The following is a 142979-nucleotide window of genomic DNA, read 5'->3' as shown; positions in this document are numbered from 1 at the left end:
CTTCACTATCTAGGCTGCCTGCCTGGGGTGCTGGGAGCCGAGTGCCCATCTCTAGGAGCTCGCCCTGCTCCCCCAGGTCGGCTCCTCTCTGCCTCACCTCACCGTGGCCTCTTTTTCCTAATGCATGACACAGACCAGCGTCACATGGCATCCATGGACTCCAGCGGGACCCTTTTGATCAGTGGTAGGGTTGTGATGAGGACAGAAGGTGGTGGGGTTGGGATGGGGACAGGAGGTGGTGGGGTTGGGATGAGGACAGAAGGTGGTGGGGTTGGGATGGGGACAGAGGTGGGGCGGGATGGGGACAGGAGGTGGTGGTTGGGGATGGGACAGGAGGATGGGGTTGGGATGGGACAGGAGGTGGGGATGGGGAAGGAGGTGGTGGAGTGGATGGGGATAGAAGTGGGGTTGGGATGGGGGACAGGAGGTGGTGGATGGACAGAGGGGTGGAGCCATTGGTATGGATGCCATAGACAGGGAGACCCAGAGGCCCTGTGTGTGGCTTGTTCAGACACGGAAATGGATTCAGGGACTGGAGGAAGGAGTTGGGTCAGTGGATGTGTTTGGAAGCCCAGCTAGACCTTGTGGTGCATTGGGAAGTTCCAGGTGGGGGCCACATGGCAGAGGTTGGGAGGTCCGAGCATCGCCTCAGCTTTGGGGCATGAAACCCACCTGGGCAGATCAGGCTGACCTCTGGGAAGCGTCTGTGAGTGGTTTAGACGGGGAGTGGTTTAGACAGGGAGAGAAGCTGGATGGGGGAGTGGTTTAGACAGGGAGAGAAGCTGGATGGGGGGGAGTGCTGTTGAGCCAGTAGGGGTTCAGCTGCTGAGCTCCAGAGGGGGGTCTGGGCTGCAGGTGGCCCTGCGTCGCCCGCTCAGTGGGCCTGGTGAGGAGGCTTCCTGGGGCCCTCAGGCGGCCCTGCGTTCCCCGCTCGGTGGGCCTGGCTGTCCCCTTAGCACAACGGTGAGTTCCAACAGGGATCTCTGGGAGAGCGTCTTTTGTTTGCTTTTGTTTAGAGATATTAGGAATCAAGATGAGATGAGGTTAGTCCCCAAAGTTAAATTCCTCTTCCTTGCCTCTGAGCTGTGCCGTTCCAGACGTGTCTCCTTTAGTCCCCCTAGGATCCGATCTGGGCTGGACCTGTGGACGCCAGGCCCCCTACAACCCACCGATGTCAGGGCCAGCTCCATCTGTCCTGTGTCGGTGGGGTCCTCACACAGGATTTATTTTAAATCGTCACTGCAGGAGATAATCTGTTTTCCATAATAATCTGCAGGTAGCTTTATTAATTTCCTCTGGAGGGGGGATGGAGGCTCGTCTCGCTTCCGAGAAGCTGGCTGCTCACGTACTGATACCTTTTATCAGATCTCACGGGCTTCTACTGGTACCACAGGATCCTGGGGAGCCCGGAAATGTGGGTCTCTGCATGGGTGATGGGAGAGCGAGCCCTTCCTGAGGGCCAGTGACTGAGGGCCACTGCAAGGGCTGCTCTGTTCCAGCAGGACAGTGGCTATGCCCCTCCAGCAAAGCAGCCCAGCAGGGCAGTGGCGAGTAGCCCTCCCCTGCTCTCCCAGTGCTCCAGCAGGGACAGTGGCGAGGCCCTCCCTCCCAGGTGCACCCAGCAGGGACAGTGTGCATGAGCCCTCCCCTCCAGGTGTCCAGCAGGAGGCGTGTGGTGAGACTCCCAGGCAAACCCAGTGGCTGAGGGCTAGACTCCTCCCCTGCTCTCCAGGGGTGTGCCCAGAGCAGGGAGAGTGTGGCTGGTGTCTCCTCCCTCCAGGTGTCCCAGCAGGAGCAGGTGGAGACTCCTCCTCTCTCCAGGTGCGCCCAGGAACAGGTATAGACTCCTCCCTGCTTCCCCAGGTGTGTCCAGCAGGGACAGTGTGGTGAGGACCTCCTGCCTCCAGGTGGGTCTAGGAGGGTTGCGTGGCTGTGCCTCCCTTTGGCTGAGCTGTGGTGCCGCAGGTGTTTCTTTTATGAGGTTCTCTGTGGGAGGGTTCTGAGCTGTACTCCTCTAGATGAGCATGAGGGACGAAGCCGTGCTAGGAGAGGAGGGTTTCTAGGGTCAGGATTGTTCTCTCGGGCCAGCCCGCAAAGCAAGTGTGTGGAGGGGTCCGCCCCTAATGGCCCTGCTGTCCCTCGGCCATGGCCTCTGGCTGGGGTGGCGGCCCAACTCCCACCCAAAATGAGCCCAGGTAGGTGTCCAGCCTGGGCCATGCATGCTCCTTGGACCACAGCAGGGTCGGGAATCAGGCGCCCCAGGGATGTCTGGCTCCACACAGTCCCTCCCGCCCGCGGCACAAGGGCCCCAGCAGCCAGGCCTAGTCCCCTCCCTGCCCTGCCCAGAGCGCCCAGTTCCTGCATTCGTGACCCAACTCCTTTGTCCCCACCGGCTCCTTTGTCCCCACCTTTACAGACCGTCCCTGTCCCTCTGGCGGCCCCGCTTACATCTGCTGCTTCCTGCTATTATCCCTCCCGGCACAGTATTCTGGTCACTTACGATCAGAGCGGCAGTCAGGCCTCTGGACACCCGAGCACGACTTCCGGGACAAGCTGTGTCCTCCCCCAGCCTTTGAAAGTGTGAACCATGATTCAGGTGGTGAATAAAAGCTGGCACGGAATTAAGCGGTAGATGGATGCAACATCTTTATCGCCTTGTCCTGGTTGTGGTGCAGGGTGGCCCTCGCGGTGCCGTGGCTGTTTCTGTGGTGGTCGTCGGCGCACTGTGGTGGTGACTGTGGCTCACGTGCACCCTTGGAGGCGGCACCACATCTGCGGACACAGCAGCCCTGGCGGCCTCACCCTCTCACTGAGGATTCCCGCCATCACCTGGCAATGTCCCCTGAAGATTCTTTTTAAGAAGTCAGTGGTCTACAAGGCAGCATCAGGCTGTGGGCATCACGCTCCTGTGACTGTGAAAAGTCAAGCGACCGTGGCGTTGGGTGGGGCTCCATGCTGCGTGCGTGGCCCAGGCTTACAGCTGTCAGTGCTGGGGAGACGTTCGGGGGTCCCGGCGTCTGGGCGGTCCTTCTCTGATGCCACATCCTGGGCGTGGAACTACCTGAATGGAGGGGCTTCTCTCCGTTTTCTCGGGGCAGTTTTGTGATTGGCGTTGGCCTTGTCTTCCTTCCTTCCCTCACTGATGTGCACTCAACACCCGCATGTGGGCTGACAACCTGGGGTCAGGACGCTGCTGGGGGTCAGGGGTGTGTGGTGGGCTGCGGTGGGGTGTGGTGAAGCCTGCCTGGCCTCGAGCCTGGTGGAGGCTGTGGGAAGCCCCCCGCTTCCTAGTACTGATGGGGGCTGGTCTCCAGCTTCCTTTGGTGTTCCAGAGACCTGAAGCAGAGCGGCCGGTGTGGCTCCAAGGTGGCTGGGGCTGTGTGGTGGGCTCCAGAGCCCCCGAAGCCCTCTCTCCACCCTCTTCCTGCACAACCGCATCCGGGCCTCCAGAAGGAAGCTGCAAGTGAGCTGGCAGCGGCTTCCCCGATGGCCCTGTCTTGGCAGCCCTCACCCAGGCAAGGCCTCTGTGGGAGAGCAGGGCTGCTCTCTGTGATGCCACCGCCGGGATGGCTGAGCTCCAGTATGGTGCCCGTCCTGGGTCTGAGGGCCCGGAAGTCACCCTTCTGTCTGTTGCCAGGAGTGTGCGTGCCCAGCATTGGAGAGCAGTGAGAGGCACTGGTTTCCCAGCACACAGTGTGCGCCTGCCCGCTTGCTCTCCCGGCTGTGTGTGTGGGCCCCTCACTGGCCAGGTGTGTAGCTGTGTAGTGTTTCTGGGGGGCTGCTGGCCTGACAGGCATGGCTTCTCAGTGGCCAGCATGGGTGTCTGGGGGTGGTCTGGGATGGCCAGGCGAGGGGCTGTGGGCTCAGGGGCGGCTGTCAGGCCTCAGGTGTCGCCCTGCACTTCCCACCCCGTGGCCACGTCCTCCCACCCTCTTCTCTGTACATCACGCTCAAGAACAAACAAACAAACTCACCAAACACGCGTTGGAGGCGGCCGGGCTGGCTCCACTCCAGGCGCCCTGGCGACAGGTTTCAGGACGACAGCAGCAGGGCCTTGGGATGGGGAGAGTGGACTCAGCTGCTCCCCCCGTGAGGACGGGGAGGGAGGGGACAGGACGTGTAACTGTGGACAAGGAAGGGCCGGAGATGGAACACTGTGAAGAGGAAGCATCAGGGTGAGGGACTCCTACAGATTTGATAGGACCACGGCTGACGGCCGGCAGGGCTCCCGTGACACTGACGTGCCAGGGTTTTCACCCAGTGGAGTGGCTCCCCTCACAAGGACACAGCGGGAAGCCCCAGGCCAGGCCTCATTAGAAAGGGCTCAGGGCCGGGCGCGGTGGCTCACGCCTGTACTCCCAGCACTTTGGGAGGCCGAGGCGGGCGAATCATGAGGTCAGGAGATCAAGACCATCCTGGCTAACACAGTGAAACCCCGTCTCTACTAAAAATACAAAAAATTAGCCGAGTGTAGTGGCAGGCGCCTGTAGTCCCAGTTACTTGGGAAGCTGAGGCAGGAGAAAGGCGTGAACCCAGGAGGCGGAGCTTGCAGTGAGCCGAGATTGTGCCACTGAACTCCAGCCTGGGCAACAGAGCAAGACTTCGTCTCAGGAAAAAAAAAAAAAAAAAATGGCTCAGGAGCCAACCAAGTGTGGGCCAAGGAGAGCCTCTGCGGGCCGATGTGACCACCTCCATCGTTAGCCAGGGCCCTCCCGTGGCACCAGTCCCCTGCCAGCCTCCTGATGCTGTCTAGGTGGGCAGGGGCCTTTCAGGCCAAGGGAAGAAACTGACATCTGCCCTTCTGTACCTGGCCTCAGGACACCTGTCCCCATCCCAGAGCGGTGTGACACAGGTCTGAGGGCTCTGCTGGGTCACTTGGCCCCTGAGGCAGCCCCACCAGCCCAGGCCCGAGCATCTCTTCCCTCCAGGCCGGGCGCAGCCAGTCCCCACCTCCCACCTTCCACCTCCGCCAGGCCCGGACATGGAGTCATGGCTTGGACGAGATTCTTACTGTGTCATCGGCTGGTGCGCAGGTGACTCTGGAGCGCAGGTCGTGCCGATCGGCCCGGGGAGGCTCCACCCGGTCACCATCTCTCCCCGCATCCTCCACCCATCCCCGTCCACCCTCTGACCCACACGCCCGTGGCTCTGACCCGGGATTTCGGGTTTTGCTGCCATTTAGAAATGACGTTCTTACTTGTTGAATTCTAAAACGGAAGCAACACAGCTGTCTCGTAAATCAAATTTAGTGAATAAACGAGCCGTTCTTGTTTAGTATTGTCTTTAGGTCTTATTTCTCATGTCTCCTTTCATTAGAGGTTTTCATTGTAATCTCTTCGGCTCAACAAAGACAACCAAATCTGCCCTGTTAATTTTGTAATTGAGGTCTATGCAAACATATTGCCATAGCCATGGAAAATGTTTACTCTTTTTCAGCTGAACACACAGTACATTTTTAGTTGAATAAGATCCAACTGAAAGGCATAAATCAAGGGTTTAAAAATAGAAAGAGGATCGCAAAGCCTAGTATGTCAATATGCTCGTCAAGTGTTAATGCAGCCAGGCAGAGTTAGGCGGCCCTGGGCGCTGGAAACTGCGTTCGACCTCCTCCCTGCCCCTCTGCGTCTACAGTTGGGTTTTCACAGAGGCCTCTGGCGGGAGGAGCCGACATTTAGAATACAGATGGGCAAAGGAAGCACCATTTTAAAATAGTTACTTAAAAAAAATCCTTTCAGACGAAGAAATCTGCTGTCGTCGATCTTTCTGGTGTTGGTGAAAGGAAAGAGAAATCCCGTGTGGGGAGGCCCCGGGCGGCGTTCAGGACTGAGCCCTGTGGAGCAGAAAGGCTCGAGACTGGACCTGTCTTGTAAAAACAAGGCGCCTGTTAGCAGAATCTAAGTTAATTGAGGAGCTGGAAGAAAACAGGTCCCTTCCCTAAAGCACTGTGGTTAGCTTAAGCTCCTTGGATTTGCACTTTTGGAGACGATGTGGTCAGTGAAGGCTGGGGAAGGCTAGGCAGGCCAGACGCCCGGCTAGAGGCAGAGCCTGGAGACAGCGGAAAGGAGAATGTGCCTTCCAGATGCCACCTGTCCTGAAAAACTGCCTGGGGCTGCATTTGTGGAAGCCAACCCTCCTAATCAACAAATCAACAAATACCGAGTTTAATTTGTGAATTTTCATTTTCATAATTTTACTTGTACATATTTGAACACCCTGAGGTTTGTAAACGTTTAGTAACTTATCCAAAGGTCACAGGACTATCCACGCTTCAAATCCAGGCCCTGTCCTGGACTTGCAGGGGTGCAGGATGAAGAAACCCCAGCCCCGCTGTGAGGGACCTGAGGCTGCTGGGAGAGCTAGGAAGTGTGTGCGGTTGTGATGAAGTGTGCACGGTGCTGGGAGAGCTGGGAAGTGTGTACGGTTGTGATGAAGTGTGCACGGTGCTGGGACAACTGGGAAGTGTGTGCATGGTTGTGAAGTGTGTGCGGTTGTGAAGTGTGCATGGTGCTGGGAGAGCTGGGAAGTGTGCGTGGTTGTGATGAGGTGTGCACGGTGCTGGGACAACTGGGAAGTGTGTACGGTTGTGATGAAGTGTGCACGGTGCTGGGACAACTGGGAAGTGTGTGCATGGTTGTGAAGTGTGTGCGGTTGTGAAGTGTGCATGGCGCTGGGAGAGCTGGGAAGTGTGCGTGGTTGTGATGAAGTGTGCACGGTGCTGGGAGAGCTGGGAAGTGTGTGCGGTTGTGATGAGGTGTGCACGGTGCTGGGAGAGCTGGGAAGTGTATACGGTTGTGGTGAAGTGTACATGGCGCTGGGAGAGCTGGGAGGTGTGTGTGGTTGTGAAGTGTGCACAGCGCTGGGAGAGCTGAGAAGTGTGTGCCATCATGATGACTTGTGCACGGTGCTGGGAGAGCTGGGAAGTGTGCGGACCCGAGGCCGCGGGGAGAGCTGGGAAGTGTTCGTGTTTGCTATGACGAAACGTGCACAGTAGCGGCACCGCAAAGTGTGAGGGAGGCTCCTAGCAGGGCTTCCTGGGCCGGAGGCTGGGTCTACTCTGGTTGGGGCTGGCTCGGGGGAAGGAGTGAGAAGGGCAGTCTCAGGAACAGTCACATGTGGAGGTGGGAGGACGAGACGTGCCCCCAATTCTGGAGGTGGCAATGGCAGGTTGGGACAGAACGTAGGAGGCTTTGAACATCAAGACATTAATCTGGACTCATTTATAGTCAGTATTTTTTCATGAGTTAACCGAAAGACGTGTGGCATTTTGGGGTCTGGACACTTTTAAATCAATGACTCCTAAGTGTTTACAAAGCAGGAAACGAGGTTTTTTTTTTTTTATACTTTAAGTTCTAGGGTACATGTGCACAACATGCAGGTTTGTTACATATATATACTTGTGCCATGTTTAACCATGAGCTTCAGGAGCAGGATGGGCTCCTGGAGCCTGGAGGGAGCCCAGTCTCCCTCTCTGTGGGCAGCCGGATGCCCCTGACTTGGATCAAGAGTGAGAGCCCTTCTCCTGGTCTCCGTCCCGGTCTGCGACCACTGCCTCTCGTTCGAGATGGCCCTTTCGGGGTGTCAAGGACTGAGGCAGCTCTGGAATGTCACCCTACCTGTAACCTAACACAACCTGCCCAGCTGCGTGGGTGCTGGGAGGAGATATGGGGCTCTGAGGTCAGGGAGGGAGGACAGCTTGTTACGGCAGTGACAGTGGCTGGGAACCTGCAGGGCCCCGTGCGTGTCTACTCGGCCACGTGAAGGGACCAGTGCCGCCCCCACACACCGTGAGTCAGGGTTATAGGAGAGCACCCCCGAGTCTTCTGCCACAGAGGAAGTCACTGCCTTTGCCTTCCAAGGCTGTATTTGCTTTTGGGTATCCTTGAACAGGTAGCCCTGAACAAAGGGGAGGCCAGTGTCTCACTTCATGGGGTGTATGGAAAATGTGCCGCCTGCAGAGAATTGCCTCCCGGTGGCGAGTCGGTGGCAGCTGGCAGGCCCAGCTGAGCTGTGCTGTGGCCAAGCCGGTGGTGGGAGAGGCCTCGCCCCTGGAAGCATGGTGCCCATATGTTGCCACCATGTGCCTGGAGTCTCTGGGCTGGAGCTCCAAGCTCGTCTTCATCATGAAGAAGCACATCCAGGCTGTGGGCAGAACTGCCGTGTAGCCATCCAGCGGTTTAAGTTCTACATTCTGTGGGGCATGCATGGGGTTGGCTTATTCAGCCTTCCTTCCATTATCCCTGTGGTTGGAGAAGACGGAGAATAAAACACCTCATTTCTGAGATGCTTGGCAGCCGGGTTCCGGAAGCCAGGCAGAGTCCACCAACAAGAGGCACCCCAAGGCATTCCGAAAGGCAGATGGAAGAGGAGCGCGTCTTTTCGCCATTGTGCTGTGTTTGCTGGAAAGCACCGTTGCTGAGATGTGAGTATTTCTGTGTGATGTCCATTCTTCAAATCCCAGATGCAGTCGGATGGCAGCCGTGACCCCGCGGGTTCCTGGCTCCTGCTCCTGGTCCCCAGCCGGCTCCTGCTCCTGGTCCCCAGGTGGCTCAGATGAACCCATGAGTCAATGGCAGCCCCAAGAATGGCGGCCCCCCTGTTGGGTGGGCTCTACTTTGTCCTGCAAGTAGTTTCTGGGAGCTACAGCCAAGTGAGAACCTGCTTCAATTTCCATTCGCTTTCAGCGACACCGGCATGACCTCCTTTCTGCGGAAGACACCTGGAGTGGCTTTCCTTCTCTGCCTCAAACCTGACTGGTTCACGTTCGCAGTTCATACCTTACTACTGGTTACAAATCACCTGCAAACTCCTGACTGCAGTGCAGCGGGGGTGGGGCTGAGCACTCTGCTCCTACGGTGTGGTCAGGCTGGGTCTGGGCTGGAGAGAGGGCGGTCCCACCAGGGGCAATGAGATGCTCCCGAATCTGATTCAATTGTCCCTGCTCCTGCTTCTCAGCTCTCTGGAGCTGCATGTCTCCTTCGAGGCTGCTGTGGTGTTGATTTTCACCTGGTGTCCATGGATAGCCACGCCCAGTGCGGGATCAGGAGAGCCCCTTGGGGTCCCACCCTCCTCCTGGGCACACTGCTGCTGCTGGAACGGCAGGGACACAAGCTGCTCCAGATGCAGCCAGTCCTCATTAGTGAGCTTTCCTCGTGGGCTCAGGAGGATCTGTGGCCCTTTGTCTACTTTCATGTAAGAAGTTATCCCAAATGCAATGACTTAAAGCACAGTTTGCGGGGTCGGGAATCCAGGGTTTTGTGGGGTCGGGAGTCCAGGGTCTGTAGCCAGGCACTTCCCGCCCAAGGCTTCTCCTGAGGACAGCATGCTGTGGCCAGGTCGAGGTCTCATCAGAAGGCTCAGCAGGAGAAGGATCCGCTTTCACACTGGGCTCCCACTGACTGTGGCCAGAGCATCTCTCCGTTCCTTGTCACGTGGGCTTTCTGGAGGGAAGCCATGGCCTGGCAGCTACCTGCCTTGAAGTACATAAGAGAGAAAGAGCATGAGAGGCCCTGAAATGGAAGCCACAGTTGTTTTGTGGCCTGAGATTGGAAGCAATATTCCATCATGTTTCCGTATTCCCAAGTTCAGTCTGTGCTCAAGAGCAGGGGATTACTGAGGGGGAGTAGGTCCCAGGGGGAGGGATGGCTGGGCTCATTTAGGGCTGCCGACCACCCTGGACTTTGGGAAACAACGCAGCCTGTGTCTAGGTTTGCAGCATGGAGACTGCTGCGTGGTCACCAGGGCGGTTTGGATGGCTGGAGGTGGCAGACGGGACTGACCTGCCCCTGGTGGCTGTGGTGGAGCTACTGGCTGGAGTGGGGGCCTTGGGGCTGTGTGTCTGCAGGGAGGGAAGTCAGGGTGGCCGGGGAGTGCTGGTCATGGGCCTCGGGTGTGTCTGTGGGGAGGGAAGTCAGGGTGGCCGGGGAATGCTGGTCATGGGCCTGGGGTGTGGCCTTGAGCCCGGCCCCTGCAGAGGCGGTGCTCCCTGTGCTGGGCACTGCATGGGGCTGAAATGTCTTCCTGTGGTCACTGGACTCCTTGGACCAGCAGAACAAGCCTGGCCGTCATGGCAGCTGTGGTCACTTGTGTACACACACCCTGTGGTTCCTTTGCTGTCTCAGTACAGGACAAACACCCTGGACTCCCCCGTTTCTCGTTGGATGTAACTCTCAGTCCCTCACCTCAGTGTCCTGGCTGACTGCTGTTCTCCTTAACTCAGCAACCCCTCCTGGGAGCAGCTCAGAGGTGCCTGGGAGAGGCAGCGCAGCTTCTAGACACCCTTCTTTGTAATTCAGCCGTGCGGGTTGGATTGGCCACGGGAGCTCCATCCACTGCTGAGGACTGGGCTTCCTGGGCTCGCCACGGAGCCTCCTGCGTCTGCCCCAGACACACCTGCCTCCCGCATGGTGGCCACTCTTCTCGGACTCCGTGCCTGACCCCAGATTTATTACTTTAAACTTTTCTTTGCAGTACTCAGCCTGTTGTTCTGGGTCACTGTTCAGCTGATTAAAAACAGCAGCTTCCCTGTTTTTCTGATAGCTTCCCTGCTATCAGAAACCAATGTTACTGTAGCCCTTGGGTGTCAGAAAAGAGCAGGCAAACCAAACCTAAAGGCTCCTGGGCATTCTGCAGTTGTCCCCGTCGGCGTTCAGTAGGAACACACAGGAGCGTGGGAGAACTGGAGCGTGTGGCTGGGAGTTAAAGGCAAGAGGGGATCCAGGAAGGCCAGGAAGCTGCTGCCTGGAGGGGGTGGGATGCTGGCAGGGGCTAAGCCTCTCCAGGACACAGCACCTTCGTCACTCTGACCACTGGGCCCCCTGCCCCACCTCTGACCACTGGACCTGAGTGGGGTGCGTCTATTCTGTGCCCATCGGCTCCTCCCTACTCCTCACCAAGGGAGAGACCAGCCCCTCCCATCGCATGCTCCTTGGAGGACTGGAATCCAGCTCAGCTTAGTTCAGCAAAAGACCGTGTACCCTACTGTGTCCACGTACAGGATCGAGGTGAGTCCAAACAAAACAGACCCCAGGTCTGAGACAGTGACAGTGAGCCTCTGTGAACACCTGCGGGTCCCCAGCCCAGCTTCTCACTGTGGAATCTTGAGGGGCAGTGGGAAAATAGGGGCTGACCTTGCTCCAGGTCCTTAACAGGGAGCCCGCTTCCCTGAGGGCGAAGGCAGAGGGGCTTAACTTGTGCAGGACCCGGGGTGGTGAGAGCCCAGTGAGGGTGGGCGTGGCAGGCAGAGCATGGGGAGCAGACCTTGAGCGGCCGCCTGCCGTCCCCCTCTGGGGGGGGTGCAAGGAGTGGAAGCTGTGAGTGTGACGTGAGTGAAGCAGACCCAGGCAGGGCAGCCTCCGGCTCCTCGACAGAGGCTTTCTGGTCAGAGTGGGAGGGTCTGACGTCTGTGGTTCTGTGACCACACAGCCCTTACCCGGTATTGAAAAGTAATGTTGCCTCGTGGGGAAATGGAAATGGCCAACAAGAGTGGGTAGGCCCGTCCTCCTCACCCGTTCACCTCAGTCCTCCCATTCACCTCAGTCTCCTCACCCCCACCCTGCTCTGTTCACCTTGGTCTCCTCACCCGTTCACCTCACTCCTCCTCACCTGTTTACCTCAGTCCTCCTCATCCATTCACCTCAGTCCTCCTCATCCATTCACCTCAGTCCCCCTCACCCGTTCCACCTATTCCTCCTCCTCCGTCCACTCCTTCCATCCGGTCCTCTTTATCCATTCCAGTCCATCCATTTCCATTCCTCCATTCCCTCCGTCCTCCACTATTCCTCCGGTCCTCCCGTCCCTCCACTATTCCCATCCATCCATTCCTCCTTCCATTCCTCCATTCCCTCAGTCCACTATTCCCCTCAGTCCCCTCCTTCCATTCCTCCGTCCTCCAGTCCCTCCATTCCTCCATCCATTCCTTCAGTCCCTCCACCTATTCACCTCCAGTCCTCACCCATTCCACCTCCAGTCCTCCTCCATCCATTCACCTCCGGTCCTCCATTCCGGTCTCCACCTGCTCTGTTCCTTGGTCTCCACTCCCTCCCTCCAGTCCTCCATCCATTCCCTCCATTCCTTCCACCTCCATTCCGGTCCATTCCAGTCTCCTCCACCATTCCTCCATTCCACTCCCTCCACCTCCGGTCCTTCCCTCCATTCCACCTCAGTCTTCCTTCCTCAGTCCCTTCCACTCCTCCTCACCTCCAGTCCATCCATTCCACCTCCATTCCATCCTCATCCATTCCTCCAGTCTTCACTATTCCTCAGTCCCTCCACCTGTTCTCGTCCTCCATCCATTCCATCCATTCCATTCCATCCAGATCCATCCATTCCACCCCTCCATTCCATTCCATCCATTCCACCTCCAGTCCTCCCTCCATTCCTTCCATTCCAGTCCATTCCACCTCCGTCCTCATCCATTCCACCATTCCATTTCCTCCTGTGTTCGTCCATCCATTTATCCTCCATTCCTCCATTCCATCCATTCCACTCCTCCTATTCCTTGGTCCTCCTCCATTTCCATTCCTCCATTCCACCAATTCCATTCCCTCAGAGTCCCCTCACCTGTTCACCGCAGTCCTCCTCACTCATTCACCCCGGTTCTCCTCACCTGTTCACCTCCGCCTTCTCACCCGTTCACCTCAGTCTCCTCACCCCCACCCTGCTCTGTTGTTCACCTCGGTCTCTGAGACAGGACCAGACACAGAGGCGGCCGCTGGTGCAGCAGGGTCAAGGGGCAGCCTGGGCGCCAGCCTCTCAGGCTCTCGGCCAGTCGTTCCCGGACCGGTCTCGATCTGTCAGTGCTTCCTTGGGTCCTTCTCCAACCGGCGTCCTTTTCAGCAGCAATGGGGAGGCTGCAGAGGCTTCCGGGCTGTGGAAGGCTTGACCAACAAAGCCAGGGACTGGAGTCGCGAGTGATCATAGCCACTGTCACTGAGAGAGCTTTCTGGGTTGTAGCCGCTGTGACTGAGCGGGCTTTCTAGATCATAGACTCTGTCGCTGAGCGGGCTTTCTAGATTACAGCTGCTGTTGCTGACTGGGCTTTCTAGATCATAGACATTGTTGCTGAGCAGGCTTTCTGAGTTGTAGCCACTGTCGCCGAATGGGCTTTCTAGATCGTGGCCTCTGTCGCTGAGCGGTCTTTCTAGATTGTAGCCTCTGTCCCGAGCAGGTTTCTGGGTGGCAGCCTCTGTTGCTGAGCGGGCTTTCTAGGCTCAGTTACAGGCCACGTGCTCTGCATTCGCTGCCTCCTCTGCTTCTGCCCGCTTCTCTGGGGCTCACCCATCCTGCAGATGAGGGGCCGAGGGCTCAGAGGGAAGGGCCTGTGTACGCTGAATGCATCACTGTGTACACAGATCCCATGGTGAGGTGCAGTCCCAGACCCCTGCTCGACCCCAAACCTGTCTTTACCGCCATCTAAAACGCCCAAGCCCCATGTCTCCCAAGCCCTTTCATAGTCCACTCTGCCCACCGCCCCCACTCTCATGGCCTCTGGTGCAGCCACAGGGCCTTGGTAATGGGGGACAGTTGGGGGGACTATCTTTTCGGGGTCTCCTCTGTGGCCCCATCTGCCGGGGAGGAAAGGTCACGGGGGCCCGTGTGGGGCGAGGCAGCCTGAAGGGCTTTGCTGTGGGGACACAGGTCCGGGATGGGCTCTCGGCCACCCTGCCGCCTCCTGTCGGGTGTGCACAGCTAGGCCTGAACTTCCCGGCTGCAGGAGGCTGTCATTCCCAGACCCGCCATAGAGAGGCAGTGCAGGACAGGGCTTGAGGTCCCAGCCCAGGTGCTGCAGCTTCTGGGCTCAGCCTCCGCTCTGTCCACTGACAGATCCTGGCTTCTCTGCCAAGCCCGCTGTGTTCAGCGGGGTGAGGATGGGAGGGTGAGGTGACGGTCAATCCTCATGTCAGCCTGGCTGGGCCGTGGCACCCAGATATCTGGACAGACACCCGTGGGATGCGGCTGTGAACTACTTTTTCTATGAAATTAATGTTAACTCAGTGGACTTTGAGTAAAGTCGTCTGGCTGTGGTGTGGGTGGGGCTCATCCACCCTGCGGAACGTCTTAAGAAAAAGACTGTGGTCCCCACGGAAGAGGGAATCCTGCTCTGCACTTGAACGGCAGCATCGACTCTCTCAGGTTCCCGACCAGTTCCCGAAAACCTCCCCCACTGTGATGTGTGTGTGTGTGTGTGTGGGTGGGTGGTCCTACAGCTTCTGCTCCGGGAGCCCCTCACCACTCCAGGTGTGGGGCTGCCCTTGGGGCTGGAGGCCGCGTGATGACCACAGGGTGGCGGTCGTGTGTCCTCACTGCCCGGTGCCGTCGCCTTCCGGTGGATGAGACGTGTGGCTCCGAGTCAGCCCCCAGCAGGGGCGGGGGTGGGGTGGGGTCCGCTGTCCGCTGTTCTTATTATTAATCATCTCCTTCACTTCCTCAGACCTACTGTTTTCGACGTCTAAATCACTCCTCACCACCACCTCACGAGCTGACAGCTCTTGCCCCTGACTTTGAGACGCGAACCCTGGAACTCCCTTCCCGGAGCCTGTGTTGCCTGGGACAGGGGTGGCCAGGGTGGAATTGGGAGCACCTGGTTGCTCGCTCCCGGCCAGCCCTGCCTGCCCCACCCAGTCCCGGGGACGGATTCCTGGTGTTTCGGGGCTGTCTGCCGGCCATCTGCCTGGTGGGGACGTCGGAATCACCTTTTATAAACCTCTTCTATCAGTGATTCAGGATCAAGGAGTAGAAGTGCTTTCTGGGTTGAAAAACATCATGTGGGGTCTTTAGCTGGAAAACATTTTATTACAATTTTTTTTTTTTAAGTCTATGTGGCCTCTTAAAAAGTCCCCTTGTTTTAACACGGTGTTTCCCGGGCCTGCCACGTTTAGCCTTCTAAAGCTTCAGATGCAGCCTCTTACCTAGGAAATGATGCAGTTGTTTAGTCTTTTGTAAGGAACAAGCCTTTGGTCTAAGAAGAAGCATGGCTGGAAGAGGTGGTGCTGCTGGGAGACCGGCCCCAGGCACGCGTGGAGGTGGGGCTCGTGGGAGAGGTGGGGCCTGCAGAGACCCGTCCTGAGGTTTGCGCTCCCAGAGCCGCGCAGGGCAGCATGGGAGCCACCAGTCACACAGATCATTTACATTTAAACTCATCTAGATAAAATGAAGAGTTCAGTTCTCCGAGTTCAGTTCTCCAGTCGCACCCACTGGAAGCGCTCAGGAGCCCACCGTGGTCCCTGTGCAGGGAGGGACTGCAGGGCGGGCATCTCCTCCCGCTGAGAAAGCTCCCGTGGACGCAGCTCCCACTAAGGTTTGTAAATAAAGCTTCCCGGGATACAGCCATGCCCGTGGTTTGTGGATCCCCTCTGCTGCTCTTTTTTTTTTTGATAGAGTCTTCCTCTGTCACCCAGGCTGGAGTGCAGTGGTGTGATCTCAGCTCATTGCAGCCTCAGTCTCTCAGGCTCCAACAGTTCTCCTGCCTCAGCCTCCTGAGTAGTTGGGATTACAGGTTCCCGCCACCATGCCTGGCTAATTTTTAAAAATATATATTTTTAGTAGAGACAGGATTTCACCATGTTGGCCAGGCTGGTCTTGAACTCCTGGCCTCAAGTGAGCCACCACACCCGGCCTCCAGTGTTTTTGTGCTACAGTCTGGAGGTTGAGTTGCCACAGGGACCAGAGAGCCTGCGAAGCCCCAGATGCTTTTCATCTGGCCCTTGATGGAGAGCCTTTGCCGACCCCTGCCCTAAAGCACAGCTGTGAAATCCAGTTGGGTCGCCTGCAAGGCAGTGTGGCTGCATCACACCTGAGGCCCACTGTAGGTGGTCATGTGGGGTGTTGGGGTGCTGGCCTTGCCATGTTGTGAGTGGTAGGTCTGGGCTGTGCTAAGGCAGTGGACACGGCAGGGTTTCTGTGTGTAGCAGCAAAGGCGCCAGTTGTGGAGAGCATGGGGGGTGAGGAGGCAGGCAGAGAGCGGCCTCAGCACAGATGTCCTCAAGTGTGCCTGAACGTGTGAACCCGTGGGGTGTGTCCAGCCAGCGTGTGAGCAGTGTCTCCTTGGGCAGAGGTGCGTCAGGCCATGGGACTACCTGGGACCATTTCCTTTGGCTGGGGCACAAGGAGACGGAGGACCACGTCGGAGCAGAAACCACCCCTCTGCCCAAGGAAAAGGACCACAGACTATTTCCAGAGAGACCAGGAATAGCAGGCCTCCGGGCCCACGGTCCCCAGGGGAAACAGGCCATGCTTTCCAATGGAAATCAGGTTCATCTCTGGAGAGCTGTGTCTAGAAAGTGCAGTTCACCAAACAGCATAAACTCCAGAAAAGGGAAGCTCACGCTTGGAATAAAGGTGAGGAGGGCGCTGAGCATCAATAGCAGAAGTCCTTGGAGCCAAAGCCACGCAAGGAGGCTGGCACTGGGGCGTGGGGCTTGGGCCTGCACGGTTCTGGAAGGGTCTGTTCCAGCCGCCGAGGACTGGGCTCAGCTGATTGAGCAGTGAAGACACAGGCAAGTTAGGGGTGGGGTGGGTTGTGGCAGTCCAGCCCTCTTCTCTGTGGGAGGACGATGGCCGGGTCCTCTGCGGCTCTTGCTGTGTAGACACTACTCAAAAGTAGCATCTTCTGAAAGGTGGTGAAATTCCTGGAGATGGTTTAACGGCAGACTGTGTGCTTTTGTGAATATACGAATGGTGGCCAGGCGCGGTGGCTTACGCCTGTAATCCCAGCACTTTGGGAGGCAGAGGTGGGCGGATCACCTGAGGTCAGGAGTTCGAGACCAGCCTGGCCAACATGGGGAAACCCGGTCTCTACTAAAAATACAAAAATAAGCTGGGTGTGGTGACATGTGCCTGTAATCCCAGCTACTCAGGAGGCTGAGGCAGAAGAATCGCTCTAACCTGGGAGGCGAAGGTTACAGTGAGCCGAGATGGTACCCCTGTACTCCAGCCTGGGTGACAGAGCGAGACTCCATCTCAAAAAACAAAACAAAACAAACAAACAAAAATCCAAAACCAGAATGGGGGAGTGGTGTCCTGACATGTATTCAGTTAAAATCTCAGGGAGGGCAAGCAGATGCCCTGTCTGCAGTCATGTGTCTCTGAGCATGGCATCTCGACCCTCCCTGTAAGTGACTGTCTCAACTATGCACTTTTCCAAGTTCTCCTGCTGCTTATCTGTGGTCACTGCAGGGCTGGGGATGCTTTGGGTCCCTTGGCCTCTGAACTGTGGTTCTCAGAGAACCCAGGGTTGGAACCTGTTCATCTGGACACAGTTGTTGTCTCATAGGGGCAGAGGGAACCTCCTCTGGAATCAGAGTGAGGAACTGGGAGGATCTTGGGCAGAAGGCCAGCTGTACCACTGTGTGTCAGCACTTCATCATGGTTTATGTTTTGGAAATCTAAGAGTCTGGGGTGTGGCTCTCAATCTTGTTTAGGTACCGGTTTCCCCCAGAACACCAGAGGTGACCAGGGCCTGCTGCAAGATGGGGGGAGAGGGTTTGTGCATTTAACAACAGACCAGCTGGTTGAGAAACTCAAATTGCATGAGGAACTATACATAGTTCACTAATAGGTGACTTACTCTATGAACATGGAAGAGACGTTCCAGATAGCATACAGGTGTAACTTGATTCTAGTGCGAAGTTCCAATTCCTACTCATTGATAGAGCCCTTGGCCAGCAATTCTCTCTTTGTCTCTCTCTCTCTCTCTCTCACACACACACACACACACACTCACTGTGGATGTATCAAGCAGTGTCCTTCTGCAAAGCACTTTGTCAAGGTGGTTTGGGGAACAGCCTTGCCCTGGTCCTGACCCTGCTACCTGTGTTCTTCCATTACCCTGGTCTTGTTCTGTTCCTGGTACATATACTCTTAGTCATTGATGATACTGGTGATAGAATGCAATGCTCAGAGCCCTCTTGGTCTGTCTGCGACAAATTAACATTCAATCCTAAAACTGTACAGAGTTTGGGAAGTGGCTGGCTGTTGCCCTGGGTGTTCGGCTCTTGGTTGGTCCTGCCCAGACCCACAGGAGGCGGCACAGCTGCCACTTCTAGTTTCTGGAGCCACCTCTGAGCTCCCTAATGTTGCAGTGCTCCCCACTGCTCACACACACCCCTTCCCCTGAGGTGGTTCTAGTCTGCTCCCTCCCTGACCCCAAGTACAGAAGCTCTGTTTTTTCCTATTTGTGGCAAAATCCTGTCTTCCTTGTAGATGTCAGGATGTAGCTGGTTAACTCTGTTTCTAGATTAAAGTTTCTCAAAATGTGGTTCTGGGATAAGTAGCAGCCCCATCCTCACTGAAAACAATGGGAAAACCTGGATAAAATGCAGATATGGATATTGAAAAACTTCCAAGATGGGCAGAACTTGAGTGGTCAAGATTAAGAGAGAAGGACATTTGTGGATGTGAGTTTTATATTCTGAGCTCATCACCCCCTTGAGGCATTTGCTAATTCTTATGCATCACAGACAGGTTGAGCAGCACGGCAGAAAGCAGTTGCTAGGAGGCTTTCAGCAATCTCCCAGGGCTGGGAAGAACAAATGTGAGTTGAGGGCTTCTTACACAGCCAGGGCTTCTGGTGCTGAGATCCCAGAAAGAAGAGGCATGTTCAGTGTAGTGAGTCTAACTAGCCAATCTGCTTGTCCCCCTAAAGCATTCCCTAAGTCCTCAGCTGTGCCGCTGGGGAGAAGGTCAGTAGAAAGTGGTAGCAGAGAGGCTGAGGAGCTAAAGAACTTTCAAGCAGTCTCCCAGTGTGAAAAATAAAAGTTGCATTTGAAGGGCCCTGGTAAATTCTCAGAGCTCTAAATTGGAACTCCCATAGGAACAAGGAAAAGTAGAAATAGACCAGGGGTTACAAAGACAAATCTAGTATTAAAACAACTTAATTAAGATGATCTGTCCTCACTCTAACTGGCTACCAGAACTAGATGTCTTTCAGAGTGTCTAGTTTTTCATCACGTGATGTCCAGCATTCCATCAAAAAGTACCAATCATATCAATAATCCAGGCAATAGAAACAGACTTCTGGGTAATACAGATATTGGAGTTATCAAATACAGATTAGACATAACTGTGATTAATATATCCATAAAACAGATGACACAGTGGTGAACGTCACAGATAAGTGGAATCCATGAAATAGAACCAAATGGAAATTCCAGGATTAAAATATATAGTAATTAAAACAATTATGATGATTAAATGATTAGCCAAAGCTGAAGAGAGATTTAGTGATATGGATGTAGGTCAGGAGAAAATATTCAGATTAAAATAAAAGAGAACAAAGAATGAAAAATAAAAAGAGTATAAGAAAAACGTGGGACACAGCACAAACATCGAACATGCGTAATTGGAGGAGAGAAGAAGAGAGAGAGAAAAAAGGCACAGAATATTTGAAAAGACAGAATTTTTCAGAACTTAATAAATAAGCCATGGGTTCAAATATCACCATAAACCCCAGATGGGATAAATGCAGTGAAAACACAGCTAGGACCATCATTGTGAAAATGCTGAAATGAAAAGCCAAAGAGAAATGATTAACATTAGCCAGAGGTAGAAAGACACGTTACTGTCCAAGGAGCAGTAATAACACAAAGAGCGACAGCAGATTCCCCAGGAGAAATAATGGAGGTCAAAAGACAATGGAAAAGAAAGTTGGCTAATCTAGAGTGTACATCTAGTGAAAACATTCTTCAAAACATGAAGGTAAAGATATTTTCAGAAAAATAAAAACCTAAGAATTTGCCCAGTAGGCCTACACTAAAATACTAAAAGGAGTTAGTTGGCAGGAATATACTGATAGCCAGAAGCATTAAAAATGCACAATGGAATGAAGAACAAATAAAAGAGTAAATATGTGAATAAATCCAAAACAAATATTAAGTGCATAGACCTAAGTATAATATTTTGAAGCATTTAAAATATATGTAGAATTAAAATTTGTGACAAAAATAATGCAAAAAATGGTAAGTGGAGTTAAGTATTCCCCTTGCGTTATTCAGGAAATGGTAAAAGTACTAATTTTAGGTTACAGGAAGTCCAAGATGCATACTGTAGTAGTCTCTAATATAACCTTTAAAATAATATTAACAATACATAATCCATGATCTAATAGAGGGGGAAATTGAATGAAAAAAAACTTGCTCAATCCAAATAAAGTGAAAGAAAAGAAAAGTTAGGAAGTGGTTAAAAGTATTAATTTTAGGTGATGGTAAGTCAAGGATATATATTTTTGTCTCTAATATAACCTTTAAAACAATATTAAAATACATAATGATCTAATAGAGGGGAAAATGGAATGAAAAAATACTTGCTTAATCCAAATAAAGTGAAAGAAGAAAAAAATGAGGCATGTGAGACAAATAGAAAATAAATAGTGACATCATAGATACAAACCCAGCTATAGGACTACTTATATTTCACAGAAAAGATGAAATATGCCGATTAAAAGACAAAAGGACTGGATTTCTAAAAATGTGCTCCTATATATTACCTAAAAAATATATATATATACACACACACACATATATATATTAAATATAACACTACAGTGAAGTTTAAAGTAATAGGATGGAAAATGATATACCATGCAACCTTTACCAAGAGAAAGTTAGTGTGGCTATGTTAATACCAGACAAAATGAATATAAGGCAAGAAGAAATACTACAGATAAAGAGGAATATTTCATAACAATAGAGGCTGAAATCCACCAGAAAGACAATTTAGTCTGTAGGACCCTAGCAACAAAGCTTTGAAACATACAAAGGAAAATAGAACTAAAGAAACAAATCACTTGCATTCAGAGTGGGGTTTTTTCCTCACCTTTTTTGACATTTGATGATTGAAGAGCAATGAGTAAGGAGATATTTTAACCACACAATTAACAAACTTGACTCGACTGACTCTATGGGATCCCACCCCCCAAAACTGCAGAATACACCATCCTCCCAAGTTCCAAATGGAATTTTTACTAAAATTGGCTGTATGTTTGGCCATAAATCAACTCTCAAAAAATTTCAAAAAACTGAAATCATACAGTGTACATTAATATGTTTCACCATTTCCTCCCACCCATAACATATAATAGGGGACCACTCTGGCCACAGTTCCCACCTGGGTGGCAGAGCCCCCCTGACGCTCACCCACCCCTGCCCTGGACCTTTGGGACACTTTTTTCCTGGAATGCCCATCCTAGTACATGTGGGCGATCACTTCCCCCTCACAGGCACGTCTTTAACACCCCTCTAAGCCAGTTCATCACTTGCCGGGGGTAGCTATTATTAACATTGATGTTTTTCCTCATCAGCTTAGTTCCCGACTCTGTCTTAAGCCTCCTGGGAACAGCGACGGTGGGTCCCATACAGCAAGAGGGGCGTGCTTGAGCCCTGCACAGCAATCATTGACCTGGAGACCCAATGTGTTCCCTAACAGCGACGGTGTGTCCTGTACAGCAAGAGGGGCGTGCTTGAGCCCTGCACAGCAGTCGTCAATCTGGAGACCCAACGTGTTCCCTTGGCTGTTTTCAGTGCCATCCCTGAGACAGGGAATATTTTGATGTGATCAAACTATTAAATGAAACATCCAGCTTTTGAAGACTGTGTAATCAGGGATCTCATGTGGTCAGGACAGAGGACAGAGAGTGATCAAATCAATGACACTTTTTATGTTTTGTCTTCTCTGGGTCAGCACTGCTCTGTCAAGGGGGACAAACCCTGCAAGGCCCTGCTTGGAAAACGACGATGCCGTTGACGATTAAAACATCCAGCAGCAAGGGCCTGGCCTGGGGCACGGTGTCAGGTCCGCAGCAGGCCACGTGACGGTCTGGCAGTGAGTGAGCCACTGAATACCGCTGAGCCCCAGGCCCACTCATGTGGAGTGGAGGCGACACTTGCCTCCCGGCCTTGCTGTGAGGACTTGGTGGCCCACTGTGCATGGAAACAACTTATAAACCACAGAGTTCGCTAAAAATGCTTTGTGAGATCCATGCACAAAACAGAAAAATAAAAACTGCAAGCACACAAAGGAAGGAGAAGAACTACGCAGAGCTGTCCCTGTATTATTAGAGAGGCTGCAACGTGGTTTAGTAGACACAGGATAGCATTGGGCATCAGAAATAACCATCCTGCCCTGCCACCGACTTACTGACTAGCAAGTCATGTGTCCTCGCTGCCTCGGTTTCCTCATCTGGAATTGAGGGATTGCATGAAAGGCCTCAAAGGGCCATTCCGACACAAGCGTTCTCTGATTCCAACCCCTCATTCCTCTGCAGTTGCCTCGAAGACACCATAGAAAGAGGGCATAGGATGTTTGCATCTCTTAGGAAGAGAGCACAGCCAGCAGCCACAAGTACAATGGCAGCATCTGATTCTGTTTCCAGCTGCCTTTGAAAATGGTGTTATTAATAGAAAGGACACCAATCCACTGCTAAACTGCGCAAAAGGCACGGAAGTCCTCTGTCCAGGATCGTTCTCAAACGCGATCCATGAGCTTCTCCAAGCCTGGCTGCCTTTCTAGAGAAGTGGGAAAATCATATTTTATCCTGAATCTTTCCAGATGGTCACCTCAATGAGTCCAACAGAGCTTGCAGCCCATCCACCATCAGAATCAGTTTGGATAAGAAAAGTTGCCCAAGATGTGTCCTGGTCACCCCCAGCCCCTACCCCCAGCTAATGCTGTAGGTCACACACACCACCTGGAGCAAACCTTCACCTTCCACAACACACAGTCCCAGCCAGCATTCCCAAGCTTGGCAAACGTTCTGAAGCAATGAGGCTTCGTGTGTGCGCATGTGTTGTGTGTGTGTGTGTTGCATGTGTGCATGTTGCACATGTGTGCATATTGTATGCATGTGCATTGCATGCGTGCACATGTTGCATGTGTACGTGTTGGATGTGCATGTACATTGCATGTGTGTGCATGTTGCATGTGTGTTGTGTTGTATGCGTACACATGTATGTCCATGTGTGCATGTTGTATGTGTGCACGTGTTACATGTGCATGTGTGTTGTGTATGCGTGTGTTATATGTGTACTTGTGTGTTTTGCAAGGCATGGCAGCAGGGAAGAGACTCTCAGGCCTTCGTAGTCTCTGTTCCTCATGGACGAATTCTTTATGTGCTGTGAGATTATGTTATTTGTAGACAGAATATTCTGATGCTCTTATTTCCAGACTCAATATATTTTTTTGTTTCTTGTTTTCTTTTTCTTTTTTTTTTTTAAACCCAAATCCCACGCACCCTGTGGTTTAACACTTAAATAAACCAACTCCAATTGGGATTGTGTGAATAAACAATTTTCCTTTATGCGGAATGGTTCAGAGAACGTGGGCATGTGCACACAAGTGCCCTGTTCCAGAGGCTGGCGCGTGGGGGTTCTAGCAGGCTCGTCTCCTGTGCAGGGGCTCTGGGGCTGTGGCCTCACTGACTGTCTCGGCTCCTCCTCTGAGAGCTGGTCCTCTGCTGCTCGTTATGGAAAATGTTTCCTGTGTAGAAATAGGAGATTTTGAGCCTGGCAGTGTGTGGTATGAGGGAGATGGGGACACCGGCAGGATCAAGGGACACCAGGGGACAGGAGGAACCGAGCCCTCAGTTATGGAGGGAGGGGAGAGCCCTGCGGATGTATCCGAGGCAGGAGGACGGAGGGGGTGCTGGCTGCATCGGGCTGCCTTTGGCTCTCCCCGCAGGGCCACCGTGTCCAGAGTAATTTCCCCTGCATTCTCCCTCAAAACCCATTGACAACTCCAAGCTTGGCAGGGCTGGGCCGGTCCTCCTCCTCCTCCCCTCACAGTGGCCGGCTGTGGATCTCATTCCTGGGATGTCAGTACCAGGAGGTGGGGGACTTCCGGTTCTTCACTGTCCAGCATTGCCAGGGCTCTGGAAGTCCCCACAGTCACCTCTGGGGCTTCTGTTGCCAACGGCCGCACCTAGAGGTGCTGGTGACGGACAGGAGCTTCATCAGTGGAGAGGCCCCATCTTTTGCTGTCTGAGTTATAGGAGAATTTGTGGTTCTCCCTGCAGAACAGTCAGGTCCCAGGGAACTGGAGCCTTGACAAGGTCAATCATGAAATTGTATCGGAAGCAGCAGAGGTTGTCCTGGACAGTGGCACGGTCTGGGAAATTGGCCGTAGCTTGAACAACCGCTCACTGCCCTTTCCACACCGTGTGTGCTGGCCTGATCCCTGCTGCTGGGGGCATGTGCCAACCTTGTGGCCTGGGGTTTCGTGGTCTGACTGGGGACTGACACTGGCCTGGCAAAGTTGGAAGGTGCTCCAGATGGAAGGTCTCAGGCTGCGTGGACGGACATGTGCTGCAGGGTATGGGGGGAGGGTCTGGGCACACTGGGCCGCCATGTGAATCGGGGGTGCCAGGAGGACAGGAGGGCTGTCAGCCTCACCCAGGACTGGCTCCCAGGTGTTCTGGAAAGCTCCGAGGAGAAGCCTGGGGCCAGGGGCAGAAGCCACAGGATCTGCATGGCCAACTCTTAGCAGGCGGGCAGTGGTGGAGCTGTGTGAACAGGGAGTGAAGAAGGGCTGGACTGGGGGTCCTCACCCCATGAGAGGGTAGGGGGCTTCCTGACCGGGGTGTGGGGGCCCTTCCTGGGCCCGTCACAAAGGAGCAGGCTCCTGCCACCACGTGGTTGGGACCCTTGTGTGGGTGGGTGGCGGCAGTCTTGTGAGTCCTGATTATTCTTGGGAAAAGGGGAACTGATCCCCTGCTCCGTTCAGCTGAAAAGGGAGAGCACTCCCTCATTGACAAGGGCCTTGACTCCTTGAATTGGACTTGTCCGGTCAGGTGTCCACACATCAACGGCTGGACAGGGGCTCCTGTGGAACTCAGGTGGGTCCACCTGGGGGCTGGGCTCACCTGCTCTCCCTGGAGCTGCCTGGTGACACACCTGTCCCTTGAGCAGGAAAAAAAATCCCCAAATGAGAAGATATTTATCTATTATTTCCAATCTACCTGAAGATCTTCCAATATTTTGAAGGATTTTGTCCAGAAAGGATAGATTTTCATACTGAGTGTTCTTTGAATTCGTCTTTTCTGTGGGGAAAACAATAAGTACAATGATCACGCTTTGTAAATAATTAAGGCATGATTCCACGTTTTCGTTTAACTTCAGGGACCCGTACACGCTGAGCAAAGCACCCACGCACAGAGCAGGCGAGGTGAGGTGCCGCGGCTTCTCGAGACACAGCCTCAGGCGAGGCCATCAAAACCTTTCCTCCAACAAGCCCCAGAAAGTGTGGCTTGGTGCCCAAGCGATGAGTGGAGTCCTACATCTTTGTGCTTTCTCTGTGTTTTCTCTTTACACTCTTAGGAGACACTAGCATAGAAGTAGTCTGTCCACTGTGTCCTAAGGGCTCCCCACCGCCGGTGGTGAGCAGGGCTCCCTTCTGTGGATCTGACACTCATGGTCACTTGAGCCACAGTCCTTGGACCCGGACACAAGTTTTACAGATGGTGAATTTTCCCCACGTCTCTTCCTGTCCAGCCCTTTCTACCAATAACTGTGCTGTGTGGTCCCCGCTGCTCAGGGAGAGGTGCAGGCAGTGTGGGGTGGCATCGGGCCAGCAGCGGCTCCAAGTCCCCCCAAACCGGCCCTGGTTGCTGCAGCTGGTGGCTGGGGGGCTCCCTTTGAAGCAGCCCCCAGCCTGGGAGGTGCCCTTTCCTCTGTAGGGGGGCACCCTACAGAGAACCCTAATCCTCTTCCTTTATTTACTCTTCTTACTCTCAAAGTACGCCAGGAGGCCCCACCTCTCTTTAGTTCTCCCAAAACTCTGTGCAGGTGCAACCTGGAACCCTTAAAAATACTGTTTGGTCATCTGCATTTTGTGAATGCATGAATAATGACTACTGTTGACGGGCCTGGCCCCTCAGTCTCATTTCTTGGAAACAAGAACCCCTTATGTAGACCTGCTGAGCACCTAGCAGGCTCAGCAGGGATTGCAGAGTAAATGTCTCTTGTTAACATTAATGTTACAGGAAATGAATGATTATTATGTGAATTTATATATGTCCCATGGGATACTTAGATTTACCAGGTCCTAAAGTCTTAAACTGAAGTTTAGGCACAGTCAGGATGTCAGGAATGATACTATGAACCACAAAGCTTTTCCTACTCCCAGAAGTCACGGATTACATGGGGAAGTTGGGTTTTCCGGCAACAAGGAAGGGAGGGTAGTTACAGATCTATTTTCCTCTTAATTCATTTTACATTAAGAGGAACGTGGATCTGCAAACATTCATTAAAGGCTGTGGGCATCCCTAAAGGCTGCTTCAGGCTTTAAAAACATTTATCTAAATTAATATTAGGTGCTCAGTTTATATATTTAATAAGGATACAAGCCCATGGAACAATTTTTAAGGTTTAGAAAAGACGTTCAGTGAAACATCAGGCTGTTTCCGGTGGTTGGCCCTCACTACCAGTTTCCTCCTGGAGGCTACCACTGTGACCCACTTTCCTGTGTATCTTTCCAGGGGTAACCTACACCGGAGAGATTGCTGCCAATTTCGTACTCAAAATGAATTCGCACAGTGCTTTTTAAGAGAAGAGTCCTTAGAAAATTTTGGCAGATAATTCAGGTTAGCTATTTGTGGAAATGTATGTAATTCATCATTTAATACAAAACATTTTATCTTAAATTTGCTTATTTGTAGAGTGTACTCTCTAGCCCTTGGGAGTCCCAGGGACGCATATATGATGCTAACATTTCCCCGTTCCCCATGTATGTGTGGTTTCATTCGACCGTAGGGCACCTGGTGAAGCCCGTGGGTAATACTTAGTCTTCATGTGTAGACGAGGCCTCAGTGAGGCAAAGCACCTTCCTAAGATCACTGAGGTTGTATGCAGCCGAGCTGGGAGAACCCAGAGGCCATCACCCCAGTCCTCGCTTTTCCTTCCAGAGTTGAAATGCAGAGCTTTTCACAGTTCCAGGATTCTCAGTGGAACCACATGGGTAAAAATCTAGTATTTGAATTTTTAATGTCTGGAAAGGATGGAGTAACAAGGATGAGACTTATCCTCCCAATTTAATTAAAAAACAAGAAAAAATATATGAAACAGTGATTTCCCATATATCAGAGAATAAGCAGCAAAGGCCAGTGATCCACTGAGAGATGGAAAGCAGCTGAGTGCAGCCCTAGGATTGCTTCAGGCATTGTCTGGGGAGTTTCCAGGGCAGCATTAGGAGTGAGAACTTAGGCAGAGCCCAGTGGTCTCAATAGGCTGAGGGGTTTGGAGAGGTCAAAGTAGCTAGAGTTCAAAGGACAGAGTGAGAGATACACACACACAAACACACACACAGAGAGAAAGAGAACATCTTGCAGAGACCTATGGAGAAGAGCTTGTGAGTGCAAGCTCCCTGGTGCCTGGGGCCTTTGGATTTTTCAAATGCATGTGATATCCCACACTTGGCTATGAAAAAATTCAGTGGTTACTTCTTACCCACTTGTGTGGTGGTGACCTGTTTTTCTCCTGCTTGACTGAAAACGAGAAAGCTCATGTGTTCCAGCTCTGTTTGGGTAGCCTTGCCTCTCTTTTGAATTCTGCCTAGTTAACTACCCTGCTACTAGAATGTTCTTATGGGCTCAAGGAAAGCCTTGGTTGATGATCCCACTTTTTATTATTAGGGTGAGAGTAGCATTTTTGTTTTTTTTTTGAAACAGAGTCTTGCTCTTGTCACCCAGGCTGGAGTGCAGTGGCATGATCTCAGCTTACTGCAACCTCCGCCTCCTGGGTTCAAGTAATTCTCCTGCCTCAGCTTCCCAAGCAGCTGGAGTTACAGGCACCCACCACTGCATCTGGCTAGACAGTAACAGTTTTTTTTTTTTACAGCATTCTAAGTGGAGATAGAGAACCTGAAACATACTTATGTCAAATGCTGTATCAGAGTGTTCAATTATCAGAAGTTCTTGAAGTCTAGCAATGCTGTTATCTTGCCTGCTGCTTATTATCCATGGCGTATTGCTTCCCATCAGTTAGTGTTTTGAATTATAAGCTCACCTTTGGCAGAGCTGTTGTCTGTGAAAATCCTGTGAAGCCCAAGTTAAGGGAATCGTTCTTTACATCAAGTGTGTATTTGCTTCCACCAAGTGCCCTCTGACCCGGGGTGTAACCACATGAGACTTCCTGTCATGCTGGTTTCACAGATGAGCTATTCCAGAATACACAGAACTTGAAGTCCCCATGTGGTGCAGGCTGACACAGACGGATTTCCATTTCCCTGTGCTGGTAGATGGTTTTTTTATCTACACTATCCTTTTACTGAGGGTGTAGTCTTGTTAGCAGTCATAGCATTATTCAGGGATTTAATTTGCAACACTTTTCTTCCCTAGGCCTCATCTTCTGCAAATAAACTCTAACAGCCAAATTTCTATATTTCATAAAGGAAAATCACAGTTGAGGATTGTTCTGCAATTAGATCTGTAACTTACTGCTCTGGATTTTAATTCTCTCTTGGTTTTCTAGCCCTGAAGATTTCCTTTACTTTGCTGTCAGATCATAATAGACATTTAAAAATGTTTATTATGTTTTATCTAGAATTTGTAAAGATTTTCAACTTATATAGTTTTCAACATTGGCAAACACAAATAAGTAAATTGAATCTTCTAAGTCCTTTGATTTGATTTCCATGTGACTAAAGACTATGGCAGCTGCCTAGGCCTGTGTCTCCCAATATTTCCTCAAAAAATGACACAGAAAAACAGGAAAGAAAAATAAGATTACACAAAAGTAGACATTCAGGCATAACCTAACTATAAGATACTCAAGTATCAAAACAACAGTAAGTAAAAAATAAAAAATAAAAATTTCAAAGTTATAGTGAAGAATCTTTGCTCCTGCCCTACATCCACTCCATGCAACATTTATTGATGACCAATGGCAGGTTGAGATAAAACAGTGAGAAAAGTGAGTTAGAAAAAGCCTAACATGGATCTGAAAACTCTATCAGAATAAGCAAGTCCACTGTAAGACTGAAAATACTAAATATGGGTCCTGGTAAATCAGAGAAAGGTCTACAGAGAAGGAACTTAAAAAGCACATGTGAATTTTATGTATCAGTCTTCAAAATACATAACACCTGAGAAAGAGAAAAAGACCCCCCTCAAAAAAAAAGAAAAAGAAAAAAAAAGGAGTAGGCTGCCTTTAGAAATTGAAGGACAAAAGACAAAAGTAGCAAAAGGGGAACATGTATGGTCCTGTGAGATTATAAAAAACCAAAAAATTCAGAGGATACACTTATTTTTCTTGTACCAAAGCAATCAAAATATTCACTAAGAATCAGTATTTTTCTATACTGATATAACTTAAATGAAAACTGAATAAAAGGTAGAAAAGTAAGGCAGAAAAACAAGAAAATGTAATGAAATAAAGAGATAAGTAAAACATGAATGAGGAAATAATAGCAAAAGTATAATAGAGGCAAAGAAGAAATAACATCTGTATAATTGGTGTAATTGAAGAAAACAGCAGCATTAACTATGGTATAGAACTAATATTTAAAGTTATAATTAAGATAACTTTATAGAAAAATAATAGGTGAGTCTAATTTTGAAAGGATCCATTTTGTATCTGGGAAAATTAATACCAAGATGTATCCTAGTAAAAACATTAGATTTCGAAGATAAAACAACCAAAAAAGCAAGGCAACAATGAAGCAGCATTCTCTATCAACTCAATGAAAAAACAAAGTGTAAACCAAGGATTTTATATCCATCTAAGTGTCTGTCAAACATCAATTTAAACATACAAGAGTCTAAAGATTTGTCCATAGCACATTCTTCAGTAATCTGCTACAGGATGAACTTCATCAAACCAAAAGTTACCTGAACAACCTCAATGAGAACAGTGATGGTGAAGGTGGATACACACACAAACACACACACAACTTATAATCATATATGTAAATGATTGAAACATAGGTGAGACTGGAAAACTAATATGCAAATGCTATATGTATTGACAAAATAGAAGTGATAAAACTAAACTATAGGAGGTGATAAGGGAGATGAAGAGGAAAATAGAAACTCATTGATGTTGATGCCTAATTGAATCAATTAGGCAATGATTAATAGTTCAAGTACACCATTAAAAACTGATAAACCAGAGGCTGGGCATGGTGGTTCATGCCTGTAATCCCAGCACTCTGAGAGGCCAAGGCAGGTGGATCCCTTGATGTCAAGAGTTCAAGACCAGCCTGGCCAACATGGTGAAACCCAGTCTCTACTAAAAACACAAAAATTAGCCAGGCGTGGTGGCAGGTGCCTATAATCCCAGCTACTTGGGAGGCTGAGGCAGGGGAATCTCCTGAACCCAGGAGGTATAGGTTGCGGTGAGCCGAGATCATGCCACTGCACTGCAGCCCAGGTGACAGTGACAGTCTGTAACAACAACAACAACAACAACAACAACAGACAATCCAGAAAGTGCAGCAAGATAGCTAAATATTACCCTCCAGCGACTGACCCCTGTAGGAACATAAAGTTGAACAACTATGCATGCAAGAAAGCACCTTTACAAGAACTGAAAAATCAGATGAGTGATCATAGTACCTAGTTTTAGCATAATAACAAGAAAAGACACATTGAAGAAGGTAGGAAGGACAGTGTAGTATTGCCTACACCACCCTGCCCCAATACCAAGCAGCACAGTGCAGAGAGAGAATCTGTGTGCTTCAGGGAGGGAGGGAAGTGAGTGTGGGACCTTGCATTGTAGCTCAATGCTGGCCTCACCGCAGTGGAACACAGCACCTGGCAGAATTCTGTGATCCTTGATTCTAGGCCAGTGCCCACAGAGGGACCATTTAGACCCACCCCAGGCCAGAGGAGAATCGCTGCCCTGCAGGATGAACCTGAGTCCTGCCCTGCTTCACCACTGGCTAGCTAAAGTGGCCATAGGTCCCAAATAAATTTCAGTGCCAGCAGGGCTATAGTGACCACAGTCCTTCGGTGAACCCTGTGGTGCTGCACTGGTCTGGGAGGCAGAAGGCTTGGGATGCAACCCAATTTAACACCAGATGCAGGGGCCATAGGAGTGCCCACATCACAACTCTCTCAACTCCAGGCACCGTACCTTAGAGAGAGACTCCTTCTCGGGAGAAGGAGAGAAAAGAGTACAGGGTCCTTGGCACTGGAACCTAGCACAAACCCTGCCACAGAAAAACCACGCTGGGAAGAACCCAAAAGATCCTGATTCCAGGCTATTCTGCCAGACAAATTTCTAGGCCGACCCAAGGCTGGGAGACCGTAATACCACTCTGGTGTGATGGTCCTGAGTCCTGACTGGCTTCACCACTGGCTGACTAAAGTGACCTGGAGCCTCGAATAAACATCAATGGCAGTAAGGCAATAGCAGCTGCAGGCCTTGGATGAGCTCTGGTGCTGTGCTTGTCTGGGCAGCTGTGGGACTTTGGGTGAGACCCAGCATCATGCCAGCTGTGGCAGCCATGAGAGTGCCTGTATCACTCCTCTTTCAACTCCAGCCAGCTCAGTGTGGGGAGAGACTCCGTCTCTATGGGGAAATGGAGGGAAGTGAGTGAGGGACTTTGAGAGCCCAGAGAATTCTCCCTGATTTTCCCCAACTGCATCAGAGCTGGGTGTCTAGGAGGTTGCAAGAGACTTGCAGTGTAACTGGACTTAGGATGCTCTGTGGTGCAAAAATGGCTGCAGTAACCACAGGCTTAAGGAACTCAACAGTCAGTCAGTATCCTTTGAATCAATGAAAGGTCCTCTGAAGGATGGGTACAAACAAAGCCCATGTGATGACTGGAATAAATATCTAACTTTTCAATGCCCAGGCACCAATGAACATTCAGAAGCATTAAGAACATTCAGAAAAATATGACTCTGTCAAATAGATGAAACAAGGCACCATTAGCCAACCCCAGAGATACGAAGATGTGTGACTTTAAGACTAAGAATTCTACAAAAATATAGCTATTTTGAGGAAAACTTCAATAAGACACAGAAAAGGTTGGGCGTCGTGGCTCACACCTGTAATCCCAGCACTTTGGGAAGCCAAGATGGGCAGATCACTTGACGTCAGGAGTTCGAAACCAGCCTGGCCAACATGATGAAACCCCATTTCCACTAAAAATACAAAAATTATCTGGGCATGGTGGCATGTGCCTGTAATCCCATATACTTGGGAGGCTGAGGCAGGAGAACTGCTTGAATCTGGGAGGCAGAGGTTGCAGTGAGCCGAGATCATGCCATTGCACTACAGCCTGAGTGACAGAATGAGACCACATCTCAAAAAAAAAAAAAAAAAAAAAAAAAAAAAGACACAGAAAAGCCATTCAGAAATTTATCAGATTAATTTAACAAAAGATTGAAATAATAACAATAACAACATAATAATAAACACACAGAAATCCTGGGGCTGAAAAACATAATTAAAAACTGAAAAATTCGTCAGAGTGTCTCAATAGCAGAATTGATCCGGCAGAAGAATTGGGCTTGAAGACAGGCTGATGTAGTTTGAATGTTTGTCCCCTCCCAATCTCATGTTGAAATGCGATCCCCAGTGTTGGATGTGGGGCCTACTGGGAGGTGTTTGGGTCATGAGGGTGGATCCCTCATAAACAGCTTGGTGCCTTCCCCTCAGTAATGAGTTCTTGCTCTTTTAGTTCACACCGGAGCCGGTTGTTCAAGAGCATGGAACTCCTCCCATCAGTCCTTCTTGCTCCATCTCTGATCACACAACACACTGGCTCCCCTTGCCTTCTGCCTTGAGGAAAAGTCCACCAGAGGCAGATGCTGGCACCATGCTTCCTGTACAGCCTGCATAACTGTGAGCCAAATAAACCTCTTTTATTTATAAATTTGGGAAGCCAAGATGGGCAGATCACTTGATGTCAGGAGTTTGAGACCAGCCTGGCCAACATGTTGAAACCCCATTTCCACTAAAAATACAAAAATTATCTGGGCATGGTGGCATGTGCCTGTAATCCCATATACTTGGGAGGCTGAGGCAGGAGAACTGCCTCAGGATACCAGCCTCAGGTGTCCCTTTATGGCAACACAAAAGGGACTAATACTTAGGCCATTTAAAAATATACAGTCAGAGGGGAAAATAAAAAAGAATGCAGAACACTTATGAAATCAAGAAAGGGCAAATTAAGGAGTCGTGGCCTTAAAGAAGGAGTAGAGACAAAGATAGGAGTAGAAAGTTTATTCAAAGAAGTAATTACAAAAACCTTTCCAAACCTAGAGAAAGATAAGAATACTAAGGTACAAGAAGATCAAAGATCACCAGGAATATCCAACCCAAGTAAAACTACCCCAATTTATCAAATAATCAAGCTCTCAAGTATAAATGACAAAGAAGGGATTATAAAAGAAGCAAGATAAAATAATCAAATAACATCTAAAAAGGCTCTGATACATCTGGCAGCAGACTTCTCAGTGGAAACTTTATAGGCTGGGAGGGAGTTGGATGACATATTTAAAGTGCTAAAGGAAAAAAAGAAACACCAAAAAACTCTTCCAACCAAGAATGCTCTACTCAGTAAAGCTATCCTTCAAACCTGAAAAAGAAATACTTTCCCAGACAAACAAAAGCAGAGAAAATTCATACCCACCAGAATTGTCTTACAAGAAAGACTGAAAAAAGTCTTCAATCTGAAAGAAAAGGTGCTAATGTGCAACAAGAAATTATCCGAAGGCATGAAACTTACTGGATAAACACTATAGGCATTTCTATCAAGGCCGTGAACAAGGTAAGAATGCCCACTCACTCCACTACTATTAAACATTATCCTGGATATATCAGTCAATGCAATTAGCCAAGAGACATCAAAGAGATGCATAAAAATTGGTAGAGAAGAAGAAAACCATTTCTATTTATCAGATGATAATATGGCATATCTGGAAAACCCCAAATAATCAGTGATAAAGCTAACTCAAACAAGAAAATAATTCAGTAAGATAGCAGGACAAAATTAACCTATAGAAATCAAAGCATTCATATAAAAGACCAGTTAAAGTACACAATGATAGATAAAATCTTGCTTCTAATAGCAAGACGGTAAACTGAATACTTAGGAATAAGCTTATCATTAGAGTATAACACCTATGCAAGGAAGACTTAAAAATATTCTTGAAAGATAGGAAATGACATTGAACAAATGGAAAGACATTACTTATTCTTAGATAGATCCACTCAACATTGTAGAAGTTTCAGTTATTTTCTAAATTCCTTTACAAATGTAATGCAATCCCAATAAAAATATAAACAAACGCGGGGAAAGGAAATTAGACATATTACCAAAAATAGAATCAGGGAAACATGGAAAAAGAAAAGCTTAAAAGAACTAAAAGAGGGACATGTGTCCCAGAGGTTAAAATACACTCTGAATAACACACTTTGGTGCTGGCCCGTTAGTAGAGGACTGTGCTGCATGGCCCAGATAGGACAGTCACACACAGAGAAACTCAGTGTATAATACGTGCGGCTTTGCAAATCATGGGACAAAGATGGACTTTTAAAAAATGGTTCAGGGATAACTGGGTAGCCATTCGTAAAAAGATAAAATTAAGAACACCTCACACCGTGCTCAGAGGTAAACTCCAAATGGATCCAAGAGCTAACGTAGCAGATGAAGTCCTATAAATACTGGAGGAAAGCAAATTCCTCTTTAGACTCAGTGTGGAGAAAGACTTTCTAACTCAGAAAGTCAAAGCTAAAGGCAGCCAGAGATTGATAATTTTGACTACACAAAAATTGACATCTTTTTACATGAAAAATTATAAACTCAGTCAAAAGTCAATTAACAAACCCCAACAATTTTCTATCTATCTATCATCTATCTATCTATCTATCTATCTATCTATCTATCTATCTATCTATCTATCTATCAGTCATCTATCTCTATCATCTACCTATCTATATCTCAAAGTTTGTTTTTAAAATATAAACAGTTTTGAGAAAATGGGGCTAAAAACCAAAAACCTAAAGGAAAATGGGAAATTGTAATGAAAGCAACATTTACAAAAGTGATATAGAAATGGCCCTTAAACATATGAGATGTTTAAACTCACTCATAATGTGACAATTGCAAACAAAAGCAATACTGAAATACCTCTTCTCACCATGATGCTGGTGGAAACCTAATGGTGTGACAGGCATCATGGTGAGGCAGGAGGGAGAGAGTCACCTCACACACTCGTGCCTCCATCTCTCCCATAGAGCTCTCAGTGTGGGCAAGGCACATTTACCTTTACTGGAAACTGTCTTCTCACTGCCAGGAGATACCTGTGGCCCACTGTAATTCTCAGAAGGATCGCCATGGAGATTCGCATTAGCACTGGCTTCTTTAATGACAAATATGGAAAAAACGGGAAAAATGTTCTTGATTACACACTTACAAGCATTTTGGTCATTTATTTAAAAATGCTAAGTTGAAATGCTAATATCATTTTCAAGTTTTATTTGAAAATATGTTTTGGAAACTCAATATGTGAATACAGAGCCAGGCCTCATCTGACCTTTTTTTTTTTTTTTTTTGAGACGGAGTCTCGCTCTGTCGCCCAGGCTGGAGTACAGCGGCCAGATCTCAGCTCATTGCAAGCTCTGCCTCCTGGGTTCACGCCATTCTCCTGCCTCAGCCTCCCGAGTAGCTGAGACTACAGGCGCCTGCCACCTCGTCTGGCTAGTTTTTTGTATTTTTTTAGTAGAGACGGGGTTTCACCGTGTTAGCCAGGATGGTCTCGATCTCCTGACCTCGTGATCTGCCCGTCTCGGCCTCCCAAAGTGCTGGTATTACAGGCTTGAGCCACCGCACCCGGCCTCATCTGACTTTTAAAACTGCATATTCACTCCTCCACATGTCCTTTGACCCAACATCTTAGCAGGATCAATGCTAAGAACTGACCCTGGAGATAATTCCCGAGAATATGAAAATACCTGTGCTGCAAGCTTGCAGCTGTGTTTGAAATGGCAAAATATTGCAAACAATGGAAAAGACCATACAAAAGATAATGGCTGCAGAACTGGGGTAGGAAGAAAGGAGGGTGGGCAAGAAAGGAGGATTTGCACGGATCCATGATTTGCACAAATGTGTTTCCTAGCTCTATCTGTGGAGAGGGCCCGGAAGCAACTCTGTGCCATTGAACTTAACAAGCACACAGTTCTTGGCTCACAATCAGTAACGGTGTTAGTGTTTTATAACCCACAGACTATAGTAAATCCCTAGGAGCCCATGTAGACAGTAATAAGCAACTGAATACATAAACAAACAGGGGAGGAGGGGCAGCTCTTTCTTAAGGTAGAATCCCAATTAATAAATGGAGAAGCAATGGCAGAAAGAGAAACTTGCCAGACTGACCATCAGGCAGACAAATTCGGAAGGATTCATGTTAATTTTAAATAAAATCTTGTTTAAGGCCTGAAAAAATCTAGTTCAATCCTTCCCAACTCCAGAGTCTGTCTTATTGGGAGGACTGTTTGGCGTAATGGATTGGGATGCAGATTCCTGAGCCCCTACAGAAATGCTTGGCTCCTGGCACACCATCAGATACTGGAGCTGTGACCTGGTCCTGTATGTGGGGAACAGCACAGATGTCCTACGTGTGTGTCTTGGTGGTATGGTTTGGCTCTGTGTCCCCAACCAAATCTCATGTCTAAATGTAATCCCCAGTGTTGGGAGAGGGACCTGGTGGGAGATGATTGGATCATGGGGGCAGAGTTCCTCCTTGCTGTTCTCATGATAGTGAGTCCTCACGAGGTCTGGTTGTTTATAAGTGTGTAGCACCTCCCCCTTCATGCTCTCCTGTCTCCATGTGAAGATGTGCTTGCTTCCCCTATGCTCTTCTGCCATGATTGTAAGTTTCCTGAGGGCTCCCAGCCATGCCTCATGCACAGCCTGCAGAACCATGAACCAATTAAACCTCTTTTCTTTATAAATTACTCAGCCTCGGGTAGTTCGTTATAGCAGTGTGAGAATGGACTCATACACCTGGGTATATACCTGTGCCCTTTCTGGTTTTGAATCTCCAGGGTAAAGAGGAGGTATTTTGCCCCTCCGTGGTGTCCAAGGGTCTTACCCTCTTAGCTTTTGCACACTGATTTTTTCCCAGCAGACTCATCTGTTGGAGGGAGGCTTTTCTCTACTTCTTGGGGAACCCCCTGGGGGCACTCTGGCTCTCCCTGCACCTGCCCTGGGAAGGAGAAGTAACTTAGCTGAAGCTTTGGGAGAGGGGGCCAGGTATTGTGGCAGCACCTACCTCCCTGTCTTGGCATCTGCCTGCCCATGAGACATTTCTGCTGTGCTTCCCTGGGCTGTGGTTTTTCCAGGGTCGGCCCCACAGCAGCGGGTGGGGAAACTGGGGGTCTCTCAGTCCCGACAGAGACCGGGAGATCTGCCCAACCAGGGGCAGCAGGCACGTTCTCCCACCAAGGGTTTATCCTCCATAAAGGAGATGTTTCCGCCTGTGTCTGCCTGCCTCGTGCCTCTCCCGTTACAGCTGGACTTGGGAAGGGGTAATTGCTGGGTTGCATTTACCATCACTGGAAACTTTGTCCTCAGTGCCAGAAGAGAATTGTAAATTCTCTAATAATTCATGATAATTCTCAGAACCACCAGCTTGATAATTCTCATCAATACCAGCATCTTCAATGAAGAACATGGAAAAAAATGGGGAAAAGTTTTCTTGATTACACAGGTATAAACATTTTTGGCCCATGCTTTATTTTAAAATGTAGGGATGGGATGCTAATATGATTTGCAAGCTCTATTTGGACATGTGCGTTGGCAAGTGAATGTGTAAACAGAGTCAGGTGTCCTCTGACTCCCTTGAACTAGCAGTGTGGACCTTGGCAGATGGCAGGTGAATCTTACATCTGGACGCAAGATTTCAAGAGAGGGCTGAACTTTCCTGCTGCGGAATACATTTTCATGCACTGCGTGGGGATTTCTGATTCCCAGTTCTCTCCTTGGCAACTGTGGATTCAGTACTCTGTCTTGGTTCTAAACGTGCTGTTCTATTTACTTGCATATGTCTTTGCCCATGTGAAGGCACATTCTTTGTGTTTGTTCATGACTCACTGTGTGGCCTTGGGCAAGTCATTTGCTAGACCTTGGTTTTACCTTCTGTCAAATGGGGTAATGATAACTGCCCTGCTCTCTCAGAAGCCTTAGGTGAGCGTGAAGTGAGAGCGTGGGCGTGTGTGGGAGGAACTGGAAACTGCTGGTTAGTGCCAGGTTCTCACGTTCCTGTGCCCTGCGTTTCTGCAGTGGCTCCCAACGGCGGGAATGTGCCTGAACCTGCACTCCAGAGATCCCAGAGTAAAGGGAATTATCTCTGCCAGTCTAGGGTTGACTTCCTCTGTCTCGGGAAGCTGTAGAAATGGTTTTAGACACCATATTGTTCACATCTCCATGTGCCCTTGCCCCGGAAATAGCTGGTCTTAATGCTCAAATAGTAGGTCATGTACTCAATAGCACAGAGCTCCAGGCATCAGTGTGATTAGCGGGTTAGAAAGGGGTGTGCTCGCGGTTTTCCTTACGTATTGTTGACAATGTCGATGCTGTGCTTGGCATTTCGGTCCATGTTGTTTTATTCATGTCCAAAATCTCCTGGACTAGAATTTCATCTTGGGAGAAGCACACGAGAGCACGTTAGAGCTGGCCCTGCAGGGCTGGCCCTTGTGCTCCTGTCCCCTAAGGCCATCTGTGCACACAGTGAGTGGGAAACAGGAACTCCGGGACCCCAGGGGATGTGGGACTTGACTTTGGAAAGAACCTTCCCTGGGTGGGCAGGCCGCTGCCTCCCTCAATAACTTCAGAAAAACTGAGACCACGGGGACGTTTTGGACACTGAACATTGCCCCCCAAAGGTACAAGGCTGGACGCTTGGCCCACATGTGGTCCTAAGTCTCCTTCCTGCCCTGGGTCCCTCTGTCCCATCCCTGAGGCTCTCCCGAAGCTGCCCTCCACGTGTGAGCGAACATCGCTCCTGATCTCTGCGTCAACGCGGCCTCATTTTCTTCTTTGACGTCCCTACGAGTCCTCCTGGGGAGCTTTTACCATGAGAGCCCTGAGCTTTGTGTCTGACAGACCCAGAAAAATCACACGGGCTCTGCTCCCACGAGAATGTGATCTTGGACAAGCGTCCTCACAGCTCTGACCTTCGGTTTTCTGTCTGTAAAACAGGGGTTTGTATTTGCCTGTGGGCTTTTCTGAGGGTCCAGTAAAGCAGTGTATGCAGAAGGCACTCAGCATGAAGCCTGGGCCATGGCCAGGTGTTGCAGCAACTGACAGTCACCGTTGTCTCTGCAGCACAGTCGCCAGGCCAGGCTGCAGTGCTGGCCTGGGCAGTGGGTCCTGGTTTGCCGGGCCCTCTGGGTTTAGCACAGAAAGTCCCTTAACGAGGAGCTCCTCAGCCCCAGGCAAAGCGGGTGTCTGGTCACCCCAGGACCAGCTCGTGCGGAATGCGAGGGTAAAGGGGAAGAGGCTGAAAATGCCACTGGAAATGAAGATGCCACCAACACGCCTGAGAAAAATGCTTCATCCTGGGCTCTCGGTGTCTCGCCCAGCAGCCGCACTCTCCCTCTGCCTCGCTCACAGCGCTGGGTTTTGGCAATGCGTGCCCCCAGTGAGGCCCCCCGCAGCCGGGTGGGCTACAGCCCTGTAAGGTCGGCAAGAGTCCACCAGCTCTGTGAGGAATTTGCTCCTCCTGATAAAAGGGGAACCAGTGTCCAGGCCTGCACCCCCACCTCCTGCCCTGGGAGTGGATGAGGTGTCTGGCACTGTGGATACCATCCTTGATCATGAGGCATGAGCTTGAGGAGAGGCCAGGACAACCTCAGGGACATGCCCTCGTGTTGTGGAACTGCCAGACCAGAGGCGGCGCCACCTCCCTCTTAGCTTCAGGTGCCCCAAGATCCCAGCCAAGGGACTGGGTGCTACCACTCAGGCTCTGTCCGCTGGGGCCAGTGATTGGACAGAAGCACTGATCTTAGGAACTCCAAGTTCCTAAACAGTCATGGTGTCCAGTGAGATAGGGGTCTTGGAGAAGAGTGGATATGCATTTGAATGGCAAGCATTTACTGGGCACTCATCTGAACCAGACACTGCCCAGGTGCTGGGGGGCCAAGGATGGCCCAGCCTCGGTCCCTGGTCTCTGTCCCACTCCAGCCAGCCATGTCCAGGAGGCAGCATTCTACAGCCGTGACCAGGCACAGCAGGTCAGCAGCATCCACCAAGGGCAGATGGGCCCCCAGGGCAGATGGGTTCCCAGGGCAAATGGGGGCAGGCAGAGGATGGGATTCAGCTGACCAGCCCAAGAAGCGGGTCCTCCTGGGGCACTGTCTGAACTTCTGGGCTGACCTTGGCTTCAGTTACCCCATCGTTACTGGGAGTCACTCATGTCCATGAGGATGGGCTGTCTCTGTAACTCTCCATCTCTAACAACGGCACCCACAGTCCCTGACCTGGCCCAGTGTGACCCAGTCCATTCCATGCCTGAAGCCGGGAGTGGCCTCCTTTTGGGGACTCAAACTCCTCAAGCTGCAGACACCCTGGGATTCCCTGAGGTGGGTGGATGGAGGCCCAGCTATGGGGAGGCGTGCTTCTGCAGGGAGAGCAGTCATAGCTTTGGGGGCCAAAGAGAGGTGGGGTTGCCGAGCGGCCCCACGGTGAGCTGCCCGTGGCCAAAGGCTGCCTGGACCCTTCCACGGGCCTCCCCACCCATGGGGAGATTGGTCAGGGATAGAAAAATGCTTTAGGTAGATTAAGCCAGCAGGTGGAACAAGGTTAGAAAGCTCTTTGTTTCAAAACCACGTCTAACTGCTGATGATTGAATTTTTTGAGAAAGGAGAAGCTGAAATACAATGACCAGACCTTCCATCAAAACAGAACTGACCAGGCAGGGCGCAGTGGCTCACTCCCGTAATCCCAGTGCTCTGGGAGGCCAAGGTGGGTGGATCACCTGAGGTTAGGAGTTCGAGACCAGCCTGGTCAATATGGTAAAACCCCGTCTCTACTAAAAATGCAAAAATTAGCTGGGTGAGGTGGCACACACCTGTAATCGCAGCTACTCTGGAGGCTGAGGCAGGAGAATCGCTTGAACCCAGAAGGTGGAGGTTGCAGTGAGCCGAGATCTCGCCACTGCACTTCAGCCTGGGCGACGAAAGTGTGAGACTCCATCTCAAAAAATAAAAAAAAACAAAAAACAAAAACAAAAACAGAGCCAACCACATCTGCAGCAGCCAGTCCAGGGGGCTGGCCTGCTCCACAGTCAAACTTGAAGGAAGTCAGAGCTCCTCTAGCAATAACTCAGGCAGCCAAACCACAACCCCTGTGCCAGCCAGCTCCAGAGGGCCAGGAGTGCATTCATCACCGACGGCTCCTCTGGCTTTTGTCCTCGCTTCTAACTCAGAGCCGTCCAGAGACATCCACACACGCTCCCTCGCCAACACCCGCCGCCTGTCTGAGGAGCCGCCCCAAGCGCCCCTGGCCAAAGCCTGCCTGGGACCTGGGCTTCTCTTGCCCTAGTGAGGCCCCATCCCCTGCCTGACTCGGAGGCTCTGAAATTGCAGGTGATGGTGGTGACTCCCCTGCCGGGGCAAGCTCTGGACAGACAGTCTGGGCCTGGCCTGCCTGGGTGGGCTTTGCTGACGTCCACGGGGATTTGAATTCTCACTGTCACGCTTTCAGCTTTCTACCTAGAGGAAATTTGGGGGTGCGGATGGGGGTAAGAGCTGCCGCCTCCTTCTAGGTTTAGTTGGTCAGGACCCAGGAAAACGATCAGAAACTCCAGCCAGTCTCTCCTCTTCCTGAGTCCTTTCCTGAGGCCACTGTTTCGTCGGTGGTGACTGAGCCACTGGCTGGAGCAGGTGCTGGTCTCAGGACGAAAACTCAGAATCTGGCAACCGCCAGATTCACCAGGAAAGTGAGTCCAGTCACAGCCATTCCTTGACCTTGGGGAGCCTAACTCCCACCTGGGGCAGTTCCACTGAGTACCCAGAAAGCAGACGGGGCGGCAGAAGCGAGAATGGGAACATCTATTCATTCCCGGGGGCACTCACTCATCCATCCACGTAACCCATCAGAACGCCACAGGCAGAGCTTTTCCCAGACTCTCCCACCCAGACGTGGAAATGGAGCAAAGCCTGACTTCTGACAGCAGCAGCTCCTGGAAAGGGGCCCAGCACCTGGGGGCCCCTGCGTTCCCACGGGAGCCCCTGTTCGAGGCCGTGCAGCCTCCGCAGCCGCAGTCCCAGGCCCGGCCGGGTGGAAGGTGGCCCCCAGCCCCTACTCCTGACCCCACTGCACAGGCGACGCTGGCAGAGGTCCTGGAAGCTGACTGCTTCCCAAGGGCATCGATGTGAATGGGGGTCAGGACCGCGTGCTCTGAGTCCCAGCGCCCTAGGCCTCAGTTTCCCCACATGTAAAATGAGAGGTCAGAGCAGAGCTGCGGGCACTGGCCACACGTTCACACACTGGAGTGTGGCTGTCCACGCGGAAATGGCCGTGAAGTGCAAAGGACACATCAAACTGTGGAGATCCAGCGTGATGGAAAGACTGAAGCATCTCAGTAATGATTTTACACTGATCACATGTTGAAATCATCACACGAAATAAAATGTTATTACAGTGAGTTCCATCTGTGTCTTTTTTTTTTTTTTTTTTTTTTTGAGACAGAGTCTCGCTCTGTGGCCAGGTGGGAGTGCAATGCCGAAATCTCGGACCACCGCAACCTCTGCCTCCCGGGTTCAAGGGATTCTCCTGCCTCAGCCTCTCAAGTAGCTGAGATTACAGGCACACATCACCACGCCCAGCTAATTTTTGTATTTTCAGTAGAGACGGGGTTTCACCGTGTTGACCAGGAGGGTCTCCATCTCTTAACCTCGTGATCTGCCTGCTTTGGGCTCATCTATGTCTTTTTAATGTGGCCACTAGACAATGAAAACAATAACTGCGGCTTGTGCTGTGTTTCTATTGGATGGCCCTGGCCCAGGCCAGCGGTTCTCAGCCAGCTGTATTTTAGCATCACCTGCAGAGCTCTAGAGAAGCACAGAGGCACCAGGTCCAGCCAAACCAGCACGGTCTGCATCCCCGGGGTGAGGCCAGGCGGTCTGTGGTTTCCACCATCTTCCCAGGGGGCTGGAGGAGGGGACGGCTCAGCCACGGGGCCTCTCAGGTGCAAGGAGTCAGCGGCATCAGGTTGAATGTGGCGCTGGTGCCGGAGGGCTGGGCCCGGCTTGCCGCTGGGCGTTTCTAACAAGCTCCCAGGTGATGCAGATGCTGCGGGTCCTTGGACCTCACTTTGAGAAGCAAGACTCCCAGGCACTTTTTAGGTGTAATGGTCTAAAATTCTGTCTGCCTTACTTTCTTGAGAGTTTGACTCTTAGATGTGAGCACTAAATCTATGGGCCATGGGAATGTGATTCTAGCCCCAAACCAATCCGTTCCCTCCACTGTCTGCAAATTGTACCAGGTTATCTGGGAAACAGCCACAGACAACCATCCAGCCCCCTTCACATACAGGCCAGAGGTTGATAGGAGGGGCTTCCTTACCTAATAATTCAGGCACATCCTCATGTTTTGAACTGAATGGTATTTCAGTAGTTGAACCTAGGAGGAAATAAAAGCCCTATAGTTTAACAATGTTCATTGAATTTGCATTTTTTTGTCTTTAAATGGATATGGTTTTGTGGGTGCCCACCAGCCCCCGCTAGAGGAAGGAGTCCTGCCCAAGTTCCAGTCTCTTCTGCGGGCGATGAGAGATGGCCCCAGGAAAGTTCTCTGGGACTTGGGTTTCATGTCTGGAAAATGTGGAGAAACAGCCACCTCTGGGGTGGCTGTGAGGATGGAGGACAATTGGAGCTCTGAGCTGAGCCTGCCCTCCTGGTCCCTGGAATAACCCCTTGAGAGGTCAAGACAACGTCTCGGTCCCAAGGATGACTGGGCTCACCCAGCAGCTTTGAGGTGAGCAGAGTAAGAGGGCACATCTCCTTTTGTGAAAGCACCACTTTGACCTCCTTCATGAAAGGCTCCTGCAATGCATGCACCTGGATGCTTGGAAACATGTTCTGGGGAAATGGGAAAACAGTATGTAATGCTGTGGCTCTGTCATGAAGCCCTGGCTTCGTGGCTCTGTTTTAGGAGGGCAGGACTCAGAGAGACGGGCCACTGCTCTTTCTCTTCCTTCAAAAACAAAGTAATTTCAGGGTGGTCCCATTTGCAGATAAGAGGTGGAGTCATGTGGGTGAAATTCTGAGGTCTGGAATATGGGTTGTCCACAGGCCCCATGGCCTCCTGACCTGTGGCCTCGGCTGCCTGACTGACGGGAGCTGAGTGACCTTGACAGTGGGTGGTGGTTCTGAGCACTGCTTTCTCCTTGGCAGCTCCCACCCAATAGTTCCCAGCTTCTGCCATTCACGGTTTTTCTTTATTGGAGGTGTGGTGTCTCAGCATCCTGGGACGTTGCTTTGGCTCAAGGTCAAGGTCAGCCTCTTCCTCCAGCCCTGAGGTTGGGCTCAGCAGGGTCACACACCTTCCCTTTCCGAGTGCACAGAGCTTTCCAGTGGTGTCTTCTAGGATGTGAAGTTCCAACACTAAACCAATGACAAAGCTGATTTCCAAATGGCTTTAATGACAGACAATCTGCATACCAATCGACTCGTCTGCGCACATGCAGGCTCAGAACAATGCGGGAAAATATGCAAAAAGGTCTGAGATGTGATGACAATTGCTTCCCAGTATGCTGACCTTCGGTAAACGAAACAAACAAAGTACAGTTCTCTTTGGATGAGACATTAATGATCATTAAGAATGGGTACAGCTGCATCGTGCAAGTGCTTTGTTAAAAATATTCTTTTCATTTTGTGTCTGTCCCATAATTATAATGGAAGTATTGTGCAAGTCAGCCAGTAAGCATGTGCAGTAAAATATTTGTGTTTTATAACATCCGTGCGGTTTTTAAAGTGCATTGTCAAGTGGAGTGCCTTTGCTATATTCTTCCTGTGTCACCTCTGACTTTAGCCTCATGGTTTTAAGGTGCTGCATGCTGTGTAATCGTGAGAATCTCCTGCTCGTTCTCGATATTTACATCATGCACACGCTGGCCTCCATGAAAGGGTTCCCTGTGGAGTTCTGAGATTTCACTCTGGTTAATTTGGGGAAAACAGCACTGCACCCTTCTCCATCACTAGGACCACATTGACCGCTCTCCTCTCTCCCTCAAGGTCCAACGTCTCAAGAAAGCCACATAACATGGTCAACTCAATTTCTGAGGCAAACGCCTAAACTGCCCACTGAGTCATTAAGGCCCACGGAGACTAAGGAAGCCCAGTGTTCCCCATGAGCCGGTGATTTAGAAATGATCCCTTAATTGGTCTTCAAGCTGGGGAAGACCTTGGTCACCTGTTTCAAGTGTCTGGATGAGGAAATCCGATCTTAGGAGGTGAGGACTAAACTCTGACCTTTTTTCTCTCTTACCCATTCCTGACACAACTGTGACCAGAATACTTTCGTAAGGAGTAAGAAGCAGCCAGCTCTGGAACACAAGAAACAAAGGACCCTTTCCTTTGTCTCCTTGAGCCAATCATCCAAGTCTGTGACTGGACTCTTCTCCCTTTTGTGGTTTAAACAGTGCAGTGCCCCCAGCACTCCTTCCTGATGAGAGACCACTGACCATGGATGGCTCTGGCTAGTCCATGTAGGACACGCAATGAGGGTTTCCTGTCCTCTGCTTCACCTTCGGATGTCAGAGGCTGATATGGTTTGGATTTATGTCCCCACTCAAATCTGAGGTTGAACTGTAATTCCCAGTGTTGGAGGAGGAGCCTGGTGGGAGCTGACTGAATCATGGGGGCTGACGTCCCCCTTGCTGTTCTCATGATAGTGAGTGAGTTCTCCTGAGATCTGGTTGTTTACAAGTGTGTAGCATCTCCCCACTGTATCTCTTCTTCCTGCTGGCCATGTAAGATGCACCTGCTTCCCCTTTGCCTTCTGCCATGATTGTAAGTTTCCAGAGGCCTCCCCAGAAGCGGAAGCCTGTACTGTTCACAGAACAGTGAACTAATTAAACTTCTTTTCTTCATAAATTACCCAGTCTCAGGTATGTCTTTATAGCAGTGCGAGAACTGACTAACAGAGAGGGCCAAAAACGCTGCTCTCGGGTCATGCTAACACTACCATGCGACCACTGCCATGTTTTGAACATGCAACCCATGAAAAGGCATGGAGCTCAATTGCACATGGGCATGGCTCTTCCGTTTATTGAAACCCCTTCTAAAACCCTCCTGACCCTCCCCACTGTGGTGCTGGCTCTGCTCCTCTCCTTTTTGCCATACTTTGCAAGGACCATACAGAGTGGCCATGGCCCAGATCTCCCCAAACTGGCTCCCGGAGTTCTCCCCTCTCCGTAGTCTCTGCCCCCGAGTTCTCCTCACACCATCCCATCTCTCTTAGCCCCCTTGCACCTTGCATGTGTCCCCCTGGGCCTCCACTCCTCCCCCCACCCCCATTACACCCTTCTCTTCCCACTCAGCCGCTTGACTCCCAACAGTCCCTGGAGCTTTATGGACCCAGACATCTCCAGATCAACTACCTGATCTGAGGCTGAGAAGGAAAAGACCAACTGGAAGCAGATGGGACATTTTACCTACTCAGTGAAGGCTCTGACAACTCCAGATGGCTGCCCCAGTCACAGCCTCTGTAAGATTAAATAATATCAGGGGAAAAGAAAGGCTTAAGACTCCCCTTCACAAATGGTGGTTAAGAAAGAAAAATCCCATTTTGTCAGAAACATAATTCAGATAAAAATATAGAATGGAAATAAACCAGTGAGTTTTGTGTTACTGTGTTTCCGGACTCATGGCTAAAATTTAAGAATGAAGCCGTGCAATCACTGTTTTCCTGTGTCTGTCTGTATGTGTACGTACCTATGTTACATATATGTGATATTTTTCTACCTCTGAATGGTACTGCCAAAGTAATTATAAAATTCCTTGAAGGAGTTCTATTCAAATTGGCTTAGAGAAAAAAGATGTGCTTGATTAAATATTCCTAGGGCTCCCAGAAAGAGAGGAAGAACCCAAATGTTTTTCAAGTTTACTTTACTAGGATGGTTGATATATAAAGCTAGTTTGAGATTGTTTGTTAAATAAAGACAGTATGTCTTTGGAGTTTTCAGCTATAGATGTAATGAGGACATAATTTTATTCTGCTTGGGTTACTAGCCAAATAAACTTAAAAATAGTTAACAGGGAAATAACTGGAAATGATGGTAGCTTTATTTGGTGTCGTAGTGAAACCACCTTTGTAAAATTATGACTGAGACAGTGAAAGAGATTTAACAGGCTCCATCTTGCTTTTAACCTCCAAGCTGTCCTTGTTTATTCCTGGGCATAGGCTGAACTAACTATGGGAGAAGGTTTATAGTTTATAGTATAAATAAAGACGGTAACAGCCCTTTCCCAAAGCAAACCTCCTTCTTGCTTGGGGACTAGATTGCCTTTGTAAGACTAACGTTAGCCATGAGATTAGAAATTATGGTTTAGGAGTCATGCAGCTGGAGGCTACAAGATTCTGACCCTCCCTAAACTGCTCCTAAGATCAGTGCTTGAGAGATTTTGCAGACCCTGCACCTGATGGCTCCACACAGATGGATAAAGTGGCTCATCTGATCTTGTGACCCCCGCCCAGGAACTGACTCAGTACAAGAAGACAGCTTTGACTCCCTATGATTTCATCCCTGACCAGTCAGCACTCCTGGCTCACTGGCTTCCCCCCACCCACCAAGTTATTCTTAAAAACTCTGTTTCCCGAATGCTCGGGGAGACTGATTTGAGTGATAATGAAACTCTGGTCTCCCACACAGCCGGCTCTGTGTGGATTACTCTTTCTCTATTGCAATTCCCCTGTCTTAATGAATTGGCTCTGCCTGGGCAGGGGCCAGGTAAACCCCTTGGGAAGTTACACAATAGTGTGTCTGCTTTTTTTGGAGAGGGGACAGGGTCTCATTCTGTCAGCCAGGCTGGAGTGCAGGGGCGTGATCATGGCTCACTGCAGCCTTGACCTCCTGGGCTCAGGTGATCTTCCCATCTGAGCCTCCCAAGTAGCCAGAACTAAAGGCACGTGCCAGCACACCCTGCTAATTTCTGCAATTTTTTTTTGTAGAGATGGGGTTTCACCATGTTTCCCAGGCTGGTTTTAAATTCCTGGGCTCAAGTGATCCACCAGCCTTAACCTCTCAAAGTGCTGGGATTAGAGGTGTGAGCCACTGCACCCAGCCTGTGTTTGCCTTTTGAAAACAGTTTCTAAACATCTTTTTGGTGACTCATAACCCTGGCGTTATGATCAGTTAAGTAAAACAAGAGTTTCATGAATAATTTTTAAATAAGATAACCTATTGAAACACTCAGTACCAAGCACAAGTTTATATACTTTTGACTTTTTATTTTATATGGTACAGAGAGACTAAATGTATTTGAGTCTGTTAACAAAAGTTGTTTTTGCTGCCTTGAAAAATTATGCTGTAGATAAATATATCTCTAAAAATTGTAAGATGGTATAGTCATACAATTTGCTACTTTGTTACAGAATGCTACATGTGACAGACAATTCCCAACTGTCTACTCCTAGTTTTCTCTGTTGAACATTGAAATCAACATAATCAACATGTGTAATTAAAACTACTAGAAATAATGAGGGTGAAGAAAAACAACTTCCTGTGCAAAGTACAAAGGAAAGTAGGATCTGTTTTTGATAAGAAAGCGTATGTGATATGAAGAATGTGTTTCTGTTGAAGAAAAAGGTGAGTAATTTTGTCCTAAAGTGGTTTAAAGGTAGTTTTTTCAGGAAGAGAAAAAAACGGACAAAATGCGTAAATGAGTATGGAAAGATGTGACGAGTCTCTGAGAAAAAAGAGAGAGAGAAACATCTTATGTGGTCAAGATACACTAAGAGTAAATGAATTTTATGATAAGATGTTATAGATGAGCTTTAGCATCAATAGCGGAGGGATGCAGTACTGGAGTTTGATTTTCTTTCTCTGCTAAAAGGCCAAAGTTTTCTTGAATTATTGGTCTGTTCTGTTTTTTTTTTTTTTTTTTTTTTTTTTTTTGATAGTTTGCTCTTGTTGCCTCAGCTGGAGTGCAATGGCGCAATCTTGGCTCACTGCAACCTCCACTTCCTGGGTCCGAGTGATTCTCCTGCCTCAGCCTCCCAAGTCGCTGGGATTAGAGGCAGGCACCACCACGTCTGGCTAATTCTGTAGAGATGAGGTTTCACCACGTTGGTCAGACTGGTCTCAAAATACTGACCTCAGATTATCCGCCAATGTTGGCCTCCCAAAGTGCTGGGGTTACAGGCGTGAGCCACGGCGCCAGGCCTGTTCTGTTCTTAGTAAGAGATTGTAAGAGGCACTTTTTTCTTACCTGTTGGGTAGTCTTAAAAGGAAACAAAGATTCTGTGTCTTATCAAATATTTCCGGTGTTTCATGTTATCTTTATCATGTTTTTGATCACTTAAGAAAACTGAGTCTCCTCAATATTAAAAGAGTTAAATTGTTTTAAAAACCATGCCACTTCCTATATTTTCTTTAAAAATTATTTATTGTCATTTAACTTAAATGGATAACTACCATTTCATAGTAACTTATGATCCTATTTAACCAAATATTCAAACCTTTTGTAATTTTTGACAACTTCATCCAAGCCAAATTCTACATGAAGAATTTTGGCCTCAAACTAATTTTGAGATTTCCCAGAGGACCACGAGAAAATCTCACAGGATTTGTTCTTTCACTGGTGAAAAGAGAGATGTTAAACTAATTAGCTTTATTTGATACGTAAATTCATAAAAAGCATTGTCAAATAAGAAGGGTTGTTTAACATTCTTTATACTATGTTTGTATGTGTATATGTTATAAGTGTTTCAGAAATTGTATAAAATTCCTAGAAATTTTCGCTGTCCTTACTGTCCATGATATGTCCTGGTATAAAGTTATGAGTCACAATTTCCATTATTATTGTCTTGTAATGTTGTATGTCACAGAAACAACCAAATTTCCTTGTCAATTGCAGCATAATGAACTCTCATCAGATTTTTAACCATGGCCATTTTATGCATTTTATGTCTTTTGTCCTTCAAGACAATTATTGTTTTATGCTGATGCTTTTTTGAAAGCTTTTGCAATCAGCTACAATCCAAAAATTCTTTGTCTTCAAGGAGATTTTTAGGTAAGACTCTGCCAAGTACGCTGAAGTAAGGTTTCTGATGCCTCTAAGATTGCGCCATTAGACCGGACTTTTCCAGAACTGAGGGAGAAACGGACGGATTTGTAAACCTGCTAACCCAAGATCAAGTAGAACAAGAATTAATTATGTGGGACTTAATGTGGGGACAATTATATTTTTCTGAATTTCCTTTGAAATGTTTCTGGTTTTTTAATGTTTTGTTTTTCAGATTTAAAGGACTCTCTGCTTGTGGTTTCTCTTAGGCTGTGTGTAACTGACAGCAATTTGGTCATTGCACTTTCATAAACAAAAACGAAGCATTTTTATTTTTTGTCCCACTCTAGAATTCGGATATTATGATTTTCAGGACCATATAATTGTTTGCATAAGTTTAATATAAATTGATTCTCCTTTAAACAGGACATGATTGGAAACATTGGTCATATTACCAAGGCTTTGACTGGAATGTCATATTTGAGATTGATACATAGAATCAAATGTGAGCAGACAGTTTTTAAAAACTGAGGTTGATTTGATGGAGTTGGAGAAACTGACCTGCTACCTGGCTCACAGAGTCCCCCTCCCACAGGTGAGTGAAGAAGGTCATTTTCTGGCAGATCCAAGAATTTTGGGAGCGTCGAGACCTTTGGAAGAGAGAAATTCACCCAAGTCTTTAGGTACCACATGTGAAGTCTGATGGTGAGTTTTTGGCCGGGCTTCCTAGCCTCAAAAAGCTTTTAAAAAAGCTAATCTGAGATTCCTTGCACAAAGCTCCAGCGAAGAAAACTCAATTTATGTGGTCCATTACCATTCTTGCTGCACTCACGTAAATAACCAGACCAACTCTTGTAAGATGTGGTATAGTTTTGAGATAAGAATAGCATTACTTTGGTTACCTGGATCAAAAAAAGGGGGTGACTATAGAGCCATAGTTTATGTTTTAATGAAAAATGGTAGCACACCCTTGTGAGTTATAACCCTGTGTATTCTACTTTTTTTAACTTTTTGATGAACTCCAGCTTACTTTCTACTTTGTTATCTACCTGTAAACTGGACTGGATTCTTCTAGAGTCCTTCAATGTCCCCAGGCTAACATTTCCAGTCTTTCTTCTGCCCTCCTGACTGGGTGTTACTGAGAACTAAAGTTTGACAACGCAGGCCTTCTGTGGGACCATCTGGAAAGGCTGAGCTGGACACATCCACGCTCTGCCCCCAGCATAACCATGACTGTGGCTCTGATGGTCATGATGCCACCAAGGACATGCCCCCTGCAAACTAGGAAATCCATCCTTGCCCCATCGGTTGAAGATACCTTGAGCTCAGCATCCACAAATCTTCTCAACAGACTGCCCTTTGGATTTGGGAACTGCGTTTCCAACTATCAGTCTTTGTTTTTCTTCTCTTTTTCGTAGACATTCCCCTCATTAAATTCCTGACTACTTGTACCATCCAGCAAATATCCTCCACTAGATGAAAAATGGACTTACCTTGTTCAAAGGGAAAGGGAATGTCTCTTCTTTCTGGAATAAGAGGAGGGAATGAGACAGCCTTGCTCCTTGACTTGCCTCATGCCAGACTCTGCGGAGTCTCCTCTTTGACTTGGCCTTTACCCTAGCTTCTGTCTTTGTCTGCTTTTCCCCATGTTTAGTAGGAATCCTGTGAAGTCTTTTAGTGGAAATCCCCTAGTCTTGGCCTGCTCACCCTTGATATCTGATCAAATTCCTCACCCTCCATCTTTGATTATTTTATCATCTTGGCTTCCTTTCAGGCCTGGCTTCCTGTTTGGCCAAACAAAATATGCACAATAATTGAAGCTGAGGGTGACTACATGGAGGTTCATGATATTCTTCCAAGTTAGAAATTTTCCATGATAAAATGTTAATATAAGTAACATATGCAACTCTCTCATGGACGTCTAGATTTTAAAAGGTCTTCAAAGATAGCAGACCTTTGTGTCCTGTTGTAAGGAGAATTAATTTTTATTAAACTTATGCAAACAATTAGATGGTCCTGAAAATCATCATATTCAAATTCTAGAGTAATCAGGTGGGACAAAAAATATAAATGTTTCATTTTGTTTATAAAAGTCCTCCTGGCCTTTGCTAAATCAGTTTAGCAAAGAATTCTCCTACCTCTTAGTTCATCCACTGACCCACCCTGACCCTTGGCTACAATTCTCCACTTTCCCTGTATTTGGAGTTGAGCCCACTCCCTGCTCACACCACGGTAGTAGCCCCCTTTGAATAAAGTCTGCCTGCCCATCTTTAACAAGCATCACAAATATCTTTTAACTGGTGTGAGCTGCAAGAAAGGCTTTTGGTAATTGTGCTAGTGTGATTATGACATGGTGGATAATGCTTTCATCTCTTAACAAGAAAATGTTTTACATGAGGTGGTAAGACATCTGGGACATTGCTAAAATACTCCCCAAACAAGAAAAGTGTGTGCATGTGGCGTGGGGTGTGTGTGTGTGTGTGTGTGTGTGTGTAGAAAAAAACAAAATATGCACAATAATTGAACCTGAGGGTGATTACATGAAGGTTCATGACATTCTTCCCAGTTAGAAATTTTCCGTAATAAAAAGTTAAAATAAGTAACATATGCAACTTTCCTATGGGCATCTAGATTTTAAAAGGTCTTCAAAGATAGAAAGACTTTTCAGCTACATTCATTCCCCAAGGAATAAATGGTAAATTCATGTAGGTTGGGAATAAGTGGAACCCATGGGAGAAGAGGCTGCCGCCCACCTGGTTCAGTTCTCTTTCTGCTGAGCCATCCCTGCAGGGCCCTACCTGGAGTCGCAATTCTCGGCCGGAGCTCGGTTTCTTGCCAGCAGCACAGCAGGAGGACAAAGCAGAGGGTCCCTTCTCCCTGGTTCACTGCCATGCTCCCTCCAGCTGAAGGCGAAGGACGTCCTGAAGGTTGGCAGTTTCCCACCCTTGGTCTCCAGGACACTGTGGAATGTCAGGACCTGTGACATCATGACTAGGAAGGGAGCTAGGGTCCTGCCCTGGTGGGGAGGTCATGTCCAGGGACCTGTGACATCACGACCAGGAAGGGAGTTGGCATCTTGCCTGGGGTGGGCAGGGTTTCTGTCCAGAGTCTGTGACTGGTCTGAAGGTAACAGAGATCCTCTCCACTCTTTCTTATTGCCTGTTCTGGTGACTTTCTCTGTCCTGAGCACCCTGAGGACTGAAGGGGTAGATACTAATTAGAACTCTAAGTGCCAGTGGCCAAAAGCCAACAAAATCTGCTCCCATGGAAAGAGGCAAATTTGAAGGATGCCAGAGAGTTCATTGAATTATAGAGCAAGTGCCAGAACCGACAGATCCAGAGGATCTAATCACCTCTTAAAGGCCCCTTGAAGAACACAGCCTTGAAGAACAGAGACTCATGGCCCCATGTCCCCTCCCATCCTCCTCTGCCCTCAAAATTCCAGGACTGTGAAGAACAGGAGACAGATGACCCAGGTTACAGCCTCCTTTCCCCCACACCTTCTTTCTCAGCATCAGCCCCAATCTCTCCCTAGCAGTGAGACTTTAATCATGAGAGGAGAACATGGTTGCATTTCCACGTTATCATCCTCCCAGCTCGATCTCCTAGACTTTCTAGAGCTTTCTCCATCAGTGCAGTGACAAAACCCCAAAGGAGTCACTCTGGTTGGCTCCCCTGGATCCCACCTCACCCCTGGACTGACTCCTACATCCAGGGCTCAGAGTGGGGCAGCTGGCCTAGACTCCGCTGGTGGCGGGGTCCCGGGTGAACAGCCCTCAGATCCCAGCTCCATAGTGGAGAAGGCTGGCGTTTGTCTGTTCCCACACTGCTATAAAGAACTTCCCTGAGACTGGGTAATTTATAAAGAAAAGAGATTAAATTGACTCACAGTTCTGCATGGCTGGGGAGGCCTCAGGAAACTTACAGTCATGATGGAAGGGGACTCAGCTGCCTTCTTCACAAGACGGCAGGAGAGAGAGAGTACATGAAGAAGAAGCTGTCAAACACTTACAAAACCATCAGCTCTAGTGAGAACTCACTTCTTATCATGAGAACAGCATGCGGGAATCTACTCCCATGATCACATCGCCTCCCACCAAGTCCTTCCCTCAACAGGTGGGATTGTGAGGATTATAATTCAAGATGATGCTTGGGTGAGGACACAGAGCCAAACCATATCAGCTGGGGTCCTGGACGCACAAGACTGACAATGTCCCCAAGGCCTGGCAGGACCCCAAGGATGGCTGAGCCACCATGGATCTCTGGCTCTGTAATTTTTATTGCTGGTATGGGAATCCACAGCACATTTTTGCTCAGGGTTTCCTCTTGATAGACGCAGGGGTGGCCAATCTACCTCAAGGCGTGGGGAGGATATTTCACATTTTCAGCGTGTCCATAAAGGCGCACTAAGCATGGTTGCCATTTGCAGAAACCCAGTGGGTTCCAAGTCCCACTCTGAGTTAATGAATGGTCCAAGTGAGACGCTCGCTTCTATAACCCAGGCTCTTGCTACTCAAAGTGTCGTTCTGGGGCCAGTAGCATGGGCCTAAGAGGCTGAATGTACAAACGGACGGCAGCCAGAGCTCCCATGACAGCAGAAGCCTGCACCGCTGCCTGTCAAATGACACCCACTGCACCAAGGAGGGATGTCTGGCTAAGGCAGGCCAGGGACTTCTACCTCAGGGCAGAGGACGAGAAATTTGAGCAGGGCTGGGGGCAAGACCTTGTTGAGAAGAGGAGTCAGAGGAGCCTGGCTGGTTTGGTCGAGGAAGGAGTCATTGTCCAGGCTGCCCGAAGCTCGGTGACTTAATACAGCCCATGTGTGATTGCTCACAGCCTCGTGGGTTGGCTCTGGTGGCTGCTGGCCTAGTGTGGCCTCATGGACATGTCTGGGGCCTCAGGTAGGATGATGGGGCTTGGGATGGCTGAGGCTTCCCTCCATGTGCTCTCTTGGCCTCTGGCAGGCAGCCTGGGCTTGGTCACAGCAGAAAGGAGAGAAAGCCTCGATGCAAACAAGCCTTTTCTTGCACCACATTTGCTAATGTCTCATCGGCCAAATGAGTCAAACTAATCCCAGATGCAGGAGTGGAGGAACAGATTTGAGCACTAAAATATGGTCGTCAGAGGCCGGGCGTGGTGGCTCACGCCTATAATCCCAGCACTTTGGGAGGCCGAGGCGGGCGAATCACGAGGTCAGGAGATCAAGACCATCCTGGCTAACACAGTGAAACCCCGTCTCTACTAAAAATACAAAAAAGTTAGCCGGGCATGGTGGTGGGCATCTGTAGTCCCAGCTACTTGGGAGGCTGAGGCAGGATAGTGGCGCAACCTTGGGGGGCGGAGCCTACAGTGAGCTGAGATTGTGCCACGGCACTCCAGCCCGGGCGACAGAGCAAGAATCTATCTCAAAAAAAAACAAAAAAAAAACCCAAAAAAACCCACACAATTATATATATATATGTATGTATAGTAGTCAGACTGGCTTAGTTCACAGAGCTCTGCCTGCCTTGTTTCATAGATTTGCTTAGCTAATTGGAAAGAAGAGGCTGGAGTGTCTGGTATGTGTTTTTAATCAGTTGCTTTATGAGATTCGGGTTTGGAGAATCTCTCACCAACCCTTGGGAGGTTGGTGGCAAATTTATTTTTCTTATTCTCTGCTGTCTTTTAGCAACAATTTTACACATAATTCCCTTTGCATTTGTATTTGCATGCAACATTAAAACCAGAAGGGAATTTAATAAATTAATCTATTTATACCAGTTTCTTTGAATGGGGACTTTAATTCATTTGCATAACTGTCATAGCAGCGGCATATGACTCCTAGAAGTTTTCTTCTCCATGGTTGCACTTCAGTTGAGAGATTGTCTCTGTCATATGCCAATAGAGATTTGTTTCCTGCATCTTCCAGGGGAAAGAGGAAAGAGCTCTTTATGACTCTTTTTAAATAAACTGGCTTTCCTTATTTTTATCATTTATTATCACTTATTATTATCATTTTAATTTTTGGAAATGTAAACATTTTAAAAATTAAAAGAAAAATGCAAGGCCAGGTCCAGTGGCTCACACCTGTTATCCTGGCACTTTGGGTGGCCGAGGTGGGTGGATCTCTTGAGCCTGAGAGTTTAAGACCAGCCTGGGCAACAGAACAAAACGTCATCTCTACAACGAATACAAAAAGTAGCCAGGCATGGTGGTAAATGTCTGCAGTCCCAGCTACTCAGAAGGCCAAGGTAGGAGGATCACCTGACCTTGGGGAGGCAGAGGCTGTAGTGAGCTGTGATTGTGCCACTGCACTCTAGCCTTGGCACCAGAGTGAGACTGTATCTCAGAAAAACATTTTTAAAAAGCTGGGTGCGGTGGCTCATGCCTGTAATCCCAACACTTTAGGAGGTGTGGATCACCTGAGGTCAGGATTTCGAGACCAGCCTGACCAATATGGTGAAACCCTGTGTCTACTAAAAATACAAAAATTAGCTGGGTGTGGTGGCATGCACCTGTAGTCTCAGCTACTTAGAAGACTGAGGTAGGAGGATCACCTGACCTTGGGGAGGCAGAGGCTGTAGTGAGCTGTGATTATATCACTGCACTCTAGCCTGGGCAACAGAGTGAGACCCCATTTCACACACACACACACACACACACACACACACACACACACACAGAAAAACCAAAACAAAACAAGAAAAATGCAAACATACTTAGTTCCATTGTCCACAATTAACACTGTTAGTATCTTAGAATATTTGCCTTTGATGTTTTTAGCTTTTGAAAAATCATGTTTTTGTTTTTATAAATACTGTAATCATGCTTACTCACTGTAGAGAACTTAAGCGATGAAACTATAAAAAGGTGAAAATTTAAAAATGACCCCAGTTGCCCCGCAGCCATGACCACCATGAACATCAGGTTAACATCGTGGCAGACGCCTCTCCATTTCTGTTTACGTGCACAGGCTGCTGAGTGTGTGGGAAGATAGACATGGTGTGAGGAGCTCTTCTGTGGGTGCAAACACCTGCGGGATGGATGGACGTAAGGTCATAAAGGTGGGAACACACCACCTCCCTCCTGCAACAAAAATAATTCATCAAATTTACTCAGATTTAATGGAGGGAGAAAAACCTGAAGCACAACTGAAGGAACCGGTGAACGTCCAGTATTTCCTCACTATGAGTCGTTCGTTGCTCAGAGCTCTTTCTAAGGAGAGGAGGGGAGACTCTGGGGAAAAACGTAGGTATTTGGAGTCAATGCATTTTTTTAAAACATGTACATGTTTCACTTTTACACAGCAACAGCGAACTTCCTGATCTGAAATAGGAGGACGGCTTCACTCTCCCTTCCTCTCACTTCCCTTCTACTCACTGTGTGCGTGTTTTCTTTTGATTCAGTGCTAATTGGCCATGAACGTCTTGTTTCCCCTAAGAAGAGCTCAGGAATGTTCTTTCCCAGGACGTCTTCAGACCTGAGAACTTAGGTTGTTGACTTTAGAATCTAACAGTGACTGGGAGGGAAACAATATTCACGGGTCAGTCCTCCTCCCCCAAGAGTTGTTACAGTTTCCCCGTTGCAGATCCTGAGTGCTGTGTGGAGTGCTCTGTGGGCCACCTGAGATGGACCCCCTCTTGCAGATGATCTGCTTTGGCTGTGTGAAGACCGATGTTTTAAGCAGCTGAATTAGGATTTACCTTGGCGTTTCTGTTCTCTGTTAAACTTCCCAGGAAGAAGGTATGTCCTTTTGATCTGCAGACCCAATCTTTATTCACTTCAGGTACTTTTTAATCTCATGTCTTTGAATATGTCATCAGTCCATCTCTCTGGTTCTCTACCCTGGGGCACCTGTTTTGTTACACTGGACCTTCTCCAGATGGTCCTTAACCATTAGCTGTCTTCCTTAACCATTAGCTTTTCCTTAATTGCTATAACCCTCTTGTCTTCAAAAAAAAAAAAAAAAAAATCTGTATTCACTGTGTTCTTATCTGTGGTAATAATTTCTAGAGGTATTTATTTTGTTTCTTGCTGCTTCTGTCATTATATCATCGCTGTTTATAACATTGTAGGTCCTCAATGTATTTCAATAACTTCATTTTCATCCAATTCTATTTTGTGTGTGTAAAATCTCACCTTTGAGCTTTTCTATAGCTTGCCGGTTATTCCATAGCTTTCTGCCTTTAGAGTTGGTTTTCTTTTGTGTTGTTATTTTGGTGTGTCTTTTGCTTGGTGTTCCTTTATTTTATAGAGATCTGTTTTAGTATGTTTGCAGAATTGCCATGTTTTTCTTCTCATCTCGCTTGTGTTTGGAAAGTTCTCCCAGATGTTCTGGTTGCTGGGAAAAGTGTTGAGCAACTACTTGTCCCTCCTCTAACTTTTTAAGGCTCAGTTTGTTTCCTCCCCACTCTCCTGTACACCCTGCTCTGAGCAAGCGTTTGAGGGCTGAGTCTGGTGGTGCTGGGGTGAGTGGTGCGAAGGAGAAACAAGTCTGTGTGTGGAGCGGGACAATCTCTGCAGGAATAGCGGGGCCTGTCTTCCCTCTGCTGGGATTTTGTTAAATGTAGTGAACCAAGGTCCATGCCACGGACTGAGGCTACACTCCATTTCCTTGTTTGCTGGGGGGTGGGGTGGGGCAGTACCTCAATCTGTGCAACCCTGGAGCCAAACTTCACTAGCATCAGCCCTTTAGGGCCCAAAGTGGTTCCAGATTCCAATGCTCATGTTATCTAGTTTTTTAAACCTTTATTTTTTCAGAAAGGACCCAAGTTTCAAGTTACAGTTTTAGAAGATTTGGGTAACTTTATTCATGCTCTTTTTGTTTTTTTCTGAGACAGGGTCTCACTCTGTCACCCAGGCTAGAGTGTGGTGGTGCGATTACAGCTCAGTGCAGCCTTGATGGATTAAAAAGATCCTCCTGCCTCGGCCTCCTGAGTAGCTGGAACCACAGGCACGCACCACCACACTGGCTAATTATTCATGCTCTTTAAAAGCCTTTTAATTATGAAATGATGACAGAGTCACAGGAAGTTGCAAAGAAATGTACAAGAAGGTCCTGCATGCCCTTTGCTCAGTTTACCCCATGTTTACATTCTACATAACTTAGTACAGTAGCAAAACCAGGTAAATGCAAATGGGCAAAATAGATTAGTATGTCGCAGTTCCTTCTGTTTTTTGTTGCACGCTAAAAATATATATATTTATATATTATTTATAAGTATATATTTAAATATATGATATATTTAATAAGTATATATAAAATAAGTAATAAGTACCTATGTTTAAATAATTACATATATTTAAATAAATAAGTATATATTTAAATATATATACACATTTCTTGAAATTCCTTGATATATACATATAAAGAACTATCAGGCAAAAGACAGACCAAAATAACATTACAGACGTCCCTCAACTTATGATGAGGTTACCTCCTGAAAAACCCATCATAAGTTGAAAATATCACAAGTCAAAAATGCATTCAATACACCTAATCATAGTTGGTAGTTTAGGTGATTAACCTACCAGATTAACCAGAGATTCCTAGCCTGACTTACTCAGAACACTTACGTTAGCCCATGGTTGGGTGAATCATCTCACATCAAGCCTATTTTATACTAAAGTGTTGAATACTGTACACAGGTGGGCATTTTGTAGACATGATGGGATGTGAAAACACAAAACAGAGTATCCAAAAATCTCTAGCAATACACAGAGCGGGCTGTTGACTTTCGTGATTCCCTGGCTGACTGGGGCTGCACCTGGCTGCCCCACAGGGCAAGGGAGTATCAGTAGCCCAGGAAAGGGTCAAAACTCACAGTGCGGTTTCTGCTGAATGTGGATGGCTTTTGTTTCATCATAAAGTCAGACAGTTGTGAGATGAAGCTTCATACATCAGGGACTTTTTCTATTGGGGAAATGCACGTGTGTGGTTCTGTCATTTTATCGTGCGTAGATTTGTGTAACCACAGCTGCATTTGTTCCACATCCATGAGATCTCCGTCACACTGCCCTATACGTCCTCCCCCTGCCAGCACTCATGCCAAGACCAGCTCGGTCAGGGAGACCCTAACCCAGCGGCACTAGAGGAATTAAAGACACACAGAAATACAGAGGTGTAAAGTGGGAAATCAGGGGTCTTATAGCCTTCCGAGCTGAAAGCCCCAAACAGAGGTTTACCCACATATTTATGAACAGCAAGCCAGTCATTAGCATTGTTTCTATAGATATTAAATTGACTAAAAGTATCTCTTATGGGAAATGAAGGGATGGGCTGAATTAAAGGAATAGGTTGGGCTAGTTAACTGCAGCAGGAGCATGTCCTTAAGGCACGGATCACGCATGCTTAAGCGTAAACGTCTGTGGCTTAAGCATGCCTTTAAGCGGTTTTCCACCCCGGGCGGGCCTGGTGTTCCTTGCCCTCATTCCTGTAAACCCACAGCCTTCCAGCCTGGGCGTTAGAACCATTATGAACGTGTCACAGTGCTGCAGAGATTTTGTTTATGGCCAGTTTTGGGGCCAGTTTATGGCCAGATTTTGGGGGGCTTGCTCCCAACATACTCATCTGTTTTCCTTGTATGTAATTTTGTCGTGTGAGAATATCATACAGAAGGGTGGTTTCTCCGAGATGGGCTTTTCCTTCATTCTGCATAATGCCCTCGACATTGATCCAAGTTGCTGGCTGCATTGACAGTTCCTTTTCATGGCTGAGCGGCAGGCATTCCGTGGCATAACTGTACCACGCTTTGCTTACCTGTTCTTACGTTGAAGAACTCTTTGGTGCTTTCTAGTTTGAGGCTGTTTCAAATAAAGCTAATATAGACAACTGTGTATGGGTTTTGTGTGGACGTAAGTTTTCGCTCTCCCGGCGTGCATGCCTAGTGGTGCAATTGCTGGGTCGTGTGGCAAGTGTAGGTTCAGTTTTTCAGGAAAGTGCCCAACTATTTCCTGAGTCCCTCTTTCATTTTACATGGCCACCGGCAACATATGTGAAATCCGGCTTCTCACTGTCCTTGTCCCTATGTGCTATTGGCTGTATTTGCATTTCAGCTGTTTAATAGGAGTGTGGTGGCAATCTCGTGTGACCTTAATTTGCATTTCCCCAACGGCTGGCGACGCTCACATCTTGCATGCTTGCCACCTGTGCACCCTCTCGGCAACATGTCTGTTCACACCTGAACTAGTTTCCTGTTGCTTCTCTAACAAATTCCTGCAGATTTAGTGCCTTACAACAACAATGATTCATTCTCTTACCAGTTCTGAAAGCCGGAAGTCCAAATTGGGCCTCGAGACTAAAGCCAGGGTGCTGTCGGCTGCATTTCCTCTGGGGCTCTGGGGAATCTGGCTCCTCATCTCCTCTACCATCCGGAGGCTGCCCACATTTCTCCAGTAGCAAAGTCTCCCCATCTCCAGTTCTGCCTTCTGCCTTTCTCTTGATTTATAAAGACCTTGTGATTCCACTGGGTCCTGCGATGATTAAATGTATGTCAGCTTGGCTGGTACCCAGACATTTGGTCAAAAATTATTCTGGACTCGGTGCAGTGGCTCACACCTGTAATTCCAGCACTTTGGGAGGCTGAGACGGGTGGATCACCCGAGGTCAGGAGTTCGAGACCAGCTTGGCCAACATGGTGAAACCTTGTCTCTACTAAAAGTACAAAAATTTACTGGGCATGGTGGCACGCACCTGTAATCCCAGCTACTGTGGAGGCTGAGGCATGAGAATCACTTGAACCTGCGAGGTGGAGGTTGCAGTGAGCCACGATGCACCATTGCACTCCAGCCTGGGTGACAAGAGCAAAGCTCTGTCTCAAAAAAAAAAAAAAAATTATGCTGGATGTTTCCGTGATAAGACTTACATTTAAACTGGTGCTCTGTTCTTCTTCCATTGACTTGCTTTCGGCTTTTTGTTAAAAACCAGCTGGCCATGCGTGTGTGGGGCTATTTCTGGGCTCTCTCTGCTGTTTGGTTAATCTACGTGTTTATGCCTCTCCAATGCCGTATTGTCCTGACTGCTGAGGCGACACGAAAGTCTGGGAAATGGGAAGGGCAATTGCTTCCACTTTAGTATTATTTTTCAAAACTGTTTTATCGACTCCTCTTCCTTTGACTTTCTATGTTACATATTAGGATAATCTTGTCTATACCTGCAAAAGAAGAGCTGGAATTTGATGAAAATTGTGTTAAATCTGTGTATCATTTTGGAAAGAATTGTCATTTTCTTTCCTGCGTGAATATGTATGATCATGTAATTCTTTTTTCTTTAGTGTGCTGATATAGTGGATTACACTGAGAAATTTATATTATTTTATCTTTGCATCACTGATTCTTTTCTTTTTATGCTGCTGTTGATCCCATCTAGTGATTTTTAGAATTTCAGATATTGTATTTTTAGATTTAAAATATCCATTTGGTTCTTTTTTTAATTTTTTACTATTTGCCGAAACCTTTAATTTGTTGAGAATTTCTATTTCTTCATTTGTTTCAAGAGTGTTTGTAAATGTTTGTTGAAGCATTTTTATGATCACTGCTTTAACAGCCTTGTCAGATAATTCTCATGTCTGTGTTATTTTGGTGTTGGCCTCTGTTAGTTGTCTTTTCTTGTTCCATTTGAGATTTTCCTAGTTCTTGATATGACAAGTGATTTTTGATGGAAACCTGGGCAGTTTGTACATCATATTGTGAGACTCTGCATCTTACCTGCATCTTGCCATTTAGCAGGTTTCTCTGACCCTGGGTGAGGGCAGGTGCCATCGTGTCACTGTCATGCTGGGAGTGGAAGTCCAGCTTCCTTCTCTGCCCTCATTGATACTGGCACAGTGGGGCACCTCTGCACCACCGCTGGCAGCAGGTGGAGCAGGAGTGCCTCGTTACTGGTCCCACATGGCCCCAGGTGAAACTACAGGGGTGGTGGCCTCATGACAGCTGGGGGGTGATGAGAATTCTCACTTTGTGCTGCCTCTCTTGTCACCATCCTGGTGGGGAGGGGAATGGGCCTTGCTACCACCAGCTGGGGGTGGAAGTCCAAGTTCCCCTCCGTGAGCCTGTTCCCATGCCACCCAAAGAGGGGTTTGGGGCATCTCGTGACAGTGTGCTGAGGGCAGAAGTCCAGGCTCCCCACTTGACTTCTGCTGGAGGGGTGGGGACAGGGCCACAGCTCTGTGGTATTTGGCTGGAGGAGAGAAGTTACTGTGTCCTGCAGGGCTGCTGCTTCCTTGGTCTTGTGGCTGCAGAGGGTAGGCTTTTCTGGAGTCTTTTTTTGGTCTGAATCCATGGCCATCTCTGTGCTGCCAGCTTCTCCAGCACCCACTTGGGAGACATGAGGCAAAAGGAAAACCCAGGGAACTTCCTGCTGGGCAATTCCTCGATCCAAGGTCCCTAGTGGGTCTACCTTCTTCCTTCCAGCTCTCTAAGACTCTATTTGTCTTGTGGGCAGTGTCCAGGGCTTTCTGTTGTCCTTAGTGGGAATAGCAGGGAAGCAGAGGCAGCTCCTATTTTCCTCTAGTCCAATCCATGCATGTCTATGAGCGCATGCTTGCAGGACATGTGTCCATGGTGGGTTAGGCTCTGGAAGGCAGTGTGCACCAGGCTAAGCGCTCAGCATGGTCACACCAGCTCGATTTAATTCCTGGCCAGTGGTTTACTAGCTGATGACCTCTGACAAGTCAAATACCCCTCTGAGCCTCTAAGCTGATAGCTCCCACAAGTCTAAGCCATTTGTTTTCACCATAATGCTGCATGGCAAACCGCTCCAAAACTCAGTGGCTTAAGCCTGTGGCCAGCAATGTTGGTTGGGCTGAGCTGGCCAGTTCTTCAGGTCTGGGCTGGGCTCACTCAGTTATTCTCACTCACTTATGGCAGTTGGCTCTCGGCTGGGGTTGTGGAGATACAGACTGTGTGCCTCTCCCCGCAGGCTGGCTTGAGCATGTTCTCATGACCATGGTGGAAAAGGAGCAGGGGCCATCAGGACTTGGGTGTGAGTACTTCCCAGCTTCTGATGGTTTGTTTACAAACCACGATGCACGGGGCTCAGCCAGGGCTAAGGGGTGGAGCTGGGCACAAGCCCCAAGTGGGAGGACACAGGTGTGGGTGCAGGGAGGGTGGAGCTGGGCCCTTCGTGTTATGTTCTTACCACACCCCTTTATGGTGTTAAGTGAGTGTCTCAGTCATCACAGGCTGTGGGACAAAATACCGCAGACTGTGTGTCTTAATCAATAGACATTGATTTCCTATAGTTCTGGAGGCTGGAAGTCCAAGGTCGAGGTGCTGGGAGATTCAGTTCCTGGTGAGGGCTCTCTCCGTGATGTGCAGACAGCAGCCCCCTTGCTGTGTCCTCATGTGGCAGAGAGAGGACCCTGGGCTGTTCTTCTTATGGAGACAGGAATCCCATTATGGGGACCCCACCCTCATGACCTCATCTAAACCTAATTAGCTCCTAAAGTACCAGCTCCAAATACCATCTCATTGGAGGTTAGAGCGCCAACACATGCATTTCGGGGCACAGAATCCAGTTGATAGCAGTAAGTTAATGCATGGAATGGTGGCTTGCTTGTTTATTGTCTTGGCATCCTTTCTAAGCTGTTAGACTGGGGCTAAGCCCCTCCCTCTGCTGTCATACTTTCCTAGGACATTGGGAGAAATTGTGTTCCTTTGAGCAGGTCTGTGAAGCCCTGGGATCCCTCAGTGCCAACGGTCCGTGACCTCGAACTTGGCTTTCAAAGCACAACCCTTCAGCCCTCTTTGGGCCCAGCCCCTCCTCTGTGGCTTCCCTGGTAGCGGCATTGCTGGTGTGTGGCCATGGGTCAGGAACCTCCCTAGGTCCATGCCAACTCAACCTGCCCTGCCAGACCTCACTTCTCAGGCTCAGCTTCTCCACTTAGAACCAAAGCTTAGGCTGCACCTGCCTGGGGTGGCTCCCTGGCTGTGCCTACCTCTCTGCGGGCTCACTTCCCCTTCACCCGCCCTCTGAAGGTTTGGTCCAAAATCAGCGGATAAAGGGCAGATCGATCAGAGAAAAGGACATGCAGTTCATGACTGTGCCTGGGCGGAAATTGCAGGGATTTCCCGGATGTGTTGCACGGTGCAGAGGCTGATGTGTCCTTTCCCACAGGGGAGCGGGGGGTTGGTGAGGGTGGGAAGTTCTTCTGAGGGGCAATAAATCATCATGGAAAAGCGAATGGCCCCGGGAGGTGGAGGCAGGAAGGTGGGGGATGGAGCTGCACAGGAATAAAGGTCGCCTTACTATGCAGATCAAGTCCCCCAAAACCTCCCTTGAAGTTGCCCTTGGAAGAACAGATGAGAAGTCAGGGTGTGGGGAACCCCTGTTCCTTCCCTTCCCAGGTGGTTGAGCTTCCCTGGCCATTGATGAGATTCCCAAGGAGGGAGATGTAAGACAATTGCATTGAAGCTGCCTTGGTAGGCAGACAAGGAATTCCAGAGAGAGCCCCTCCCAGCACCTGGGAGGGGCTGGCGCCCAGGCCAGGTGGCCCTGATTTGGAGACAGGGCCTCTCAGCAGGTCCCAGCCAGGCTCTAGGGTATGGCCTTCCAAGCCCCAACACCGCCCAGGCTCCTCCTGCCTCCACCTGGAGTTTCCTGTTGCTCATCACAAGGAGGGAGTGCCTGGCTTGCTCTGGTCCGAATGGTGGTGCTTTTTGTTGGTTTGGCTTTTGTCTCCAAGGCTCTGTTGCTGTTGCTGATTGCATCTTGGTTTCTGACACGTTTGGGTCCCAGGGGAGACCCTGTGCAGGCCAGATGCTGAGCTGTGTGGGACCAGCAGTGTGCTGGGATTTGGGTAGGGAAGGTGTGTTGGAGGCCTTTGCCATGGAATAGCTGGCGACAAACCAGCATGTAGACCCCGGTGGGTGCAGTGGCCTGGGAGAGCTGGGCTCCTGGACAGTGCACACAGGGAGCAAGGAGGGAGCTGGACAGGCCCACGCTGTCTGGGTTTCATGTCTGCAAGACAAATCTCTGCTCACAGAAAACTTGAGAAGAAAAAATGGGCTGTTCAATCCACTGGGAAGCATTGGCATAGCAAGAAGGAATGGCCATGCATCCGTATGTCACCAGACTCTCCAGTTAAAGATCCTTCTCCAGGCACGTTGGCAATTGTTTTCTCTTATGAAAATGTCCCGTAGACCCATAATTTGGCAATATACATATAACCAATTGTTTTAAAAACAGAAGTGATGCTGGCTATTATAATGTAAACTGTTTTCTAAACGAAAGAATTAAAGGAATGTAATTGGCGAAGTATACAAATAGTGGTTAATATGCTGCTTCTTGCAAAGGCATATTACAACTTATAATCTTCCTTTATGGGTGTATGTTGTTAGTGCTTAATCAGGCATGTGAATGTATTCAGGTGTTAAACCATTCCATTAGCTGGGAAATTGCACTGTTATTTGCTGAACTGTTTATGTTATATTGTTGTTGGCTCTCTGAGTTTCTCTTTCTCTCCAAGCTCATCTTACTCTGGTCTCTGCAATCTGTATAATTGTCTTCTTTACTTTTGTCTTTAGAAAGCTTTAAATAGAGATACTGGGAGCGATTAACTGTGTCAGAATCACAAAGTTCTGCTGCTTTACAGATTAATTGTAGAGACATTATGCTGATGCTTTAAAAGGCAGAAAGAACCGGGATGCTGAATGGAGGGTCACAGCAGGATCGTGGCCAATGACACTTCCTGCCCAGGGAGGGTCCACAGGAGGAGTCTGTGAAGACCAGCAAGAAAATGCAGGGCACCTTCTTGGATGCATCAACCTTGACCTCAATGGTCCATAATAGTTCTGCATTCCAGAGGTCCCTCTACTAGAAATTCTAAGTGCTGGTGACAAAAGTGAAATGCCAAAGGGGAATGCTGTCTCTTCTGGGAAAGCAAAAGATTTGCTTGAGTAGGAAAACCTAAAAGCGTTCTATACCTACCATCCATCTCTCCTTCCTTCCTTCCTTCCTTCCTTCCTTCCTTCCTTCCTTCCTTCCTTTTCCTTGTTTTCTTATGGAGTATGTTTGCTGAGAGGATCAGGTTACATGAAATCAGATTAACTGTAGATTTCTGCATGTGATACAATCCAGTATATTGGCCACTACTGGCTGTGAAACCAGTAGCACAAAATGGCAGAATTTCCCAAGATGGCCAAGACTTGCCTGGAAAATCTGGGCAAGTGTGTTCACTGAGACCAATTCCATATATTCAGGCTCGATTTTGTATTAGTTTATTGAATTCAAATATGAAATCCAATGTTGCTTTAAGAAATAATTTTTTGCAAAATCAAATACAAAGTACATTGTATGATGATGGAATCACATCACAGTGAAAGAAAAAATATTTGCTTACATAGAATTATTAATTGGAAAACTAGGAGAAAATTGTTGATCATGAGTTAGATATAAAACTGTGCTACAAATGTTTATCAAGACCTACTATTTGTAAAACACATTGCTATGGAGTTAGGCCTCTGTTAGCAGAGTTTAAATTCAGTTTTTCTTTCAAAGAATATCATTAGCTGGCAGGACAAACAGGGAAGCAGGGTTAAAGAAACTTTAAAGACGTTTCCCAGCCACATTCCCACCAATACGTTTGCTCAAGTCTAACAGCTCTTATTCCTGATAGCTACTGAATGCAGACAGCATGGTTAAATGCCTAGACATTCTTGGTGGAGTACAGTCATAAATTCATAGTTGTCCATGCTACAATTGTTGGAACTAAGAGTGACTAAGAATTAAAACTGGGAATCCCGGAAGTCCTGACCAGAGAAATCAGGCAAGAGAAAGAAATAAAAGGCATCCAAACAGGGAAAGGGGAAGTCAAATTATCTCTCCTCACTAATGCGATTTGATACCTGGAAAACCCCAAAGACTCTGTCAAAAGGCTCTGGAACTCATACATGACCTCAGTAAAAAATTTCAGAATACAAAGTCAACATACAAAATTAGAAGTATTTCCAATAACATTTGAACTGAGAGCAAATCAAGAACATAATCCCATTCACAATAGCTACAAAAAATAAAATAAAATACCGAGGAATACATCTGACCAGGGAGGTGAACGATCTCTACAAAGATAACTACAAAATGCTGCTGAAGGAAATTATAGATAACACAAACAAATGGAAAAATATGCTCATGGCTTGGAAGAATCAATATGGTTACAAGGGCCATGATGCCCAAAGCAATGTGCAGATTCAATGCTATTCCTTTCAAACTAGCAATTTCATTTTTCACAGAATTAGATTAAAAAAAAACTATTCTAGAATTCACATGGACCAAAAAAAGAGCCCAAACATCAAAGCAATCCTAAGCAGGAAAAAAACAAAACAAAACAAAACAAAACAACAAAAAAAACAAAGCTGGAAACATCACATTACCTGACTTCAAATTATGCTACAAAGCTATGGTAACCAAAACAGCATGGTACTTACAAAAACAGACATATGGACCAAAAGAATGAACAGATAATCCAGAAATAAAGCTGCACACCTACAGCCACCTGATCTTCAACAAAGTTGACAAAAATAAGCAACAGGGAAAGGACACCCCATTCAATAAATGCTCCTAGGATAGCTGGCTATCTATATGCAGAAGAGTGCAACTGGACCCCTACCATTCACTATATACAAAAGTCAATGTAAGATAGATTAAAGACTTAAATATAAGACCATAAACCATAAGAATCTTAGAAGAAAACCTAGGAAACGCCATTCTGGACATTGTCCTTGGGAAATAATTTATGACTAAGTCCTCAAAAGCAATTGCAACAAAAACAAAAAATGAGAAGTGAGACCTAATTAAACTGAAGAGCTTCTTCATAGCAAAAGAAATTATCAACAGAGTAAACAGACAGCCTACAGAATAGGAGAAAATATTTGCAAACTATGCATCCAACAGAGGTCTAATATCCAGAATCTATAAGAAACTTAATGAATTAAACAAGCAAAAATCAAATAACTCCACGAAAAAAGTAGCCAAAGACATGAATAGACATTTCTCAAAAGAAGATATGCAAGTGGCCCAGGAACGTGAAAAAATGCTCAACATCACTGATCATCAGAGAAATGCAATTCAAAACCACAATGAGATGCCATTGTACACCAGTCAGAATGGCCATTATTATTATTATTATTATTATTATTATTTTTAAAGTCAGTAAGTTTTTATTCAAGGAGTTCCGTGGTGTGATTTCTTTCACTGTCCATCAAGGTCACTTTATTTAGAGAGTTGGATTAAAATTTGTCTTCAAAAGATTTATTTTCAAGTTAGTCCTGTTTAATGAAACTGATGCTTATTTTAATCCAGTTGTCCTATCAGCCCATAATTCTTTTATTTTGGCTTCTGTCATCTCCTTTTAATATGGATATGCTGATGAAGACTTCAAAATTCACCTAGGAAAAAATCAAGAATCTTTGGGATGTAATTTCTTCAACCGATTTATTTTAGGGCCATTTTTAATGTAGGTGGACCTGAGAATGGTCATTATTCAAGTAAAAATCAACAACAACAAAGACAAACAAACAAACAAAAAACGACACATGTTGGTGAGGATGCAGAGAAAAGGGAATGCTCATGCACTGTTGGTGGAAATGTAAATTGTTCAGCCACTGTGGAAGGCAGTTTGGAGATTTCTTAACTTAGAACAGAACTACCATTTGACCCAGCAATCCCATTACTGGGTATATATCCAAAGGAAAACAATCATTCTACAAAAGAGACACATGTGTGCGTGTGTTCATCGCAGCATTATTCACCGTAGCAAAGACATGGAATCAACCTAGGTGCCCATCAGTGGTGGATTGGATAAAGAAAATGTGGTATATTTACATAAAGGAATACTATGCAGCCATAAAAAAAACCAAAATCACGTCTTTGCAGCAACATGGATGCAGCCACGAGTCATCACCCTAAGCAAATTAATGCAGGAACAGAAAACCAAATACCGTATGTTCTCACTTATGAGTGGGAGCTAAACTTTGGGTACTCATAGACATAAGGATGGCAACAACAGACACTGAGGAGGACTAGAAGTGGGAGGGAGAAAGTGGGGCAAGGGCTGAAAAAGTAACTTGGATACTATCCTCAGTCTGTGAGCATCACACAGTATACCCATGTGACAATCTTGCACGTGTGCCCCCAAATCTAAAATTAAATGGAAATTATTAAAAAATGAAAATAAAAACAAACCTGGGAATCCTAAATGTCTGGGTTATATGGCCATCTTTAAGATTCTAAAATCATGAGTTGAAATAAAATAACTATTTTCACACATGGCTCTAACACTTGTATACATTGAATAGTCTGAAAAAATATATTTTTTCTGGTACTTGACCATTTCAATCACACACCACTGTTACCAACAGGCCCAGGTAACAGTCTTTTCTGAGTGGACTCCTAAGACTGTGGCCATGGAAATGCAGCTCAGGGGCCACTGTGTGACAAGCAGAGCGGAAGGCGGGAGGTGTGGGCACCATTCGCCGTGGTGGTACTCCATGAAAGGGGGATAGTGCTGGCTCATGACAAAGAAGAGAAAATTGGTGCGACACCCCGTGGTTAACGTGACGGCACGTGGCTAATGAGTACTTAATGATCCCCGCCTGCACGTTTCTGTCACCCATTTGAGAATGTCACTTGTTTTATACTTAGCCCTACAGTGCGGGATTAGCTTCTTGCTAAAGTGAATTAGTCAAGGTTCTTTAGAAATCAGAACAAAAGTGCTAGAAGATGTGTACAGATATGAAGAGACTGAACATGTACACACTAGTTCAGATAATGTATAATTAAAGGAATTTTTGCCTCTGGGATGTGGGGACTGGCAGTGAGATGTTATTTCACATTTGCTGAGACCTTCACCTTACTATGAATGTGTTTTTTAACCTGAAGTTATTCCTGGAGAAATATCAGGTTGTGGCAGACCCCTCACTGCACTGTAGGGCACAGAAATCCCGATGTCCACAGGAAGAGCATCATTTTCCAAACATAAGGGGTTCTGTGTCAAAACATAGAGATCCAGTCATTTCGTTATTTGTTATAGACATATACAGACCATACACACATACACACCACAACACACATGCATATACACATCACGCATACACATACAAATGCATATGCACACCAACAATGCATAAACATCCTCCCCTACATACACACACACTACACACACACATCACACATCACACATACACATGCATATACACTCCCCCAACACACATACACAGATCACACATACACATGCATATACACACCACACACAACACATAAACATCCTCCCTTACATACACACTACACACACATCACACATAACACATACACATGCATATACACTCCCCCAACACACATGCACATCCTACACACATACACATGCATATACACACCACACACAACACATAAACATCCTCCTTACATACACACTACACACACACATCACACACATACACATGCATATACACTTCAACACACACATACACAGATCACACATACACATGCATATACACACCACACACAACACATAAACATCCTCCCTTACCTACACACTACACACACATCACACATAACACATACACATGCATATACACTCCCCCAACACACATGCACATTCTACACATTACATGCATATACACACCACACATAACACATAACATCCCCCACACATACACACTACACACACACACGTCACACATCACACATACACATGCATATACACACCACACACAACACGTAAACATCCTCCCCTACAAATACACTACACACACACGTCACACATCACACATACACATGTATGTACACCCCCAACACACATGCACATTGTACACACACACACAAACACATACACATGTATGCACACTCACACACAACACCCACATGCACATTCTACACACATGTACACACATACCCACACATACACACATCACACATACGCATGCATGTACACTCCCCACAACACACATGCACATTCTACACACACACAACACATATGCATACATGTATGCTCCCCCACAACATGCACATTCCACACACATAAACACATATACACACACTCACCACACACACAATACACACATACACAGATATACACACATATATAATCACACATACACATACACATGCATGTACACTCACTATACACAACACGCACACATGCACATCCTACACACACACACACATCACACATACACATACACATGCATACACACTCACCACACACAACATGCATACACATACCGCATACACATACACACACCACACACAGAAAATATACACACACCACATACATATACACATACACACACATACACACAACCACAACGCACCTACAACACACACACACATATACTTTTTTCTTTTCGACCCCAAATTCTCCATTTACTTTCTTTCACTCCCCCACATCTCCCAAGCTCTTTTCTAGCCTTCATTTAGACGGGTGCATTCCAGAACTCCGAGGTTCCAGATAAAAGGTAGAACGTGTCAGTTTGTTTGTTTGTTTGTTTTGTTGTTGTTTTTTTAAACATTCAAAGATATCTATCATTCACATGTTTTACAGATAAGGTCAACTTAGCAAAAAAGGTTCACTCTGACTACCGTTAAATTTTGTGATGAATGAGTGAAAGCTTTTTCTCACCTGCTGACTCTCTGAACAGCCCACCTGTAGCCTTGAAACAAGTTCTGAGCTACTGTTTCCTTCAACTCTGACATTAAGCATCCAGCGCCTATTCACCCAGGCTTCAGCTTTACTGAAGCTGAAGGCAAAACTCGCATTTCCTACAGCAATGCAGAATGAATACAAGCCTACAGCTTTGGCACTTTGGTTTGTGAATGTTTGGAATAGAATATTAGTTCTGCCATCTTGTATGGGCTCCTGCTGACCACTGGAAATCTGGCAGTGGTCCATAGAACCAACCAGAGATGTCCATCCAGGTGCAGCTCCTTACAACCTGAAGTACAAAGAAGCCTTCTGATTGGCTCAGGTGGCTGCATTTTTACTGTCAGAAAGTTCTTCCTTTGCTTAACATGTTGTGTTATGGGGGCTACTATTGAAACATGAAACACTCTTGGAAGAAATGTGTGCTAATCATTTACCAGGCATTGGTGTCTAAGAGGAAATTAAAAACTGGTTTTGTAGACGAGGTAGCGGGCTGGCAGGTCTGAGGTTTAGCACCAGCACAGACTGGCAAAGGTGGTGGGTTGGTCCCTGCCAGAGGTGTCAGGCCAGAGGAACCTCCAGAGTTTTTGGAGCTACTGTACTTGGAGGGAGGAAGTGCTGGTGGCCTTGAGAGCTGCTTTCCACTGGGTTCTAAATATGCCTGTGGATCTTTGTTGCATGTCCCACTGTTTGAGAATGCAATGCATTCACAGTCCATGTCTGCATGAAGGACTGGAGTCACCTGAGTCTGGAGTGAGGAGGAGCCGAGGAGATGCTTGCCAGGGCAGCCTCTCTTGCAGTTTAAGATGGAACACTTATAGTTTCGAATTTTCTAATTTTGCTATCCAGCAGCTCTTGGAGGTGAGTGGGTCAAAATCATAATTCCATTTTAATAGATCTTGTGATTAATCTTTGCTCATCAAAGCTCCTCCTGAAGCCAGAAGGCGGAGCTGCTCTGGGGTCGCAGGTGGTCCCGGGTTCAATGCAAACTTGTTTTGCACAAAGAGGTCTGCAAAAATAATCCAACCTTTTAGTTTTTGATTCCCTTTCTATTGATTTACACTTAGGTACATTTAATTCCAAACCTTGGAGATGGCTGACAGGGTCATTCAACTGAGCCTTTGTAGTGAAGAAACCATTAAGAGAGTGGAGAGGCTGCAGCCATGCAATTTCCATTGGGATGAAGAATGAAAGACTAATTTTATTCCGAGAGCGAAGTCGTGCCAAGCACTTAGCAGGACACAGGCCAGAGTCATCGTTTCAGCATAAGGAGCCTGGTGTTTGGGATGTGAGCAGGTAACACACTCTGGTCTCTGTCCACGCAGCACACAGAAGCACTGTCTGGAGACTGTGGGAAACAAGCATCACAGTGGCTGGGCTAAAGACGCCCTCCTTCTCTAACACGTGCTGAGAAACAGCCAGGGGGCCATGTGCATGTCCCTACACGTTTTCATTTGAGATAATTTGATGCAATTTAAAAATTAATTTTGACCTTAAAAAAGGTATCCTTTCCTCAGTTTAGGAGTGGAGGTGAACCCTGATCTGGCCCCCACAGCAGGGACGCTCTGCCCCTGGTCATCGGTTGCCTGGCACGGAGATGAGACGGTGATGGAGAAGGGCTGTCGCTGGAGCAGGAGGGGGCCCCACTGCGCAGGGGGTGAGATACCAGCATAATCATGCAATATCTAAATTAATACAAACCTAAAGTCTCTTCAAGGTACTTTCATTGGAAAGTTTTCCAATTTCGTTTCACCTTTGAGGTGACGTCTCATCCAAGTTTGGTTTTGTTTTCAGATGTATTTCCTTCCTCTGTGAGATTCACCGAATGACTTCACATTAGGGGAAGCTCTCAGGTGCCCTGTGCGCCAGGCCCTCGTAAGCGCTCCCAGGGCTGCCCGCTCTGCAGGACCACAGCGTCGCTGTGCCCAGCTTGGGGTGGGCTCCTGTGCCCCTGCGTGGGTGCCCGCCTCACCTCCACACTGCCAGCTCTTCTCTCTGCCTGTGTGTGCAGAGTAGAGAAAGGGAGAGGAGGCAGGAGGGGCTCCGGAGGGCAAGGGGCACAGAGCAAGCTGCGGACAGGAGGAGACCCCCAGGGGTCCGCAGCAGGCATGGTGGGGGCTGCCATGCTCTTAGTTCATGCCCCCCAGGAAACTCATAAATCGAAATGCTCAGCCCCACGGTGATGGTGTTCGGAGGTGGGTCCTTTGGGAGGCGATCAGTTCAGATGGTCAGGAAGGTAGGTGCCCACGAATGTGATTTGTGCCCTGACCAAAGAGGCCCAGAGAGCTCCCTGACCCGTCCAGCATGTGAGGAACCAGTGAGAAGGCCCCGTCCACAAACCAGACGCCAGATCTGCCGGCGCCTTGATGCTGGACTTGCAGCCTCCAAAACTGTGAGAAACACATTTTTGTTCCAAGCCATTTTATAGTATTTTATAGTATTTTGTGTTATAGTATTTTGTTCCAAGCCATTTTATAGTATTTTGTGACAGCAGCCTAAAGGGATTGAGATGGAGGCCAAAGGCGTGAGTGGCCGTCTCCAGCAGGCAGAGCCCCCAGTGGGCCACGCTCACAGCTGGTGTTCGGATCATTGGGTCACCCTGTACCCTTGGACTCTGGCTTCTGCCCTCACAGCTTCACCCCGTGCCAGGTCCGTCTGATGGATCTGAACCCTCCCAGCTAGTGAGGAGCCTGCAACCCCCTCGGGGAGACAGGGGTGAGACAGGGGTGCGGGCACTCAGCACCCCCTGCCCCTCCACAATTTTGTGCTGGCCCAAGGGAAGGAGGCCGCTGAGCTTGGAGAGTCCCTAAAGGGGAGGCAAAAGGATCCTCCCTAGGTAGCCATGGGTGGGGGCCCTGTCGGCAGGTGGAGCCTGGGGTGACCACAGAGGGCCAATGGTGGGTCCAGCGGCTCAGTGGTCATGGTCACATCACCGGATGCCTTTTTGACAGCTCAGTGAGCGAGAGCTGCTTCCCCAAGGCTCCTCTGAGGCTGCAGGCCTGGCAGACTCTGGGGCCCAGTCTCCATTCCCCACCATCTCCCCCCATGCAATTCCCTGACTTCCAGGCCTTGGGGCCCAACTTTCCAGGACCCCACCTGGACGGGGCTGAGGGGCTCCTTTGCTGAATCCGGCCTTCCCTGGGTGTCTGGGCTGGGTGTTTTCTGGGTGCACATCCAGGGAGGTCCCAGGGTCCCGGATCCTTGGTCGCTCCCAGCTCACAATGCACCCTCCTGCAGCCTTCCAGTGGGCCTGGAAATCATCACCTCCAGGGAGGTTTCTAGCAGCTGCTGATGTTTTCTAACCTCACCGCCCCATCCATGTGTCACTGAAGGCCTTGTTTCCTCGCCACCCTTGCCATTCTTTCCTGTCCCCTTCATTCTTAATCTCGCTGCCCACCGATCTGACATCTGGAAGCGTTTCAAGATGTTTTTCTTCTGAGACTCAGCTGATAGTCTGCCTTGTTTTCCCGTGACGCTCCGATCGCTGGGCCAGGTCCTCTGGCTCCTCCTGCGTGTCGGGGAGAGACGAAGTCAGTGGAAGTTAGGAGGTGAAGTGTGCTCCAGAGATGAGGCTGAAAAAAATTTCTGAAATAACTTTTGTTATCCTTTGGCTGAAAATAATGAATGTTTTGGGGGTTAAGCGACAAGATTGAGGCCTCTTTTCAAAAAGCAAGTCGTCCTTGTGCTGTGATCATGAACGTCTGGCAGGCGCGCAGCCCCAAGGACGAGTGCGGCCGGGGGTGCTGGGCATCGAGGCCTTCAAGAGCTACTTGTTCTTCAAATGCTGCAGCTTAGATTAAAAGTCAGAGTTCTAGTTATTCACTGCCTTTGTGGGGTCAGAATGCGAAAACTTTGATGGCTTTATTAAGCTAGCAGCTTTTCAGTGGCGGAGTGAGAAAGCTGTAGAGAGCCTTCCTGCTTTATCAAAGGGATTATTTATTTATTTATCCGAGAACACACGTGTGTTTTCCACTGTGCGCACAGAGAGCTGCCTCATTGAACACATAGCTGTTTGCTGTCATCCGAATGTGGGGAAAAGCAGGGCAGTGTCCCCCAGAGCTGTGGTTTCCAACCCCATCGAAAACCAATGCCACCTGCTTTCATGACAAACACGTTGTCACTTCCCTTGGAATGAAAGTCACAGCTTGTATGAGTAATCCACAGCCCTGAGAAATGATAGTATAGATAGGAAATTAATTAAAATAAACCGTAATCAAAGGATGTTAATTTACAGTGGCCTATATTTCGATATGTAAACACCTGGGCATGACAGTGTGAACAAACATAATGAAGTAAACAAACACGTGCCCCTCCTTCACATGAGCCTGTCGGGTTTCAGAGAAGTGAAGCAACGTTCGGCTGCCTGTTGTGAAGACTTTACTTTCAGTATTTTGAAATAAAAAGTTATCTAAAGATATTTGGATTTACGCATCCTAATAGGATTTTCGTGAATGCAATGGTTACAAATGCAGACCAATACACCAACAATTCTATCTATCTTTGCATCAGATACGCCAGTAATGACAGGATTTTCCTGTCCGTGGCATGATTTTCCTCAATGATAAACAACACTGGATAACATTCCGACAACATAAAGTACTGACTTCTCTCGATTTTCAAAGTAGTTGCATTAGTGGAGAATTCAGTGTGTACTAAAACCATACAACAAATACTGTTGTGTTTACAGAAGAAGACAGAGTTGGCCTTGGTAGATAGAAACAGGCTTTTCACCTACAGGATTGTTCTGAATGGAAGTTTGCTGTGGTGAGGTCTTCCCTGTAGCCTGGGGTCCTGACGCCCCTGATCCTCACCCCCAGATGCTGGAAAGGCCTGACCCCTGCACTGGGAGTGTCCTCAGACTCCCTTTTTGAGCAAGACTCAGACGCCCTACGTCGCAGCCAGCTTGGCAGGAGCTTCACAAACACCGCTCCCATTCCCAAAATATTTCTCAACATTCACTGCATATGTTTTTACACTATTAAAACATATTTGAAAGATACTTTGAACCTTGAGAAATTCAAATGCTTCGTGGACGTGAGGGTGTAATCTAAGACGGCCATGACACAGTGTTTCATCCGGCAGTGTGGATGTGAGGGTGTGATCTAAGACGGCCATGACACAGTGTTTCATGCGGCAGCGTGGACGTGAGGGTGTGATCTAAGACAGCCATGGCACAGTGTTTCATGCGGCAGCGTGGACGTGAGGGTGTGATCTAAGACGGCCATGACACAGTGTTTCATGCGGCAGCATGGACGTGAGGGTATGATCTAAGACAGCCATGGCACAGTGTTTCATCCATCAGCTCTGCTGCCAGAGGCGTTTTTCTCAGATTCCTGCTGGACTTCTCACTGGCTATGCAAACCCATCTATAGAATCACAACAGTACCCACCTGACCGCGTTCTTGGGATTAGATGAGAGAACCTGAGTCAAGGGCTTAGCATGGCACCTGCTCCCGGGAGTGCTCAGTGCGTGTTACTTATAACCAAACGTGTTTATTTCTTCTGAGTTGTTGGCAACATGTATCTAATATAGAAAGCATCTCTAGCAGAGCTGTTAGCAAAAGTTCTTGTTTTGTTTCAATTGAACTGGATCCCATAACATCTCTGCAACCTGGCAGACACCTACAGCCTCTGAGACTGAGCTTTCGTTAAGTTGCAGACCAAGGTACACATGCTTTCTATCTTTTATGGAGAGGCAGAAAGAAGAGGCAGAGAGAATGAGAGACAGAGAGGAAGAGTGAGTGAGAAAAGGAAGAGAGAGAGACAGAGAGTATAAGGTTTGAGATGAAGATGTGGCATGTATTTTGGAGGATGTGAGGAAATACAGTGTTCGTAGAAGCTCATAAACCCTGCTCACATGAGGAGAACCGTTAAGACAATTCACAGCCACACACAACCATGCACAACCATGTACAGTCACTCAGCCATACACAGTTATTCAAAGCTGCACATAACCAACCATGCACAACCATTCACAGATATAACCATTCCCATCCATGTGCAGACTTGTGCAACTGTGCATTCACAATCATTCAGCCATGCACAACCATGCACAGCCATGTGCAACCATGCATATTCTCCACCATTTACGGTCATGCACAGTCATGCACAATTATGTACAACCACCCCTAGCCATGCACAGCTATGCACAGCCATGCACATTCACAACCATTCACAGTCATGCAAAACCATGCACAATCATGTACAACCACTCCCAGCTGTGCACAGCCATGCGCAACCATGCACATTCACAGTCATTCACAGTCATGCACAACCATGCACAATCACGTACAACCACCCCCAGCCATGTACAGCCATGTGCAGATATGCACAACCATGCACATTCACAGCCATTCACGGTCATGCGCAACCACGTACAATCATGTACAACCACTCCCAGCTGTGCACAGCCATGCACAGCCATGCACAACCATGCACATTCACAGCCACTCATGGTCATGCACAACCATGCACAATCATGTACAACCACTGCCAGCTGTGCACTGCCATGCACAACCATGCACAACCATGCATATGCGCAACCATTCACAGTCATGCAAAACCATGCAAAGCCATGCACCACCAGGCACAGTCCTGTGCAACTATGCACATTTACAACATTCTCAGTCATGCACAGGTATGCACAGCCATGTGGAACCATGCACAACCATGCACAACTATGTACAATCATTCCCAGACATGCACAGACATGCACAACCATGCATATTCACAGTCATTCACAGGAATACACAACCATGCACAATCATGTGCAACCACTCCCAGCCACGCACGGCTGTGTACAGCCATTCACAAACATGCACAACCGTGCACAGTCACAATCACCAGAAGCCATGCACAGCCAAATGCAGACTTTCACAACCATTTAGACATGCATGACCACCTACAGCCATGCACAGCTGTGCACAACCGTGCACAGTCACAATCACCAGAAGCCATGCACAGCCAAATGCAGACTTTCACAACCATTTAGACATGCATGACCACCTACAGCCATAAACAGCTGTGCACAACATCTGACAAGAGCTGCAAAGAGAGCTACCAGCAAATGGAACACAAAGGTGCTACTCATGATGAACAGTACTTGGGAGATGGTTTAAGGTAGTGACAGTTTCTGATCATAGAATTTAAGTGCTGGAAGAGGTTTTTTTTCTCAACTCCTCATTTACAGATGAGAAAACTAGGTTGTTCCTGAGAATCTGTGTGTTTGTGGTGGGACAGGAGCTGGCGCTGGCTTGCTCAGTGGAACTGCTGCTCCCTCATCTGCACAGGGGACCATCGTGGGGTAACCAGAGCAGTGGCTCACTGCTGTGCTGGCTGCTTCAGCACATCTGGTGGGCCGGAGCCAGGGCCCAGGGCGCTGGGGAGCCTGCCTGGGAGGTGGCGGGAGGTCAGGCCCTGCTCTCAGGAGTTCTGCGAAGACATGCTGAGTGGATGGTGACAGGCATGAGAGACACCCAAGAGGCACTTGAGACAGAGGGGCCTTGGCAGCCACAGGCTTCCTCCTCCTCCCACCCCAGCGCGCATGGCTCCTTGAGGTATGCAGAGGAAGGGAGGAGAGTTGAGTCTGTTCATGGAGGAGGCTGTGGATTCCTGAGGCTGCAGCCAGGAGGTCGGGACCAAGGGAAAGCACAAAGACTTCGCTTATCTGAATGAACCCAAATCTGCCTCTGGTTTGTTCTCATATGGGGCCTGAGCAGAAGAAGCTTTTCCCATGTAGTCTTGAATTTGGTGAAGTTAGAAAGACAACCAAAGCAAGTGTCTGTGAGAAGGCCAGGCCAGGACTTGCCACCATCAGGCAGGGTGGCTCCAGGGCCACCTCTTTGATGAAGCCTCCCTTGTTCTGGAGCCAGAAGTGAGTACCGTATTCTCCGTTCATTTAAAAAAACGCACACATCCTTGCATATGTGTGAGGAGACAAACACCTGCGGGGGGCCTCAGAGAAGGGTGCTGACCACATCTGTGGGAGTCCACAGGTGCTTGTACCAAGGGGGATGCCTGTCTCACCACTGTGCTACTGGGCTCGAGTCTTCAGGGCTACAGCCTGGGAACCCACATCACTAGAAATCTGGCAGGCTTGTAAGGACCTCAGGGATAGGTTCACGACCTTTTCTTTGTTATTTTCCTACCACAAACAAATTTGCAAACACCCTCACTAGACTCTAAGCTCCTTGAGGACAAAAGTCACCTTCTATTCCTCTTTGCACTGGAGAGCAATGTAGGAAATGTGGGAGATGGAGTCACCTTCTATTCCTCTTTGCACTGGAGCGGGATGTAGGAAATGTGGGAGATGAAGTCACCTTCTATTCCTCTTTGCACTGGAGCAGGATGTAGGAAATGTGGGAGATGGAGTCACCTTCTATTCCTCTTTGCACTGGAGCGGGATGTAGGAAATGTGGGAGATGAAGTCACCTTCTATTCCTCTTTGCATTGGAGCAGGATGTAGGAAATGTGGGAGATGGAGTCACCTTCTATTCCTCTTTGCACTGGAGCACACCTCCCAGCAGAGCTGTGGGCTGGTGGAAGATCATCACTAAACATGGCTGGGCTCCGGCTCGTAATGGTGGCCCTGGGATCTGAGCAGGCCCATTGGCTTGTTTGGTTTGGTTACCTGCAACTCAAAAAAGACAAGATTTCACATAAAACTCCAACCTCCCATCCATTCTCAAAAAATCTGGAGAGTAATAATGCAGAGCCCGGTCACCTGAGAAGGAAGCCAAGTTCTCAGAGTCCTCTTGAAATCTCATCCATAAAACTCACAGGATCATTCAACTCTCTGGCACAGAGGCTGCCTGAAAAATGGGGTTGCATAATTTGGCCACAATTTTCTTCATGTTACTCCCTGGAGGTCTTAGAATTCTGGAGCGGTGGCTTCCCCCTGCTGATTGATTGGCCCATGTGCGGTTTCTGTTGGTTTCTTGGTGTGTTTCAGGATTGGGTCCGGGTTTTCACTCTCCAGCACCACCCTCTCGCTAGCCGTCGGCCAGTGCTGACTGTGCACCTGCTCCAAGTCCTGCTGGAGGTGGCTTCGAGGACAGGGTAATGAGCGCAGCAGCACCTGGGCATCCTGTGAAATCACAGTGTCACACTCAGCAGGCCCCAGGCAGGCCTGAGACTCTGTATCCCTAACAAGCTCCCAGGTGGGTGTGAGGCTGCTGGTCAAGGACTTCACCTTATGGTCAGAACGATGAAAGTCATGTCTCTTCCTCCTTGAAGCTCACTGGGAAACCAGGACTTGAAAAGAGACACACAGAAAAAGAATTCCCAGCAGGGGACAGTCACACCCAAGGTCAGCCGGTAGTACCTGCCCCAGGTGTTCTCATCTGGGGCTCACACACTGATGTCCTTGTGGGTGACCCAGGGGTGAGAGGGACAGAGGGGAAGGCTCAGGCCAGGCTAGGCGGGGGCTGCACTGACTGCCAGACCTGCGGCCCACAGAAGGAATCAGAGATGGGGCTACAGGCGTTCCCTGGTGAGCGGGCTCTGCACGGTTGCTCTTCAGACTTTTTGAGAATGGATGGGAAGCTGGATTTTTATGTGAAATCTTGTCTTTTCTGAGTAGTAGACAAGTCAAATAAAACAGGCCGACGGGACTGCTCGGGTCCCGGGGCCACCCTTATGGGCTGAGAATATTTGCAAAGTTTTGAGCATCAGTGGCTGTGTTTGTGTCTGTCACCAGAACCACAGAATGTCTGCCTGAGACCCAGTGCATGCATGGAGCCTCAGGAGACAAATAGCCAAGGAGGCCGACGTGGGGGAAGGCTGAGACCGGGAGTGTGCCTGGCGTGGGGACAGAGAAAGGGGTCCCAGAAGCAGGGTCACTTTTTCCTACATTTGAAAACCTCCCGTCCCTGTGGCTTCCATTCACACAGGGCCAGCTGAGCTGTGCCTGGTGCCTCCAATAAGGCAAAGTGATTCCTAGTGAATCCCAGAAAGGTGAGATGACGGCTGTGCACTTGACCTTAACAAAAGGATGCATTTGGCCTGGCAAAAGTGATGGATGTTTGATAGTTGAGAGTTCATCCATTTCCTGTCTGAGTGGCAAAGGACAAGTACATACATTGTTTTTCAGATTAGATTTTTTAAGGTGAATTATTCAGATTCCTTAATGATTGCAGTGCATGAGCCGCTGAAACAGACAATAATATTCCAACATTGTCCTCCATAGTCCTGGAAGATCATCAGACTAAAGGTGTAACTAGAATACGTAAAATAGTTACATTGTTTCCTAATTTGCTGTATATTTCTAAGTTATTTCTACATGCAACTTTTACTAAAATATGCAGCAAATTATCACACAGGATATGTAAAATAGTTACAGTTGTTATTCATTCCCTGCCCCCCCCACCCGCTACTGTAAATACGAGACAGTTGGGCTCTATAGAAATGCTCTGTGAACAAACACCTTCTACTAGAGCCATAGAAAATGATACCGTGGATCTGCTCACATCAAATCTGCAGGGGTTGGATGTCTGGTTGGAATTACGTGCTGTGGGTCTATGAAGAGAGAGATGGCTACGGTTAACACCACGATAAAAGAAGTAAAGAACATGTTTCCTCTAACATCTATAGTAAAAGAGAATTGTGTTCTGTAGAAGAGAAAATACACCTAGATAAGGGTAATTTATTTTTAAAATTCTTAGTTTTGTAACATGAGTACCAGTAGCTGTACCTGATATACAATAATTATACCCATTGGTGCTATTTTGTGTTACTTCCTTTTGAATAGGAACTAAAGAATGCTTTTTACTATGTCAACACATTTTAAATAATGACAGATTACCTTTAATTTTCCCATTTGAATTTAAGGTTTTCTTTTGATCAACATTGATTTGTCAGTTATTTCTACATGCAACTTTTACTAAAATATACAGCAAATTATGAAACAGCTTCACAGCCTCAGTTTAGCTGTCACTGACGTCGTTCCTCTGTCAGTAATGGCCGGAAATCGCACAGGGTCTGTCTCGGCACCTTATTTTTATTTATAAATTCCACTTCATTATTGCAACAAGACGCCGCAGGTAGTGCATTTGTATGGAAAGACCGCCTCTCCTTCTGGTGAAAGTCTCTGAGCCTTTAGTCTGAGAGTGCAGGATGCCCCCCGATGTGCTCGGTAATCGCCCAGAGCTGCGGGGCCCGCTGGGGCTTCTGCCTTCCTTGCATTTAGTGTGATCCTTTTAAGGAAAAAAGAACTGTAATAAAAATTATGTGCTGGGGAGAAAAACTCAAAAAGGAATGAACTAGGAAATAATGTAATTGCCTATAGGATCTCGAACTTTTGTTTTTGATATGCAGAAAATATTAAGGAGTTATTTTATCTTGCTGCAAATGCTCTCTTGGGAGATATTAAAGACAGACTTTGACGGGGCCTTTTGGCTGGGTGCATCCTGGAGGCCTGGGGCTGACTGCTTAAAAGGGTTAAGCTGCTGTGTTCGCATTGAATTACCACTGTCATCCAATTCATTAGGAGAGTTTATGGAGTTACAATCTGTCTGTAATTTATAGCCTGCTTACTGACAAAGCTTAACGCTAACATATGCCTAATTTGCCGAGGTTATCTCAAGTTCTATTCATCTCCCCCACTAACAATATGCCTCTGATTCCATGCTGCATGGATGAGGTACATGCGGTTTCATATTTAGTGCTATCAATCACAGGCAATTGCCGGCAGCTCCCGCCTCGGGGCTCAGAGTGATTTCCCCACAGCTCCTGATGACTGATGAGAGGGTGGCTGGGCCAGCGGAGGGCATTGCGTGAAGCCTCCCCAGAGCGGCGTCCGTCCAGCAGAGGCTGTTCAAGGCTCGGCAACTGCTCTGAACCTGCCTTGCCGGCGTCCTCTTTCTGGGGAGCTGGCAGATGTGATTTGGGGAGCCTCGGGGGCATCCGGTGGAGACAACTCGGAGCCCCGCCTGGATCTGACACCACCACACCCACGTCTGGTGGAGGAGGTGTTCACCGGCTCAGGCGAATACTGCTCTCATTACCCTCATCAGACACGTCACAGCACAGGGACAGGAGAAGGGCCTGGTGCAGCCGAGTTTCTAAGCTTCAGTGTGTGGGGCTTTGCCCGGCCCACCTCACAGCTGCATGCCCAGCCCTCTGCCGAACACCTTCCATCTCAGCTTAGTGCCGGGTGCTCGCCCAGGGCACAGCTCTGCTGGGCCCCTCACCTCCCTTGAGGAGTGACCTTGCCCCCATGTTTGATCACTTTGTGAATTTCTTGATGAAAAGTAGCCACTGCTTGATAGGAGAACCACGTAATGAATATGGTTGTTTAGTTCTTGGCATGTGAAAAGAATACAAAACTGTATCGTGTACCTCCAAAGTTGATATTCTAGAAACATCACAGTGTTAGCTACGGAGTGTGTGGGACCCTCAGTGTCCCTGACAGGCACTGACTCTGAACCGTGCTCTGACCTCCTGCCCCTCGGCTGCAGCCCTGGGCGTCCCAGGCAGGGAACAGAGGTTTGTGCAGCTGCATTATCCAAATGTCAAAACTTAAAAGTTGAGCCTATGAGTGACAAGGAATTGATCCCACACACAGAAGCAAATAATGCTAGCAAGTCCTAAACTTACTTGGGAGACACCAACTTGATTGAATGAAAACATGAACTTTTGTACGGGAGGCCAGCAGCAGCAGTCATGAAAGACAAACTCACTGGGAAAAGAGGCTTTCGAGTCAAAGGGAGACGCACCTGCTTCCAGCACAGGGGCCGTGATCTCAGTGTCTTTGTAGAATTTGCTACTAATTTCGCCACAGAGACCCTGGGCAGGCCTGATGTGGCTACGCACATTCCCTCCAGATGAGGGACCTCTGTTCATTTTCACAGCCCCCAATTCCTTGGGTCAGAATTTTCTGTCTTTCTGCACTCTTTAATTAGATCCTTACTGATAGCTAACAATGACAACTGAAGCCAGAGGCTGTGGAGGGTGGGGGGGGGGGAGGGCAGTGGGGGGGTGGGAGGGGGGGGGGGGTGGGGAGGTGGGAGGGGGGTGGGGGGTAGGGGGGCTGGAGTTGGGGAAGTGAGATGTCTTTTACTAGGTGCAGAGTTTCAATTTTGGGAAATGAAAGAGTTCTAGAGATCTTACACAACAATATGCATGTATGTAATGCCATGGCACTGGACCCTGAAAAATGGTTAAAATGGTAAATTTTCATGTATGTGTTTTTTACCATAATTTAAAAAAACCCAGAAGTCTAGATGACCGACTCACAGGATACTGTTTATGATGTCATCGCAACCATCTCCTGGAAACAACTGGAACCTGTAGACTCAGGGCTAGGGGTTCAAATCTCCCCCCAGGAAAGCAAAGCTCATGTTGACAGCCTGTCAGGGGAGGTGAGAAGCACGCGTCATGAACAACAGAACAGACTTTTTACATGAGTCTTTTTGCTCAGAAGTTGGAGGAATTTAAACTTTTTTTTTTTTTTCTTGCACCATTGGTTCAGAAGGCAGGGGCTACTAGGCCAATTTTCCCGGCTCTTCAGAGCGACAGACAAGGAAGAGGCAGGAGCTGAGACCTCACCGTGGTAACAGCTACTTCCCTTCTGGTTTACTTCCTGGCTGATTACCCAGGGTCGAGTCCCTTTCAGAGCCGGTAATGAGACACATCGCTGGTGCTTTCCCAAATCTGTTTACCATCTTTTGGGATTCCGTAATGTAAGGACGACCCTCCAGGGCAGCTTGCCCGTACAACGTTTTCTCTTGGTTCGCAGCCAGCAGTGGCAGAGTCTGATTGTTCTTCAGATTACGGGATTATCACCGCATCCCTGGAGAGTTAATTTAGTGAGATTTTTTGCTTATGTCAGAATCCTAGGTACAGGCAGGGGGCGTCATCTTGTGCTTTCTCTAATGTGAGGCTGAGAAATGGTCACTGGTCTGCACATTGGCGTTTTGGGGATAGCACAGGGAAACGGCAGAGAAGAACTCTGAGCCTCAGTGAGGCCTGATGCAGGGATCTCGTCACTAGAAGCAGAGATGAGTGTGGGCACTTGTTCTAGCCCCTATTTTGGAAGCCTGAGCATCTAAGAGATACAAAAAGGAAAGGCATGCTTCGCAGGGGGCCTCCATAGCCATGGAGGTCACATTCTCTCTGAATTGTCAACGAGAGAAATCCTTAGAAAAGCGTGCATAAAAAATGCCGGAGGAAAAGGATGGTTTGGCATGGGGTGAGGAGGTGATTCCTTGGCCAGGGCATGTGCGAGTTCCCCGTGCTTTCAGGACAGGGACGTGGTCTCCACAGAGAGAGAGGCATGGGCGGGGCTGCACCATCTAAGAAACTGGCCGAGGCGCTGAAGGGCCACAGCCCTCGCCCTGTGCTAGGGGACAGCTATGCATTTATTAATAAGCTCCCCAGACCCCTGCACAGAGAGGTGGGTGGCGACGAGGACACGCGGCGCTGGGGCTGTTCGGTGCGCGGCCAGCATGTGGCAGCCACCATGTACTGAGCACATTTGGAGACGAGGCCCTGTGCTCGGTCCTTTGTGATGTTCACAACCATCCTGCAGAAGGATCCTGAGATGAGGATCGGTGAGGCTGCGGGGGCACCTGCCCGGGGCTGGCTCCCCACGTGGTCTCCACGGGTCCTCAGAGACCACTGGGATATAAGGTCGACTTCATCCCGCTCCCCGGACCGGTTAGATAGAAAAGTACTCATTCTTTTAACAAATGTATTGTTTAATTACGAAAGTAATACAAGCTTTTGGAGTGATGCATCCTTACTTGCAAACACCCTCTGTTAAGAAGAGGGAAAATGAACGATTCCTTTCCACTCCCAAAGCTGCACGTGAAGCGTTTAGTCTGTTTCTCCTGTCTTGTTTTATTCCCACTTTCTGGGCGGCAGAAGGGGCGCCTCCCGTGGGCGCCTGACTGGAGCCTGCCCCGCGCGTGGGGAGTCCCCGGAGGGCGCGCGGTGGGCTCGGGCCCCCTCCCTGTCCCTCCTCGGCCTGGCCCAGCGGGCCCAGGGGCGCTGCTGTCCACTTCCTCCCGCGCAGACCCCGGCCTGCCCCGTGGACTCGCCCCACTCACTTCGACCCCACCTGCCCTGGGCAGGGCCGAGGACACAGCGTCTTGGAGGCAAACCTGGGCCACGCCGCGAGGTCCCTGGATTCCCTGGATTCCCGGGAGGTTGGGGCTGCCCTCCCCCGAGCAAGACCCCGACCGACCGACCGTCTGGGGTGTGGCGGACGATCCCCGCGTCTCCCCTGCACAGGCGGCTCCTCCTGCACCAGGTCCCGGGACCTTGGGCTCTCAGGGGCATGGCTGCGCAGGGAAGGGAAGGGGTTCTTCAGGCCCGCCTGGAGGGAGGAAGCTGTTTAACCTGCATTTTCATTAGTCTCAACCTAGGCTCCAAGGCTGCTTCTCACACCGAGGGCAGGTGGAGGAGGAGCTTCGGAAGAAGTCTCTGGAAGCATGGCTACTAGTCATCCACAGCCGCTTATGCAGAGACCCCCCTAGACATGCGCCAGTGCCGGGAGCTGCCCGGGGCTGCTGTTGGAGATTGCCCCGGTGATTGGCTTAAAACAGAAATTCCTTCTCTCAAAGTTCTGGGGGCAGAAGTCAGAAACCCAGGCGTCTCAGGGCCCCACTCCCTCCAGCGAGCCAGGGAGGGTCCTTCCTGCCCCTTCCAGCCTCCTGTGGCCCAGGAGCTCCCTAACCTGCTCTGCGTGGTGCTGGTCTCTGCCTCGGTCTTCTCGCGGTCCCACTCTGCTGTGCTTTCATTTCCTATGTCTCTTAGAAGGACACCTGATGTTGGATGCAGGGCCCACCCCAATCTAGGACAATCTCCTTTCCGGGTCCTTAGCTACATCTGCAGAGAAGCCTTCCCCAGATACGGCCTCCTTCATAGGTTCTGGAGGTTAGGACCACTGTCCAACCCCCTCCACTAGTTTAATCCTCACCACACCAGGAAAGGGTGGGACTGTTCCCATTTTGCGATAAGGAAAGTGAGACTTCAAGAGGTCAGGACACTCTCATGGTAGCGAGAATTGATGAGGACAGGGCTGGGTCTGCGGCAGGGGCCAGCACCGTGCCGTGGGGCTCTGTCCCTTGCTTTTCCTTTAGTTTTCACAGTAACATTTCACATGGGTTTTGAATTCAGGTGAAGGTCTTGCATCACCTTGGAGCGGCAGTTCTCAACCCCGGCGGCGCCCGGCTGTGCACTGGACTCAACCATGCCATTAGATTTCACACAGGCTGACCGGGGGTCCTGAGGGCCGGGTCCAGCCTCTGGGCTGGGCTCTGAGCAGCAGGGGTTTTGGTGGCTCCTGAATGTGCGGCACCTTGAGCACTATTGTCCTGGAAATTACAAAGTAGACAGAAATCAGTTGATTTCCCAGTTATTTTCCTTCTAATCACTATGGTTCTTCAAAAATCATGAAACCGTCCTCAGATTTTGGTACAAGAAAACATACATGGGCTTTGAGAGTTTCTTACACTTAAGCCATAGTCCTTCTCATCCACAGTTTTGCTTTCTGCGTTTCATTTACCCAAGGCCAAGTGTGGTCTGAAAACCGGTGACTATGGTGCAATAAGATATTTGGGGGGAGAGGGAACATGTACATTCACATAACTTTTATTCCAGTAGATTGCTATAATTGTTCTAGTTTGTTATTAGTTATTGTTGTTAATCTCTTACCGTGCCTAATGTATACATTAAACTTTATCCCGAGTATACAGGTGTAGGAAAAAACAGTACATACAGGCATACCTCAGAGATATTGCAGGTTCAGTTCTAGACACTGCAATAAAGAAAATATGCAGTTCTAGTCACTGCAATAAAGTGACTCACGCAAACTTTTTGGTTTCCTGGTGCATATAAAAGTTTACATTATACTGTAGCCTATTAAGTGTGCAGTAGCATTCTGTCTAAAAACAATGCGCAATCCTTAACTGAAAAATACTTTACTGCTAAAACATGCTAACAGTCATCCAGACCTCTGGCAAGCTGTCACCTGTGCTGTTGGAGGGCCTTGCCTCCATGTGGATGGCTGCTGACTGGCCAGGATGGTGATTGCTGAAAGATGAGGTAGCTGTGGCAATTTCTTAAAATAAGCCAGTGAAGGTTGCCATATTGATGTTAATGTTATTTGATAGCATTTTACCCACAGTAGAACTTTCAAATTGGAGTCAGTCCTCTCAAACCTTGCCAATGCTTTATCAACTAAGTTTATGTAATATTCTAAATGCTTTGTTGTCATTTCAACAATGTTCACAGCATCTTCACCAGTAGATTCTATCTCAAGAGCCCACTTTCTTTACTTATCCATAAGGAGCAACTCCTCATCCATTTACGTTTTCTCATGATAGTGCAGCAGTTCAGCTGCATCTCCAGGCACCACTTCCAATTCTCGTTCTCTCGCTCTTCCCACCTCATCTGCAGTTCCTTCTTTCAATGATGTCTTTAACCCCTCAAAGTCACCAGTGAAGGTTAGGATCAACTTCTTCCAAACTCCTGTTAATGCTGACATTTTGGTTTCAAATGTCACTTCACCAGTGTTCTTAGTAGCATCTAGAATGGTGCATCCTTTCCAGAAGGTTTTCTATTTACTTTGTGCAGATCCATCAGAGGAATCATTCTCTCTGGCAGCTATAGCCTTGCAAAATGTATTTCCAAAAAAATAAGACTTGAAAGTCAAAATGACTCCTTGATCCATGGGCTGCAGAATGAAAGTTGTGTTAGCAGGCATGAACATAACATTCGTCTCCTTGTACATCTCCATTGGCGCTCTTGGGTGACCAGGTGCACTATTAATGAGCAGAAATATTTTAAAATAAATCATTTTTTGTCTGAGCAGTGGGTCTCTACAGCGGGCTTAAAGTATTCAGTAAACCATGCTGTAAACAGATGTGCTGTTATCCAGGCTTTGTTATTCCATTGATAGAGCATAGGTAGAGTAGATTTAGCATAATTTTTAAGGGCCTTAGGATTTTTGGAGTGGTCAATGAGCATTAGTTTCAACTTAAAGTCACCAGTTGCATTAGCTCCTCACAAGAGAGTCAGCTTGTGTTTTGTAGCTTCGAAGGAAGGCACTGACACCTCCTCTCTAGCTGTGAAGTCCTAGATGGCATCTTCTTGCAACAGAAGGCTGTTTCTTCTACGCTGAAAATCTGTTGTTAGTGTGGCCACCTTCATCAAGGACCTCAGCTGGGTCTTCTGGAGAACTTGCTGCAACTTCTCCATCAGCACTTGCTGCTTCACTTTGTACTTTTTTTGTTATGGAGACGGCTTCTTTCTTTCAGCCTCATGAACTAAACCCCTGCTAGCTTCCAACCTTTCTTTTGCAGCTTCCTCACCTCTCTCAGCCTTCACAGAACTGAAGAGAGTTGGGGTCTTGCTCTGGATTAGGCGGTGGCTTAAGGGAATGTTGTGCTGGTTTGATCTTCTGTCCAGATCACTCATACTTTCTTCATATCAGCAATAAGGCTGTTTCATTTTCTTACCATTTGTGTGCTCACTGGAGTAGCACTTTTAATTCTGTTTAAGAATTTTTTCTTTGCATTTATAACTTGGTTATTTGGTGCAAGATGCCTAATTTTTGGTCAGTCTTAGCATTTGACATGCCTTTCTCCCTAAGCCTAATCATTTCTAGCTTTTGATTAAAGTGAGATATGTGCAACTCTTTCCTTTACTAGAACACTTAGAGGCCGTTGTAAGGTTCTTAACTGGCCTAATTTCAATATTTTTGTGTCTCAGGGAATAGAGAGGACTGAAGAGGAGGGAGGTGGGGAAACGACTGATTGGTGGAACAGTCAGAACACACAACATTTCTCCATGACGTTCACTGTTTTATATGGGCACGGTTTGTGGCACCTTAAAACAATTACAGTAGTAACATCAAAGATCACTGATCACAGATCACCATCACAGACGGAATAATGATGAAAATGTTTTAAATATTGTGAGAATTATGAAAATGTGCCAGGGTCATGAAGTGAGCACCCGTTGTTGGAAAAATCGAGCTGTCAGTCTTGTTCACTGCAAGGTTGTCACAAGTCTTCAATCTGTAAAAAACAAATAAAAAAAACCCCCAGTATGTGCAAAGTACAATACAGTAAAGTACAATAAAATGAGGTGTGCCTGCAGAGGGTTCTGAAGGAGCTTCAGCTTCAGGCATCCACTGGGGTCTTGCAGTAAGTCCTCATGAATAAGGGGGGATGCTGGACACAGAGCGGCGCCGTGGAGCCATGCAGCACTGGGAGAAGATAAGGTGGGTGTTGGGTTTGAATTCTCACTCAGTCACTTCCTGGCTTTTGGATGCTGGACTTTGCAAGTCACTGGATCTGTCTTGACCTGTAAATTGGAGACAGCACCATTTTCCTTGATGAGTCTCTGGGGTGGCAGAGAGATGCTGCCAGCGCTGCCCTGGCACACGCCCCCATCCCCCGCTGGTGATGCCCAGCACACGTTCTTCACTCCAGGGACTGCGTTCATCCTCAGTGGGTTTTCTCTTCTAAAATTGTCTGGTCTTTGAATTATTTTATTTTTTAAATTTTAAACTATTTTAATTTTATTTTAGTGATGGCATTTTACCAGTTTGAGTGAACTGCAGGAATCTTACATTTCTGTAAGTTCATTATCACCCCCTGCCTTTTTAAAATCATTTTGAAATTTCCTACACATACGTTGGGAATCACAACATGATTATTTTTGCTCCAATTACCAAACGAAATTTAGAAAACTCAGGAGGAGGCTGGGGGCAGTGGCTCATGCCTGTAATCCCAGCACTTTGGGAGGCCGAGGTTGGCAGACCACTTGAGGTCAGGAGTTTGAGACCAGCCAGGCCACCATGGCGAAACCCCATCTCCACTAAAAATACAAAAATTAGCCGGGCATGGTGATGGGCACCTGTAATCCCAGCTACTCGGGAGGCTGGGGCAGGAAAATCACTTGAACCTGGGAGGCAGAGGTTGCAGTGAGCCAAGATCATACCATTGCACTCCAGCCTGGGCAACAAGAGCAAAACTCCATCTCAAACAACAACAACAACATCAACAACAACAAAACAACAAAACAACAAACAAAAAACACCTCCAAACTCTCAGGAGGAGGAGGAAGGTCTGTTGTCTCCACCAGCATTTCCCTTGTTGCTGTCGCGTTCCTTCCTTCCTGGTCTTTAAAGATTCCTTTTTCCGTCATTTCCCTTCTGTTTAGAGAACTTCCTCTCTCCATTGTTTTAAGGCAGGTCTGAGTGTGATAAACTTTCTCCATTTTTCTTCATCTGAGAATGTCATGATTTTCCCTTAAGTCTTAAGGAAATCTTTGATGCATATAGTATTCTGGGCTGATGGTTCTTTTCTTTCAGCCCTTGAAGAATTTGTGCCCTATTGGGACTGGTGTTGGGTTTCTGATAAGAAATTTGCTGTCTTTTCTTTTTTTTTTTTTTTCTGTATGAGTGATGCCTCCTTTCTCTCTGGCTGCTTTTGGGAGTTCTTCATTGCCTGCAGCTTCTGAAGTTTGGCTGGGATACGGGTTCTGCTTTGGCTTTATCCTGTCTGTACTTTGCTCAGGTTCTTGATTCTGAAGTGTATGATTTTTGCCAAATTTGGGAAATTTTCATCCATTATTTTTTTAGATGCTTTTCGAGCCTTGTCCTCATTCTCCTCTTCTTCTGGGATTCCAGCAACACGAAGATTACGTTGTTTTACTTCGAAGATACTGGAGGCATTTTGTTCTTTCTTTTTTTTTTTTTTTACCTGTCTTCTTTCTGCTGGTCAGACTGGGTAATTTCTACTGTTCCATCCTCAAGTTCATTGGCTATTTCCTCTGTCTTCTACATGTTTCTGTTGAGCCCATCCAGCAGGTTTTTTTATTTGCATTATCATATTTTTCAGTTCTAACGTTTCCATTTGGTTCTTTGCTGTATCTTCTGTTTCTTTGCTGATGCTTTCTATTTTCACATGTGTTTCCAGCAGGTTTGTAATTGTGACAATTGCTTGTTTGATAGTTCCAACGTCTGTGCCACGTCAGAGTTGGTGTCTGTTGCTTGTCTTTTCTCATTTAATGGAGGTTTTCCAGATTCTTGGTATGATGAGTGGTTTTTATTTTATTTTTGGTTCTGGGGTACGATGTGCAGTGTGTGCAGGTTTGTTACATGGGTAAATGTGTGCCATGGTGGTTTGTTGCACCTATCAACCCATTATCTAGGTATTAAGCCCAGAATGTGTTAACTATTTTTCTTGATGCTCTCCCTCCCTCTGCCCCTACCACAGGCCCCAGTGTGTGTTGTTCCCTTCTCTGTGTCCACGTGCTCTCATTGTTCAGCTCCCACTTATAAGTGAGAACATGTGGTGTTTGGTTTTCTGTTCCTGTGTTAGTTTGCTGAAGATAATGGCTTCCAGCTTCATCCATGTTCCTGCAAAGGACATGAACCCATCCTTTTTATGGCTGCATAGTATTCCATGGTGTGTATGTACCACATTTTCTTTGTCTAGTCTATCATTGATGGGCACTTGGATTGATTCCATGTCTTTGCTATTGTGAATAGTGCTGCAATGAACATACACATGCATATGTCTTTATAATAGAATCATTTACATTCCTTTGGGTATATACCTGGTAATGAGATTGCTGTGGCTCAAATACCCAGTAATGAGATTGCTGGCTCAAATGGTATTTCTGGTTCTAGGTCTTTGAGGAATCACCAGATGAGTGACTTTTAGTTGTATCTCAACACCTTCGGTATTACACCACGTTCTTATTTTTACCTTCTGCTTTAGCAGGTCTCCTCTGACAGCACACCATCAGGGGAGGAGGGCGTTGCCTAATTACTGTCAATTAGGGGTAGAAGTCTGGGTTCCTCACCAGGTGCCCTGACACCTGGGGTGTTGGGAGGTGCCTTCTGAGTGCAGGGGGTGGAGGTCAGACTCTCCATCAGGTCTCCGCTGATCCACCCATCAGGAGTGTGGGCGGGGCGACAACCTTTCCTCTGGTGCTTGGCTGGAGGAGGCCACTGTTGTCGAAAAGTTTTCCTTCTTGCTAAGTTGCTCCATTCCTTTGACCTAGAGAGAGAACTGGCTTGTCTTTGGACTTTTGTTGGCTCTGTGTCTGTTAGTGTTTCTGGGTGGCTGGACTTTCCAGGCCTCAGTGAGGATAAAGAAAATGCTACATGATTCCTCAGGTCCTGCTGTCTCTAGCCTGTCTGCCTTTTCTCATTTTCACAGCTTTTTCTCGAGTGTTTGATGTATAATATACAGTTCTAGCTGTTCTTAGTGAGGGGAATAGAGAGAAATGGATCTACTTCATGTTGTCTGGAACCGGAAGTTCCTTAATCTGGTTTTGTGGCTGACGTGCAAAAAATCATTTATCGCCTTCAGCTGTGTGCAGTTCACCTGCACCACCTCGGAGGCCCCGGTGCCATTCTCTGCCATGGCTCTCACCAAGGAGCTGCTCGAGCATCCTTCTGAGAGCCAGGCCAAAGCTTCTGGGCTGACAGGATGCTGGTGTTTTGGCGCTGGGTTGAAACAGGCACACAGAGGAGGCGGTGATCTTGATGGTGGCAGCTTTTCTGGATCTCATTCCAAAGGCTCTGCAGCGTCCAGGGGAAGTAATTCTCCAACGTGTGCAGCAGGAGCTGCCTGAATCCTGGCCTGCCTCTGGCGTAAGGTGGCTTCGCAGCACGGACGTGGTAGGGTGGAGCCGCTGTTCTCAAGTGGCCTGGTCTCTGGGCAACTTTGCGCTCTTAATATACTTACAATAATAAATACAAAAACTGAGAAATTTAAAATATTAAATACCTGCTGTGTGAATCTAACATATTTTTATTAAAAGTGGTATTTTCCAAATAAAAAACCATTTAATGAGAAGAGTGGTCTTGGTGCGTATGCCTTTGCCAATCTCTTTCATGCCTGGCTTGGCAGGAGTCAGTGGATTCTCAGATCTCTTTCTGGTGGAAGTGGATGAAGATAATTTGATTCGCTCAGATACACAGTTGGTAAGAGAAGTCTTTTAATGGTCTTTTCAGTTACATGTGGATCTTCTTTGATGATACACCAATTAGGTAGCTTCTTTAAGGTTAGTTACAACGTGGGCATCCAAAACTATAGCCATGCATCGCTTCACCGCGGGGCACTTTCTGAGAAGTGTGTTGTTAGGCAATTTTATCGCTGTGTGGACATCTGGAGCAAGGTTGTCCAACCGATGTAGGCCGCATGTGGCCCAGGACAGCTTTGAATGTGGCCCAACACAAATTCGTAAACTTTCTTAAAACAGTATTTTTTTTTTTTTTTTTTTAGCTCATCAGCTATCATTAGTGTTGGTGTGTTTTGTGTGTGGCCCAAGACAATTCTTCCAATGTGGCCCAAGGAAGCCAAGAGATTGAACATACCTGATGTAGAGTGAACTGACACAAGCCTAGAGGGTAGCGCCTGCGGCACACCTCGGCTCTGCAGTGCAGCCTCTGACGTCTAGGCTACAAACCTGCACAGTGTGTGACTGTCCTGAACACTGTAGGCAACTCCAACACAATGGTAAGCATTTATGTATCTAAATATATCTAAACATAGAGAAAATACAGTATAAAAGATAAAAACTGGCACATTTACCCAGGGCGCTTCCCACGAACGGAGCTTGCAGACTGGAAGTTGCTCTGGTGAGTCGGAGTGGGTGGGGAGTGGCTGCGAAGGCCTCGGACGTGACCGTGCTGTGCTGGAGATTCGCAAACGCTGTACACTTTGGTGCACTACACTGATCAAAAATAGTTTTCTTCTTCCAATAATACATTCACCTTAGCTTATTATAACCTTTTTTACTTTTATAAACTTTGAATATTTTTAATTTTTTGACTCTTTTACAATAACACTCAGCTTAAAACATACATTGTACAGCTGTACAAAAATATTTTCTTTCTTTATATCTTTATATGCTTTTCTTCTATTTTTAATATTTTTTTATTTTTTACTTAAACTTTTTTTTTTTTTTTGCTAAAAACAAAAACACAAACACACACATTAGCCTTGGCCTGGTCCTGGGGTCATCAACATCACTGTCTTCCACCCCCACATCTTGTCCCACTGGAAGGTCTTCAGGGGCAGTGACACACACAGAGCCATCATCTATGACAATGCCTTCTTCTGGACACCTCCCGAAGGACCTGTCTGAGGCTGTTCTGCAGTTAACTTGCACATATATAGAAGGACCACACTCCAAAATAATGATAAGAAGTATGGCATAGTAAATACACCAACCTGTGTCATGATCATTTGTTACCATTATCAAATATGACTGCTATACCTAATTGTGTGTGCTAGGCTTTGTCCCATCACAGCCATCCTGGGGTCACACAATGCATCCCTCACGTGGGTGTGATAACGCTGGTGTGAACAAACCTGCTGCGCGGACAGCGTGTAAGAGTCTAGCACAGACAGCTGTGTACGGTACATAGTACTTGAGAATGACCATCAATGATTATGGTCCTGGTTTATGTATTTACTACACTGGAAACAAAGATTGTGGTGAGGTTGGGGGTGTGGGTAAGAAGCCCAGAAACCTGTTAGGTAGAGGGGAGGAAAACTGGGGGAAGAAGAACAGACAGAACTATCAAGTTTGGCCTTGGATAAAGGATTAAGAAGAAAATGCAGGATCCCAGGTGCCGGGGCTAATGCGGAAGCCAGGCAGAGACTGGGAGGGGCAGGAAGCACCTTCAACAAATGCCTGCTGACCCCTGCTCAGCCCTGCAGGCGGGTCCAGCCCCAAAGTCCAGTCTCCACTCATTCTGGACAAACGCAGGGGTGGCCTTCATCCCGGTTCCTCAGTACAGCAATGGGGAGGCCTCCTTGGGTCTTGGCAGCCCTGTTCTCTGGAGCTTGTGTCCGGCAGTCCCCTTTCTGTGCGGGGGTAGGGTGGAGGCGCCCAGCTGCGACGTGGGCACAGAGGCCAGGTGAAACGCGGCCGTAGGCTCCAACTTGCCTTTTCCTGGCTTCCCAGAGGGATCATTGGTGCATTTACATGTTGAATTCCAGAAACCAGCCACTCCAGCTAAGACACACATAGAGAGTGGACCTTGGCAATGGCCATGGCTTTGGCAAAACTCTGACCATGCCAAGCTCCTTCTCCCCTTGTAGATATAAGCCCAGACTGTGCCGAGGCCTCGATGCCCACCTGCCGACTGGAGGCCACACCCAGGCTGCAGGGAGATGGAGGGGGAGGCCAAGAGAGGGTGAGCAGGGAATTGAAACCCATGGGGTAAAATAATTTATTTTATTCACTTCATTTTTTCATAAAGGACCAAAGGCCGCTGTGGGCGATGATTATCCCCGATCACAGCCCTCGACCGGAGCGCACTTCCCTGCATCTGGAGCCATCTGCATCTGTCTCCTTTGCAGTCTGCCGGTAATTGGGTCTGAAATCACACGCGTCCTACTCAGCTACATTTGCGTTTCCTTCTTGCGCTGTTTTTATATCCAGAGCTGTTGAAACCACTCCTAGGATGAATTTCTAAACTTAGACCATCTCATCCTCAAATGGCAAGAAAGAAAGTGTGATGTGTCTGTGAATCTGCTGAATGGGCCGAGGGGTGTTTTTAAAAGATGATAGTTTGGGGAAGAAGCGGGCACTGCAGAAACCTGTGGACTAGGGCGCTAAAACCTACGAGCTTCCCAGGAAGCCGCCTTTTGGGAGCCTGAACTATCCCAGAACCTTTTCCTAGCAGCAGATCACAATTACGGTCTGTTCTGTGACCCCGCTCCCACCCAGCGATGAACGGACACTTCTGCACTCCAGCAGCAAGAGTAGGAACCCCCGCCCTCGCTGCAACATAAAGGCCACGCATTTGAGATCCTCTCAGTGGACTTTTTCAAAAAATAACGTCTTTCATTTATGCTTGAGCAGGGAGAAGAGTCATTAAAAAGAAGAGATTTTTAAAATCCCTGTCCAATGCTTTTGGCCAGCCAGCCGCTCAGGACAAAGGCTGCCTGGTTTTGGGACCTCATTATCCGGAGGCCAAGGCGCGGCTGCGGGTGATGAGGATGCCGACTCCGCAGCGAGCACAGTCCGCCTCATTGTTGGTGAATTTCCTGCTCTTGGCACTTTCTTTGGCAGCCTCATGGCCAGCACCTGTGCACTCAGACCTGGGGCCCGGGACGTCCACACAGATGTCACGGCGCTTTTGTTGATTTCCTATTAGTGGCACTTAATAGGCAGGCGCTGGGGACAGCTTGGCTCGGCTCCGGGGAGGGGACGCAAACATCACTCCCTTGGTGGGCAAAGGGTCAAACCGTTTCTAAAGCTCAGCCAGATAATTGCTGGTGATTAGCAATTTTAATTAGCAGGTGCGAGGGGTCGGGACCCCCTCCCTGTAATTGGGCAGGTTGTTAACGTCCATGGAGTTGTGACCAGGGAGGACATTTTACTAATACTCTCTAGGTCTTTTAAAGTTAATTAAATTAAAGCAGCTAAAACCACCAGAGACGGCGTGAGATCTGATGAGCCAGATAGAAAAAGTTTTCAGTAAAACTTCTCTCACTGGAAAAAAAAAGAAAAAAAACCCCAAAAAACAAACTTCGAACGCAGTCATGAAGCTTTTGTGAACATTGCGTGCCCCTGCGTGTGCCCTTCTGTGGCTGCGGAAGGCTGGGACCGTGAAGGTTTTTTCTCTGCTGGGTGCCTCGTGTTGGGACTCAGCCTGTTGGAGGTCCAGCTCTTCTGTTCTATGCACTGACTCTTTGGGGCTTTGTTCTGTCACAATGAGCAGAAAACCAGTGTCTCCTTGGTGCAGCCTTGGAAGGGGCTGGACACCCACTCGTGGCCACAGAGCGCAGCTTCTGGGCGATGCTCCAACTCTGCCTCTCCAACTCCTCACCGATACAGGCATGTGTTTGAAATTGATCAATGTTCCTCCAGTTCCTTTCACAGAGGCCAGGAAGCCTGTGAATACACTTCACAGTCTCGGAGTAAGTGCAAGAAGAGGGCGTGGCCGGAGTTTCCTGGAGTCCCAGGGCCCAGGATGGTGCCTACAGCCCACACCTCTCTAGGCATGCGGGAGGCTGCATGCAGCCTGGGCCGACTTAAGGCAGGTGAGAACTGACGCGGTCACACTGCCACATTGAGTGTGACGACAGGGAATAGCTTAGCTAACACACTCAGCAGGTGGGATGCAAGCAGCCAGGAACACACACCTCGTGTCAGACTCAGAGGAGGGGCATGGGGAGAAGAGGAGGCACCCACAGGCAGCCAGTTCAGAGTAAGAGCAGTGGTGATGACAGGCGATGACAGAACCTCGTCCTCGGTCCCCGAGGTCCCAGGGCTGTGCCTGGCTCGGCAGGTTCTGTCTGGAGATGCAGAAGGCGGGGGTGTGAGAGCCTTGCCCATGACCTTCGGTTTCTTGGCCCTGTTGTTAGAAGCTTTAATTAAAAGTCTTTTCTTTCCACGGCACATTTCTAATGCTCTTTGCCCACAATACGGACACTTGCTTTAAGCGCCAATAGGAATAATTCGTTCATGAAGGGGCAACCGAGTGCTCCCTTCTGAGTTCCCGCAGAGGGTTCTGTGCGTTTCCAGAAAGAGCAGACGGGAGCTCCGGTGTGTGTTTGAAGGAGCTTCGAGGAGGGTGGCCCCGTGGGGTGGGGGGTTGGGGCCTCATGGCATGTGGACAGTGACCCAAGGAAGCTTCCTGCCGAGGGGCGTCACTCACATGGAGCCCAGTGTGACTGAGGGTGAGCCAGCAGTGGGAGGCTACATCCTGGGGGGGCAGCAGGCAGAGTGAGGTCCTCCGCCATGCGTGAGGCTGAGGAGGGCTGGAGGATGTGCTGTCGGGAGGCTGCTCAGGTAAGTACGCAAACATGGGGCATCTTACATGCATCCCTGACCACTTTCCTTTGTGATTTAAAAAACAGGTTTTGGCCCGTTCTGCACCAGAACTCAGGTGCAGTGGCTCATGCCTATAATCTCAGCACTTTGGGAGGCTGAGGTGGGCAGATCACCTGTGGCCAGGAGTTCGAGACCAGCCTGGCCAACATGACGAAACCCCATCTCTACTAAAAATACAAAAATTAGCTGGGCATGGTGGTGATACTTGTAATCCCAGCTACTCAAGAGGCTGAGGCAGGAGAATCACTCGAACCCGGGAAGCAGAGGCTACAGTGGGCTGAGATAGTGCCACTGCACTCCAGCCTGGGAACAGAGCGAATCTGTCTCCAAAAAAAAAAAAAAAAAAAAAACCAACAAAAATAAAAAATTTATTGTATACATGTTTATAATAGTACCTTCTCCCCACACCTGATCCACCTGTAGCTGTTTCTGGTGCCTCCCATACCTCTGGGGAGCACTGGCCACCGTGCCCTGGGTGGCTGTGTATGGGGCCCTGCCCCTGGCCGCTCATCCCCTGACGGTCTCCTGAGTGGGAGCGTGTAGCTGGGGCAGTGCGCCCAGGAGACTCTGAGCCCCAGCAGGACAAAGTGAGCTCTGCCTTCAGCCTTTGGCCTTAAGACTCTGTGCCTGAGAGTGGGAGCAGGACCCTCTGCACCCAGGGTAGCTGAGGGCAGCTCCTGGGGTTCATCACCTTTGTTGAGTGACTACAGGCAAGTCCAAAGAGAATATTCCTTCCTTCTTGTTATGCTTTCACCCCATAATCTTTAAAACCAGTCTGCGAAAACATCAAAACACCTGGCTGAGAACTCAGGACTCGGGAGCTCCCGCCAGGCTGTTTGGTGGAGGCTGCAGGCAGCGGATGGTATCCACTTGGAGGAGGCAGCAAATCAGAAGTGCAGGGTGGTCACCATCCTAGTTTTCTGGGAAGGTCGTGCTCCTGTGTGGAGCAGGGCAGACGGAAGGAGCCAGGGGCTGGTGTAGGGCTGGTCGCTGATGCCCTTAGTTAATGGGGCCCTGAAGTAGAGTAAGTCCCAGCAGCAGTCCCAAGCCAGGTCCCTCTGAGGTCCCCGGCGAATGGAGGGGAGGCCAGGGGCTGAGAAAGGACTCCATTTACAGATGAAACCACAGAAACTCTGGCTTCTCAATGTGGAGATTTGGCTTGGCAACGCCCTTGCTTAGACAAATCCACAGCAAGGATGGTGAAGAATGCCCATTGGTCAATGGCCTTCCTTTATCTCTTAGCTTTCCCCTTGTGATATGGTTTGGCTTTGTGTCCCCACCCAAATCTCATCTTGACCTATAATCCCCATGTGACCAGGGAGGGAGGCGATTGGATCGTACGGACAGTGCCCCCATGCTGTTCTCATGATAGTTCTCACAAGATCTGATGGTTTTATAAATGTCTGGAAGTTCCTCCTTCACACTTCTCTCTCCTGCCGCCGTGTGAAGAAGGTGCCTGCTTCCCTTTACCTTCCGCCATGATTGTAATTTTCCTGAGGCCTTCCCAGCCGTGTGGAGCTGTGAGTCAATTAAACCTCTTTCCTTTATAAAGTACCCAGTCTCAGGTATTTCTTCATAACAGTGTGAAAACGGACTAATACACCTTGGAAATAATCTCATGCTTATAAAAGAGTTGCAAAAATAGCAAAACTAGTATAAAGTGTCTGCCCTACCTTCCACCTGGCTTCCCCAAAGGCTGTGGTTACATAATTCGTTGTGTTAAACTTACAGTCACATAGCAGATGACACTGTTACCAACCAGTCTACAGGCCTTATGTGAACGCTACCAATTTCCCTGTGATTGCCTCTTTTCTGGTCCCAGACCCAGTCTGGGGCCCAGGCTGCTTCTAGCCGCTGTGTCATTGGTCTCTGCCCAGCTAGGGGATTTCCTCCCTGTAGATTCCTCTTCAATTTCCCTCCAGACCGTGGCAGCTCTGGAGAGCTGATTTTATAGGACGCCCCTCAGTCTGGGTTTGTCTGACGTTTCTTCATGAATAAATTAAAATTATGCATTTTTTGGCCAGAATGCCAAGTCCTTCTGGGGCCTCCCGGTGGGCACGTGGCATCCCCCAGCCTCACTCCTAGTGGTGCACCTTTGACTACATGGGTAGGTGGCATCTGCCGGGCATCTCCCCTGTCAGCTTGGGATTTTCCCCTTTGCCATGATTCAGTGTCTTATGAAAAGGTATCTGAGGACTACGAAAATAGCCAGTTTCTCATATTTTTGCCTTCTAATCTCAGCTCTCTCCAGAATGCTGCCTTCTACTCTTTTTCCCATGCTGCTTGCCAAATGGTGGCGTTCCTGCTTTTCCTGTTTCTTCTTTCCTTCCACACTGGGAGTCTCCTGTGAGAAAGGGTTATCTCTCCCCGCCCTGTGTATTTATTTGATTACCTATTTGTTGCAGCTTAAGCTCATGGATATTTATTCTATTCTATGGAATAGAATTTATTATTATTACTATTATTCTCAGTTTAACATTTCCAGCCCTGGCCACTGGGTACTCCTTTGGTAAAAGAGCCTTAGTAAAGCCACGTGCCATGGAAGAGTGCTTTTCTAAATTTTCTTTTTTTGTTTTTCTTTTTTTTTTGAGACAGAGTCTCATTCTGATCTTGGCTCACTGCAACCTCCACCTCCCGGGTTCAACTGATTCTCCTGCCTCAGCCTCCCCAGTAGCTGGGATTACTGACGCCACCGTGCCCGGCTAATTTTGTATTTAGAGACGGGGTTTCGCCATATTGGCCAGGCTGGTCTCGAACTCCTGAACTTGTGATCTGCCTGCCTCGGCCTCTGGGATTACAGACGGGAGCCATCGCACCTGTGTGTGAAGGTTTTCTAACCTTCTATCAGATTTTCTAACCTCCGCAAGCCGCAGGCAGAGAGAGGGTGAGTAACCCTCTCAGGGACACGGGGGTGGGTGGGAGGCAGAGGGGAGGGGCTGGCTGTGTGGCTGGCTCCCCGGGGAACACACAGCAGTGGGAGGGCCTGGTGCTGTCTCTGGCTGTGGCTGCTGTCTGTACAGTGAACTGGTGAGAACCGTGCAGATGTGGGGGACACGCCCCTGAGCACAGTCAGTGCCGGGCCTGAATCCAGCTTTCTTTTCTTCAGTGTTCTAAGGAAAGGACGCTGAATGCAGTGATGCTATTCAGGGACCTGCAGAGCCAGGCGAGGCTCAGTGCTGCATGCGAGCTTCCAATCAGTCCTCAAAGCCACCTCAGAGCCAGGGCCCAGGCTGCGGGCACGAAGCTTCATCAGGGAGGGTATCGGGGTGTCCGGCTGCTGTGGAATATGATGGGGGTGCTCTTGCGTGTGCTTGTGTGTGCTCTGTGTGCGCTTCTGTGCTCTTGTGTACTCCCATGTGCCCTTCTGTGCTCTTGCGTGCTCTCCTTCGCACTCATGCGTGTGCTCGTGTGTGCTGGTGGCGTGGGTGAGATGCTCTAGGGAGGCCGTTCCCTCGGGGCGGCCGCCTTATCTAACTGCCCTGCCTCCCCAGGCACTGCTGACTCCAGGCCTCCCGGAGACGGAGCGTGAGCACCTGCCCCCTGTGTGCCCGGCTGTGGGTGCCCTGGGCTGAGCAGGAGGCACTGGCCCCACACAGCCCTCACAGGGGGAGCTGCTCCTCGGAGGGCAGAGGACATGTCTTCTCCCTGCCCGCTGCCTGGGGCTACTTTGTCACCCACCTTGCTCTGGCCAAGACCCGACGCCCTGCGCTGTGGTCTCTGATGGGTACCAGGTGGATCCCCAGGCACTGTGAGCTGGGCTGAGCTTGTTTTCCACGAGCCCGTCGCTGTGGGTGTGGTGCACACGCTGGGGCTGGCTCTTGTCAGGGAACGCTGTGATGCCTCACACGCCTAAAAATAGCATCTTGATGTCCCGAAATCATACAACAGAAACATTTCTAACCTCCTCCGAATTCCACGGGTGACTGGGACGTTTGGCTGTGGTCTGCTCCTGAGCACCATCAGAGGCTGCAATGGGTCGCGGGGTCCCTGTTCGGCCTGGCTCGCGGGGAGGTGGGGGGGTGGTGCAGGGAACGAGGCTGGGGTCTGCACGCCTATGCTGTTTCTCGGCCTGAGAGTCAGCCGTGCATGCTGAAGATGTGGTGGATGGGCAGCCGGGAAAATGCTCTGTGTTTTGGGGTCTGCTCTTCACTCATTGTAGGAGATTCTCTGTGTAGTTTAAGCTGTAGAGAGAGTGATCTCTGGAAGCCAAAATAGACATAAAATTTACATTCAAATGCCGTGTATCTCAGTGCATTCAGAAATGCGCTTAAATACTGTAAAGCACTGCTTTCCCTGTGGATGATTGAGGTTTCTTCTATTTCGTTAAAACGTTGTTTCTGGAAAAGAGATCATCAAGATGCGGAGGCCGTGGCTGCGACGGAGGAAGGAAGTGGGGGAGCCATGGCAGGAGGGGAGAGGAGAGAGGAGCTTGCAGGAGGGGGCTGCCTCTCGGTGTTTAGGACCCCTGTACCCCAGTTACCTGTCTGTGCTCCCATGAAGAGTCGTTAATGTTCTTCGGTTTGCTTCCGCCCTGCAGGAATCATGGTCCTTCCGTGTGGCGAGGTCACCAAGCAGCGGCACCCCCCACCCCAGACAACAGCAGGTCACCTTCCCTGGCTGCCGCGTGGCAGGGCAGGCTCAGGGACGGACTCTGCGCTTCCCTCTGATTTTCGTCACTTTTGTGGGTTGAAGTTAGACCCCTACTCTGTTGTTTGAACACAGATCTGGGCCACTTTATTGATATTAGTTACCTGCTGTGCCTCTCGGCACCTCCCGACTTCCTTGCTGTGCTCTGAAAATGCAGGTTTTGTGCACCCGAATTATAATCTTGCTGTGATAATGCGCCTGGATTGATTCAACAAAATGAGTTGTCTATTTTGTTTTCACTTCGACATCTCTAAGAAGGAAAGACTGACAATCGGGAACATAAATATTTTGGACTTCACATCTTGTGGCATGAAGATGATTAAAAAAAGTGTAATAATTACAAGGTAAAATTTTACCGGGAAATGCAGTTCTGTTTGAACTGGAGGATGAACTCACAAAAAGCACTTATTCTAGAGCAGTGTTAAAATGCTTCAATCGCCCAAGCATCTAAAAGGCACAAAATTGATAGCATTCCATTAAATATAAATATGTAGAAACTGCTGCCTGGGTCATGATTGTTTTTAGGCTTTATAAAAAATGTATAAAGGGTTTTATTTCTACAGTGCTTTATCCTAGACATTCTCTTTGGGCTCCAAGGGGTTCCTCTGATTTACCAAAGCATGATTATCAATAATGTCGTTGAAGGATTGCAGAATATTGTAACCCCACATTTTTTTTTTATACGAGTTTGATGTTTTCTCGTAGATTCGGGTTCATTTAAATAGATTGGTTTGAGTTGGATTTCAGTGCTTAATTATTATTATTGTACGTAACTGAACATTTCAATATAATGAACCAATTGATCAGGCTTATATTCATATTTGAAGAAAATTGGTATTTTTGAAAACAAATAGGAAGATAATTTTCTTTAGCATTATAACTAATATGACTAAGTTTTCCTAACTGTCCCTATCTCTCTCTATGAGGCCCGTTACTGGTTTGGAAGGTGTTTTAGAATCACAGGTTTTTCTTATTCCCTAGACTGACTGGGGCTAGAAAGGGGGTGGGGGCGGTTGGGGGATGATGAGGGGCTGTTCAGTTTCCACACATCCCTCCTGGTGTAAACGAAGCTTCTTCAGCAGGAGGTCCCCGCCCTCCACCTGTGGCTGTCGTAACAAAGTGCCACACGCCAGGTGGCATATGACAGCACGAGTTTCTTACCCCGCTCTGGAGGAGCCTGAGACCCTGCCCCTCTGAGCCCCGTAGGGAGGAGCCCTTCCCTGCCTCTTCCAGCTCCTTGCTGCTCCTGGCTCGTAAACCCATCACTTCGGTCTCCGCCCCTGCTGCTGCATGGCTGTCTTCCTCTGTGCGTGTCTGTGTCCATGTTTTCCCGTTTAATAAAGATGTCGGCCATTGAATTAGGGCCCTCCCTACTCAGTGTGACCTCATCTTAACCAGTTATATCTGCAAAGACCCGGTTTCCACATAAAGTCCCAGGTGCCATATGGGTTAAGACTCGAGCACATCTTTTTGGGGGACACAATTCAACCCATGACAGCAGCCGTGGATCTCAGGAAGATGAGCTGAGCAATGAACACACACCCGGCCCAAGCTCCAGTCACTCACTCTGCAACCGTGGAGAGGCCTCTCCATGCCTCTGGGCCTCAACGTCCTCATCTGTAGAGTGGGGACATCAGGTCAGATCAACCTTCCCAAGGGGTTTTCCGCAGAGCTGGAGCTCTGGGGGATCCAACAGGCATCTTTCAAAATAAAGCCTTGGGCACGAGTGAGCTTGGGAACCGTGTTGGGCAAGGTCACAGGTTTCATGATCTCAAGACTTCTCAGAGAATTCACTCCCCAGTGCCCGCAGGAATCTGCAGGGGCAGGAAGCGGAGGGGTGGGGACAATGGCACACACCAACTCTAAGGCCAGACCACAGCCAGGGTCTTCTGCAGAGAGAATCCCACCCCACAGCTGCAGTGCAGAGTCCACGCGTGTCCAAACTGCTTGCTTTTGTAAATCTGTGTGTGTGTGTGTATGTGTGTGTGTGTGTGTATGTGTGTGTGTGTGTGCGTGCACACATGTGTGTGGCATAGAGAGAGAAAGATTTGTGCCTGCTTTCACTTTTCTTTTTTCCTTCAACTTTTAAGTTCCAGGGCACATATGCAGGGTGTGCAGGTTTTTTGCACAGGTAAATGTGTGCCATGGTGGTTTGCTGCACAGACCATCCCGTCACCTAGGTATGAAGCCAGCATCCCTTAGCTATTCTTCCTGATGGTCTCTGTCCCCCCATGCCCCACCCTCCAGCAGGCTTCAGTGTGGTGTTCCCCCCAGTGTGTCCATGTGTTCTCATCATTCAGCTCTCACTTGTAAGTGAAAACATGCAGCGTTTGGTTTTCTGTTCCTGCATTAGTTTGCTGAGGGTAATGGCTTCCAGCTCCATCTATGTTCCTGAAAAGGACATGATCTCGTTCCTTGTTATGGCTGCACAGTGTTCCGTGGTGTATATGTACTATATTTTCTTTATCCAGCCTACCATTGATGGGCACTTAGGCTGATTCCATGTCTTTGCTATTGTCAATGTCCAATGCTTTGGAACGAGATTTTAAAGGCTTCCTGACCCCCCAGGCGTGGAGTGCCACCATGGGGCTGGCTGTTGGTGTGGGCGCCCTACAGGTTCAGTGTCTGTGGTGGATGCTGCCTGCTGCCCACCCCCAGCACAGGGCATGCAGTGGTCACCTTCACAGTGTGCAGTGCTCCCGCCTGAGGAAGCCAGCCCAGCCAATGCAGAGCCAAGGGACCGCTGAAGGCATCGTCACCGCTACACGCTTGGAGCCATCCGTGCCTGCAGCCGCGTTGAATGCCTTCTGCTTCTTTCCTACGCCAGCTTGAACTGGGTTACTTTTGCTTACAAATGAAGTCCTCTAACTCAGGAGACTGGGACTCTAGGATGCGGTCATCAGGGACCCAGACAAGATTGCAAATATAGGGACAGAGGTAAATGAGGAAGTGAATGACTTCAATAGAAATCCCTCTCTATAAACTGCTACTGCCAGTGAGTCCCTGTGGCCGACACATGTCCCACCCAACGTGGAAATCCCAGCCTCCAGCCCAGGGCACGCGAGACATCCAAACCTCACTCACTCCGCGTCTGTGTCCTGGACTAACAGTCACAGTACATCCATCCCTGTCTACATCCTAACAGGGAAGTCTTCCCCAAGATAAATCCAAGCGTTCTCTCTACGAAGACTTTCAATCAAAACCAGATCCATTTTCTGGGTGGATACAATGTGCCCAGCCCACTGGCATCTTCTCTGTGTCTACCTGACCCACAGCTGATGTCCAGGGGACGCCCTACACCCACTCAGGGTCCTCCTCGTCACTGCAGACCGGCGCTGCTGCTTACTGACCGGCCTTCTCACAGCACAGACCTCGGCGGGGGATGCTGACAGCATCTATGGACAGTGGTGTTTGCTTCAGTGACCATTGCTCAAGGAGGAAGGTGGTCCCCAGGCACTGGCAGTGTGGCTGTGCCATCAGTGGACGGAGCATCCGTGCCACGGACAGGGGGACTCATTGTGCTTTTAGACACTTCTGGCTTTTTGACTGCATAGTTTCTACGTAATTGCCTGTTTCTTTGTGTGAGGTGGCACCCCCCCCTCCATTGCCTGTTTCTCATTCAAAATAAAGGCAAGTATACTGGACAAGGGTGGAAGGGGAAAAGAGAAAGGAAGATAATGTCTCCAGCTCCAAAATGTAAACTACTATATTTATCTTTTAAGGAAAGTTCAAGTTCCAAGATCTGTAAACTATGTGGGCTTTTATGAAGGTAATTGTCTTGTTTTTCCAGCATGAGTAAATCGCATTATTCTTAACTCCACAGTTAAGGGGCGGACAGACACTCATGCCTGCATGCATATATAGAGATGGCATGGATTTTCTGAAAAAGAAGAAAAAATGCTAAAAGTCATGAATGAAAGGCCTTCTGCTGTCTCTGCATCCTTAAGTGACGATTGATTGAGAAGTCAGCCTCTTGTTTTCTGTGCCCACATCCCTGCAAGCTGAAAGTCAGAAAAACTCTGCAGAGAATCCCATTGAATAAGCTCCTTCCTGGCCATTGCTGGCCTTTTGCTTGAGGGCTGAACCCGGCTCCCTCTGGGTGCACCATTGGTCTGGGTGATAAAAGGGCCAGGCACCTGGGGACACCGTTCATCCTGGGCAATGGAGGGCTGCAAACATGGTTCATCCCGGAAACATTGTTCGACTTGAGCAGCAGGGCTTCTCTGCATTCACCTGCTGAAAACTGGATTCTTCTCCTGCAGCCAAACACACCGCATGTTCCATGTGTGCACACCTGTCCGTCATTGCCTTGTCTTGATTGTGAATCCTGCCTTTTGGTTTGTAAGAAAACCAAATTAATTCTCAGGTACAGATCATATCTCACTCCCCTCCCCTCCCCTCTCCTCTCATCCCCTCTCCTATCCTTCCCTTTCCTTTTCTTTCCCCTTTCCTGTCTTTTCCTCTCCTTTCCTTCCGTGTCTTGCTCTGTCGCCCAGGCTGGAGTTCAGTGGCGCGATTTTGACTCACTGCAACCTCCACCTCCCGGATTCAAGTGATTCTTGTGGCTCAGCCTCCTGAGTAGCTGGGACTACAGAAGCCCACCACCACGCCTGGCCAAGCTCAGTGTTTTCGATGAGTTAAGATCTAAAACATAAATCAGTGGTGTTTCTTTGTTTTTTTTGGAGGGACTCAGGTTACTTGGGACAAGAACACATTTGCTGGTCCATTGGGTAGAAAGCACAGCCATGTGAGGATTTTGACACAAGCACTGATTCTGTGTGTGAGTGTGCACGTGTGACAGTGTGCAAGTGTGTGCATGTGAGCGCATGCACATGTATGTGTGTGAATGTGCGTATGTGTATGCATGTGTGCAAGTGTGTGTGTGTGTGCATATGCATGTGAATGCGTGTGCATGAGTGTGTGTGTGTGTCCGTGTGTATGGGAATTGTGTGCATGAGTGTGTGCATTTGTGCATTGCATGTGTGTACATGTGTGCACGTGTGTGTGTGCTGCCTGAGCCTTCGATTGAATGAAAGCAGGCGGGAAGGTGAGTTGAGGCTGGAGGGCCCACGTCACCTCCACCCTCTCCAATATGACCTCAGATCTTTACTTTTATTTTGCTACACATTTGTGGGAAAAAAGACCACTTTGGGCCCATGAACATGGAAACACCACAACGTATGTAGAGGAGCCTCCTCAAGACTAGTCTGGACTTTTCAAAGGAATAATGAAATTCCTTTAGATACTTTTTGTTTCTTGAATTTTAATGAAAAGATTGATTTCTAGTCATTATTTATCTATTGTCAAATTTTAACAAACAGCTGTAGTGATAATTGCTGAATTTCTACTCTGTGTTTAGAGGAAGCTGTAAATTCACAAACATGGAATTGTGCTATTATCTATGTCTGAGGCATTTTTCTGTAAATATACAGATTTAGTGCCGGTTTTCAATAAATATACAAAGATGCTAATTATCACTAGAACTATTTGTTAACGCTCAAAAATACATAAAAATAAATAAAAGAAATGCCATTTTTCCATTAGAAATTCAAAAAATATTTGTCTTGAGGCGGTGCCTTCCATGATGTTCTGGAAGCTGCACTGTTATTATCTCACGCTCACGTCACCTTTAGTTTTCCAGCCCTGGCTCCCTCACCTCTGCCTGGAGCCCATACCCGGCTGTGCGCTCTCGCTTCCCTGGAGTACTCGGTAAGTTGCTCATGGGCCTTCTTCGAGGCTGCCCACATCGTGGCGGGTTACCAGAGAAGGGAGCCGGGTGGGAACCCGGTCTTCAGGTGCCCTCGGATCTGAAGTTCCCCAGGCACCAATGTTGCTGTGGTGTCTGCCTCAGAGCAGCCTTCCCTGCCAAATTCAACTCACAGGAACTCTGGACTCGGGCTGCACAGGCACACGCCCTGGCAGAAGCTGATGCGGGAGAAGATCTCCAACCACGGAGGGAGGTTGACCGATGGCACTAGCGTCTGAGCTTGGTCCGAAGAGGACGCATGAGCTAAAAAACATTTTTCTACTAGTTTACAAGTTTTTGGTTTTGCCAGCATGTTACCAAACCCAGTCAACTGGACCAAGGGTGCTGTGGTGTTATCTGCATGTTTGATGGCTCCATCTTGAAGAAATGGTCCACGCTTACCTGGCTGCATCCTGAAGGAGAGGGCCATGCTTACCTGACTCCATCCTGAGGAAATAGTCCATGCTTACCTGGCTGCGTCCTGAACAAAAGTGCATACATACCTACCTCCATCCAGAGGGAGTGGTTCGTGCTCATTTGCCTGCATCCGGAAGAAACGGTCCATGCGTACCTGGCTGCGTCCTGAAGGAACGGCCCACGCTTACCTGGGTGCATTCAGAAGGAATGGTACACGCTTGTCTGACTGCATCCTTAAGAACTGTCTCATACTTACCAAGTTGCATCCTGATGGAATGGTTCCTACTTACCTGGCTCCATCCTGAAGGAAAGTCCACACCTACCTGGCACTATCCTAAAGGAATGGTCCATGTTTACCTGGCTGCATCCTGAAGGAACGGTCCATGCTTACTTGCTTCCGTGCTGAAAGAATGGTTCCTACTTACCTGGCTGCATCCTGAATAAATGGTGCAGGCTTACCTGGCTCCATCCTGAAGGGATGGTTCATAGTTTCCTGGCTGCATCCTGAAAAAATGTCCCTGCTTACTTGGCTCCATTCTTAAAAAATGGTTCACGCTTACAGGGCTGCATCCTGATGGAATGGCCTGTGCTTACCTGGCTGCATCCTGATGGAATGGCTCATGATTACCTGGCTCCATTCTTTAGGAATGGTCCATACTTACCTGGCTCCATCCTAAGAGAATCGTCTACAGTTACCTGGCTGCATTCTGAAAAAATGGCACATGCTTATCTGACTCCATCCTGAAGAAATGGTCCATGCTTACCTGGCTACATCCTGACAGAATGGTCCACGCTTACCTGGATCCATCCAGAAGGAATGTTTTGTGCTCACCTGGCTGCATCCTGAATGAATAATCCATGCTTACCATGCTGCATTAGGAAGAAATGGTCGACACTTACCTGGGTCCATCCTGAAGAAATAGTCCATGCTTACCTGGCTGCATCCTGAAGAAATGGTACGTAGTTACCTGGCTGTATCCAGAAGCAATGGTTAATGCTTACCTGGCTCCATCCTGAAGGAGTGGTCCACACTTATGAGGCTACATACTAAAAGAAAGGTCCATACTTACCAGGATTTATCCTGAAGGAATGGTTCATGTTTACCTCACTCCGTGGTGAAGTAATGGTTCATGCTTACCCGGCTCCATCATGAAGGAATGGGTCGTGCTTACCTGATTGCATCCTGAAGGAATGGTTCATGCCTACCCGGCTACATCCTGAAGGAATTGCCTATGCTTAACTGGCTTATCATGGAGGAATGGTTCATGCTTACCTGGCTGCAACCTGAAGGGTTAGTCTCTGCCTACATGGCTGCATTCGGAAGGAATTGTTCATGCTTGCCTTGCTCCATCCTCAGGAAAGGGTCCATGCTTACCTGGCTCCATCCTGAAAGAATGGTCTGTGCTTATCTGGCTGCATCTTGAAAGAATGGTCCATGCTTACCTGGTTCCATGCTAAAGGAATGGTCCATGCTTACCTGGCTGCATTCTGAAGGAATGCTACGTGCTTACCTGACTCCATTATTAAGAAATGGCTCATGCTTACCTGACTGCATCCTGACAGATTGGTCCACGTTTACCTTGCTGCATCCTGATGAAATGGTTCATGCTTACCTGGCTCCATTCTGAAGGAATGGTTCATGCTTACCTGGTGGCATCCTGAAGGAATAGTACATGCTTACCTGGCTGCATTTTGAAGGAATGGCTGATGCTTACCTGGCTGCATCCTGAAGGAATGGTCCACACTTGGCAGGCTCCACCCTGAAGGAATGGTCCATGCTTACCTAGCTGCAACCTGAAGGAATGGTTCACACTTACCTGGCTCCATCTTGAAGGAGTGGGTCATGCTTACCTGACTGCATCGTGAATGAATGATCCACACATACCTGGCTCCATCTAGAAAGAATGGTCCATGCTTACCTGGTTGGATCCTGAAGAAATGGTTCCTGATTACCTGGCCGCATCCTCAATAAATGAGCTACTCCTACCTGTCTGCTTTCTGAAGGAATGGTCCATACTTGCCTTGCTGCATCCTTAAAGAATGATTTCTGCTTGCCTGGCTTTGTCCTGAAAGAATGGTCCACACCTACCTGGCCACATCCTGAAGGAGTGGTCTATGCACACCTGGCTACATCCTGAAAAAACAGGTCATACTTACCTGGCTGCATCCTGAAAGTGTGTATCATAATTACCTGGCTGTATCCTTAAAAACTGCTCCATGCTTTCCTGGCTGCATCCTGAAAGAATAGTCTATGCTTACCTGGCTCCATACTGAAGAAATGGTTCATACTTACCTGGCTGCATCCTGAAGGAAATGTTCATGCTTACCTGGCCACATTTGAAAAATATGGTTCATGCTAACCTGGCTCCATCCTGAAGAAACTGTGCACACTTACCTGGCTGCATCCTGAAGGAATGGTTCATACTTGCTTGCCTGCATCCTGAAAAAATGTCTCTGCATTTTCTGCCAGGTCTCTGCATACCTGGCTGCATTCTGAAGGAATGGGATGTGCTTACCTGACTCCATCCTTAAGAAATGATGCATGCTTACTGGGCTACATCCTGACAGAATGGTCCATGCTTAACTGGCTGCATCCTGAAGGAATGGTCCACACGTGGCAGGCTCCATCCTGAATTAATGGTCCATGCTTACCTAGTTGCAACCTGAAGGAATGGTTAACACTTACTTGGCTCCATCCTGAGGGAATAGTATGCACTTACCTGGCTGCATTCTAAAGGAATGGTCCATGCTTACCTGACTCCATCTGAAAGCATGGTTCATGCTTACCTGGCTGCATCCTGAAGTGACGGTCCATGCTTACCAGGCTGCATCTTGAAAGAATGGTCCATGCTTACCTGACTACAGTCTGAAAAACATGGTTCATGCTAACGTGGCTCCATTCTGAAGGAATTGTGCACACTTACCTGCCTGCATCCTGAAAAAATGGTCCCTGCTTGCCTGACTGCATCCTGAAGGAATGGTCCACTCTTACCTGGCTCCATCTTGAAGGAGTGGTCTGTGTGGCTACATACGGATGGCATGGTCCATGCTTACCTGGCTGCATCCTGAAGAAATGGTCCACGCTTATCTGGCTGCATCATGGAGGAATTGTTCATGCTTATCTGGCCCCATCCTGAAGGAATTGTCCATATTTACCTGGTTGAATCTTGATGGAATGGTCCATGCTCACCTGGCTCCATCCAGAAAAAATGTCTCGTGTTTACCTGTCTGCATCCTGAATGAATGATCCATGCTTACCATGCTGTATTTGGAAGGAATGGTCCAGCTTACCTGAGTCCGTCCTTAAAAAATGGTCCATGCTTTTCTGGCTACACCCTGAATGAAAGGTTCATGCTTACCTGGCTGCATCCTGAAGGAATGTTACATACTTAACTGGCTGCATCCAAAAGCAATGGCTCATGCTTACCTGGTTCCATCCTGAAGGAATGGCCCATGCTTACGAGGCCACATGCTGAAAGACAGATCCATACTTACCTGCATTTATCCTGAAAGAATGGTTCATGCTTACCTGACTTCATCGTGAAGGAATGGCCCATGCTTACTTCGCTCCATGGTGAAGAAATGGTTCAGGCTTACCTGGGTGCATTCTGAAGAAATGGTCCATGTTTACCTGGTTCCATCATGAAGGAATGGTCCATGCTTAACTAGATTCATCCTGAAGGAATGGTTCTTGTTTACCTGGCTGCATCTTGAAGGAATGGTCCATGCTTTCCAGGCTCCATTCTCAAGAAATGGTCCATGCTTACTTGGCTGCATCCTGAAAGAATGGTTCATATTGACCTGTCTGCATCCTGAAGAAATGGTCTATACTGAGCTGGTTCCATCCTGACGGAATGGTCCATACTTACCAGGCTGCATCCTGAAGTAATTCTCCATGCTTACCTGCCTTCATCCTGAAGGAATGGTTCATGCTTACCTGGCTCCAACCTGAAGGAATGGTCTCTGCCTATGTGGCTGCATCCTGAAGGAATGATTCATGCTTACTCAGCTGTATCCTGAAGGTATGTATCATACTTACCTGGCTGTATCCTTGAAAATGGTCCATGCTTTCCTGGCTGCATCTTGAAAGAATGGTCCATGCTTACCTGGCTCCATACTGGAGGAATTGTCCACACTTACCTTCCTGCATCCTGAAGAAATGGTCCATGCTTACCTGGCTGCATCCTGATAGAATGGTCCATGCTTACCTGAGTCCATCCTGAAGAAATTTTCCATGCTCAAATGGCTGCATTCTGAAGAAATGGTCCCTGCTTATGTGGCTGCATCCTGAAGAAATGGCCATGCTTATCTTACTGCATCCTGAAGGAATGGTCCATGCTTAACTGACTCCATTCTGAAGGAATGGTCCACAATTACACAGCACCATCCTGAAAGAATGGCTCCTGCTTACCTAGCTACATCCTGAAGGAATGGTCTATGCTTAGCTGGATTCGTCCTGAGGGAATGGCCTATGCTTACCTGGCTGTATCCTGAAGATATGTACCATACTTACCTGGCTCTATCCTCAAAAAATGGTCCACACTTAAGCTGGCTTCGTCCTGAAGGAATGATTCATGCTTACCTGGCAGCATTCTGAAAATACTGTTAATGCTTATCTAGCTCCAACTTAAAGGAATTGTTCACACTTACCTGGCTGTATCCTGAAGGAAAAGTCTGTGCTTACCTGGCTGCCTCATGAAGAAATGGTCCATGCTTACCTGGCTTTATCCTGAAATAATGGTTCCTTCTGACCTGGTTGCATTCTGAAGGAATGGTTCGTGCACACCTTGCTCCATCCTGAAGGAATGGTCCATGCTTCCCTGGGTCCATCCTGAGGGAATCATACACGCTTACCTTGTTCCATCCTCAAGGAATGGTCCATGCTTCCCTGGGTCCATCCTGAAGGAATGGTCCATGCTTCCCTGGGTCCATCCTGAAGAAACGGTCCATGCTTACCTGGCTGTATTCTGAAGGAATGGTCCCTGATTAACTGGCTGCATCCTGAGGGAATGATCCACACTTAACTCACTGAATCTTGAAGGAATGGTCAATGTCTACCTGGCTCCATTTTGAAGGAATGATCCATGCGTACATGGCTGCATCCTGAAAGAATGATCCACGCTACCCTGGCGGCATCCTAAAGAAATGGTTCATACTTATCTGCCTGCATCCTGAAGGAATGGTCCCTGCCTACCTGGCTGCATCCTGAACAAATGGTTTACACTTACCTGGCTCCATTCTGAGAGAATGGTCCATACTTTTATAGCTGCGTCCTGAAGGAATGGTTCATGCTTATCTGTCTGAATCCTGAAGAAATGGTCCAGGGTTACCTGGCTCCATCCTGAAAAATTGGTTTATGTTTACCTGGCTGCATTCAGGAGGAATGGTCCATGCTTACCTGGCTCTATTCTGAAGGAATGTCCTGTGTTTACCTGGCTCCATCCTGAAGAACAGTCCATGCTTACCTGGCTCCATCCTGAAGCAATGGTTCATAGTAACCTGGCTGCATCCTGAACAAATGGTTCATGCTTACCTTGTTGCATCCTGAAGGAATGTTCTACGTTTACCTGGCTCCCTCCTGAAATAATGGCTCATATTTACCTGTATGTATTCTAAAGGAATGGCCCACACTTACCTCGCTCCACCCTGAATGAACGGCCTGTGTTTACCTGGCTCCATTTGGAAGGAATGATCCATGCTTACCTGGCTTTATCTTGAAGAAATGGTCCATGCTTACCTTGCTCCGTCTGAAGGAATGTTCCATGCTTACCTGGCTGCATCCTGAAGGATTGATCCATGCTTACCTGGCTGCATCCTGAAGGAATGGTCCACACTTACCTGGCTGTATCCTGGAAGAATGTTCCTTGGTTACCTGGCTGCATTCTGAGAAAATGGTCCAAGCTTACCTGGCTTTATCCTAAGGGAATGGTCCATGCTTAGCTGGCTCCATCCAGAAGAAATGGTTCATGCTTACCTTGCTCCATTCAGAATAAATGTTCATGCTTACCTGGCTCCATCCTGAAGCAATGTTCATACTTACCTGGCTGCATCCTGAACAAATGGTTCATGCTTACCTTGTTGCATCCTGAAGGAATGTTCTACATTTACCTGGCTCCCTCCTGAAATAATGGCTCATATTTACCTGTATGTATTCTAAAGGAATGGCCCACACTTACCTCGCTCCACCCTGAATGAACGGCCTGTGTTTACCTGGCTCCATTTGGAAGGAATGATCCATGCTTACCTGGCTTTATCTTGAAGAAATGGTCCATGCTTACCTTGCTCCGTCTGAAGGAATGTTCCATGCTTACCTGGCTGCATCCTGAAGGATTGATCCATGCTTACCTGGCTGCATCCTGAAGGAATGGTCTGTGCTTACCTGGCTCCATCCTCTCCATCCTGAGGGAATGGTCTATACTTACCTGGCTCCAGCCTGAAGCAATGGTCCTCGCTTCCCTGGCTTTACACTGAAGGAATGGGCCACAGTTCCCTGGCTGTATCCTGAAGACATGGTTCACATTTATCTGGCTCCATCCTGAAGAAATGATCCATGTTTACCTAGCTGCCTCCTGAAGGAATATTTCATACTTACCTGGCTGCATCCTGAAGGAATGCTTCCTGCTTACCTGGCTACACTGTGGAGGAATGGTTCCTACTTACCAGCCTCTATCCTGAAGGAATGGTCCGTGCGTACCTGGAGGCTTCATCCGGGAAAACAACCTGTTCCATCCTCTGGCCATTTCCATCTTGGATTCCTCTGAGCTAACGACCCAGGTGTTAATTTTTTTTTGTTGTTTATAGGATTATGATCATGAAAGACGAGGTTTCTGTTCTCCTGGTGCTTAGATTCTAATGAGGGATCACAATCCGTGTTCATTGGGTTCTTCGGAGAAACAGAAACAATAGGATACCAGTTCTTTGTTTTCTTTCTTTTCTTCTTTCTTTCCTATCTATCTATCTATCTATCTATCTATCTATCTATCTATCTGAGAGAGAGAGAGCGAGAAAAAAAAAGACAAGAGAGATTTTATTATAAGGCATTGGTTCCTCCTGCAGTTATGGAGGCTGACAAGTTCCGTGATCTGCAGGGTGAGTTGGCGAGTGAAGACCTCTGAGAGGTGATGGTGTAGCTCCAGTCCAAAGACCAGCAGGCTGGAGACCCAGGAAGAGATGTTCCGGTTAGAGTCTGAAGGCAGGAGAAAGCTAATGTCCCAGCTTGAAGGCAACTGGGCAGGAAGAGCCAGCATTCCAGGTGGGAGCCATCAGCCAGCAGAGTCCTCCCTTTCTTGGAGGAGGGACGGCCCTTTCATTCTATTCCAGGCTTCTCATGGGTGGATGAGGCCCACCCCCAGTAGGGAGGGCAGTCTGTTTTACTTAGTCTGACAATTAAAATGTTAATCTCATCCAGAAACACCCCACAGACACACCCAGAATGTCTGAACAAATATCTGGGCACCCTGTGTCCTCGTCAAGTTGACACGTAAAATTCACCATCACGTGTCTGCCCCTTGTCACCTTGGCACTGACACGTCTCCTTAAAACTACACTTTATCCTCAAATAAAGAAGATACCGAGGTCATCATTCCACCTAATGTGATACAGCTAATCCCGCATACAACTGAAAACACACAATCTCTTCCCCAGAAAAGGAAATAGAGGCTTTGAGTGAGGTTTACTCTTCTGATATTTTGTAACTTAGATTCTATGATGTAAAATTCACAATTCTTGAATACAATGTTATAACCTAAATACATCTTATGTTACATAACAGGATAAGATAGGGAAGAAAACAAAGATATTTGCTATATAATAAGCACACACATTCGTAACAAAATTAGGAAGAAATTCTCTTGACTACTGCAGGCCTCACCTTGGTAATTAGTCACCTGGAGACAAACGTGGAAGATAATGTGAAGTGGTGATAGGAGCGTTGAAGACACACAGCTAGGTCATACTCACCCAGCAGGGCTGGGCCTCACGGTGCCCCACAGGCGTCCCCTCAAAGTCTGGAAGCCGGGCTTTGCCCACCAACTGCATTCCATAGGGCCAGTATCTCCTCTGCAGGCCCAGCCTCCCAGACTGCTTCAGGTGTGGGCTGTGTTCATTCTTGTGGCTTTAGAAAATGTCCTGAGGAAAAGTAGTGACTACGAGGTGCACACGTGAGGTGGGATTGTGGCAGCATTCATGGCCATCGTCTCAGCTCTGCAGGTGAAATTCGAGGTGGGATGAGATGTGCGTGGGGCACAAGAGATGCTTCCACCCTCATCTCCTAGCAACAGCCAGATTCCATTATTCTCCCCATTCTACAGGAGGGGCACAGATAGCTCCGTCACTTGCCAGAGGTCACAAAGATCGCATTTGTGGAGGAAGCGTTTGACCTCAGGCAGCCAGCGAAGGATATATGTGGAGAACTTGACTAAGTCATTAAAGCATATGAGTTTTCTATTTTATATACTTCAATCATTTGAAAATGTATTAAATAAACATAAAATATCTTAAAAAATGTGTATTCAGATATTTTCTTTTAGTGTGGTCTTAGTCGTGATACACTGATATTTAAATTGATCCATACTTTTATGTTAAGTATTATTTTCCTTTTCAGTAGAGAATAAACTAACTTCAACTATAAATCAGCAGGGAAAACATGAACTGATATAAGTTCCAATATGTTTTCTCATTGAGAACAAGATGAATACATACACACATATAAAACACATGCACTCTTAAGTAAAAATAGGATTTTTTTTTTTTGAGGTTTTGCTCTTGTTGCCCAGGCTGGAGTGCAATGGCGCGATCTCAGCTCACTGCAACCTCCGCCTCCAGGGTTCAAGCAATTCTCCTGCCTCAGCCTCCCTAGTAGCTGGGCTTACAGGTGCCTGCCACCACATCTGGGTAATTTTTGTATAAAAATAGGACTTAAAAAGAAATTCAAATTTCTGATATTCAGGGACCATGACACAGCAATGTCTCCTGCACTGGACTTTGTGTTTTATTAGTAAAGTTTTTTACCATATAATTTTATGAAAATTATAATTTGGTATTATTATATCCTAATTTGGATAATATCTGAATGATTCCTCTGATATATCTGAGTTATGATCTGGATTGAAGTAGACTTAACAACAGTCAGTTTCGGTAAATATAGCCAAGTGACCATGGAGTGTTACAAGTTCCAAAATTTCCACCCCGAGAATGACACAGCCACAGACGTGGGATGTGTGGCCTCTGCTCAGGACGGAGGGGGCCGGGTGGGGCACCGCTGAGAGCTCGGAACTGAGAGAGACAGAAACTGGCTACCACTTGTTCTGCCTACTGTCTCGGGCAGTTGACTGAATCTCTCAGGGCCTATTTCCCTGTATTGACAATAATAATCTACCGTGGAGATGAGGATGAGACTTTACCGACTGCAAACCTCTACGGAAATACGGGTTGCTAATATTCACCACCATCAGTGAGCCCATGGCTATGGCCACGGCCTAGAGAGGCTATAACGGTTAACTGTGACTAGACACCGGAGGCTACCCCACAGTTGGAGACTTACTTACTTTGTGACTGGGTTGACTCATAAATGCCACGTAGACTTGCAAAGAAGCGGAAAAGAGCTGTACCCCCGCTCTGGGGGGTTTATCATCAGATGGAGAGAGACCCGAGGGAGCCTCCTGCCCACTCCAGATGAGGTGTTCTGTGGAACACGAGGAGCATATGAAACCCGACCAGCTTTGTGTGACTTCTGCATGTGGGGTGGCACGCGTGTGCTTGCTATCCACGTATGAAACCCGACCAGCTTTGTGTGACTTCTGCGTGTGGGGTGGCACGTGTGTGCTTGCTATTCTCTGTTTCTGCTGCGGGCACTTTTATCTTTTGAAATTCTTTCTTCTGAAACTTTCGTGCCTACCAGAACCAGCCTGTCAGGATGCTCCTGGTCTCCACAGCAGCTCCTCCATCAGACACTGAAGAAGCCATCAGCTCACAGAAGATTCCTTTTGTTTAATGAGTAACAGCTACTGACTCACTCCAAGGCCCACCAGAATGACAGACTCCAGTTCAAAGGCCTGATCTGAAGTTGCTGCCATGACACAAGCAATACCCGTGAAGTGCCTGCAGCCCATGCCTCTGAGACCGGCCAGACATGCGGTGGACACGCAGCCACAGGCACCTGCTCTCTGTCATCAGGAGAAAAAGGATCCCTGCACCGGACAAGAAAGGACCTGCAGGCACACTCACAATCAAATTCCTGGTTTCACAATGACGGAGGGAGCCCTGTGCATACTAGAAGCCGCGGGGAGCGGTTTCTAGACCTTTGGTGCCCAAGAGACTTCCGTGCATGGAAAATGTTGACTTCTAGCTTCCATCTGCAGCTAACACTCCGTCGGGAAATGGGACCCGGCTGTACGAGTTAATTCAAACGGAGCCACTTCCCATTAGGGTGAGCCGCTTTTCATCATCATGCTTACAACGATCAGGTCTTTTGCGTAAATCGGAGCTTTTCTAAATGTAGTGTCTTTCCCAGATAGAGTGCAGTCTTTCTGGTCGCAGGATTGCATTTGCATCCTTATTTTCCTGCCATGAGGATGTGTTGATCTGCTCCAGGTGTGTTTTAAAGGATGCACCCGGGACCATTCCATCATTATAGGGAGCAGAGTGGGGTTATCTAGAGGCCTCATCTGCTAGGAGACGAGGGATGTGTTGGAGGCAACAGGAGGTTGTGCGGTGTCCACACCAACTCCTTTTCAGGAACCGTCCAGAAGCTCAGGGATGTGAAACCTAAACTCCGTCCTCCAAGTCTTGCAGCTAATGTCCCTGAGGTGGTTTAGGTGACCCTAACCTGGGGTCCTGAGGAGGCTCTGACTTTGAAATCCAATTAAGAGAGAAGGAAGGTGGGAGATGAGGTGCCTATTCTGCTCATGTCATGAGTATTATTTTCACTGTTATCTGATATTGATTAGCATACATTTTTCATATATATGTATATATACATCTGTGTGTATGTGTATGCCATATATGTATTTGTAGAAATACTTTGAGACCTTATATAATGTTATCTTCCTCCAGTGATAATTTTCTCTTCCTTTTTCCAGATACCTAATAGAGTTAGCAATCTGAGATGATCTTATTTTCTGGGCTATCCAGATGACTTAAAACCTCGCTGAAGTTCCCATGAGAGGTGTTTAAACAACCCAAAGAAAGCACGTAAGAGAGGAATAACAACAACAAAACCCAGAAAGAATGGATAGGAAACAAACGCGGTGGTTCCCCTTACCCGTGGCGAAGACGTTCCAAGACCCCCAGTGGATAGTACCAAGCCCTAGATATACGATATTTCTTTCTGTACACACACACCTACAATGAAGCTTAATTTGTAAATTGGGCACAGTAAGAAATTAGCAACAATAACTGATAATAAAATAGAACAAATAACAATATACTATAATAAAAGTGAGGTGTGTGTCATTTCTCTCTCTCAAAATATCTTATTGTACTGCACACACCTATTTTCAGATCGTGGTTGACTGCAGGGAACTGAAACCACAGAAATCAATACTTCCAATAAGAGGGAACTACTGTTCTCAAATGGTAGAGTCAAATGTAACCATATTCCACCAAATGTTATATCGAATTACATCAACTCACATCATGTTAAACATTGCAATGAAGAGAAGAGATTCTCCAGTGAATACAAATGCAATACCCAACTCTATGCTTCTTACAAGAAATCTACTTTAAATAGAAAGTCACAGATAGGTTGACGTAAATAGATTCAAGAAAAGATATACCACACAAGTGTAAAGCATAACAGGCTCAAACGGGTATATTTATATCAGAAAAATAGATATTAAGACAAAAACATTACCAGAGATAAAGAACACTTTATAACAAAAGGTTCATTTAGTCAGCAAACACAATAATTATAAATGTGTGGTATCTAATAATAGAGCTTCTAAATACATGAAGAAAAATGGATAGAAATATAGGAGAAATGGAAAATTCCACAGAGTTGGATACTTTAAACCCCGTATCAGCAATTTATAGAAGAACTAGACAAAAGATCAGAAAAAAAGAATAACTAAAAAACACTATTGGCCAGGTGTGGTGGCTCACACCTGTAATCCCAGCACTTTGGGAGGCTGAGGCACCTGGATTACCTGAGGTAAGAAGTTTGAGACCAGCCTGGCCAACATGGTGAAACCTCGCCCCTACGAAAAATGCAAAAATTAGCCGGGCGTGGTGGTGCATGCCTGTAATCCCAGCTACTTGGGTGGCTGAGGCAGGAGAATCATTGGAACCTGAGAGGCGGAGGTTGCAGTGAGCCGAGATCATGCCATTGCACTCCAGCCTTGGCAACAAGAAAGAAACTCTGTCTCGAAACAAAACAAAACAACCAAAAAACCCCCGCTATTGACCTTGAGTTTACTGATATTTGTAGAGCACTACAACCCACGGCAGCAGAATACAAATTCTTTTCACTTGTGTGTGCTACTCCAGCAGGTGCCAGATTCTGGAGCCTAAAACAAGTCTCATCAGATTTAAGAAGATTGATGTCACATAGAGTATGCTCTCGACTGTAACAAAGTTAAAGAGTTTCAGCATAAATATAACTGGAATGTCCCCTGATACGTGGAAATTAAACAACACATTTGTAAATAATCCATGAGTAAAATAAAACACGAAATCAGAAAATATTTTTAGCTAAATAATAAAAATACATTTCAGTATTTATGGGAAGCAGCGAAAATAGTAACTTGAGGGAAATTTGTAGATTTAAATTCATATTTTAGAAGAAAAGTCTACATCCAGTAATCTGAGTTACCAACTTATTAGTAAAAGAAAAGAAAATTAAGCCAAAAGAAAGAAGAAAAAAAAATAGAAAGAGGGGTAGAAATTATTAAAATCAAAACTAAAATAAATATCAATGAAACAAAAACTGGTTATGTAAGAATTTATGAACCTTCAGTCAGACTAGTTAATGGAGTGGGTAAAAACGGAAGAAACTCAAATTACCAATAACAGGAACAAAAGGAAAAGATCTCTATAGATCAGACAGTTAAAAGGCAATAAGCGAATATTATGAGCAACTCTATGCCAATAAATTTTGTAATCTAGATGAAATGAAAACATTTCAAAGACACAAATTACCAAAAGTGAAATTGGTAAATTGAATACTTACATATCTCTGTGTCAATTATTAATTTGGATTTGTAGTAAGTTATCTCCCCATAGGACCTCTGGTACCAGCCAAGATGGAGTAAGCTGCTACAATTTCTTTCTCTCACTGATAACAACTAAAAACTCTAGACAAAATACTGAAATCAACTGCTTGAAGACTGTGAAAATTAACCATGGTGGACACATTGGGAAACAGAGCTCAATATGACGCATACCCTGAAATAGCAGAGCGTTTCTCCATTTTTTCCCTCTTTTATTGTCCTCCTTTACTGTCACACATGAGGGTGGCCAGAGTGTGAAGCAGCATATTGGTACAAGCAGCAAAAACTTTGAGAGCAAAACCTGTATTTCTGGCTGGATGCCTGTGAGAAGGGGCCCCTGGAAGCTGGAGTACAAGGGAATTCACTCTGCAAAAATCCCTCTGTGTCCTTGTGGTCCCACCCTGGGGACACCCTGGGCGTGGAGTTGAAGTGTGTGGAGAGTCGCCATGCCACAGGCACACAAACCCTGTTTTTCTCAACAGAGGAGTTAAGAAAAGGGGACACTAAGATCCAAAGAGTATGAAGGAATCCCTGGTGTTTCCCTCACCATTTCTCCCTGAGGCTGCCCCAGTTGAACGGAATTACGAAGTGGCAGGGTTAAACAAAATTCTGAGAAAAACCCTATTTCTTAAGCTAAATGGTTGAGAAAGAGGGCACCTGGCAGCCGAAGAATGAGGGGAAATCTTGAAAGAAAAGAGTTGAAGAAAGGGATTTCCCTAAGCTTTTGTATGAAACAACACAATTCCTGGACTCACAACTGAACTGTGGTCCATGGAACAGTCTCAAAGCAGCGAAGCAAAGAACTGGAGAGCTGAACTTGATATAAACCAGTGCCTGAGTCCTAGACCAATCTCTCAGAGGTGCATGCATGAAATAAACCAAACTAGCAAAGACTTTGAAAACTGAATGGGTATTGGAACCACAGTCTATAGAAGGGGACAAAAACTTGGGATCTGAATGCAGATTGGTTGGCTGCCTGCTAAAACAAAACAAAAAACAAAACAAAACAAAACCACAATGGCATTCTCCAGAAAATTTTACCAGGACCCAGATTCTCAGAGCATAATATTCATAACATTCATGATACAATGAAAAATTACTCAACATGGAAAGAACCAGGAACATGTAAGTAACTCTGAAGGAAATGTAGTGTTGATAGTTTTCAAACCAGAATGAGGAAGATGTTGACATTATCAGGGAAAGAACTGAAAGAACCTACTTTAGTCACGTATCCTGAGGTAAAGGCAAATATTCTTGATATGACAGAAAAGCCTCATCAGGGAAATAGAAACTATAAAATACAACCAAATGGAAATGTTAGAACTGAAAAATACAATCTCTGATATTAAAAGAAAAAATCACTGGAGAGCTCAATAGCACAATGGAGGTCATGGAACTTATAGTCTGTGAACTTGAAGATTCAGTCATAGAAATTATTCAATCTAAAAAACAGAGAAAAAAGGATTGAATAGAAAATAAATAGACCCATGGGGAAATATCAAAAGCTTAACATTTATGACAGTAGAGTTCTAAAAAGACAGAAGAAAGAGATTGGTGTGGAATTTGAAGGAAGTATGGCCAGACATGCTGAACTGAAAGTCAGATGTGCAGATTGAAGATCAGAGAGCCCCATGCGGAATAAACTCGAAGGAAATCACACCAAGGCACACTATAGTCGAAGTACTAAAAATAAAAGATAAATAAACATCATGAAAGCAAGTAAAGAAAAGCACTGCATTACATGCAGGAAATAATAATTTGAACGACTTAAATTTCTTATCAGAAACCATGGAAGCTGGAAGACAGTGGAACAATATCCTTAAAATGCTGAAAGATGATGGCCAACCAAAAGTTCTATACCAGTGAAAATATCCAGAAGAATGAGTGCTGGTTAAAGCACCGACAATGCATTTCCAATGCAGAGCACTGGGAACCAGGGCAGCTGCTGCAGACTCAGCTACAGGGACGATGGTGGGGTCAAGCCAGTGCCTCCTCAGGGCTGTTTTCAAGCAGGTGCCCATTTAGGGCAGGGTTTGGATTGACTTGAAAAAAAATCCAGTCTTCTGGGAGAGCAGTAAGGAAATACAGTGTATTCTAAGAGAAGATGAGGCAGCCATGAGGATCCTAAGAGAGGTGGTATGCGAGTGTTGATTTGCTGGTGTTTGATGGGGCGGCATGGCAAATCGGCTCTCATCTTAACTGCCCATATTGACGGATGAGCAAGGGTGAATGCAGTGAGAGCCTGCACTCTCTGCTCATCTAGGAAAACAGCACGGGTGCTGAACTTGTGCCTGCAGTGCTTCAGTAGTGTCTGCGGTCTGGGGCCATGCTGATTTGCTAATCCTTGATCTCAGCTGGGTGTGATCGTCACCCTGGTCCTTAGCTCACGAGGGGCAGGCACACCGCTCATTGGCAGGTGCTGGCCTGCTCTGTGGGGGGCTGGGTGGGGAGCCAGGGTGCTCTGCAGTGGAGGGATCTGCACTGATGACTCCCTGGACCTTCTTGCCAAAAAAAAAAAAAAAAAAAATCTGTATTTTACATTTTGCTGTTTTAAATGTAATGTGCATTTTTCATCACTTACTATTAAAAAAATATTTTTTAAAGATTTGAAGCTATAAACACCAAACTTACAAGTACCTGGGTCGTGTGGTGAACCACAGTTCTGCCCTCTGATTCAGTGGTTGCAACCTTTGGCCCCACGGGGGAGTCTGGGGTGCTGCTTCCTGAGAGCTCCCAGCCAAGACCTCCCCTGGAGGTGCCTTTGGTTGACAGCAGCTGCTTCACCCAAGTGGCCCCTCCCAGGAGCAGCTCGGAGGCTGCTCACCCCTCAGTGTGGGATGTGCCTACAGGGCCGTCCTGGCGTGGAATTCCACATGGGATTGCCGAGGCCTCTTGCCTTTGCACCCTGGCTTATCTTCCTCTCTTTCAACCCTGCTTCCTTCCCTGATTCCTTCCAGGTGCTACTCCCGACAGCACTCCCCACTACACCACCTGCACGCACATCTGTCTTGGATCTGCTTTCGAGAACCCGTGTCTGGCTCCACCATCCCACCTGCCGACACTATTTTCAGGTGGGCTTAGAAGTGCAGACACGAAGGAGATGAAGTAAGAGCTGCTCCGGCCCTCAGATGATGCAGACTCCACCAGCTCGAACTTCCCGTGGCTCCCGGGGGAGCCCAGACCACCCTGTGCACCAGCAGTGAGGGCTCAGTGCTGGGAGCTGCGCTCTGGAGCCCTTGCTTCTCTGCAGTGTCACGAGTCACTGTGGCGGGTGGGGGCTGCTTTTTCCCGCAGCAATTCTCTCCCATCTCCTTTCCTCCACCTCAGAGAGACAGCAGGTGTGAAATGGCCCAGCACCGAGGCCCCTGCACTGCCGCAGGCACAGAGGATGGGTAGGAGTGTGTGGGAGAACCCTGGGGGTGAGCCTTTCGCCCACATCCCTCCTGCCACCAGCCAGTGCTGGGAGCTTAGTTTCCTTATCTGTAAAATTAGGTCTCATTAGGTTGTGAAAATTAGAGATGATGTATATAAGGTTCCTAGTGCAGTGTCCAGCACATAATGAGATTAGATGAATGCTAACTTCTTTTTAGTGTTATCATGATTATTGTGATTATTATTGTCATCATATGTAGACCTTTGACCAGAAATCAGAGAGGACTCAAAAAGAAAGAGAAAGCTACGGAACCACATAAATGCAGTAAGAAGCACGTTCTGTGCTGCAGAATTTATTAGAGGAGAGCAAAGCCTCTTTAGTAATTGATAGAGACGTGGTACTTAATGTGAACTTTGAGTAATTGCAGATGGAGAGGCCAAGAATTTTGTGCAGATAGCAACAAGGTCCCTGACACAGGGAAGCAATATCCCTGCACAGACCAGCTTAAGACAAGATTAGTGTGGAGCACAGGAGGATCAAGAGGATCTGCACGGGGTAAGATAAGGAATCTGGACAGACCAGAAAAGAGACGATTCCCCAGACACCCAGAGAGAAGGTGAGGATGAGGCTGGAGGCTGAAATCAGAGCCTCACAGGGTGGCATTTATAGTTGTCGGTGTATTATTATGCTTGAGTCAACCGGAATGGAAAATATGCATGATTTTTATTACATGGAGTTTGGGTTCCTTATGGAAAACTCTAGAAAGGGATTTGAACCTCACTTGACTCATTGCAAATGAGGTTTCATGCCCAGAGGAGGCAGGCCAAACCAAATTCTGCCTTCTGCTTACTCCACCTGTGTGTCCCGGGTGCCCGTCCTTTTCACCCGCCTCTCGCCCTGCAGAGGGATGAGTTCTGTGGAGCACCTTCTCTTCCCTCCAGGAGCACCTGCCTCTTCCTTATCACCTGCCTCCATCATAACCGCTCTCTCTTCATTCTTTCTTCATCTGTCCCATTTCTAAGTGAAAAATGTCCTTGCTGTGACTAGAAAGCAAAAGATGCCAGGATCATCATGTGTTGAGGAAAAGGAAAACCACAAATTTGGTTGTGATTTTACTTCAAAAATGTTCATAGATTCAACACACACTTCAGTGCCTGTGAGAGTATATAACCCCTTATGAAAAGCACAGGCTAGCTTCACTCATGTGCGTGAGTACATGGATCCTGAGCAAAGCTCAGCAAACGGAACCTAGCAGTCCAACAAATATGTTGGAGAGCCCATCCCAGGTGGGCTGATTTGAAGCTGGTGCAACGTTAGACAGTCTACTCATGTCATTTGCCACCTTTACAGATTACAGGAGAAGAGCTGTATGATCTGCTCAAAAGAAAGAAATGCATTTGATAAAATTCAGTATGTGCCCTTGATAAAAATCTAAAAATAAGAATGGAAGGAAATTTTTAAAGTCGACAAATCTCTAAGTAACAATAGCAGAAAACCACAAAAATCAAAGTTACCAAAAAAATCACAACAAATCTCACTGTCAATAGTAAGTCGTATCCAAGTCCAGAATACAGACCACCACTACATCTGTTCAACATTATATTAGCACAAAAAACAAGTAAATGTGAAAGGTATGAGTATTAAAAAGAAAACATATAAAGCTGTCATTATTTAGATGACTAGATTATATGAAGAGTGCAACCACAAATACTTAAAAAAATTTAGAATACATAAGACATGCTTAAATGTTGAGTAATATGTACCAGGATTTTTTAAAAATTGCATTTCTGCCTACCAGCAACATTTAGAGAATTTAATTTATAAGAAGACATAGTTGAACTCTACTTCTGGTTAAGATGGAGTAGCAGGGACTGAATTTAGCCTGAACCAACTAAAAAAAAAACACACAAATTATATTAAAGAACAGTTCTCAGGGCCAGGTGTGGTGACTCACGCCTGTAATCCCAGCACTTTGGGAGACCAAGGCGGGCAGATCACCTGAGATCAGGAGTTCAAGACCAGCCTGGCCAATATGGTTAAACCCCTCTCTACTAAAAATACCAAAATTAGCTGGGCGTGGTGGTGCACGCCTGTAATCCCAGCTACTTGGGAGGCTGAGGCAGGAGAATCACTTGAATCCAGGAGGCGGAGGTTGCAGTGAGCTGAGATTGTGCCACTGCACTTCAGCCTGGGCAATAGAGGGAGACTCAGTCTCAAAAGAAAAAAAATAAAAGAACAGTTTTCAAAACAATGGGCTTAACCATTGCATTAATCTTTACAACTGTATCATAGCTATTTAGACTTGATTATACATTTTGGTGTTTATTTAATATCACTTTTTTCTATATTTTATGTTAAGTTCTTTATTGTAATTCATCTTTCAGTTGTATGGAGTGCCTTCTTGAGTAATTCTTTCAGAAAAGTTTATTTTTTCTGAGTCCTTTTACTTCCAAATACTCCTTTTATTTGCCCTTACAGTTGAACAATAATTAAATATTCATATAATTCATAATCATTTGACCTTAAAACTCCGTAAAGTTGGTTTATTACTATGTTTCATTTAGTGTTGCAGTTGAAAAACAAATACCAGTTCAAATATCTTTCTTTCATAGATGATTACTAAATTTATAAAATTTTCTTCTTTTTATTTGTTTTATGCATTTTTTTTTTTCTCCTTTATCCTGGGAAACTAGCAACTTAACCAGGAAATGTCAGGACGTGGTTCTTATCATTGCCATCCCATCTGACTCTCTGGGAGCCACTTTGTCTGAAAACCAAATTTCTTTCCAGAGCCCAGCTTGGGGTCCCTGTGACAAGGCTGGGGGCAAGAGGGGCTGCAGGCAGGCCTTCTTCCTACACCTGCCTCAGAGTGTGGGTGGATTTGGGCTTTGGGTGCTGGGTGTGGTGGGGTTTGGTTTCTCACCTGCCCCAGGCCCGGGAGCTGTGTCAATGTGTCTCTCTAGGTCTCTCCTTCCTGAGTCCTCTCCCCAAAAATCCACCAGGTGACACACACGGTGGGACCTGGTGAGAAAGAACCAGTTTTGTTTTGGCCGCCACAGTGACATTTGGGAGATGAGAATGGGCCATTTACACAGATCATGAATGGGGAATGCCTGTATTGTTCATGTAACTTGCAGGGAAAATGTCAGAAAATTCATCCAAGTCTGCGTCGTGCACTTGATGAGGCAGCCGATTGGCCGAGAGGCTTGGGAAAATCAGCGGGGTCTACCCAGAGCTTATGTGAGGCTACAAAATCAGCCCTTTAGGAATTTGCAGGTCATCTGTAGCAATTAGGGCGGCTGTCCCCAGGGCCTGGTGTGGGTGTGGGGCACACCCTCCTCTATCAAGCACCTCTTGCTTCCCAACAGGTAGCTCAGATTGCGGGCACATGGCTGTGGGGCACCCTAATTCCTGAGGGTCCCCCAACTTGGGCTGGCAAGGCAGGGATCCCAAAAGTCTCCAGTTACCAGCACCCTGAACATGCACCCTTTGATTAAACCACTGCACACCAAGTAACACCAACCTCTGTGTTGAATTTTTTTGAAAATAAACTTCATTTTTTGCTATAGAAATAGAGAGATAATTCTTTCAGAATTTCTCTAGTCTTTCACTTGTATGAGCCCCACCTCTTCCTCCTGAACACTCCCAGATTTCAAAAGTAATTTGAATTCCCTTAGTCAGCTAACTCCTTCTATTTTATTCCTTATGATTAGGGTAAAATAATATATTTAGCATGAGATGATCAGGGAAATCATTGTACTTGTTCTTTGGACTAAGCAAAAGCATCTCCTGCTGTATTGACACATTTCTGAGAAAGAAAATGGCTCATTTACGGGACAAGTTTCCGTCAGGTCTTTCGGAAGGTCTTAAAGTACAGAGGCCCACGCATTCTCTCAGAAAACTCTATTAAGTACATTATAAAACAATTTTTGATTTTCAAAACAATTTTGCTACTGGCTAAACAGCCTGAACACTATAATTTTTCTGCAGAGGGCTCCCTGTGCTGTTGAGATGACCATCCATTGGTTTGTTTCCAGGCACGCGCTGCAGAGTTTCCCAGAACAATTTCAGTCTTACAGCAGAGGCACACTTTCTCCTTTGCTTCTGAGCAGAGGGTGGTAGGCTGGAGGAGCTGGAATCCCTCTTGAGCTCCAGAAACACCGCATTTCCGGGAAGTGGAGGAAGCGCTGGGATGGCGCATCACAGACGTTCTGCTCCAGGGAGCGCCCAATTTCCCTCGCAGGGAACCTGGAGACGAAAGCTGGTGTGCCAGGGGCCCTTCCTTCCCGGAGCAGGTGGGCTGGCCCCAGGCCTCGGTGGTGGGTGGGGATGGGTGAGTGTGTGGATCCGTGGGTGGGAACAGATCATTAGCGGTCCTAGTCCAGCCCGCTAATTTCAGGGACCCTGGGCGTTTTGGCCTCACCTGTGGGCACCTGAGACCTCTACGGGCACGGGGCTCGTGCTGGGGTGACTCTTCCAGGGTTGGGTGACTGGGGCTCAAGGGTGATCCGATCAGGGCTGACCCACTGGGGGCAGTCGCCATTTTCCTTCCTGATCGGATACCCATGCCTTTGTGTGGCACTCAGTTCTTTGATCTACTAACATGTGGAAGCACATATGTGGGTTGGTCCTGAGCCTGGAGCCAGAATTAGAGGAGGCTTTGGTCTACACCTCTGACCACAGTCTACACCATGCTGGACGAGAGGTGCCTATTCCTAAATGTCACAGACCACTGGTTCAAGGCACATGCCCTGCGGTCACCACCACAGCTCTCTGAGCTGGGCCTCTTCCAGAACTCTGGGCTCATACAACTGTCGCCCGCGTTCTCTCTGCTTGATGGCGGGTACGCATCTCACTTAACTTGTCCAAAACAGGACCCTTTACTTCCCATCTGTCCATCTGTCCCTGAAACAATCCTCTGCCACGGCTGTCCTCACCTCTGCAAAAGGTTCCATCGTCATTCTAACTGTTCACATCCCGAATCTAGAAGTCACCTGTGGCAGCTTTCTCCCTTTCTCCACCACGTTTCACCCACCAACACATTCAATCAACTCTGGATGCAAGCTGCACCCCAAGCAAGCCCGACTCTCCCCATCTCCCTACCCGCCCCACAGTCTGAGCCTTTGACCCTCACTCAGAGTTGGCCTGGGGTTCTGTATTATATCTATAAATACATAGAATATGTTTAGCATGAGATGATCAAGGAAATTATTGTATTTGTTGTTTGGACTAAGCAAAAGCATCTCCCCCTGTGTTGACACATTTATGAGATAGAAAATGGCTCATCTATGGGAGAAAGTTTCCACCAGGTCTTTCAGAAGGTCTTAAAGTACAGAGGCCCACGCATTCTCTCAGAAAACTATATTAAGGACATTACAAAGCACAATGTGCTTTATAAAGCCCTTGTGCATGCGCCACTTGTCTGCCACATCAGAACTCTCTCTCTCTCTCTTTTTGAGATGGAATTTCACTCTTGTTGCCCAGTCTGGAGTGCAGTGGTGTGATCTCGGCTCACTGCAATCTCCGCCTCCCGGCTTCAAGCGATTCTCCTGCCTCAGCCTCCCGAGTAGCTGGGATTACATGCGCCCACCACCACATCTGCTAATTTTTTTTTTTTTTTGTATTTTTAGTAGAGATGGGGTTTCACCTTGTTGGCCAGGCTGGCCTCGAATTCCTGACTTCAGGCGATTCGCCTGCCTTGGCTTCTCAGAGTGTTGGGATTACAGGCATGAGCCACTGCACCCTGCCAGAACCATCTCTTAAATATGTGAATCTTATCATCTCACTCCCCAACTTAAAACCGTTCTGTGCTTCCTATCCCTCTTGGGCTGAGACCCCACTCTTCGTGCGAGCTCCTGCGGTGCTCCGACCCACCCTTCAGCCTGCGAGCTGCAGCCATACCACCAGCCGTGGGTTCCTTTAGCGTTCAGCACCTCCCCTCCGGGGCTGGCCCTGGCTGCAAGGCTCTCAGCTTGAACATGGTGTTCTCAGGGCACCTGATCTTAAGTAGTCAAGCCAGCACTTTATTCTTCCCCCCTTACAACTCTCTGCCAAGTTTTAACCATTTTTTTCTTTTTCAGTCTTTATCACCACACCCTACACTCTGAGAATAACCTCCAGGAGGAACTGGCCTGATGAATTCTTCGCGCCCCAGTGCCTGAGCCAGTGCCCTGCACTGGGCTGAGCTCCCTCTGTGGAGTGGAGATGGGATGGATGTGCGTGCATCTCTCAGGCTGGAGGGGCCTCCAGGACGCTCGGAACTGCAGCAGCTTCTTACCCACAGGACCGGGGTGCTGTGGAAATGCCCTCCGGGACTTCTCACAAAATTTCATTCATTGTATGTATTTCTTTCCCCTCACCTATTTTCAAAAACAAAAAAGCAAATAAACAAAAATTACTGGGATGGGCGTCACTCTCTGGCATCCTTTCACTGTGCTTGGCTGCGGTGGGAGGTCGCCTGGCTGGAGCTGAGTGTGTATCGGGTCTGCGTTTTCACTGGCGTCAGTGCAGCCTGACCCGACCAGGGTCCCACGGTGCCAGGGCTGCAGAATCAGACTGTGTGCCCGGCCATCCTGCTAACTTCAGCCAGGCCAGTTCTCATGACGCCTTCACTCTCCCTCATGGGGCCAGTTATATATGATCTGAGTCCAGGGCATCTCATGTGGCCTGTGGTCGGTTTTGGTAGCTACAGAGTGAGTTTAGCTTGAGTCTTCCTAATACTTTCTTTACCTTGGCATGTTTAGAAAGAGACTATCCAGTTAGAGAAGAACTCCAAGGGACCCAATCACGTTCAAAACCCCGACACGGGCTGTGTGTGCCTGAAGGACCTGTCCTGCCCTGTTCAGGAAAGGGCACTGGACCTGAAGAAAGATCTTGAGACGCTGTTGGTTCCAGAGCTGTAAGAAAGGACAATCCCACCAGCCAGCCGTCTCTTTTCCTTTTGACTCTGTCTCACTGAGACAAGGGACTGGGGTTGGCTCTGCTGATGCTGCAACCAGAGGCGCGAGGATCCCGTTCACATACCAGGAACATCTGAGGCGCAGCTACAACATGGTTTACCGGGGCAACTTGCACTCGGGAAAGAAGTGGAGCACGTACCAGGCTGCAGATGTCTGTCAGTCTCTGCAGGAAAGGGGCATCAGGGTTCTGCCCCCTAGCTGTGCTTCTGCCAAGGGAGGCAACGGCTAGAGCACGCTCACCACGAGAAGTCCTGCCTTCACTGCCGTACATGCTAATAGATGACTCTAAGAGGGGCTAGGGACCTCCAGTGTCTGAGGAGCAAGAAACATATCAGGATCTTCACGCCAGGAGCACCCTGGGAGGGACCCTGCCTGCCAGGAACGAGGGCATCAGGCACAGACCTCGCTGTCCTCAATGTCTGCGTGGGAGCACCATGCCAGGCAGTCACAACCCGGGGTCAGAAACAGGGGGCTGCGGGACGCAAGATGGGAGATCGGCCTCAAATCGGGCAACGAGGGGGCCAGTAGGGACCGGGGACCTGTTGTCGACAAAAGTTCCGTTGGTCAGTCCCGAACACGGCTGGCCTGCATATCTGGCTGCGGGGTAAAGCGACTGAACCGATGGGGAAATCGACTTTCTAAATGCTGTTTTCTGTGAGAAACATAAACGGGCACTTCACACCTTGTCTTATAGTATTTTCACCTTTTAAACTAACTCACAATAAGATAAGCATTTTTCAGCAGAACTCAGGACCCTGCACCCACAACCCAAACGAAAGTTTTCTAAATTAATATGTCACATGTGATGCACATCAATCGTTTCAACTTTATTCTAATCCTTTCTATTTTATTTTAAAATTATTTTCAATCTTTTTAAAATGAGTTTTTCCTTAAATTCTTCTTGCAACTCACTGGCTGGGTCTGCTCTGCAAAGTGTGGAGAGCCTCGGTCAGTTGCGGTGCCTGTCCCTGGAATGAAAGCCCGGGCAGATGCCCAGCTTGTCAGGCTCCACTTGAGTTAACAGCAAAGTCAGACCCAAAATCCTGGGCTCCTTAATGCCCTGTCTAGTCTCCGTCCACTCTGTGGGTGAGAGCAGCTAACTCACTTCTCCGCGTTGGGTTGCAGAAAGAAAGCAGACGCTCACTTGATGTTCCATGGTGTCAGCAGACACGGTGAGGCTCCCACCCTCACGTTCTCCGCTGCTCACACACGCCCGGCCTCCAGCTTGCCGAGTGCACCGTCGATGCCAGGATATGAAATTCCAAATGCTCTCAGTGTTCTGCAGGTTTGCAGATCCTGATGCACTGATTGCTTTTTTCCTCCAACGTTGTGGTAGCTCCTTTGGGAGCAGTAACGAAGAACGGAAGCTTTTCTGGAAAGTGTTCACTGGGTGCCTATTAGACCTGACGCAAAGCTGTGCTTGCTGCAGTTTTGTGTGCAGAGGTCTATAATTTGGGTTTATACTGTACTTTTGCAATATACGGACATGAGCACGCAGAAACTTGGCTCCTGAGACCATGTGTCAGGGCACAGGGAGAAGACGCTCCTGACCTCAGGCAGGCAGTGTGAGCCTCTAGTAAGACGCACAGGCAGGCAGTATTCACATGATGAAGCTGTCAGGGGACAGCGCATTTAGTGCTCACAGCTTAGCACTGAAATCAGAATCCCAGACCCCAGGGTGTGCCACGGAGGATCCCAGAGCTGGTGCAGACGGGGCCATGTGGCGCCTTTCCTATGAAAGCGGGATGCGAGATCCCCGTTCCACAGGGAAAAGGTACAGCCCACACAGCCCAGTCTGTCTCTAGTCTAACTTTTGAAGAAAGCAATTTTCATCAGTCCTTGATGTATGATTACCTAAACGCGTAAGATGGGATGTACATTTCACTCCCTGAACCAGCTGGTGTGTGTCACAAACACTGAGAGCTGTGGGGTGAAGCTCTGGAGTCATCGCATGGGCACAGGAGGCAGCACCACAGGCCCCCGAATGCTGCCGGGTGGAAAGGGCTGCACTAGGCGGCTGGTGGAGGGGGCTGGGAAACGGAGGCTGCATCCCTGTCCCCCCAGCGTGGCCTTGGTGGGCTGTGTGTGGGCTGGTGGAGTCAGGGTGAGGGTCGGGAGTAATGATATGTTCTATTTAAAATAATAATAAAATCTGCTTCCTTTGTGGCCCAGTGTGTGCCAGGCACATGGCTGGGGGCCTCCCATGTGAGCACTGATCATCCACATCGTGTAGACGGGGGAAGCAGGTCAAGCACCTGGCCAAGCCTGCCCAGTGCTGGTGGGAAGTGGCTTGGCCGTGACATGAAAGCAGAAAGTGGGACTCCTGAGGGACTGGGGAAGCCTCAGGTGCCCCTTCTGTTAGGACCAGAATGCAACTGAGGGCCATGCACACAACTGCACATATGTGTGCATGTGTGCATGCATGTATGTGCAGGCCGTGCATCTGTGTGTGCATATGCGTACGGGCGTAGGTGTGCTCTTGTGCATGCACTGCGCTGACAAGCGTGTGCCTGTGTGTATGAGTGTCCACCTACGTGTGTGCCTGTGTTTGTGGGTGTGGGCTGCATGCACGCGTACGAGCATTCATAACTGTTAAAAAGTCTCTGACTGCAGGGACCTCATGTAAGAATCTCAGGCTCAGTGTCCTCAGGTTTAATGTGAGGAAGTTGAAATAAGTCGTCTCCGAGGTAAATTTCCAGCTTAAAAAGTTCTGTGAGCCTTGCCTGTCCAGAACCCCATGCCCCTGGGTCCATGCCTTGCTCTGCTCTGCGTTGCATGGGCCTGCAGACGAGCTGACCCTTAGGGGCTAGTTTCCAGGTGCCTGACCTTCTGCCTTCTGCCTGGAGGGAGCCTGGGGAGGGAAGAAGTCAGGTTCCTCTGCACGCTGGGGAGCGTTTTGAGCTGGGCTGCATCTCCTCTGTTGTCCAGATCCCACACTGGTCCCGCTGCCCCAAACCCAGTCCTGACTGAGCTGCCTGCCGACTCCCCAGCCTCCTGCACCTACCTGAGATGCCCTCTGCGTTACGGAGTTGACGTGGTTCTGCTTTCCTGCAGGACCATGACGGGACACGACCTTTCTTCATCTGTTGCTCCCTTCACTCACACGCATCATTCAAGCAAACCTTCCTACGCACAGACACATTCACTGATCAGTGGCCATGCTTGTGTGAGCACGCACTCTGGTGCGGACACGCTAAGGGCATGACCAGTGCCTCTGACACAGCTATTTTGTGCTGGCTCATGTTTGGGAGCAGCAGACCCTGGGATGGAGGTGGGCGATGCACGCGTCCCCCGGGTATTACTGATACGACATCGCCAATAAAGGGCACGAGGCTGATGTAAGGGCAGCCGCCGCAGCTGGGTCAGGCACTGCTGTGGGCCAGGCACTTTGCATGCATGAGCTCAGTTAACCCCCACAACTCTCTGAGGCAGGCATTCCTGTACCACCAGCTTACAGGTCAAGTAACTGAGTTTCAGTGGGGTGAGTGCAGTGCCCTGAGGTCACACAAGGTAGGATGCAGCACCAGCGAGGCCAGTGACACTCACTGGACCTCTTGATCAGGAGCCATGCCTGGGCTCCCCAGCACATTTTCACATCACTTCCCTAGAGCCCGCATCACAGCATACTGTGATGTTACCTGGTACACATGTGCAGTGTACACATGTGCAGTGTACACATGTGCAGTGTACACGTGTGGAGTGTACACATGTGGGGTGTACACGTGTGGCGTGTACACATGTGGGGTGTACACGTGTGGGGTGTACACGTGTGTGGTGTACACGTGTGTCTCCCACACAGAACAATGAGCTCTGGAGGTGCTGAAGCCAGACCCAAAAGCCAAGCATTGACGCGGAGCCATAACTAAATAGGTACTCAGGAAGTGCCAACTGAATGGGTGAATGAATACATCAACAGACATTTGGCTTGGGTGTGCGTTGTTAACAGATTTCCAAATAGAAGTCATTCTTCCTTTACCCTGGCTGGCCTGACAGATGTGTGCCACCAGCCCCATTGTGCAATAAAGAAACAAACACCGCAAAAGTGTGATCCACACAGGGGCTGGCTGGGAGCTGCTGCGGCTGGGCCTGGTGTTCAGACCCCCGGTTCCGCCAGCATCCCTCTCCACCAGCAGCCTCTGCGGTAATCAGCGCGATTAGGCAGGAACAAAGGGTCCCATTATGGAGGACTGACATTTTGGGAACATGGACCAAAGCAACAAAAAGTAATATTTCCTAAAACGAGCATTAGCTGCCCCTGACAATCAGCCCAGTGGAACAGTCCAACCGGCAGTTACGGCGGCGCGCTGGGCCCTGGGATGGAAGATTACAGGGTTAGGGACGCCCAGCCAATCAAGGCCCCCGATTGGCTGAGCAGCCTTAAGTGCTTTCTAATTGTGCTTCAGAGGACTGCGGTTTAATGCCAGCCAGGGTTCACTGTTTTAAACTGTGTCACACGATTTAAAAGGCCTGCTTTACGTCCTCCTCTTCAACGCTCGCATTATGTAAATTGTTAAGACTGTTATCCTGGGAGTTTGCCTTAGTTGCTGGCTGTTTTAAAATTCCATTTTTCACAAAAAAAAAAAAAAAAAAAAAGGAGGGGAAGCGAGAAAGAAATGAAAAAGCATTCGTCTCCTCCAACAAGCCGGCAACCCCTGGGTTTGTGGAAAGACAGAAGCGTGATGGGTGCGCTCGAGAGGGCTCCGCGTGGCACACCCTGCTGCTCCCGGCAGAGCCCCTGTCCCTGGCCGGAGAGGGCAGGCCAGTGGCTTCCCGGTGAAGGGCCTGCTCTTGCCTTGTATTTGCATGGGCCCTCGAAAAATCAATATTTGTGGTTACACTGAAGCCCTAGTGCCCATTCTAGTCTTTTTCTCTAGAGGGGAGATTTGTAGCCAAGTAATTAAGAAACCTGGAACAACCAGCCCTCTATGAAGGCAGAGGGGGCAGCCTCCCTTATTAAGGCCCAGCTCACACCCTCCAGGTGTCCAGATGCAGGCCCGGCTCAGTGCCCTGGGGACTGGGTGGCTGCCCAGCCTGCTGGCTCTGTGTCCAGGCTCCATTCTGGTGGCTCATGGGGCCACGTGCTGATCTGGCAGTCCTGACTGTCCCTGGGGGCCTCTTTCCTCCAATCTTCCTCGATGAGTTCTGGAGAGGCCGACGCAGCCAGGTGGGAGGGACAGGGCCAAGAAGGGCCTTCCTGGGCAGCTCTGACTGGCCTGGCCACGGTCATGGGACCTCAGGGGCCACCGGAGGTCTTTGTAGCATCCGGGGTAAACTCTCTCTTCTCCTGTTGTCCTGGGCAGCCAGACACACAAGCCTGTGCTGCAGGCTCATCTGGACACCATGAGGGGAGGCTCCATGAATCAGAGGAGACTGAAGGGCATCCCCTTGTGGCTTGGCCACTGGACCCGCGCAGCAATGCCAACGTGCCCCTGGATGGGGACGTGCCTCAGCCATCGGGTAGGGCTGCTGTCACCTGCAGCTCGAGTGTTCCTCCCGCTCCCGTGCGGCTCTACACACGTCTTCACCATCAGGGCCGCTGCCACCACCAGCACCACGGCCACGCCCCTCTCCCCCAACCCTCGCCTGGGTCAGAAGGAACTCACTTCCTAATTCGCTTTCTAAATATGAAGGAGAACAAAAGAGGGAAATACCAACAGCACCTGGAGAGGCAGTTTGGGAACTACAGGTGAGTACAATTTGCAAGTGATGCCAAGGAGCGTCGTGCCTCAGCGTCCACCTCCTCCACACGCCAAGGCCTGCGGTGAGTGAGCCATGCAGAGGGGGCGATCCCACTTGGGCCACAGTCCCTGCTGGCCCAGGCTCAGGAGCCAGCTCAGAGCCAGGAGGGAAAAACCCACAACCCTCAGGGACAGAAAGCTGGTGCTTTGAGATGCAGCGGGGCGGGAAATGCATCCTCAGCCCGGGAAGGCTCCATCCTCCCTGCCCTCTCCTGCCCTGTCCCAGACCGTTCCCACTGGCTTTCTCTGCTGAGCCAGGCTCCTCCAGGGGAAGCCTGGTGAAGGGAAAAAGAGGATCCCGTGTGGCCACCGCCAGGACCAGAGCCGTGGGGATGCAGCAGAAGGATCTCGCCAGGAAGGGTGAGCCTGCCAAGGCAGGAATGTACTGTCTGCGGGTTTTCTGGTCTTATCTCTGGGAGCAGGGCTACCCTCCTCCAGTGCCTCTCCCGTGGAGCCTGCTCGTAGCTTTGCAGCCTTCTTTTGGGACTTGCGTTCTGCAAACATTTAAAATATATTGGATTTGTTGACGGCTGATAGACTTTCATTCTTATGGCTGCGCAGGGCCCAGACTGTGTGGCTCAAAGCTATGGCATGGGAGGGCAGGATTCCACAGGGGCCTTGGGCGTCCCCGGCCTGGGTGTCAGTGGGGTTGGAGGGGAGATGTGGGGGTCTCCTGCCGCCCACACTGGCTGTTGCAGATGTGAGGTTTGGGAGGGAGGACAGGTGGCTGTGGTCTCCAAGCTGTAGGAGGAGGCCCCGGGCAGGTACCCTGAGGAGCCATAGTCACCCCAGCACAGCCAGCAATGCCCACAGGGCAGATTGCATGGGGGCCCAGGTGAGAACCTGCTCTTTCTGAGGTTCGGGAGAAGGGCCCAGCCTCGGGTTCTGGCCCCACCTGCTTCAGTCTGGATGATTCTCCGGTTTCCCACCAATGGCACCTGGAACCGTCAAGCCCTGAACGAGGGGATGAACCCTTTCATCTGCAGTTCCCAATTCCCCAAGACAGGTACTTTTCAATAGCGTCCACAGGCCTGGTGCTGTGGCTCACACCTGTAATCCCAGCACTTTGGGAGGCCGAGGCAGGTGGATCACCTGAGGTCAGGAGTTTGAGACCAGCCTGGCCAACACAGTGAAACTCCGTCTCTACGAAACATACAAAAATTAGCCAGGTGTGGTGGCAGGTGCCTATAATCCCAGCTACTCTAGAGGCTGAGGCGGGAGAATCACTTGAACCTGGGAGGCAGAGGTTGCAGTGAACTGAGATCATGTTATTGCACTCCAGCCTGGGTAACAGAGTGAGACTCCATCTCAAAAAATAAAACAAACAAATAAATAAATAAATAGCGTCCACTGACTCATGTAAGCAGCATTTCCTGAATGCCATGTTACCTGGTACCTATTTGGGATCTAGAAGCGCATTGGAAAGCATTCCCAGGTTCTAGTAAAGGCGCATGGTACCTAGTGAACAACAGACCCTGCCCCGGGCCCCTTTGTGTTATGCCTTCTTAACTCTCACAGCTCCATTTTTTAAGGCTTAAGGAAAACTTTGCCTTCTTTCACCATCATGCTCCAGTTATTCGTGGGCTCTGCCTCCCCACTCCTCTCTCTCCCCAGCCCGTGTTTTGTGCGCTGAGGGAGGGCATTAAACACACCCGATTCAGGGTCCTCAGTCTTCAGGACAACATGCTTCCCAGTAGGACTTCACTGAACCGAAGCAGTGGGACTCTGAGGCTGCCACCTGCTCCGTGTTCCTGGGGCCTCCGTGTTCCTGGGGCCTCCGTGTTCCTGAGGCCTCCGTGTTCCTGGGGCCTCCGTGTTCCTGGGGCTTCCGTGCTCCTGAGGCCTCCGTGTTCCTGCTCAGCTGCTGTGTGTTTGCCCCACCTCCTCTCTACCCAGCATCGCTGCTGGGTTAGGGTCCTCACATGAGGGGCTGCTGATATGTGGGGCCAGTACCCTGTGTGTGTGGAGCAGCTTCCTCCCCGTCCTGGGACAAGGGGCGGGACTAGCCAGTTTGCCTCCATGGACCCCCCTCCCCACTCCGGGCAGGAGTGTGTGCCCCGGGGGTGAGGCAGGCCTGTCCACCTGGCTCTGTGCCCTTGGTGCCAGGTGTGCCCAAGTAGAGCTTTCCCGGTGGGCAGCGTGGCCTGGCTGCAGGGCCCAGTGATCTCACCAGACGCGGGCTGCAGCTGCACAGACGCCATGTAGACAGGGCCAACGCCCGCAGTCATCTCACTTTAGGTAGGCAGAGGACCCTCCCTGGTCGGGATGGGCCTTGTCTGTCAGCTGAAAGCTTT

The 142979-nt window shown here is 48.2% G+C and overlaps 2 protein-coding genes and 2 long non-coding RNA genes across 19 annotated transcripts; 1 reads left to right on the top strand and 3 right to left on the bottom strand.

Annotated features, from left to right (window-relative positions):
* Positions 1-23261: 23261 nt before the first annotated feature.
* Positions 23262-53166, bottom strand: SPACA7 (sperm acrosome associated 7). Of its 5 annotated transcripts, XM_021929815.2 has the most exons (8): positions 52964-53166; positions 50727-50815; positions 43504-43560; positions 38490-38576; positions 37486-37593; positions 35201-35296; positions 24944-25024; positions 23262-23466 (listed from the first exon to the last, which is right to left on the bottom strand). In XM_021929815.2, the coding sequence occupies exons 1-8, from the start codon at positions 53152-53154 to the stop codon at positions 23402-23404; spliced, it is 774 nt and encodes a 257-aa protein (XP_021785507.2). In that variant the 5' UTR covers positions 53155-53166; the 3' UTR covers positions 23262-23401. The 5 variants fall into 5 exon arrangements, with proteins under 5 accessions (XP_021785507.2, XP_021785508.2, XP_021785509.2 ...); XM_021929816.2 differs by lacking the exon at positions 38490-38576; XM_003914085.4 differs by lacking the exon at positions 50727-50815 and having other exon boundaries at positions 23264-23466; positions 52964-53136.
* Positions 53167-53712: 546 nt separating this feature from the next.
* LOC103879492 (LIM domain-containing protein A-like) lies at positions 53713-83186 on the top strand. 3 transcript variants are annotated; one of them, XM_021929814.2, is made up of 4 exons: positions 53713-55066; positions 57118-57887; positions 73846-74074; positions 74301-83186. In XM_021929814.2, exon 4 carries the CDS (start codon positions 78636-78638, stop codon positions 79767-79769), a length of 1134 nt encoding a protein of 377 aa, XP_021785506.2. In that variant the 5' UTR covers positions 53713-55066; positions 57118-57887; positions 73846-74074; positions 74301-78635; the 3' UTR covers positions 79770-83186. The 3 variants fall into 3 exon arrangements, with proteins under 3 accessions (XP_021785506.2, XP_021785504.2, XP_021785505.2); XM_021929812.2 differs by having other exon boundaries at positions 74296-83186; XM_021929813.2 differs by lacking the exon at positions 57118-57887 and having other exon boundaries at positions 74296-83186.
* Positions 83187-108929: 25743 nt separating this feature from the next.
* On the bottom strand, positions 108930-109574 carry LOC103879490. The gene is made up of 2 exons (XR_640141.1): positions 109384-109574; positions 108930-109127 (listed from the first exon to the last, which is right to left on the bottom strand). It is a non-coding gene; the product is annotated as an uncharacterized LOC103879490 (long non-coding RNA).
* A 216-nt stretch (positions 109575-109790) lies between these two features.
* Positions 109791-119907, bottom strand: LOC103879489. 10 transcript variants are annotated; one of them, XR_004178580.1, is made up of 7 exons: positions 119370-119907; positions 119281-119296; positions 118071-118293; positions 116639-117979; positions 116367-116547; positions 110923-116241; positions 109791-109891 (listed from the first exon to the last, which is right to left on the bottom strand). It is a non-coding gene; the product is annotated as an uncharacterized LOC103879489 (long non-coding RNA). The 10 variants fall into 10 exon arrangements; XR_004178585.1 differs by lacking the exon at positions 119281-119296 and having other exon boundaries at positions 110923-112344; positions 112413-116241; XR_004178581.1 differs by lacking the exon at positions 119281-119296 and having other exon boundaries at positions 116367-116377; positions 116469-116547.
* Positions 119908-142979: the final 23072 nt, after the last annotated feature.

Source organism: Papio anubis, chromosome 15 (assembly GCF_008728515.1).
Source record: "Papio anubis isolate 15944 chromosome 15, Panubis1.0, whole genome shotgun sequence".
In the NCBI taxonomy this organism is placed as follows: Eukaryota; Metazoa; Chordata; class Mammalia; order Primates; family Cercopithecidae; genus Papio; species Papio anubis.
The sequence above is the reverse complement of the archived record's forward strand: the minus strand, read 5'-3'. Positions and strand labels throughout refer to the sequence as shown.

What these genes read in the sequence shown, in the direction of transcription:
- SPACA7 (XM_021929815.2), bottom strand. Translation starts at nt 53,154, where the DNA reads ATGATGTCACAGGTCCTGACATTCCACAGTGTCCTGGAGACCAAGGGT. An exon ending in GGATGTGCCTGAATTATTAG is followed by an intron (nt 38,577 to 43,503) that starts GTAAGGAAGCCC and finishes GCTTCTCCCAAG; the next exon opens with ATGAAATTCTAGTCCAGGAG. An exon ending in GAAGACAGTTTCCAGTAAAG is followed by an intron (nt 25,025 to 35,200) that starts GTAAATGTGCCT and finishes TTTTCCCCACAG; the next exon opens with AAAAGACGAATTCAAAGAAC.
- LOC103879492 (XM_021929813.2), top strand. Translation starts at nt 78,636, where the DNA reads ATGAGGAGAACCGTTAAGACAATTCACAGCCACACACAACCATGCACA.